Source organism: Corapipo altera, unplaced genomic scaffold (assembly GCF_003945725.1).
Source record: "Corapipo altera isolate COAL_440 unplaced genomic scaffold, ASM394572v1 122, whole genome shotgun sequence".
Classification (NCBI taxonomy): domain Eukaryota; kingdom Metazoa; phylum Chordata; class Aves; order Passeriformes; family Pipridae; genus Corapipo; species Corapipo altera.
This window is the reverse complement of record NW_020884961.1, coordinates 1,187,898-1,331,191: the sequence shown is the minus strand read 5'-3', so window position 1 is coordinate 1,331,191 and position 143,294 is coordinate 1,187,898. Positions and strand designations below refer to the sequence as shown.

The following is a 143,294-nucleotide window of genomic DNA, read 5'->3' as shown; positions in this document are numbered from 1 at the left end:
TGCCTTCCCTAGAGCTTGGTCCTGGGTCAAAGCAGATTCAGACCCTGCTCAGCACAGGGTAGCCAGAGAGGTTGAGATGATCAGGGACAGCACCAGGGAATGGCTGGAGCTGGGTCAGGGCAGGCTCAGGTTGGATCTCAGCCAAAGGTTCTTCCCCCAGAGGCTGGTTGGGCACTGCCCAGGCTCCCCAGGGCAGTGGGCACAGCCCCAAGGCTGCCAGAGCTCCAGGAGGGTTTGGCTGATCCTCTGGGGCACAGGGGGTGACTCTTGGGGATGGGCCTGTGCAGGGCCAGGAGTTGGACTGATGATCCTTGTGGGTCCCTTCCAACTGGGCATATTCTGGGAAGGCAGGGGCTCGGCCTGGTCCCCATCCCAGCACACACAGGTTTGTCTCAGTGCCCCAGATCTCAACCTCCCTGTGAACACCAGCACTTTATTCCTAAACACCTGGGGACAGATGCTCATCTCCCATGGTGTGATGGGTCCTGTCTCCAGCAGAACCAGAGGATTCCCACCACAGCCAGAAATCCTTCCACTGGATAACTGAGAGCGAGGGAGGAGGGAAGGGCAAACTTACCCAGCAGCCTAAGAAAGCCTCCACTTGTACATTCAGCCCCAGCCAAGCTGCCTTTGGGGGCACAGGCACAGAGACACAGTCGCACAGGGCTGGAGCAGCTTTGCAGTTGTCTGGGGTGAGTGTTTGCTTCCCGGGCTGCACAATTGCTGTTACTGATATCATTACCCTGCTCCACTTGGCACATCCGTTCCCTTGGCAGCTCTGGGCTTTCCAGCCTTTAGAAAAGCTTTGCAGCACTTCTCCTCGAGCACACGCTCTGCAGCTAAACGAGTAATTATCTGGGAGCTCTAATCACCCGTCATTCCAGCTGAATTTGCCACTAAATTTGTGGCAAACGCTGGAGCCCCCCCTGAAGCGCTGAATGCAGGCTGGCATTTCGTGCGGGGAAAGCCTTCAATCGCCTCCTCGGTCCGAACAGAAACTTTCTGTCTCCTACAGCTGCTCTGCCTTGAAGGGTTTAAATGAATGGGTGCTTGGGAACAGAGCAGGAGCCACAGCGGAGCTGTGTCAGGAAACGGCTCAACATCTGCCCTGGTGTGGGACGTGTTATTTAAGTTCCCCTTGGCAAAAAAAGAAAAAAAAAAAGGAATCTGCAATCAGGAGGTGGTAAAAAAAGGAGTTTCCTAAGAAAAACAGCCACAGAGTTTGACTCCTATATGGAAGGAAAGTAAAAAACGCAGAGCTGCAGAAGATCTTTGAGCTGTGCCAGGGTTTGGCAAGGCTGCCCATGCTCCTCACAGGCGACTTCCATTTTCTGCTTCCATCATCCTGCTGCTCAGGGTGGATCCCTTGGCTGCTCTCAGGGAGTGCTGGAGGGCAGGGTGTTCCCTGCAGACAGGCAGCTTTGCCACGAGGATCCTGGTGGATCCATGGGGAGGGCAGAGAGAGCTCAGCCCCTGCAGCTGGCGTGGTCAAACCTCAGGCAGCTGCTGCTCCAGGAGGAGGAGGTGGGCTGAGGACAGGTTTGGTGGTCTCAGAAACCCCTATCAGCCATCTAAACATCACAATTCCAAAATAGAAGTTGCAGAACTAAACGTTTCTACTGTCTCACCAAGCACGTAGAGACGTTTTCTGATGCAACTTCAGGAACAGTCATTTTGTTCCCATAGAATCAGAGTAATTTAGGTTGGAAAAGCCCTCCAGGATAATCAAATCCTACAGCACTAGCAGGTTCATCACTAACCCATGTCCCCAAGTGTAACATCATGGCATTAGAACACCCTGGGCAGCCTGTGCCAATGCTCAGCAACCCTTTCCATGAAGACATTTTCCTGCATATCCATTCTAAACCTCCCCTGACACAACCTGAGGCTGTTCCCTCTAATTCTGTCACTTGGGAGAAGAGACTGACCCCCACCTGGGTACAGCCTCCGGGGAGTTGTAGAGAGCAAGAAGGTCTCCATGAGTAGTTCCCCCTGAAAATGCCCTTCATTAAGTCCTAATTTCATTTTCCTCTCTCTCATCAGCATGAATTCATTTCCCAGCTGGAGCAACACGCATTGCTGAGCACCTCTTATCCCTGTGTTTCCCCCTCCACGCCCCTCAGTTCCAGAGAGAAAGGGGGGACCAGCACAAACTGGGTTCACTTTGTCCAGCCCCAAGTCCAAACTGTGCATTTCCAAACCAGAGTCTTTCCCACACAGCTGCATAATTTCCAAGACGTGCCCGGGGCTGATGCTCTTTGGATAGAAGGATAGAAGGACAGTGTTCAGCTGACTGCAGAGCTCACATCCAGAAAGTTTTATCAGCTGGTAAGACTCTGGTAGAACAAGGGTCATAAAATATCAGCTACTTCAACTTTTAACCTAATAATAATATGGAGCTGATTGTAATTTCGCTTCTAGAATTATGAAGATTTTGTCTGCAAGCAGCAGAATCCAACAGTTCACTCGATTACTTGTTCCAATGGTTAATTTCCCCCAGCCTTAAAAATGTATGCCTTATTTCTCTTTTGAATGGCTCTGATTTTAATTAGAAGGCACTTGGTCTTGTTACTAAATTGAACAGTGCTCCTGTCTTTGATCTGGTACATATTGCACTGCCCTTCCTTTGCTGAACTCAACATAAAGGTTTTCAGATCTCTCACAGTAAAGTATCTGAGGTATTCAATGATTTCTGTATTAAATGTCAGTCCACCAATAGAAGGAGCAGCACATGGAGTCCCAGCTGGATCAGTAAATGGAGAAAGAAGGATCCAAAAGCAGAAAGACAAACACAGGAAGCAATAGATAATTGACAGATCGACAGAGTCCCCCTCTGCAGGTTACAATGAGTTTTTCATGTCAGTGAATGGTTTCTCTTACCTGAGAACAGTGAGCCAGTTCCCAATCCATCACTGCGTTGAGGAAGCCATTTGCCTCTTTAATTTCCCCTGGAAATCACCTCCTCTCAGGGATCACATGGGAAGCATCCTCCCTTTTCACTCCTCAGATCCCTGGCACTGTTATTCCTATATTTAGCAGTCACTTCTCCCCACCAAAAGCACTCCACATCCAACACATCCAACTTCACATCTCCAGCTTGCCAACTGGCAGGAGAAAAAGCAACTTTTCTTTTGATCCTTAGTCATTCCTGGCCTCTGACCAGTTGGTGTCTTCATTTATTGTAATGAATTTGTGTCATTAATGTGTTGGATATGCCCAGCAATCGCAAAGTAGTACATTAGTACAAAAGCTATTGCTCTGGATGCCGGGGTTTTATTGCCACGGCTGATTTACAGGCTGATAAGCAACTTTGCAGCCGTCCTTGAGGCCGGGGAAGGACAGGTAGTGTGGCACTGTGGCAGAGCAGGGGAAGTGTGAGCTTTCCCAGGCCTCTCACAGCTGGGGGTGGGCTTGACGAGCTCATCTTTTCTCTTTTAAAAAAGTGTGAGCGCTCAGCGATCCCGGAGAAACGCTGGGGACAAAGCCCGTGTGCAAATCTCCAGCACTTGGAAAAGGAGATTAAATGCCATCCCAGTCCTGGAGGTTTGGGAGCTTCTGTGTGACTCGTTCATAATAGAGCCGTGTCATCACTTTACGGCAAAGATACCATAAAGACAGGCATTATGTGGTGTTAACATTTAACAGCCATAACTTCACTTTCAAAAGACTTTGCGGGCCAAGTCACAGCGAATTGTTTCTTTCTGTGCATTTAATCCTTGGCTCACATGCCTCAGAGCAAGGGTGTTTGCAGAAAAGATAGAGTGCTAAGCAGGCAGACTGACAGACCTGTCTGTCTGTCAGCTCCAGAGGGTAATCCCTTCAGATGGAACCTTAAAAAAGGTGTTCAAAGGGAAGCATGAAACAGGACCAGCACAGACAACATATCTGACTGTAAAAAATAAACAGCAAGAATCCCCCTCCTGGGACTGATCCTGTGCCCAAAGGACCCTGTTCTGAGCCCCTGGATGTGATACTTTGGGCAGTTTTGGTGGGGCAGGGGCAGGGTCAGGCATGAGGGTGAGAGACACCAGAGACTTGGGCAAAATCAGAGCATCTGTTCAGATCCACCCTGGGCACAGGTGGGCCGAGATGTTCCATATCCTGGTGTAACACTCTGCTTGAGCTCCTGAGCTCATCCCAGCACAGACACCCAGATGAAGAGTGAATTTGAAGAGTGAACTGTTGGTCAGATGCTTGCCCAGGAAATATTTTCCCTGTGGTTCTCACAGCTACGAGGTATGACCAGCACCACTGTGAGACAAAATCAGATGGTCCTTTACAGGGGTAACTTGAGCAGGCAGTGTTATAAAAGAGGGATGATTTAGCACACGACCTTTTTGGTGCTGGGTCCTCTTGCTTTGGGCTGTGCATCAAAGTTTCATTCCTAGGGAGGAAGGAGGAAAATTCGCTGTGGCTGGAGCAGGGAAAGGAGGATGTTATTGCTGTAACCACCCAACCCTGGCTCTTCTTCCTTGGGAGCAGCTGCTGGGATGAGCTATTGATCCAGGGGAGCCCTGTCCTCTCCCATCTGGCCACCTGGAAAGCAGGAGGGGTGATCCCCCCCCCCCCGTATTTCACAAGCCCTGAGAAAATGGAGTGGGTAGTCCAGGGACTGTCACTCCCCATCTTAATTAGGACTGTCAGCTTGCCTTGCATTTTAGGTGATTAATTCTGCTGCTGCACAGCTGCATTTCTGGGTGACCCCAGTTCCTGCTGATGGGATGGGGTATTGGTTTCTCCAGCTCCTGCCACCTCTCTGTTTGTTTGTGCCTGTGGTCAAGACTCACACAACGGGAAGCCTTCGATGAGTGCTCAGGGAAATAGTCAACAACATTATCTCAGCACCATATCAAATAGATTTGGGCCAGAAATGGACTCAGCTGCTGAAAACCTATTAGCAGCAGCTCAGATTTCCTGTGTAGCAGCAAGTTAGGGGGCAAGCACTTCACCACTGCCCCCAGCTCGTGGTTAATTACTGTTTGTGGAGATGCTGTCTGCAGTTCTGCTTGACAAAATACTCATAAAGACAAAAATGAAGTGCTTGCAGGTTTGGGATGGATGACACCTGGTGCCCCTGCCCTCTCTCCCCCACTGGGTGCCAAAAAACCTGCCAAGTGCCCTGGAACAGCCGTGCTAAGGGGGTCTGCAATCCCACAGGGATCCGCAGGAGCCATCCCGAGCTGTGACCCCATAACTCCACTGGCACTGCACGTGTCCCTGCCTGCACTCCAGGACAGCTGCCAGTGACACAAAACTCCTGGATCTACCTGCTGGAAGAAATTCAGAGCTCGTGTGGCAGGAAAGAGGTCTTTTCTAGCCCTGAATATTTTCCCCTCTTAAGGGTTGTGGTGCAACACCTTCCTTGGATTGGTCCAGACTGGTGGAAAGATCACACCAATGTAGGGAATGAGCAGAGCCTGAGCTAGTGGGGACTGGAGGTGTGAGATGGGCTGTGCTGGGAGCCCAGGGGGACACAGCTGGAGAGGGAATATGAGCAGTGCTTGAAGTTCAATAGCTGTTTGCTGCCTGCTCTGATGATAAAATCTCTGGGGAACATCAAATAAATTGATCCAGTACTGGGTTCAGAGTGAATGAAGGGGAAAAGTAGGAAAAGCAAGAGGAAAAAAGAGGTTGGTGGCAGGTCTCTGTGTACTTATGAATTCCCATTTCTTCTGGGACACTGCAGGGTGTTTTCCTGAGGGTGGGAGGCATGATTTTGTGCAGACTAATCTCTGGGTATCCATCCCTGAGATCCTGCAATGTCAGGACCCCAGGATCCAACTCATGACTGGGGAAGTCTAAAAAGCTCCAGTAGAGCAGTGGGCAAAGAAAAGCTGGGAATGGGTATAAAGGGGGTGGCCAGCCCCGGGATTTGGCTCCCAGCCCATCTCTGCAGCCTCAGCTAATGGGTTGAGGGCCATGACCCGGGCTGGGGATCCACTGCTGACCCCTCCCAGGGGTTGTGACCTGAAGGCTGAGAGCAACTAATGCACAGATTGATGTCTTGTTAATCACAGAACGGAGCAATCAGGGGAATGAAGCCCAAGCTCTGCATTCACCACTGGCTGAGGCAGCAGGAGCCAAGCCTTGGCTTCTCCCATGGTGGGCAAAAGGGGTGATGTGTGATGGATTCAGTGACTCCCTCCAGAATTCTGGAAGGAATTTTGATGCTGGCTGAATTCAGTCACTCCCTCCAAAAAAGGAGGCCAGGTAGGACCCAGTGCCCACCTGAGTTTTGGGCTTACCACTGGCCCAGGCCCAGCTTTGTGGCTGTGAAGGAACCCACAGCAGTACAGGAATGACAAGGAATTTGTTCTCCAACAGATTTGTATCCCTCAGACAGTGAGTGTTACCTCATGGCATGAAGAATCCCGATAGTTTCCTCTCTTGAGTACAAATTTCAGGTTTAAATCATTGCTAGATTGAGCCGGGATATTTTGGATTATTTCTCCACCATAAATTCCTGTCTTCTTTTTATCAAAGATCAGGAATAAGAAGGCAGGAAGAACAAGGAGATACATCTACACCTTCCCTGGTCTTCTGAGCTCTTATTTCCATGGATATTGGTTGCATGGAGACCTCACAGCACCTTCCAGGATCTGTAGGGGCCTACAAGGAAGACAAAGAGGGACTTTTCATCAGGAACTGTAGTGACAGGACAAGGAGTAACGGGTTCAATCTCAAAAAGGGGAAATTTAAGTCGGATATTGGGAAGAAATTCTTCCCTGTGAGGGTGGGGAGGCCCTGGCACAGGTTGCCCACAGAAGCTGTGGCTGCCCCTGGATCCCTGGAAGTGTCCCAGGCCAGGTTGGACGGGGCTTGGAGCAACCTGGGCTAGTGGAAGGTGTCCCTGCCCATGGCAGGGGATGGGACTGGATGATCTTTAAGGTCCCTTCCAACCCAAACCATTCCATGATTCCACATTTCTATAACACTGAGAAAGGTTTTTGCATGAAAAAACCTGCAGGAGAAAGACACTCAAGTGACTCAAATGTTTCTGAGTCACTGTCACGTGCAACACATTTTAAAGTCTGACTTTGTGATTCATTCCCAGCTAAAATTAGACCCTGGCTCTTGATTTTTGTTTCAGGAGGATGGAACGACTTAGGCAAAGATCTTGTGCTACATCACAAAGATGCAGCTCCAAGAGCTCTCCAATACCAGCTTTGCAGCTCAAGGTTTTACTGGAATATGGCCTTACTGTAATAATATCCCCTTACTAAAAATGGCAGCTCCATTCCTTGTTGTCCAGCAGGACCTTGGGCTTGAAGAGTGGCATTTAAAATGTGAGAACAAGTGCAAATGTTGGGAAAAAATCAAATTTAAAAATTATTTATGTGTTTAAAAACCCAAAACTTGAGGGTTTTTTAAATCTAAATATCTATTTAAAAAATAGGTATTTATCTATTTAAAAAATAGATTTGAAAAATTTAATTCAAACAAAATACATTTAAACTAACTAAATAAATTTAAATAAAAATTAATAGATTTAAAATTATTTTAAAAATCTTTTTAAAAATAGATATTTATCTGGTTTAAATTGTGAAGGAAGCTACAAACAGAATCAGTTAAACTACTAAGCACTGCTAAGATTCTGTCTTCAATTATTGAAAAGTATGTTCCAGAACAAAGATGGCTTTAACTTTTGTGGGAAAAGTAATTTTGAGAAAGCAGCTGAGCTGTTCTCAGGAGCCTCATTGGCATCTGTCCCATCCTCTGGGTTCAGTGCCCACCTGCACAGGGCACACTTTGTCACATCACCCCCACCCAGTCACCTGCCACAGGGGAAACTGGAGTTAAAACAGGTGTGAGATTTGTATCCAAAGCTCTGTAATGGAGTGACAGGGAAGGGAATCCCAGAATCCCAGGATATGCTGAGTTGGAAGGGACCCACAAGGATCATCCAGTCCAACCCTCAGCCCTGCACAGGCCCATCCCCAAGAGTCACCCCCTGTGCCCCAGAGGATCAGTCAAACCCTCCTGGAGCTCTGGCAGCCTTGGGGCTGTGCCCACTGCCCTGGGGAGCCTGGGCAGTGCCCAACCAGCCTCTGGGGGAAGAACCTTTGGCTGAGATCCAACCTGAGCCTGCCCTGACACAGCTCCAGCCATTCCCTGGCTGCTGTTCCTGGGCCCCCCAGAGCAGAGCTCAGTCCCTGCCCCTCCTCTCTGTTTCACCCCCCTGGGTGTGAATTTGTTTGCTGCAGGGTTTTCCCCAACAGCAAGAGGAGGAGGAGGAGGAGCATCCACAGGGTGACAGGAGGCTGCTAACCTGTGTGTCACAGGGAATGAACAGCTCCAACAGGCTGCAGAAACCTCCCAGTGCCACATCCTTGGGGAACTCGTGCCAGGGGACCTGGCTGAGGTTCATCTGTTCCATTACAGGCGAAGAACCTGGAGCCCAGTGTGCCTGGGGGATGTGCCTGGGAAGGGGAGTGTGCTCCAAAACCTTCACACACCAGTTCTTGGTGAAACAGGAAACATCCCATCAGCATTTCAGTCTTTATTTCTGTTTAACCTCCCAGCTCTGTGCTGGAGGGGCAATTAAGCCCTGTTCCCATGGGAGCAGGGGGAGAGGGGAAGGAGAGGGGCACTGGAAGCAGAAAAGCTTCTCCCTCCCCGTGTCATTAGTATAAATTGTGTTTGTGCAAGTTCTATTTTACGGCAGGCGTGTCAATTAGTGTGTGAAATTTAATAACCCAATCGAGCTTCCCTCGCTCAGAGCTAAATTGAAATCTGTTGCCTGTTTGGGAGAGAGAAGGGGCTGTCATGGGTGGGAGGCTGAGCTGGGGGGTCAGGTCAGGGTGTTTTTCCTGTCTGTCAAAACAAAGGGAGTGGTTTTGTCATCCTTGGCCAGGAGATAAACACCAGCTTTGCTTAGACAGGGCAGTCGAGCTGATTTTTTAAATCTATTTTTATTTTTTTTAAGTAGTGACTTTTTCATGAGAGAAATCTTGAGAGGGAGAAAGGGAATATTATTTATTTGATTATACGTGGTTATGCTTCTAATGGGGGGTAGATTTCACCATTGATGAGAGGAGGTGCTGAGCAATCCCAGCTCCCAACACCTGGAGCCTTGTCACAAGGAGGAGAAGGAGGAAAAGAAGGAGGAAGAGAAGGAGGAGGCAGCACACCTCACCAGCACTCTGTGCCATGGCAAGGGAAGGGGTGTGATGGGTGTCTGCCCAAATGCCCCCAGGGCACAGGCACCAAAGCTGAAACTCAGGGAGTTTAGAACAGCAGGACCAATGCTGAGAGCACAAAGTGATCAGACTCTGCCTGAGGAGCTATAAAAAGAGGAGCTATAAAAACTCCTAAACAGGGAGCTCAAAGTATGTGTGTTACTGGGTCATTTAACTTGCTTCAGGGTTTAGGATGGTTGGTGGTATTTATTTGCTGGTCCTACCCTGCCTGTGCTGGTTGTCTCCACCACTGAGATATAAATATATTCAACAAGTCCATGAAAATCAGTGTTTTCACCTAAATGCAAAGCTCCAGGAGTTGAGGACTGGAAGCAAACAGCAAAATGTTGGGACTTCTGAAAGCTCATCTCAGACTTCTATCCTCAGTCCCATAGTAATATTTTTGTGGGTTTTTTTGAAAAATGCCCTGTCCCAGAAGTACAGCATTGATCCCCTCTCACTGTCAAGGGATTCCCCAAGAATCACAGCTTCATTTTATGCAGCTCACTGCTCTCCCCTCTTCCCACACCTCCACATTACTCCTGCCCAACATGTGGATGGATGCACTTCTCCTCTCCATATCCCAGGGAACAACACCTGGCTGTGAAATGGTCCCTCTCCAATCCCACACCTGTTTTTCCAAGGTCTCTTCCCCCGTCCCTCACTGGCAGATACTCTTCAACCAGGCTCTGCTTCCCGCTTCTCCAGGCTGCTGGTCTCAAAGCTCTCCAAAGAGCCCCATTATCCAGGAGAGAGATTCCAGGGCTAGAATTTCGGGGCTTTCCCGGAGGAAGGCAACACAGAAGATCATTCTGTGGTAGCATCTTCTCACCAAGCCCTGCTGCAAATAAGCAGCAAGCTGGAAGCAGCAGAAGAGTGTTTGTAAAGTTGCTTTCAGGGACACTGCACTGGTGGTGAAATGTTTGGGAATCAGGTCATGCCACTCCCTGAAATACATGGGCAACATGCTGGATGTTTAATGAAATAAAGATGTAATTAGCTTCAGCTTTTTAATGCTTTGGGAAACAGCATCACCCTGGTTTGAAGGGAATTCTTAAATAAGATTGAGTTACCATACTGAGCAATCCACTGCAGAGATACAATCTGAGGAGGGAACCTGACCCTGCCAGGATTTCCTCTGTAGTGTGTTTGCATTGGATCAGCATCTAATCTGGAGCACACATCTACATTGCCCTGTGTCCCAGACCCCAAAAAAAGCAAGCTGAGTAGCTTCACTGAATGCTAAAAGAGAAGAAATTTGCTCCAGGAAGGAAATTTTAAGGTTATAATCTGCAGGGTCCAGAGTGTGTTTTTAGAAATGTTAAGAGGTCTCTCAAGTCTTCCAGAAACCTTAAGAAGAAAGATAAAACGCTGCATTGCAAGGACCCTTTACAAAGGGAAAAGAGATTAAACACAAGATTTGGGCTGTCAGTGACCCCACACATTTTTTAGTGAGCAGCAAAACACCATGAAGGAATTCAGTCTCAGCCACCAGCACTGCCCAAGGTGTCCCGGGACACCAAATCCACTCGGGATCTTTGAGCTACACAACTACTTACCCCAGTTCCTTATCTTCTCACCACTGAGGCTCAATTTCCAGAGGAAGGGGATTAAATATTCTAACAGGATACTTTGGAGCCTGGTGAGAATTTAGTGGGAGATGCAGCTGAGATGCCCACAGCCCGAGGTCATGTCCCCGGCTGGGAGCTGAAGGCACGGCTATAAACTACAAAAATGTGCTTTAAGACACCCAAAATCAGCAAAAATTTTATGCAGCACAGCTATTAGAGTCAATAACTCATTGCATTGTCCATTTCCCAAACCTTCTACCCTTCCAGAAAATAAAGCATGTAATTAAACAGTTGAAAAAGATGAATTTGAAACATAAAGAAAGGCAATTTGTGTTTTGTAGGCACGAGGAGGGAAGATCTTTAAGCCCTTCCCTGGACAACCGTAGATTTAACCCAACTCCAAGATATTCCAAGGTAGATTCTGTTACCTGGTCATCCAAGGAGGACCTGGAGGGTTTACAGCCCTGCCAGCTGGAGGGGACTCATCTCTATTTAGGAGTCACAATTTGCCTCTCCAAAAGCCTTCAAGCTCCTGATTGCAGAAACACAAGCCAGTACTGTGGCAACAGGGCAGTCTACTGTGAAGAGAAATACGTTGGCAAAAAAATAGTGCTTTCAAAACAGATGTTTGGTTCTTTTTCAAGAGAGAAGGTAATAGGAAAAATTTTCAGGGACAAAAAAAAAAAAAGGAAAAAAAGATCTTCAGTTTGTAATATTTGAAAATAATTCCCAGGAGTCAAGGGAAATGACAGTAAAAATGAGAAATGTGGAAAATGGAGAGAAGTGGGGAGGGCAGCATGAGACTCTGAGGGAGTGCAAGGAAGGGAGAGATCAGTGAGAGGCTGCAATTACCTGTTGGAAAACGAGGAATTTTTAGGGTGTTTCATTGAGAGTTCCCCAGTTTGGGGAAGCACTGAACTCCCCCCAACCCTCACCCCAAGGTGAAACTGTTTCTCTCACACCAGCAAAGCACAGATTCCCCAGAACCACCACCTCCTTCCCTTCCCCTCTCCATCCCACTTAATATCCCTGTTCCCAGGTTGCCTGATGTGCCGTTTATGACAGGAATAACCTGCCTTGGCACTGACACTTGGATTTCACTTAAGGTTCATGGTGTTATTAATGATGGGATCAATAGAGCTGAAGCCGCAATAAGAGCTCTCCCCATCCATCCCCCTCCCACCCCTCCCTTCCCCAGCCACGCTTTTAATACTCCATCTCTCCTCAAGGGTATTTACTCAGCCCTGGAAAGAGACTCTCCCACTGCCAGGGATGGTTCATTCCAACCCTGACAGCCCCTGACAGATTTGTCCCAAGCCTTGAAACCGGAGTGATGAGGCTCAGGAGTGGGATAACCCACGGATTCCGTGCCCTTGCTGAACTCCCCCACTGCACTGAGGGGCTCAGGCTGGCAGCCAAGGCTGATTCACACCAGTAAAGTGACATCTAACACCCCTCCAACAGACCTGTTATTGCCTCAAACCACTCCAACCTGCCCAGTTAAAAACTTTGTAAAAGCAAAAAAAAGGGACTTGGACGCATTTTATGGCAAATGAACTTTTAACGTGCTGTCTCCCTCCTTGTATTAAGATCACACTCGCAGCTGACACTTCCAATAATGTCTGTGCTCCTCACCAGCTCCCCCTCAGTGCTGGAAGGGATTCACCTCTGGAGAGGTGAATTGTCCTCTCCTTTTGCTCATCTGCCTTGGTTGACTCTGGAGGAAGCCCACGCAAGGTGAGATTAGTTCATGGGATGAATCCTACCCCAAGGACAAGTTTCTTCCCCAAAGAAGGCAAAGGTGCCCAAACTCAAACTGAATTTCTCTTGTCTGGTGATCACAGAATCACAGAATGGTTTGGGTTGGGAGGGACCTTAAACCAACCTCATTCCACCTCCGGCCATGGGCAGGGAACCTTCCACCAACCCAGGTTGCTCCAAGCCCCGTCCAACCTGGCCTTGGACACTTCCAGGGATGGGGCAGCCACAGCTTCTCTGGGCAACCTGTGCCAGGGCCTCCCAACCCTCACAGTGGGTTGATACTGAAATCCTTTGGCTTTGCTCCTACTGGATCCCCAGTGCAAGTCAATGAAGGGAAAAATGAAACCTTAATGATTCAGTGAACTTCAAATCAGGCCTATGGAGCACCCTGGGAATAAACCCAGCCCTACCTGGTGCAGCTGCCCAGTGAGAGGTGAGGGACTCCCTGCAGCAAGGTCTCATTTGCTGCCCATCCAAGGGGTCCTAAAGTCCCATCCTCTAACCTTGGTTTGATTTCTATCCTGGCAATGTGGTCTGGTCCTGCAGAGGTTTGGTCGCTGCTGGGTTGAAAGGACACAGAGTGTTTGTGCTTAAAGCACATGGAGGGTTTCAGTGACTCACAGACCTCAGCACTGAGCCTCGACCAGGACTCCCATGAAGGCAGACAAGGCTCCACTTCGGGACTACTTTTCAGTTATTTTTCCCTGAAGGAAACACCTCACAAATGCAGGACAACAGGAAACTGAATCTTTATCATCCAGGGCCATGCATATTTTTATGAATTTTTTTCAGTCCTAATCTTTTCTATTTATTAATTTCTTCTAGACCTGTACCTTAACAAAGCCAAAACCTGTGGTATTAAAGTGCAGCCAAGCCATTCCAGAAAAATACCTTTACTACAGAACACAAACCTCCCATTATAGAGTCTGCATGTGTGCACTGATTGATCCCCAAACTGGCATTTCAATTTATTTCCCACTGGAGGACTCATTCATTATGGAGAAATAAGACCATTAAATGCATGATAAAGCACATGCATCAATAGATGAGGCTGGTGGTTACTTTACTGTACCTACCTAAACAAATAGCTGCTAAATAAATCTATTTGTGATCACACAGGACCTTTTAAGATGAATAAAGAAGGAGCAATTATTAAACAGAGATAAGGGGAAAAAAAAGGATTGCTTGCCAGCCCTGTGCACACACACATTTTGCTGTGCAGCTGGGACTGCAGGGCTGGGTCAGATGCTCAGATTGTGAACAAACTGCCCCCAGAGCTGCTCAGAGCCCCCAGGGCCTCTCCCAGGTGCAGGTATGTGTGTGCTGGTGTGTTCACATGGGAACAAAGGCTTATTTCCAGCACCAGAGGAGACCAGGCAAGGTGTTTTTATCAAGAAAAGGAGTCTCCACACTCTCTTTTCCTTTTAACTAATTTTCCAGCCAGCCACCCTCCAGGGAGAAGCAGGATGATCATGCTCTCTAATAATGCACCTTCCTTAAACACACATATTTATAATTTTTCCCCATCTGCAATGGATGAAGAAAGAGCAACAAAACTCCTGAGCATGTTCCTGGTAGAAGAGGGGTTCCTAAATCATGGTTTGTTCAATTGGTCAGTGATGGTCTGGCCTCTCCTCACCTTCTGCAGCCACTTTCCCTTCACTGAGATGTCTTGCAGGATCTCCCTCCCAGCCTTTGACCCCCCAGTCCTGCTGCTCCCTGGTGTTATCACTTCACCTTCTCACTTTGGGAAGGTGCTGGAGGCCACTTTCACTGGCCTTGACTCCCCACCATGTCTCCATCTTGTACCTTGGTGCACAATCCTCTGCCTTGCCAGGTTTTACCCTTCAGCCACACTCACCCAAAGACACAACAACTGCAATAAAAGCAGGAGCTGTGGTTGTGGTTGGCACTGGGGAGAAGGGATGAGGGTGGAGCAGCTGGATGGGAGCACAAACAGTGCCCTCAGTCCCTGTTGTTATTCCCTACTTTCCCATCAGTTTTGGGGAGCTAAGGTTTGGCACCAAAGAAAATTATCCTACAGGTGATATAAAGTTTTTACTTCCATTCATTCTTGTGATTGTTCTTCAAAAGCTTGAGGAAATTAAACAAAAGCCTAAACACAACCCCAAATTCTGGAGATGAAAGGTTTCCTGAGATCTTCCTGAAAGCCACAGAGACTTCAGACAAAACCTCTACCACTGCAAAAGCTCAAAATTTATTTTCCACATTTGATCACACTTCCTTTTATTGATCAGATCTAATTTTTACCTTGCTGGACAGTCCTGTTGTTAGTGCTCATCACTGGGTGACACTGGAGAACTTGGGAAAACCCATCATCCCTGAGGTGCTCAGCACTGCAGTGTCTGCTCCAGCAGGGACACAGGGCAGGCAGCAATGGCAGAGACAGGCAAGGCAATGAGGAAGGAGGAGGAAGAAATGAACAGTTCCAAAATCGAGAGCTACAAGTTCGTACAGACTCTGAAATGGAACATCAGAAACACCAGTGGCCAAAGTTGGTTTTCTTTGAACAAATCAAACAAGTCTGGTCCTTTCCATGCCCGATTCTGAGGACATTGGACAGTCTCACAACTACTGGAATAATCCCGTAAAAAAAGTATGGTCAGAACTTAATTTTTTTTTTCTTTTAAATAAAAAGGGGTGTTAAAAAAACCCAAAAACCCAACCAACAAACATGCAAACAAAACAAGCAGCTCAATCTCCCTTTGGCCACGTTCTTAGACCTCCAAGAAACCAGTGTCAAGCTAAATAGATGAGACATAACTCAGCAGGTTGTCCTGAGCTCTAATTGAATTACAAGCCATGACTTTACAGCTGCACGTTCCAAATCCCACATATTCCCTCCCTGGCAGACAGTGATTTAGGGGTGCAGTGAGCTCATGGTTGGTGGGCAGGGTGGGCTGTGGACCTTCCAGGGGCTGCTCCAGGCTGTGGTGCTCCAAGAGCATCTCAGTCCTGCAGGTTGGTGCTGCCGGTGCCCGAGGACAAAGTGCAGAGCCACCCCCGAGTGCTGATTTAAGGGAAGCAGAGGAGGGAACCTGTGACACGAGTGGCCACTCGGGGTCCCCATCCTGAGATAAATCAGTTATCTGCTTTTTCTCACTGTGCAGGCAGAGGCAGCTCACGGAGCAGCTGCCTGCAGGGAAATTTACTGGACAATTAAAAGTGCTGACTTTCAAGCAGTGATCTCGAGGTGGAGTCGAAAATTATTGGGTGTGAAATGCAAATAGATTTAACAGTTTTACTGCTCTTTATGTGACGTTCACCCATTCCCATATTTGCCTCCTTTTTTTTTTTTTTTTTTCTGCTCTGATTTTAAACTTTCTCAGGTTTTAACAGTCTCAGACACAGGCAGTAAAAACTGAAGCTTGTTCCAGGGCTGAACAGACCCAGATCAGTGGTGTGTGCTCTGAGGGAGGGTGGGGGAGAGGAAATTCTCTCCCAACCCCCTAACAAAATATTAATTTAGAATTAAGCTGGTAATTACCTTGAGCTTTGGGTCTGCCCCACAGTCCTCTGAGGCAGATCTTACTCAATAAGCTTTTGGCCAGAACCCAGCGAACCTCCTACTTCAATAATCACAAATTGACCAAACTAGTTGCTCTCCAGCTCTAAGAAAACCTTCCCCGAGGAGGGATGTGGGGAACCCACAGCATGGCAGTGGCTCAGCCTCCAGAGAAATCTTGCTCCCATGGGCGTTTCCACGGAGAACCCATTTTCCCTGCTGCTCCCCTGGGGTTCAGTGTGATCCATCAGAGCGAGGATGGAGTTTTTATGAGGTTTAATTCCCTGCTGCTACATTGCATTAATGACCAAAACAGTCCATGGCTTAATTAAAGATTAACTGTTAAGATCAGTAAAGCAAGATAGTCTCAGGTTGGCCAGGCAGGGCCCTGGAGGAAACTATAGGGATGAAAAACAGTGGGAGAAGCAAAGTGAAGCAACCCCTCCAGAGCCTCCAGCACTGAGAATGAGGAGTTTCATGACTTTTGGCTCATATGACTTCTTAATCAAGGGCAAGTATCTGTTATTCTTGTCTAACTCCTCCTGGATCTCACTTCAAAAAAGGTGCCACTGAAATGATTGTTACAGAGAGGGATTTTTGTGCTACTTGTAATGGGCCTCTTGTACCCTCAGTATCTGGTGCTGCAAGATTTACCACTGCTGGGGTGAGATATTTGCTCCTCAGACATTTTAGGCTGTTGTGTGAAATCCATTGTATCAAAACAACTCTATCTCAACCTCATTTGAAGCCAAACCTACACAAATGTTGTTTATTTTACTATTTCTGTGCTTGTGACCTTCACTCTCTTTTGTGAAGGGGAGCAGCAACCTCCCTTACCAGACCCCTCCATCCCAAGGTTGTCTGTGAAATAATGTTTGCTACTGCTAAAAATCCCCACAGTGGAATTCCCATATCAGGTTTGTGGTGCAGTAGCTGTTGTTATCATGTCCAGTGGGCATGTCCATCCCTCCATCCACTTATCCATCTGTCCACTGAGACCTTGGTTCTGCACAGTGAGCTCTGATAAACGGATTCACCTGCATCAGAGTCTGTACAAATCTCAGCCCTTTGCTTCCCTCTCCGTGGAGAACTGTGCTCATTTTGCTGGATTTGTTTCCCATCTCTCTTTGAACGCAGCTGTGGTGAGAGAGGTTTGGCAAAAAAGTGTTGAATTAAAACCATAACGTTGGTTTATCTTGATTTAGTGTCACCACCATCCCTCTGCTGCCCTAGATGTCCCTCAGCCATGGTGAGAACATAAAATACTTTTAAAGGTATCTTAATACACTTGAACCAAAAGAAAGGTGCAAGAAACACACTGTCTCTGTCTCTCTTCATAGTTGTGTTGAGGTGCCTGTGATTCCATGTGGTCCCACACATTGCTGGGGATCAACACCATGGACTGGGATGGGGGTTGAGCAGAGAACTGGGGGACTGGCACGACCCTCAGTAGGTCTCTCTCCTCCTCTTCCAGCTTCCTCCTGAGTGATCTGAACCACAACTCTCTGTTTGCAGCTCCCATTGTAGAATCTATTCAGATTTTCCTCCATTTCTCCCACAGAAATTAAAATCTGATGTGGAGAAGGCAGAGCAGTGCCTTGAATGTGAATGGCTTTCCCTCCACCCTCCCATTACAGAGCTCATGCTCCTGTAACTCACCCATCAAGAACCCCCTCCCAAAAATCCTTCCCTGCAATCCAATAAATAATAATAATAACCATCCTACCAACTCATATTTCTGCAAGCTGGCACTGATTTATTCTTTTGGCTCCTGCATCTGAACTAACTGAAAATATTCAATGGGGTAATGAAAAAATCTCACTCTTAATTCTGAACTGAAGTTTGCCAACCTGGAAGATCTTTAATAATGATTTTCTGTTGAACATACACTTGCTGGGTCTCCACTTGGCAGCTACATTTTGATTAAATCTCTCTCTATCTGTATATCTCATATGCAAATGTAATTATAATGACTTGTGGGGGTGAACAGTACAAATTTGGGGACTCGCTAAATAGCTTTGACTTGGAAGAAATTGTGCTCCTGATAAAATCACACAGGACACTTCAGTGAAAACTGTGCCCGTGCCAAGGGGGTTTTGCTCCTGGTGCAGGGCAGAGTAGGGGTGCTCACAAGCACTTTTATCATCATTTTATCTGGGATTTCCCAGCTGGAAATGTCTGTGCTTGCCCCGTGCAGCTTCCAGGCAATGAGTCTGAGTCCTCCAAGCAGCAACACAACCACAGCTCCACCTCTGTAGGGATGGGGGTGCACCCAGGGCTGGGGAACAGCACAGGAGGGACACAGAGCTGCTGGAGAGAGTCCAGAGGGGGAACCAAGAGGATCAGAGGGATGGAGCAGCTCTGCTGGGAGGAAAGGGGAGAGAATTGAGATTGTTCAGCCTGGAGAAGGCTCTGAGGTGACCTTATTGTGGCCTTCCAGGATGTGAAGGAGTGACAGAAAAGATGGAGAGAGACTGTTTACAAGGGCCTGGAGTGACAGGACAAGGGGGAATGGTTTCAAGCTGACAGAAAGTTTAGATTGGATATTGGGAAAAAATCTTTCTCTGTGAGGGTGGTGAGGCCCTGGCACAGGTTGCCCAGAGAAGCTGTGGCTACCCCTGGATCCCTGGAAGTGTCCAAGGCCAGGTTGGACGGGGCTTGGAGTAATCTGGGCTGGTGGAAGGTGTCCCTGCCCATGGCAGGGGGTGGAATGAGGTGAACTTTTAAGGTCCCTTCCAGCCCAATCCATTCTGGGATTCTGTGGTTCCATGTGTGGTAATTCTGTGTGGCTGTTCTGCTCAGGAGCTGTTGACTCAAAGCTGATGCTCTGAAGGTCTGATGTTCCCAGACAGAGAGGAGATGTCCAAGAACACCCAGCTGGAGGCAGTGACCTCTCCAGCAAGAAATAAGGATTAAATCATTTGTTTCCTGCATACACTGGAATACCTGGACATGCTGGTATCTCCTCCCACGTGTCAGCAGCTGTTGGGTGCAGTTCCCAGAACTCAGGGATCCCTCAGGCTGGTGCCAGAGCTCCCAGGGCAGGGGTGGCCACAGCTCTGTGCAGCCCCACAGCCAAGTGCCTTCACCTCATGCTCCATAGGTGAGACCCTGGGCATCTGTCATCAGGTGCTGCCCAGGACACAGTGGACACTTCAAGGGTGGGTCCAGCTGAGCTGGGATTTGGTGAAAATTGTGTCAACAGGGACTAATGGAGCAGGCAGGGTTAAGAGTAATGCTCTTGTTTTCAAGTGCCCTCTCAGCTGCTGCTTGTGGAGGGACAAGGGGGCTGTTTGTTGTAATGTGATAACCCCAAATCTGTTGTGGGACATCCCAAACTGCAGTTCCCAAAGTCCTCAATAAATGGGGGGTGGGGGGAACTGAAAGAATGGTGGAAATTACAGGATGGTCAATATACATAAATGCCAAGTCTGGAGCTCCTCTACCTTTCTTCCATGGGCTCTTGTGGTGGAACAAAGCCAGTGCAAATGGGAAGAGAGCAGGGCTCCTCATAAATGAGAAGATAGCTGGGGTCCACCTATACACAAGCATATGTATATAAATATATCTATATGTATATAAATATATCTATATATGTATACAAATATATCTATATCTGTATGTTATTATTTTGCTGTGAAACAGTGGTCTTTAATTCCTTTCCCGTGTTCCTGAGCTTCCCATTTCAGCAAGTCTAGATTGTAACATATCCCATGTTGGCTTCTTGGGGGAAAGAAAATAAAGGACTTTATCCTTTCCTGTTTTGCTTTTCCCAGGAAGAACCATTTGGAAATATAAAATCATGTTTGGATTGCATGAGATTTTCTATTACCCAGAACGAATTAATACAAACTTCAGGTCATGGTCCAAATAGGGTAGAAAGTAAAAGAAAGGAAATCCAGAGCAGAGCTAAAGTGTTGCCTGGGGCATGGGATTTTATAGCTGCTGAAATGTCCAAAGTCTGAGTCTGGACTATGGGATGGGGACAGATACAATTCACAGTGGGCTTGTGGACTCAGAGGGGATTTCTAGATGGGATTTCATGGTGAATGGGACATTTGACTGGACCAACAGACAGGAAGTGTCTTAACTAAGAAAATACAAATAGAGCTTTGGGGAAGAAATTAAGGGAGAGGAAAGCAAGGAAATCACACATAAAGTTGTGTTTGATTTTCCTGGATCAGCAGAGGAAGAAGTTCAGGGGCCACCTGCTCTCCCACCTGAGGTATGAGCTGTGCTTCAGCAGGGAAAACCCACAGAAAACCAGATACCTCTGACCTGTTTGTTTAGTAAGTGTAGATCATAAAATATGGGTTGGAAGGGACTTTAAAAATTACCCAGTTCCACCTCCAGGTTGCTCCAAGTCCCGTCCAACCTGGCCTTGGACACTTCCAGGGATCCAGGGGCAGCCACAGCTTCTCTGGGCAACCTGTCCCAGGGCCTCCCCACCCTCACAGGGAAATCAAGATCAAGCTCAAGCAAGAGCTACACATGGTTCTCTAAAGAAAAGGACTCAGATATAGTCAGCAGTGAGTGAACTTTCTTATCAAATGGGGCCACTGGACCAAACAAAGTCTGGCCACCACATCTGGACTGGAACAGCTGGCACCCAGCTGGAGTGGGAGGGGCAGCAGGAGGGGCAAAACCTCTTCCAAGAGGTCATTTCATTTCAACAGATTTCATTTGCAAAGATTTTGTTTCAAATGTCACGTTGATTCATTTCATTTTGACTTTTATATTAAAGCACTAATTGTATTATATATAAATGTTGACATTCTATTAATATATTAATGCATTAATATTGTGGGATAATGTAGCAGTCAATGCAAAATGAATGGGAATGGCAGTGCAGATGTGTGAGCCCTGTTGAAACTACAACTTCTCATGGCCCCAGACATTTTCAGAACTTCTTTCCTCCTCCTATTTCCTCTGTTCATCCCATATTGGATCAGCCCAAACTGTCTCAGGGAGAGCTGCAAGGAATAAAATGCTTACAGGTGGTACAGGTTCTCACATGTCCTCCCATATCATGGTTTGTGACAGAACTTTGCTGCAGCAAAGTACCCACTAACACTCATCCTTTATGATCATCCAGAGCTGGTTTGAAAGAGGGTCCCTTTCATCACATGGAAAACATGGTCACATTTTTCCTAAATTTTTAAACAGAACTAGAAAGAAAAAAAAATCTTTGGTCTTCTTCGTTTTTCAAAAACAAAAACTTTTTTTTTCAGTTGAATCCTTAAAATCTGTTGCCAAAACCCCAAAACTTTTGCATATTTTGTAAAAAAAAAATCAAACACACAAAACCCAACAAAAACCAAAACCCAACCATTGGGGTTTTGTGTTACTCTTTTGGCAAGAAAACAACATTTTGAGACGAGCAGATGCTTTCTGTTGGAAAATGTCATCTTGTCAAAAGCACAATCTTCGTTTTTAAAGGACGTTCATGCCAGAAAATATTCCATCAGCTCTGTGAGCATCCCTTATCATCTTCCAGGGAGAGGGACACAGTGACTGTTTTAAACAAGATGAACTTTCCAAGAATAGTTACTGAGGAATCAGGAATTTCTGATCATATCAGGGCTTGGTCCACGGGATTATGAAAGGAGCCAGTCTTATATTCCAAAGCCAGGATCCACCTCTAGCATGGCATGCTGTTAATAAAGTGACTCCACACTCGAATGCAATTCCTCTGTTGTATAAATATATATTTCCTCGGCGGGACATTGTGGTTACTTTGAGGAGCTGGAAGACATCAGAGCATCACGTTCCAAGCTTGGCATTGAGCAAGAAGCCACCAGAATTAAATCAAAGTGCTTCTTTCTGGCAGGCAGAGCAAGTGTAATGAAAATTCCAGCCTTGATCCTCTGCCAGGGGTAGGCAGCAAATTGAGTGCATGCCTACCACTCCCAAAGCCAGTCCCTCAGCCTTGCCCGGGATGCCAGCGAGCAGAAGTACAAAAGATGAAAACAGGCTGCCAGACACAGCAAACCAAAGTACTCCCTTCATTAAGAGGAGCTTATTACTCTCTTCCAGCTCCACCCATGAGCAAATCCATCCTGCTCCATCGTGTTGGGACTAATGAAGGGAGGCTGTGGTGCCTTCTTCGATTTTAGGCAACAGTTGGAGGTGCCTCCTCCAGCCACCAGGACCTGCCCTGACCACCCCCACCAAAATATGCACATTCTTTCCTCCTGCAAGGTACCAGATCTCCACCATTTAAAGGCGAAATCCAGTGGGGCTGGATGGAGAACCGAGGAGAAACATCACTGGAAGGAGAGGTGGCAGGTTCACAAAGCTGCCTTGCTTTCTCTCAGTCACAAAGATCTGAGTAATATCAATTATTAAGATGAGGGAAGCTGCCTTTCCTCCAAGAAAAGCTGCTTTGGTGGTGGTGTGTGAACATACACCCCAGGTGGAGCTGTGGGCTGGGTGTGCCCCCCTGGACAGCTCCCACTCCACCAGGGACAGAGGCAGCCATGGCCCAGCTCCTGGGACAAAAAGGAGCCCCAAATGGGCACCAACCCCCCCAGGACAGAGACATCAACAAACATGAAGTGGGGAATTGGTGTTTGAGAGCAATATCCAGATCACCTGCCTTTTAATGCTGAGGTTTCCCATCCCTCTGATGAATCCCCTCCATCCCAGGCCTCCTGTTATCCTCTGTCTACAGGGAAAACAGATCCACACCCCCCAACATAACAAGGCTTGTCCCACCACCCTCTCCTTCCCTGGTCACCTGAGCCTGGCCCGAGCCAGCTGATGGGACAGGGGCAAAGATGAAACCCTTAGTTAGCTGGAAAAATCCTACTTTGCCCTCATACTCCTTGTGCCTCCAGACCAGCTCCTCTGAGACTGCAGAGCTGCTCCAAATGAAGAGAAATGAGGCTAAAAAGCAAGCTTTTCCTGATGCAGCTGCACTTAAAAGCTTGGGAATGTTGCTACAGTACTGGATTCCGGGGGGGTCAAGGAGAGGGTTTTGAAAAGCCTCAGCCCTATTTTCTCAGGGACCGTGGTGAGAACAAGGTTAGATCAACACTGAGTGCTTTTGAAGGTGCCATCCAGCCCTGAACAAGAAAGTGAGGCTTTGAAAACGCTGCACACAAAAAAAAGAGGGGCCTTTGAGATTTTTATTTGAAAGTTGGGAGAGCAGCACATCCCGATTAGTGAACACCCCCTTTGGAAAACACCAGCAGCTGTCTTGATCTATACATTTATTACAAGAAATGTGACCATTTAATAATTAATGCCTATAAGTGCCTAGCTATGAAAATGCAAAATGAAATATTAAATAGAGTCGGTAGCAAATGGAAGGACTTCCGAAAGGGAACGAACGAGAGCCGTGTCGTTCACTATTCCCAGGGAACAGCCCCAAGGATCTGGAGCAGAACGAATCCAGGTGGATGAGTGTGAAGTGCCTGGGAGCAGAAGAGAAGGTGGGTCACTGATATCATTGTCACCAGCCCTGACCTCTCCCAAAGTGGGACACACTGGAGACAAATCCCTCCCGGCAGCCACTGCCTTGCTCCCTGTGCCAGAGTCATCCCAAATTTCAATGAGGCACACACAGGGCACCTTCTGGGCCACCAATTGGTGAGGTCTGTGCCTGAATGTGGATAGTGAAGAGTGCAGCTCGTGGAGATAACAGCACAGGCTGAGATGTGTGTTCAACCTCCCTCCCATCCCTTTGGAAGCTCCTGATCCAATTCTGATGGAGAGGATGCTTTGGAGTGACCTGAGGGTAATCAGCCTTAGGTCAGAGCAAGCCTTTTCTGTTATCAGTGCTGGCAAGAGCCAGAGTTATTAATTGTGTCAAGACTAAGAAAATCTGGGTAGGATGTTGATATGGATATCAGGAGTGTTTAGTGTAATAAACAGTTTGGAAGCAAAGTTAAACCTCACACACCAGAGCTCAAATTAATGGCTATTAGAAACCAAGCTGAAATTACTGTGGGTTACAGATAACCACCTTTCTGCTTTCTCTAGGAATTTTACATCCTTGTCTGGCAGAAGCAGCAGTTTTGGGAGGACTAATTTTTTCAAGTTTTCCTGGACATTCCTCCTTGGGATTTTTTTTTGGGGAGATTTACCTATGTTTCTGGTTTTGACTGGAGCAGATGTGTAGGGCTTCCAGCCAGGCTGGTGACTGGCAAGGCATGTGCAAACCCAACAAATACCGTGTTTGTGGTAGAGCCAACACTTCTGGTAAGTGCTGACCTCACCACAAGTGCACATCAGCCTCCAGAAAGGCTGGACACGAGCCCCAGAGCTCACATCCATCTGGGAAACCCTCAACAAATGAGCAGCAGTGCTGGGGACTGGCAGTCAGATGTAAAACACTGGGTTTGACAGCTCTGTTCCCATGCCTAAACTCCTCCCTGTGCTCTCACAAAGTGCTGCTTCGTGGTGGAGAAGTTCAACAGTTGACCTGTCCCATCATGTGGACTTTGGTTTCCACCTGTACGTAGGGAGACTCCATGGGGGGACTGTCCTGCTGTTCTCTGCCCCAGGAACTGGCCCCATCAGCAAATAACCCCAGCAAAAAGGTGCTGTGTGTGGAGGGAGAGGAGCAAACAACAGGGAAACAGAGCAGGAGGAGAAGCTTGAGAAACAGAAAGATTTGGCTCTTATATGGGACACACTGCAGCTGTTCCCAGGCAGCAGGAGCTGATCAAAACATGGGATTTTCAGGGAAAAGCAAAGGCCCCTTCTGCATGAGCCATGAGCAGAAAGAATCAGCTCTGGGTCCGGGGTAGATCTCCCTCGCTTGGATTTTATAATCCTGTTCCACACATCAAAAAGTGTTTGTTTGAAAGTAAGGAGAGACTCTGGAATCCCATTTCATTCCATGGGACCACATTTTCATCTGGCTGAAGTCTCCATAAATCCAACCCAGCAAACTCACAACCAGCTCAGATACATCCTGTTCCAAAAATGAGAGAACCCCAGAAAACCTCCTTCATGTGTTGCCCTCCAGCTCCTCACAAGGAGGAAAGCAGGAATGCTCTAAGTCATCCATCCCCAGCCAACTGTATATTTGTTATTTTCCATATTTCCAGCTCCAGGATTAAGCAAATGACTCCAGTACTGCGACATCCACACAATTAAATGTATCATTTTCCCATCAGCCTGGATCCTGCTGCCATATGGAATGGATCTCTGCCTGCATGAGGCTCAACGTGACAATTAGAAATGGGGTGGATTTCCCTCCTGCCCCCATAAGCAGCAGAGCCCTCTGGAAGCATTTAGTGGGGCTGAGAGGACCTCACTGTGTTAGCAGAGCTCGAGGTGTTTGTCAGCCCTTCCAACTGGGGCTGAACCAGGAGCTTTAACTGATTCCCCTCATGGGAGGTGGTCTGAGGGACCCGTGTGGAGGCTCTTGCCCAAGTCTTCCTGTCCTAAACAGTACCAATGGCCCAGAGTAGCTCCTAGGACTCTGCTTGGGGATCTCCCTCCAGCCACATCCAGGCAGAAAATGTTATACAGAAAGATTCAAAAACTGAGAAATTATGGCCATTTGGCTGGGGTTTTCCCAGGCACCTCTCAGGGAGGAGGTGAATCCTGATCCCTTTAAAGCCAGTGGGAGGTGCCAGCCTTTGCTCACTGTCCCTTTTGCTAAAACAGGAGATGTTCTCCAACCAGCACCATGAAGGTTTAGCTGCAAGGAGCACAAAGAGACTTTCCCTAGAGTTACTGCAGACCCTGTTTGCTTCAGGCCCATCTTCCAGTAGATGATCCCTGAAAAAAGGGGAGGCTGCTCCTCAGGACAGGCTGTGCCACCAAGGCTGAGCTTGGCAGCTGCTTTCCCAGCCATGGACAGCACAGAGGAATTAACCTGATCCCCTCTGCTCTTGCTGAACCACAGCTGACCTTCTCTTTTGCAACCTCCTGAGATGACCTTGATCTTCTCCATATTCCCACTGCTCCCAAGGTTGGGTTACACCCCCGGTTCTGGACTGTGTTTTAAGTCTCCCATGAATAACAGTGTCAGGTCTCCACACAGCTATCTCAGGAATGTGGCCAGGCTGATCTCCCTGCTTACTCAAGGTGACATTGATTCATTCTCCCTCTCACTGCCCAGATTACACGTTGAGAATGTGCTTCAAACATCCCTGTTCACCCAGCACCACCCAGCTCCCATCCCCAACCTCCACCTTTGTCAGCCCCCTGCTTGGTTTTTAGGGCTTTCTCATCAACAGAACGTGCAGCCAGAGGCACTTAGGGTTTGGGAAGAGGCTGAGAATTAGGGACACATCCAAAGTCAGGTTTTGAACTGAGGACCTCTCTCTACACTCCATTTTACTCTCACACACCAATGCAGAAACCAGGCACAGCTCCAGGGAAGGAAAAAGAGCTGGGGATGAGAGGACCATCCCCAGATTCAGAGCCCAGGAACCATCCAAAGGGGAATATTTGCATCTTAAGTGATTTGCAAGGAATTGCTTTCATGTCCAGCCTCCTTAGGTGGGATTTTAGGCTGCTCATGGCTTGGACCCACAGCACCTGGTGAGTGTCTGTGCTCAAGGCAATGCTGAAAAGAGACATCTCTGCTTAACCACCGAGGTGATCTATTTGTATTATGTGGCTGAAAGGGGTTTAGGCAAAGGGTTAAGGTTTGTGAAACACTTCCAGGTCTTTGTTTTTGCCAGGCTTCTGGGGAGAGCTTAAATAAAGGATCCTACTTTGAAAAAAACTAAAAACAGCAGGGGAAAAAAAAAATAGACAGATAGACATCTGGAGTGCTGAACAAGGCCCTCTCCTCAGGCTGACCTAGTTACAGTGTTTGGGGAGAGCTTTGCAATCCTGTTCAACAGGAGGAACGAGCAGCCGAGGGCTGAATTCAGCCTTGGAGTAAATAAACAGCTCTCATCGTGCCAGCCCTGCACTTCTTCACCAAGTCTCCATCTGCTCATGGCCACCAAGAGCTGCAAACCTCCCATCCAGCATGCGAATGGCAGCTTGGAGCAAGTGCTCTTGCCCTTGGTGCCAGGAGACCCCAGACACAGCATCCCCAGGGCTGAGGGCTGTGCCCATGGCTCAGGGAGGGCAGCTCCCCCCAGCCTGGCCCTGTGGCTCCTTCTGAGGTTCCTGTGCACCAACAGCAGTGAGGACAAACACAGGCACTGCCTCTCCCAAGGAACAACCTGCAGCTCTCCCTCCTCCTGCTCCACGTGTGGCCCCAGAGACACGAGTCCTGTGCCAGTGACAGGTCACCCCACAGCTGTGTTCAAGTGACAGAAGTGACTTTTTGCATGGACAGACAGTGATGGACAAGGGGGGATGGTTTTAAACTAAAAGAGAAGAGATTTGGGTTGGATGTTAGGGAGAAATTGTTCCCTGTGAGGGTGGGGAGGCCCTGGCACAGGTTGCCCAGGGAAGCTGTGGCTGCCCCAACCCTGGAAGTGTCCAAGGCCAGGTTGGACAGGGCTTGGAGCAACCTGGGCTGGTGGAAAGTGTTCCTGCCCATGGCAGAGGGTCGAACAAGATGTTGTTTAAGGTCCCTTCCAACCCAAACCATTCCATGATTCTATGACATTAACTCTACTTCACTACCTGTGTTCTCCCAAAGACTGACAAAGGCAGCACCTTTCACACCTTCAAGTAACTGCTGGCATGTCAACAGATTTCCTGCAAATCAAACCTGTTTTTTGAGTTTAAAAAATAAGAACTAAAAGTGAGGCTCACAGGATTTTCTTTGCAGGTTGAAGTCCATCCACAGCTGCCCTGGATGGGCTGGGACAAAGTGCAGGTTTGATTAAACATTGCCAAACAGAACTGCTGGGATTTTTTTATACTCAGCTTTATCTCCTTCAACCTGCTGCCAACAACCTCTTACCAAAACTGACTGCAATTTAAAATCATGGTACTTACAGTAAAAGATGTTATTTATTAATAATTATTATTAAAAGATGCTATTGATGTTGTTTACAGTAAAAGCCTGAATGTTTCCCGAGATCTGCCCTTTGTTCACTTAAGAAAGGCTTCTGAGAGGCCACATCTTGTAAAGCAAGTTGCTTGAGGTATTTTGGCACAGCTGTGAACAGGAGGGCAACACAGAAGCAAGATAAACAAAAGTGATGTTTTGGAAACATGTGGGTTTAAGTCGGTGTTTTGGCTGTTGTGCCGGTTCACAGATGAGCTGTGCAGTTCTTGCCCAACCCAGAACAATTATCTCTGATAAAACAGGGTCAGAGGGATGAAGTTCTGAACTGAAAAAAAATGAAGTCGAAGAGAAGAATTCAGGGTGACTCTACTGGAACCCACAGGAAGGGGTCAAAGAGGAGAAAGCCAAAACAAACCCCAACATCCCTAATCAGTGAGGCCCTGGAGAGATGCCTTGGACTGTGAATGTCACCTCCCAGGTCAGTGTCCTTCAATTCATGACCAGGACAATTTGTAATGTTAATTTTGCTGCAAGGGATGTGCACTCTGGACTGAGGAGAAACCTGGTGTTTGCTGCAGCAGCCTCCCCTCCCAGATAAGAGCTGCCCTTGGGACAGTCCCACAAACAACCAGAACTCCTGGTAATCCTCAGCAGCCCCCCAAAAAGCAATTTATTTCCTATTAGGTCTTCAGACAGCTCACAATATGCCAGCAGTCTCCAGCACACTGTGCCAAACCCTCATTTCTATTAATATCTTCACCCTCTCCTTCCCCCCAAAACCTGCTCAGTTTTACTTCATTATAAGCACAGAAGAGCCTGACCTAATAAAAGTAAAGGCTGAGGAGGGAAGGCAGGAATTCTCTTCAGATCTGAACACTGTAACATCTCATGCTCCTTCAGGGATCTTGGAGCTCTCCAAGCCTTGTCAAGATCTGGTGCTTTTTGAGCCTTGCTCTGCAGCAGGCCCCCAGAATATTTCAATTTTCAGCAAAGAAAGAAAGAAAATCCCCAAAAGCCCAATTCCTCATTGCCCCAAACCAAAAATGGATTCTTTCTCTTTTAACAAAACCTCATCACTGTAGATGAAAAATGCAAGTTTGGGAGGAAAATGTGCGTCCTGCTGATAAGAAGATTTGTTTGTTTTTTTCTGTATTAAAACAAACCAACAAGGCAGGATTGAAACTTTCCAGCCTTCTCTGCATTTTCCTTTGCTGCTCAACTTCAGATTTCAGTTTGGACCCCTCAGTTTGAAAAGACTGTTTGCTGAAGGTGGCCAAAGATTGTGACCAAGCTCCTCTCCAACATTATCCCTGTTGCATGTACCCTGTGGACCTTAAATTATCTATTTAGAGTCTATGTCTGAATATGTAAGTTTATTTTAAAAAATCAATAGAAGTTGGTGTCTAACTAGACCACAGAGCTGCTACTAGGCTTGACTTTGGTCTGCACTCCTGGGGTTTGAGGAATGGGTGCTCTCATCCAGCACAAGCCCAGGAACATGGAGACAGGAACTAGACAGAGGAGTGGCAGACGCCAAACACCCCAAGACTTTCTGTTGATGTCCAACTCCTTTCTTCTGCTGCCTCTGAGCGTGGTGTCCACCATCCAAACACCCCTGGAGACATCAAAGCAGCCTTCCAGTGCCTGAAGGGACCTACAAAGAAGATGGAGAAGGACTCTTCATCAGGAACTGGAGTGACAGGACAAGGGGAATGGCTTCAAACTGACAGAGAGCAGGGTTAGATTGGATATTGGGAAGAAATCCTTCCCTCTGAGGGTGGGGAGGCCCTGGCACAGGTTGCCCAGAGAAGCTGTGGCTGCCCCATCCCTGGAAGTGTCCAAGGCCAGGTTGGATGGGTCTTGGAGCAACCTGGGCTAGTGGAAGGTGCCCCTGCCCATGGCAGGGGGTGGAACTGGATGGTCTTTAAGGTCCCTTCCAACCCAAACCATTCTGGGATTCTCTGATTCCCTGAACCCAGGAGCTGAGAGCAAACACCACCCCCGAGGCAGCTGTGCCAGGGGTGCAGCCAGGCTTTGCTCTGAGGTCACTGAGGAAGGAGGGTCCTTTTTGTGCTGGGGATGAACAGGCAGCTTGTCCTTGCTCAGCACAGGCTGAGCCCCGTGTCACATGTGCCAGCAGAGGTGGCACAATGTGCCCTGAGCCCGAGGAACACACACTGAGCATCCAAACAAAGGTATCTCAGGGGGCATCAGGTCACAAAAAGCTGTTTTTCCTTAGGGTGAGCCTGTAAAAGAAGAGCCAGGCTCATTTCAGGCCAAGAAGGAACTTTAGTATAAAGATCCTTTCTCCATGCCCACTGGGATGCTGAAAGCTTAGAGCAACCCTCCCAAAACAAAGGGCAGCACTGAGAATGGAGTGTTCCGGGTGGCAGAGCACCCACTGGTAGGAAGTGAATCAGCACTGATCAAAGGGAAGGGGTAAGCCTTGAAGGATGCAAAAGCCAGCCCTTCTCTTCCTCCCCAGCAGCCAGAGCAGGTTGTGTCAGGAGTCAGCAGGGAACTTCCTACTGGAATTGATTTTTTTCCAATAGAAAATAACATTTTTACAGAGCAAAACTACGTCATGAGAAACACTCTTTTTTTGTTTCCTAGACAAACTGAATTTTTCATTCAAAATGAAACTTTTTCTTTTAGACGAGTTTAAGCCAAAAGGAATATTTCATTTTTTGGAGTTACCTGAAATATTCTATTTTTAAAATGGGGCTCTAAAAATATCTCCAGCTCTGTTTCCCTCTTACTTAATAGAAAGTTCCTATGCTCCTATTTTCAACCTTGGACTGACCCTTTGGCCAGTACTTCTCCCATTGAATCCCATTCCCACCAGCACCAATCCCATGGACTTGGGGAGTCATTTCACCCCACCAGACCCCCAGCACAGCAGATTTTTGAACAAACATCTCCAAAACTCAACTCAACAAAGCAGAAAATACAACCCACACTTGCAGTATCTCCCACCCCCAGAAGCAATAATTCCAGCTCTATCTAACATTGCTTTTGGCCCCATTAATAATCCAAACAGATACTGGGAGCCTAATTAGCAGGCTAATTGGAGAGCACGGTTAGGCATGTGCTCAGGCAGGACTGTTTTGTCAGTGGAATGAGCAAAGAAGAAATGTTTGCAGCAAAGGCCTTGTTTTATCTCTGATTTATAGGCAAGGTCTCAGCCTCACTTACAGAGCTTGGCCCAAAGCAGTGTTTGACCACCACGAGAAGCAGCCAGGCTGAGGAACATCAAACCCCTTGCCTTCACCAACCAGCATTTTTCTACATGGATACATTAATTTCACATCCCACACTCCATTTAAACCGACTTTCCAAACAGTTTCCAGTTTGTCTGACATCAGGAGGGGGGGGGTAATTTTCTAAGAGTTTCCAGAAGTCTTAGTTATGTCATGGATGTGTCACACAAATGTATAGAGCAGGAAATAGTTGGATTTCAGCACCTAAAATTAAAAATTTTCCAGGGTAGCATTCCCCTCAGCAGCCTGAAGGAAAACATCCTCTCGTTTCACTCCTGGAGGTTGGCATTAGGTGAAAAATCCTGCTGGAGACATGAGGTCCTCACAGTGTGGATCTCCTGCAGGGCTCTCTTTTCTACTATAAACTCATGCCCACACAGCCCATAATAGTAAATAATACTGATAATTGTTACTATAATCTTTATTATTATATATATACACACACCCCATAACAGCAAATAATAATAGCAAGTAAATAATCCCAATTAAACACCAGTTTCTTTGCCTGGGAGCTTGAAATTATGACTATTCTATAAATGCATTTGTGGCTTTGCCAAAGCCCAGGTCCACTCAAAAATAAGAATTTCTGTTTCACTGCTTGTTTTTAGGTCAGTTCAGCCCCAAATTGCACCCACTCAGGTAACCTGGACAGGAGTCCTGCCCAGCTGCTCTCAGAGCAGCCACCCTCAGGCACATCCTCGGGGACATATCTCAGGTCAGGGGGTGGCTCACGGGCAGCAAACATGAATTACTCTCGATCTGAAATTTTTCCATTCCATTTGAGAAATGAAACGTTTCACTAAACCCCCAGCAAAAGACTCTGGTCTGCTTTTCCTGGTGGGAGTTTGCTTTTTAATCAAAGTTCTGATTTTGTGGGAAGCACAGTTTTGGTTTGGTTTTTTTTTTCCCCACTGAAAGCCCTTCAGCAGTAAATCCCTGGCAAGATTTGCTGCTGTTACATCAAGGCCACATTTGACTGGTTTTAAAAGATGCCACAGCCTTGGGAACAGCACATGGCATTCACAGCCCCACGTGTGCTCCAGCACTGTGCAAAGGCTGACAAGAGCCTGGGAGCCTGGTGTGAAAACCCATGGCTTTATTAAATTTAAGTGCCTGCCAGACCATGTTCTCTCCTGCTCAGGGATGGGTCTGACTGCCCGTGGACACACTCAGGGCTTAAAGGATCTGAGACATAAGTGCCACAACACATCTTCATTGCTCAGTGGAGCATATGCCAGAAAATATATATGTTTTACAAGAAAGCCATGTTTCCTGCACAAAAAGAGTCTCTGTGTCGCAGGCAGTCGAGGTGGTTGAAGGTTCACAGCTGCCCTGGGTGGGTTTGGCTTTGGGGCTGGGCACTGTCAGTCCTCACTGAGGTGCAGAATCCCCTCTGTGTTCTGACAGCCCCTTCCTCTGCTCCTCTGAATTCCATGTTGTGGACTCCAGGCTGTGTCAGTGCTCGGCTCCAGGTAAGATTCCTGCTGGCTCCTCTCATTTGCAAGCACAGCAAAGGTGGCCATGCACAGGGCAAAGGAACTGCTCTGTTCTGCCCCCCTGCTCTGTTATGTGTGGGACATTCTCCAGCCTTTTCTAAATAAGTCCCCCCCCCCTTTTTTTCTTTCCCAGAAGTCATTCCACACTGCCTTAGGAGACATTTCCCTCTCCCACATTAGGACATGGGGTAAGTTTTCTTTTGTCAAGCAGGAGCCCTCTCCAGCACATCCCAGCTTTGCAGGAAAGCCCTGCTTTGGCCAAGCTCTGGGGGGTGACATTCCTTTGGTGAGCTCTGTCCCTCCTCTCACAAAACCTGTTGGTTCCTCAGTGCCTGGTGGTGCTGCAGATCCTGTGTCTGCTCCTCCTGGTATGAACTGGGCAGGAAACCAGGAAAAGAGACAGATGCTTTGGTTTAAAAGAGAAACAAAAAGCAAAGCTAGTGCCTAAACAAGGGATTTGGCCTTGCCCTGTAGCATTCCCACTCCATGTGGGGAGGACCACCCTGGGCTTCTGGGCCAAAGGATCAAAACAGATCATCTCCCATGAAGACAGGCTGGGAGAGCTGGGGGTGTTCAGCCTGAAAAAGAAAAGGCTCCAGGGAGACCTTAGAGCCACTTCCAGTGCCTAAATGGGGCTCCAAGAGAGCTGGAGAGGGACTTTGGATCAGGGATGGAGGGACAGGACAAGAAGGAATGGTTTTAAGCTGAAGAAGAGTAGATTTAGATTATATTAGGAAGAAATTCTTTGCTGTGAGGGTGGGGAGGCCCTGGCACAGGTTGCCCAGAGAAGCTGTGGCTGCCCCTGGATCCCTGGAAGTGTCCAAGGCCAGGTTGGACAGGGCTTGGAGCAACCTGGGCTAGTGGAAGGTGTCCCTGCCCATGGCAGGGGGTGGAACTGGATGAGCTTTGAGGTCCCTTCCAACCCAAACCATTCTATCATTCTATAATGATAGAACCTTCTCCCTGCTCAGTTCTCCAGAAGGGCCCAAGTTCTCTATATGGCCCAGGAAGGAGAGCTGTGCCATGGCACAGACACATTTCTCATCCACCTCTCAGCTGCTCAATGGCCTTTTGAACCAATTAACCACCACATAGCCCTTCATTTCTCCCCAAGATGTTCATCATTTGGAGCTGGGGGAGATGAGATGAACAGGGTGCAATAATTCTGCACCAGCTGGAGGTTCCTGGAGCTGCCAGAGGAGGCTCAAACAGCCTGGGTAGCAAAACCCCACAGGAGCAAGTCCTTCAAAGGGCTCAGACTAATGGCCTTGAGCTCAAGTGTGATTTCTGTCATGGTTTTACACCAGCTCTAATTTACTCTGAGCTGGGGGTGGCATTTGGCCACCAAGCTGCCACCAGGTGGGGGTTGCCAGTCCCCTGGCAGAGAACAGGGATTTGGAGAGGCAAAGAGCTTTTTGAAAATGCTGAAGCTGTTGGGGTCTCAGCTGTTTTCCTCGTGCAGGCACTTCTGGAGATCCCCCTTAATGTTTAATTAGTGTGTGAGCTACATGCCAGTGCTCAGTAAGCAGGAAACCTTCCTCTGGTGTCTCCTGGGATCCCCAGGTAAAACCTCAGCCAGCACAAAGTCACTGGGAAATATTTATCATTCTAGTTTCAGATTTCCAGTTGCCACTTAGCCACTGGCAGCACAGACCAGCCTTTACCTGAAAGATAAACCCTGAAATCCGTCTTAAATCAAGGATGGGGAAATGTAGGCACCCATGTGCCTTGCCTGTGGTTACAAATGCCCCCCAAAATGTTTTTATCCCAGGTGGAAAAGCTGAAGAACAGCAAATCAACACAATTACATGGTGTTTATAATTAGGGTTGTAATATTCAAGGTGTCAGCTCCAACCATGTAAAGAGAAAGGAAACCTGGAGCATCAGGACAGAGTGTGGTGCCTCTGGGCTCTGCACACCTCCAGCATCACAGCTCCAGGATGGATTCACAAAACAGGCACCACTTTGGGTCAGTTCTGCCCCCCAAACTGTTTTAATCCCAGGTAGAAAAGCTGAAGAACAGCAAATCAACACAATTGCATGTTGTCTGTATTTAGGGTTGTGATGCTCAAGGTTTCACTCCAACCACTTAAAGAGACAGGAAACCAGGAGCTTCAGGGCAGAGTGTGGTGCCTTTGGGCTCTGCACACTTCCAACACCACACCTCCAGAACGGACACACAAAATAGGCACTACTTTGGGTTAGTTCTGCCCCAAATCTCGGCAGTTTAACAGCTCCAGTGTCCAGCAGGACTCTTGGTGCCCCAACCGGACCGTGACGAGCCCTGAGGGCACAGACATCAGACACCATCACATCAGACCCGCTCCCAGCGCTCGGGCTGCGTTTGCAAGCAGCTGATTTGCGATGGAAAAGGGAGAAACGAAGCCACCAAAACTGCTGCCTCCTCTCCCAGCAGCAAATCCCGTGGCTGGTAGGGTGCAGCCCTGCCCTCCCTGGCGGAGTCCGGGGCGATCCCGCAGCGAGGGGGGAAAACACACGCACTGTTATTCCCGGTAATAAGATGCCTGTCAACATATAAACCAATTAGGAGCAGCTTTTGTGTTCGTAATAAGGCCGGGCAAAATCCTTTCTATGACCAAGTGCTTTCAAGTGAAAAATAGCTTCTGAAAGAATCTGACAGTTTGCACATGAGGTTTCAGTTTGCTCAGGGTTTGGTGTTGTGTTTTTTTTTTTTTTTTCAAATGCAAGTAATGAAAATTCTCGCATTGTTTCAAACCAAGAAACTGTCTCAGTTTTCAACAATCCTTCTCTCTCACACACTCCACTGCTTTTAGCTTTTTTCCTCTTTCTGTTTCTCTCTCTCTTTTTTTTTTAATCACAACAGAAAAATGGAAAAAAAGGAAGAAAGGAAAATCTGTGTTTGAAAGGAACACATTGGAAACAATAATTTTCTTCATTTTAGTCATATGAACTTCTTTCAAACCAGCATTTTTACATGGATCTTCATGGATTACCAAGCAAGATCCATATTTTGGGATTGGAAGTATTTATCATTCCAGTTTCAGCTTTCAAATTGCCAGTTGACCATTGGCAACACAGACCAGCACAGACCTAAAAGACAAACCCTGAATTCTGGCTTAAATCAGGGATGGGGAAATGTAGTTACCCTTGAACTCTGGCTGTGGCTACAGATACCCCAAACCTCCTTTTATCCCAGGTAAAAAAGCTGAAGAACAGCCAATCATCACAATTACATATGCAATGTATCTAGATTAGTCCCATATATCATATAATTTCTTAGAGGACTGGAATAACTCCTATTTAATCTGCATGGAAGCCTCACTCGAGGCTTGTTTCTGGAGTTCAAACACGGAGTGAGGCTGTGTGATTTGTATTAATAAAAAGCCAAAGATGCTCCCCAAAATAAGGACTCATCTCTCCTCTCCAGGTATGGAAGGTCTTGAAGAACGACCCGAGCCTCGTTCCAGCCGTGCAGCTGCAAAGGTTAATTGTTATTTGTTACTGAAAACACGAGAATTACAGCTATGGAGCCATTCCCATCTCCCTCTAGTGGTTCCCAGCTGCCCGGAGCATCCGTGGGATCCGTGCCACAATCAGCCCTCGGTGCTTGCGGAGCAGGACCGCGATGGGAAGCGGGAGCCGCGGGGGAAGCGGAGTTTGCACCAAGCTTCGTGTCCAGAGCCCTGTTTGCAGGGCTCGGAGATGAAATCCAGCATCTCAGTTCGGCTGGCGAAGCAGCGAGAGGCTCCTCCTCCCCGGGATGCTGCAGGTGGCCCTAAACCATCAGGCAGCATCTCGGAATAACTCCGGAGCGTAAATCACCGGGAACATCTGAGCCATCTGTGCTGCTGCAGACGAGTCAGCAGCATTGCTGGGCTTGTAACCACAGCAGCAGCACTACCCTGGGCTTTTCCAGGCTGCCTGGATACCCATTTGTGTGATTGCAGGAGTAGCAGGAAAAGGAGACGGGGATGGGGTGGAAAATCAACTCGTGCTTTTTACACAAGGAGCAGGGGAGAGCAATTCTGTCACCAAGGCACAGTCACACCCCTGGCACCTGCAAGCCACTCTCAGTAGAGTCACAGGTTGCAGGGATACATTTCCTACGGAAATCTGTTTTGTTTTAGAGATGGATCAGCTTAAGGAGGGCACTGGTGGGAATGCCTTGCACCAGGATCCAGCCTCACGTGTTCCCTGCAGAGCGATTCCAGCACCCGGCGGGCTCTGTGTGTTCACTCCCAGCCCACCTGTCACAGCTGAAGGGGTTTTGTTCCACCTTCCAGAATGAAAAGCTGGGGTGGGGTGGGGGGGGGATGGAGGGAGATATGAAACCTGCCCAAATGTTTAAAGGAAAGGAAAACCCTCCCGTCACAAGAAATAGCAAAGCTCCCCACATGTGCAAAAGCCATTTCCAGAAACAAGTGGAATCCAGTTCCCTTTCTATAAAAGAACACTGAGGAAGGAGATGCAGCAGCAACAGCACAGGAAAGCAAGAGGAAGCAGAACACTTGAGGTTTGGCTTGGTGTTTGGAGCCAGAAATGTCCTCAGGTGGAAAGTACTCACAGCCCTACAGCTTGTAGGACTATGAGTAATTCTGCAAAGCAACCCAGTACCTGCAGCCTTTGCCTCCTGGGGCAGGAGGAGCCTCACAAGCATCACTCAGGCTGCAAATTCAGAGTATCCCTCTATGCAGGACCAGAAAAGCACAACCAGACACAGCAATTCTTCCTCAGATTCCTCACAAATTATTTCTATTTTATGTGAAGGAAGAGCAGGTGGAGGACAGAGGCCGAGGGGCTGAGAGCAATATGTACCTATGCTTGTGAACTAATAGAATCCAATTAAAATAATCAGTAAAGGTCTGTACAGCCTGAATGACCCGGGGAATTCCCGAGGGCTGCTTTGAAATCCCAAGTGTTGTATTTTGAAATGGACACAGACCTTGGTGGGAAGGGGGGAGCAGACAGTAATGGTTTAATAGACTGTGGAATGGCTATAAAAAAAAAAAGGGGGGGGGGGAAGAAAAAGCAGATGGCAGCCCCTTCTCAGGAGCCATAAAATTTCATGGTGTATTTTCTATCCATGGCTTCACTGTAATTCAAGCCTTGGGGGCCAACTTTCTCTGGCAGTGGTTACTGAGGGGCCTTGGAGGGCAGAAGTAACAAAGGGTGGACACTGCTTGGGCCTGCTGACCAAATGCTCCCTCTTGGGCTGGAACAGGAAATAAAATGCAAATAATTGCAGAGAAACACCTGGGAGGTTTCCCAAATGCAGCCTCCAAGTGCCAGGTCAGAGGCCCAGAAATGAAAATCCAGGAAACAGAAATGGAAAAGGGGATCTTTGCATCTGCAGACAGAAAACAAAGCTCAGAGGAGATCTGCTGTCCCTCCACACAGCCCTCATCTTGCATGAAAGAACATTTTCATTTCCACAGCTGTGTCCTGCCTGGGCCACTGGGCTCTTGGGAAGGGCCCAGGGTCAGACCAGGACTGTGTCTGTCTTACAGGCAAATCTCTTACCCCCCCACCTTTCACTGGCAACCCCATTTAAACACTACTCTGCCTCAGAATGGTTTGGATTGGAAGGGATCTTGAAGATTATCTGGTTCCAACGCCCTGCCATGGGCAGGGACACCTTCCACTAGACCAGGCTGGTCAGCCAGATACCCATCTCTAAATTTGGTCTAAATAAAGCCCAAGTGAAGACCACATCTAGATTTGACTTCGGCTTATTTGCCATGGAAGATTTCAACAAAGCTCCTGGATAGGAATGAAAATAAAAGAGGCTAAAAAGGTGAACACATACATTTTTGGTTCCATCTCTCAGTACAAGACAGTTCCCTGCTCAGGTGAGACCCCCCCCTGCAGAGCTACCTCCAGGTCTGGGGAGGCACAGGAAGGACATGGAGCTGTTGGAGAGAGTCCAGAGGAGGCATCAAGATGATCAGAGGGATGGAGCAGCTCTGCTGGGAGGAAAGGCTGGGAGAGTTGGGATTGTTCAGCCTGGAGAAGAGAAGCTTTGGGGTGACCTAATTGTGGCCTCCCAGGACCTGAAGGGAGATGACAAGAAAGATGGAGAGAGACTATTTACAAGGACCTGGAGTGACAGGACGAGGGGGCAATGGCTTCAAACCGATAAAGGTCAGGTTGACATCAGATATTAGGAAGAGATCCTTCCCTGGGAGGGTGGGGAGGCCCTGGCACAGGTTGCCCAGAGAAACTGTGGCTGCCCCATCCCTGGAAGTGTCCAAGGCCAGGTTGGACAGGGCTTGGAGCAACTTGGGGTAGTGGAAGGTGTCCCTGCCATGGCAAGGGGGTGGGAATAAGATGATCTTTAAGGTCCCTTCCAACCCAAACTGTTCTGGGATTCTCTGCCCTCACAGTCACCCTGGCCCTGTGTCACTCAGTTGCCATCACTTGCAGGTACAGGAGAATGTCACCAACCCCAGAACTGCAAAGCACCTGCTGCTGTTCCATCCCCTCCTTCTACCCAGTACACGGTCATCTGGGACAGGAACACAACAAAAGTGATTAAATGTTAATCTGTCCACGATATATAAATAAAACAGAGCAATTACCATGCTGGAAGAAAAAAAGGGGAGGAATTATTTTAATTTGATGTATCTTGCAAATATGTTTTGACATCACAGTTCAAAGATTAAGCATTCCACACCCATTAGAGATAAAAAGCAATAATTAGAAACGAATGCAATGAAAACTCAATTTTCCTTCCACCTGTTTCCCACTGGAACAATTGCTGTGTGGAACATAAGTAGAGATGGGAAGGGAAAAGAAATCAGCCTTGAGAAACCGTGTGTTTCAGTTCCATTGATTCTAATTATTCCAAGATCTATCTGTAACACTTTTGCAAAACTATTTGTTTCCAAATGATAACAAAACAGCTTGGAAGATGGGAAATATTTTCTCAAGCATTAATGATTTATTTTTTTAAAAAAAAACAAACTTCATTTTAAAACCCACTATGAGCAGTTCTCTGTCAAAAGCATTTCAGGATGTTCACACACATGTTTGGACTCTGTGGTGAAATGGGTATATGTGAGGTTTAATTCTTTTCTTTTTGGGTAAATAATGCAAAGTTTATAGTTTATCAGGACCTGCAAGTGGCCAGTGTTACACAAACCTGGGGTGACACTGAGGAGTTCAGATCTTGGAGCAGGAGATGTGCCACATCCTCATCACACACACAGAAACCTGCAGAATCCAAGGAAAATCAAACCAGACCTACAAGCCCGTCTGCCCCAGGGATTGTGCAGGGGGATGATGACTTTTGCTACTGCTCTTTATGCCTTTTGTTGGGGTTGGAGTAAAAACAATGGAAACTTGGTGATTTTGGGATAGCACAGCCAAGAGAAGGAAGAGAGAGAGAGAGAGAGAGAGTCCTCTCCCTGCATGAGGAATTAGAGCAGCTGGAGATGCAGGGAGAAAAGGAAACTTGTGCTCTCCGTTAGGAGTCCAACAGTTCAAAGCACTCAAAGGCTAAAATTAGGCAGAAGGAAAAAGAATCAAAGCTTTTCTTATCATTCTGCTTTTGGCACAGGACAAAACGACCCATTTTCTCACTGAGGTGCAAAGGAGAAGGAATGGGGAGAAGCAAAAGGATTTTCCCCCTCCCTGTGCATCACTGAGATCCCTTTATGGCCAAAGAATTGAACCCCAGAGATGCCATCACTCTGCAAACTCCTGATTTCAGCTGTTTCTTTACAAAGATCTTGCAGGTGCACATCATTGGCAGGGCACCAAAGGTCTATTTTTGCCATTTCTAAGTTATCAGGATCCATAAGAATGAAACAAGTGGAATTCCCACTGCTGGGAGCTGGCACCATCCCTCCCGACCATGGGTTTGGAGAAGGCTCTGCCCGAGTGTACAAGCCAGCAGCAACATTTCCCACTAATGAGCAATTCCTCAGGAAGGTTAAAGAAAAGTCAAGGTCTTCATTAAGGGCTCTGACCATTTAATTGGTGTGTTCTGAGAAGTGCCATAATATTTGTGGGAAGGCTGGGAAGATAAAGGGAAAAGTAAACAAGGTCAGGAGCATCCACATCCGTGTGAAATGAACCCATGGACATGTGGGTGGAAAAACACTCCTGCTGTTGCCAGGAAGGGGATGTTCACCTCTTCCCACTTGCTGTAGTTTGCACTTGAGGGTAAGTCACTGCTCCTGTTATTCAGGAACTTTCCTTAGGGATGAGCAAACTCGTGTGGAATTAGTGCCAGATCTCCAGAAACAGCCTGGACAGGCACTGCTTGACCACACACCACAGATGGTGCCCCAGAGGTCCTTGACAGGTCCTTGGGTAGGAGTGCAATTGAGTAGAAATGAGCTAAAAGAATGTTTTTGCTCTAAACTTGGATTTTATAAAATAAAATGACCACAGAATTATAGAATCCCAGGATGGTTTGGGTTGGAAGGGATCTTAAAGCTCATCTTATTCCACCCCTCTGCCCTTGGCAGGGACACCTTCCACTAGACCAGGCTGCTCCAAGCCCTGTCCCTGGCCTTGGACACTCCCAGGGATGGTGCATCCTGATAAAAAGCATTGAAAGTATGTCCAATAAAAAAGAGAAAGCAAAGCCCACAAATTTAATTTTTCTACAGTTTTGTGCCCTCCTGCCTCGTTTAATTTCTTACTTCAGAAAGAAGAAGAAGGGTAATTTTCCACCAAAAGATATCAAAATCTGTGGCTATTATTAGATACTTCCCATAATGACAAGGAAATACAAAATCTGGCACCAGACCAGACGGCATCATCTTGTCTCCACCTTCAGTGACCTTTGCCCTGGTGTCACCAGCATTTTAGGTCTCTCTCAGCTCTTGCCAGGAGGCCCCTCCATGGCAACACCCCAAAAAAGAGCCCTGCAGCCCCCAGGCCCCTGCTCTGACACGGGGCACCCGGGAAGATGAAAGGTGAAATGTTCCAAAGAGACCAAAGGAAGCATTTCTAATGTGAGTAATTATCCTGTGGCGCTTCCTGCCATGCGATACAAGAGAAGCAAATAATGCAGAATAATTCCTCAAAGCCTCGGTTACTGAGTTGAATAACAGCATCAGCTGCAGTTTCCCTGCCTAGGTCTGGTATTATGAAGGCTCCTGGTCCCTGTGCTTCCAACTAATCCCCTGCTGGGATTAGAAAAGCAAACAATATCTCTCAGTATCAGTGACAGTCACAACTTCAGGTAATAAGGAGGGCTCAGGCTTTGGCTGGGGAAGGAGACAAAGCATTAGTTTCACACTCAGTTCTCCAGTGGATGGCTTTAGTTTTCCCATTCTGTTTTCCTGGGGAGTGGAGGAAGCCTGTCTCTAACAGGGATGCCTCTCCTTTGCTTAAAGCCAACTGCTCAAAGATCTAAAGCACCTCAGAAGTGTAAGAAACTTGCACTTTTCTAAGCAAGCCACCACCTCTGGCTGCAGGGAGAGTCCAGTTCCCACCTGGCAGCTCCCGGGTGAGTTCAGGTGGCTTCCCATTGTGGCTTTTTGGAGCTCTTCTGAGCTCCTCTGTCCCATCCCGTGCACAGAGCACGTTTTTGAGGGCCAGCCACCCCCATCCATGAGGACCACGGGCGGTTGTGCCCTGCCCTGAGCTCGGAGGAGCCGCCACTGCCACGCTCAGGTGAGCAGGTCACCCCTCCTCAGAGCAGGTGCCGAGGCCACTGCTCTGCAGTGTCATTAAGAAGCAGCAATTTCGTGTCCTTACAGAGTAACCTCCGTGCTGCTACACCAGTAAACGCTGCAGTTACACATTAGGTCGTAACATTTCAGGAGCCATTAGGAACAAAAGTACCTTTGTGAGCACGAGGGTTACTGAGTAACCTCCTCCAGCCCCATAAAAAGCAGAGAGTGGAATTGAGTTTTTTCCTTCTTTTTTAAAAAAAAAATAAAAAAAAAATCTGGTTTATATGCCAGTCAGGATCTTCAGGCTCATTTTTGTGTCCCCCCAGCTCTCTTGCCTTGCTCTCAGCCCATCAACCATCTTCACACCAGGGTTTCAGTAGGATTGAGACCTATTTGGTTTCATGACAAAGAGGTCTGAGATTTTGCTGTGTAGGGTAGCAGCAATAATGGCCCTGAAACACCCAAGCCCACCCATCTTTGGTGCATTACACCTGCTCTGTTCTGCCCTGGGGGCAAATGGGAAAACAAGTCAGGGTTGTTGTTTTTTTTTTTTTTTTCCAAAAAAACCCAGAACCACCAGCAGAGAGGGAGGAAGAAAACACAACCCATGTGTACATGTAGCTCATCTGCTGGCACGAGACATCCTAGTTAACAACCCTGAGGTCAAAACCTGACCTTCTTGCAGTGCAGGGTGGTTGGCAGGCTTCAGTCACACAGGGGAGATTGGGGCACCACCAGTGCTGGGTGTACATAACCCCTCAGCCCCTTCCTGCCCTTGGAGCCCACCACTGCTCAGGGACCTGATGTGACTCTTTATCACAGGAACATTTCTCAATCACCTGCAAACCCACTGGAGAGGAGCCAAAGCTGCTGGAAGTCCCAGGCTCTGCCCCTGCCCAGTAGCCTTTCTCCGAGCACATCTGAGCACTCCAAGGCTGCTCCTTCTCCTGCTGCTTTCCCATCTGCCCCATCTCCTACTCAGTTTTGTCCCTCTCTGCAATACCCATATTTTTAATGGATTTTTTCATAGATTAGCTGTAACAGAGACATTGGTGTGCAGCAAGTGCTGGTGCCCTTCACCCCATTTTTGACTGCTGCCCATTTTCTGCAGCACTTTCCCACATAGACCCAGACTGTGCCTTAAAACCGAGTGTGATGTGGAGTCCTGGGACTGGCAGGAGCAACCTGAGCTGGAATTCTGTCTCCCTGAAAGAGCTGGTCAGGAGACTGGAATGACACAGCTCTTGTGCTGAACTAAATTTTTATCAGGTTCTAGCAACCTGATTCACACAGAGCCAGCTGGGTCCTCTCTCCCTTCTGCTGAGCTTTCCTCCTGGAAACCTCTCTGCACAGAGCCCTGGGAACTCAAAAGCAACAGCTCTGTGCTTTTTGACCCTCGTTTCCTCCTCTGAGCCGAGGAGAGCAATTCTCTCACAACCAGACTTCCCAGACCTTGCACTTGAAGGAACATTAACGTTGCTGTAACTCCAATTATGTCACTGACATTTCCCACCGTCTGCACCGGGGACTGTGAGACCCAGGCAAGACCCAGAGGCACTCCTGTCATCAAAGACTCACCCAAAATCACAGCAGAGGCAGGAGCAAAGTCAGCCCAAGAGCTCACATCCCACAGTTCCCAAATAGCACCCTCACCGCTGGGTAATGCACTTGAAAGCACATCTATAAATAAACTTGGGCCTTATATAAACCCAATTAGAATACACTGGGAAATTATTCAAGGAGGCTGGCAGACACATTCTTTACCTCAGGTGTCAGCCACAGGAGAGTGTTGTGGGGTTTGCATTACAGGGAATGCTTTGTGACTTTGAGTTATATTGCACTTAGCCTGTAAGTGAAACAATAACAGCTTGGTCTATGGAGATAACACCCCAGATCAGCTCCCTCCAATAAATTAGTGAAACATTCCACTCCCCAGCCCTGCAGTCTCACACCTCTAAATATCAACACAAACTCCAAGGGTTTGATGGAAAAAATGGTGTTAAGTCTCATGGTGTTTGAGGAATTTCCCAATATGCACTAAATTAACTTTCTGGCTGCACTAAACAGAGTGGTTGAAACCAGCCCCATCTGAGACAGATGCAGGGCGAGAGATCCAAGCAGCTGTTTTGCACATGAAATCAGATTGAGATTAACACTTACCCTTGGAGTTCTCACTCTGAGGGTAAAACATAATTTCGGGGACCATTCTGTTTAAGAATACCTCAGGTTTCTTCAGTGGACTAGGATGAATTGGGAATTGGAAATCTCCAGGCCATGAAAAGTCGAAGAATAAAAATTTCCCTCCAAAAGCAAAACCATTGACCTACATTCATCCCCTTTGTTTTCTCTAAATTGGCATTTCAAGGATTTGACCCAGATTATGAAAGTCTAATTCATCAGATTCTGCTGGAAGAAACCACTCACTGCTGCAAGAGGACCAGGGCAGCACAAAACATGACAGAAAAATAAGGATAAAACAAGGACAAAAGTCAAGTTTTGTACAAATGGTGTCTCAGTGGGGAAAAATGGTGGAAGAAAAGGAAGGTTTTCATGGATACAACCTAGGGAAGACTTTTGGGTACTCTTCCCTTTAATATTTAGGAAACTGTGATTTGGAAGTTCCTCAATGACTGTTCAAAGGCACAAAAGGTACAGTTGAACAAACAATTATGTTTGATTGCCAGTTGAAATTTTGGCTCCTTAATTCTCACCTTTCCCTTTCTTTTTTCTTTCTTATTCTTTCTTCCCCATTAGAAAAAATGCAACTGTGTGAACACTGCTTGGTTAGAAACCCTTCCATGAGCAAAGCCCTGAAGTGGACTGTGTGGTCCTGAAAGATCAACCATGTTTTTCCCCCTATTTATTTACATAAATTCAAAATCATGGAGGAGAGAAAGAGCAGCTCAGGTGCTGATCTGGATAAAATGGATCTGGATTCCCTGGATACTGGCCTGTTTTCCCCCTTCCCTGGTTAAAGGCGAGCCTGAGCACTCCAGTAACCAGCCTGTGCATCCCCTGAGGTGTGAGCTCTTCCCAAAGGATTCAGCTCATTTAAACCACTCGGCAGAGACACGAGTTTGTTTTGGGAAAGGCAAAGCAATCTGTCCATAAGGATTTCTCACGCTTCACATGCCAAGGCCCCGGCCAGGGAAATACAACATTAACTACATCAAAAGAAATTGTTGAATGAATAAATTATAAAAGCATTCAGGGTACCTATCTGGGGTATTATTTTCCACGCTGGTGCCGGGTAGGTTAAAGGAGCATGTTCTGCTGTTATCGCATTGCCGGCGCCGTTCGCGGGGACTCGGCACCGCCGGGAAAGTGAGACTATGGACACGAGAGCTGCCTGCCAGCACAGCAGGGCCAGGCACGGGATCTGCTCGTGTCACCTCTCCTCCGGGCTCTGCCCTTCAGAGGAAGGCAGCACACGCTGATCCCGGGCAGAACAAGGGGAAGAAGAGCCCTCCAGACAAAGCCAAAGGCGAGTCCTTTGACACGAGTCCTCACGTTGCGGTTTCGCAGCCGGGGAAGCTCCGTCCTCCTCCTCCTCCTCCTCCTCCTCCTTCTCCTCCTCCTTGCTTCAGTCACACAGCTCAGCATGAGCATCTTGCACAGCCAACATCCAGCACCTAGACACTATGAGCTCTGCACACAGGCACTTATGAACCAACCCATAGATGAAGATCTCAAAAAGCTTTGCAAACATCAGACAATTAAACCTCCCGACCCTTGTGTGCGTGGGCTGAGCATTACCCATCAGCCATGGAGAGAGAGGGAGAGAGTCATTAAGTACTTTATCTAATATCACATAGAAATCCTACAGGAGAATTAGGGTTGTCACCCAGATCTCTGGATTACCAGCCTTTTTATATGCAATTTATTCCTGATCAAAACCACACAGTCCAGTTCAGGGCTTTGCTCACGGGAGGGTTTCTAACCAAACAGTGTTCCCACAGCTGCATTTTTTCCAGTGGGGAAGAAAGAAAAAGCAAGAAAGAAAAAAAAAGAGAAAGGAAAGAATTAAGGAGCCAAAGTTTCAACTGGCAATCAAACATGAATTTTGTGCCTTTGTGCTAAGAACAGTCGTTGAGGAACTTCCAGTTCAAAGTTTCCTAAATATTAAAGGGAGGAGTACCCAAAAGCCTCGTTGTTAATCCCAGAATTACCTCCTTTGCAGACATCCAAGCTCCATTCATGGAGCAGTAGGGCAAAAGCCTGACTCCATAAAAGTTACAGGATCCCTGCCATTCCCATCAGTGGGGCCAGGGTCTCAATGGAAGTGCTTAGTGGGTGAAAGCTGTTGCCTTTGGCATGATAGACCTCTCTGGGTCACTGTAAATTATTATAAACTGATATTAATTTTGGCCTTTTACCCAAAGAAATAAAAACCTTCTTGGGACCAAAGCCTACCCTCGTGTAACAGGCTACAAGCTTCAACCAGGGGGGAAAAAGGCAGCTTGGAGCCAGAGGCAAAAATGGGGATGTGCTGCTGCCTCCCAGCAAATTCAGAGTCCTCACCACAAAAGAGTTTAATTTGGGCCATGCTGTACAGGGACAGGCCCTGCCAGGCCCATCTCCCCAGGCAAGGTAGTAAATCACGTGTCCCTGCATCTGCCCCCTCTGGTGCCCTGCCCATATGTCACCTCAGGGCTTGGGCAACCCCAGGCCTGAATGTCCCCCCCAGCTCCCCCAGTTAGCTCAGGGGGGGATTTCAAGGTATATCATCCCAGCTACATCCCAGAGGTGTTATTTGCCATCTGGAGCTGGGCAAGCATTTCCAGTGAGTGTATTATCCATCAAAAAAGCACAATTTTTTGTCAACTCAAATTGTTCAAATTTGAAGTATATCTTGCTTGGAAAAAAAAACCAAACAAACACCGGTCATACAATAAAATTATTGGTGTTTGCAAAGCAAAATACTTCAGTTTTCTTTTGAAACACTGCCCTTATTTTTGAAGTGAGAACAATCTTCATTTATAGAAAGAATTCAAAAGAATTATAAACTTAAACCCGACAGAATATTTTCTGACTGACTCAGGACCAGATGGTCAAAAGGAAAAACAAAAACCCCAAATCAAATCCATTGCAATCATTTCCCTCTTTCCATGCCCGAAAAAGTTCAGATCAGTCCAATCCAGCTTCAGCAAGTCCCACTAAAACCAAAACCCAGTGAGATCAGGGGGCACAGACAGTGGTGCAATAGGAGAGACACAGTTGTTCCCATTCCCTTCTCCTTGGATCTATGTGGTCCAAAACACATTTAAGGCCAAGTTTTTGGGAACCCAAGGTTTCATTCTGAGCTAATTTACACAAATGCTGCACAAGGGGGTGATATTTATTGTACAATACTTCCTGGTCCATTAGCACTGATGTTGACCCCTCTCCCTGATTTTTTACTCCCAAACTTGGGAGTAAAATTTGGTTTTACTCCCAGACCGAGCTTTGTCAGGACCTGCAGATGTGCCAACAGCTGGGCTCCTCTGAAAGCCACCATGGGTCCTGCCAAAGCCCAGCCTGATGAACCAGCACCCTGGGCCAACCTTCCCCCGTGCTCAGGGATCCCTGAAGAGAAGGTGCCCGAGGACAGGGAGTGTAAATATATCTCAAACACAGTCTGAGGGTTTTTTTCCTTCTTTAAATGAAATCATTTTGACTCCAGGCTGTTTACAGCTTTCACATCTGAAACGGATTTTGCCACTTCGGTGTCAGAAGGCTGGGGCTGCAAAAAAGAGACATAACATGGAAATCCCTCATGATAAAGAGCCAAATCGTTTGCAAATTGAGCCACGGTGTCTTTGGTGGTGTGACATTAATTTAATTCTCTCACTGCCTCACTCAGGCAAAAACACTCCCTACCTAGCCAGTGATCACAGGAAAAAAGGGAATAAGCACTTAACAAAGATCCCCAGAAATAAACAACGCTGGGCTTTTGAAGGGACTGTGTTTTGGAGTATTTACATTTCAATGGGATGGAAAGCATAGTTTCTCAAGTAGGCCTTGCCAAACTCTCTGAAACACCCTTTTCTTTCTGTTTGATTAATCATTTCGTGCTTAGAGTCTCTTAAAATGCTGCTGCTTCTCGAGAGCAGATGAATGCACATCCCCTCAGATAAATGACAAACCTTAAGGCTCTGCTCTGCTTTGCTCTTTTCCTCCTCTAGCTACTGCAGCTCCTAAGTCAGCAAATACACAGCACAGCTTTTCTGCCTGTGCAAGAAGAGCTGGTGGATTTGAAAGGCTAAAGCACTGCTGCAGGTTCCCCTGACTCAAGTAAGGCTGAGAAATTACAAAAGCCAATCTAATAAAAAGGTGATTTTTTTCCAAGTGTTCGGCGTGATTAAAAATCAGCCAATTAAAGTTCTGATTCCATATAAAACCTGAATGTTTCCAAATGTATAAAACACTTGACACCAGCTTGACATCTGCCCTTTCCCTGCAGCTTTCCATATGGAAAAGAGATCTACCTGCCATCTCTGGGCTGCTCTGCAGTGACAGGGTTTGGATTGAGCTCAACAGGATTTGCCAGTAAAAGCTTTGCCCTTAGCACAGGGCCTAAATGCAAACCTGTTTTGCTCTTGCACAACTCCTAAAGCTGCTTTAGAACACATAAAAATGGCTCAAAGGATCATCTGTCTGACAGTGGCAGCAGGAGATGCTGTTTGGAGAGAGCCCCCGAGCCTGAGCACTTCTGCAGCTCCCTCCCTTTGTACCCTCAAGCATCCACAGCTGCTGAAGGTGCATTCTGGACTCACATCCCTGCCTGTTTATTTTAGTGTCCATTTATGAAGCTGCTGTGCACGACTTCTAAACATTCCCCTTTGAATCTGCTGATTTGCCTCCTTCATCATTTTGCAAACCCCTCCCACGTGGCTTCTCAGAATTCCTCTCCCTGAACTGAAGAGTCAGGGCTGCAGGAAGCAGTTTTTCTTCCCCAGTTTTAGTGCAAGACCTTCTCCAGCTACACCATGGCCTTCACAGGATTAATTTTACTTCATTACAGGACTAGCTTGAATAGATGAGATTGGTCAAAGTGCACCTTGGCCGTGTCTGCTGCCGAGGGGACCGAGCCCACTGTGCTGGTCCATCCTCAGTCTGAGAGTGAGGAGCTCAAAGAGACCAGCTCAGGTCAGAAACGCTGTAAAAATTCCTTATCCCAGTGTTACTCTTTTCTGAGTCCCTTTCCTCAGCTCCATGAGGTCCTCCAAACACAGGGTGATCCTCATGTTACCATTTTCTTTTCAATCCCAGAGACTTTAGTCCTGTTCATCCATCCCAGCTCCACGCTGGGCTGCACAAGGTGCCCACCATAAATTCTGGAGCATCCAGCTCTTTTCCCCTCAAAGAGAGGGAAAGGTGCTGTGTCCCAAACAACTGACAGCTTTAAAGCTGACTGATATGTTTTTGAACCTCAAGGGAAGTTGAAGTTTGGTTCAAATTTCATTTTAAGTGATCACTCCTCATTCCTAGGGCTCACATACATCAATGTCATAGGCAGCAACAATATATTATAACTGTATTCAGTGACTACACACTCAAGGAGTGTGAAATACTTTTCCTGTTTCACTTACATATCTACAAAACTAATAATCAGCAAAAGGAGAGGTTTCACATGAAAGCTTTATTAATTGTCAAGAGCAGAAGTGAAAAAAAAAAAAAAGAAAAAAAAAAGAAAAAGAAAACATCAGCTTAAACATAAGTTTAAAAGGAGAAAGTGAATAAGTACACCAAGCTACAAACAAAAAATAATATTTTGGCCTGGGAGAGAGGGTGGGACCCAGGCTGCATTTCTGGAGAGCTGAACCCTTCATTCCTGGTAGATGCTGTTTCTCCACACTTCGTGGAAAAGGTTCTCCTCCCCCTGCTGTTACCCAGAGCAGCTCATGACTCTGCACAAATATTCACTTGCAAAGCCCCACAGGAACTGCTGATGTTTCTCAGGAATCCCTCAGGGATTTCCAGCTCCCAGCAGTGTGGACAGCAGCATGTGAGCAGTGCAAGTTACCCGGGAGCTGTGAAGAGGAAAAATTTCCGTGGGAAGGAGAGTCCTTTTAACAGGAACACCATGAAGAAAACTGCTGTTCCCTCCCATTTCCTCCTCCAGCAGCAGGTCTGCACCGTGCTGGGTAGGTGAGACAAGAGCAGCACATGCATCATTTTCATTGTCCAGCATCCTCTTATCCTATTATTGAGGGATTCTGGGTCTATCCTGGCTGAGCAGAATTCCTGGAGCCCTTGTGGCTCCAAGCAAAGGTGCATTCCTTTGACTTTCCTTAGTACAATTGAAGATAAAAATTGCTTCAAAGTCTCAAAGCCTCCCACTCAGAGGTAAATGAGAGAACACAAGTGGCAGGTGTTCCTGTTCCAGCCTAAATCCTGCCCAGGAGCTGCTCAGACAAAGGTATAATTTGGCTCTGAGAACTTCCCCTGAATGGGACCTGCTGCCTGAAGGATGAGGAGAAAGAGACAGGAACATATTCCTCCACTCCAGTCCTCTCCTGCATCTCATCCCATGGGAACACACTTATCTCTGCCCTCCTTGGAGAAGGGAACAGGAGAAACAGGTCCAGCCTGACGTGTTTTTGTCTTGGACATCCAAGGAGTTGATGCACCAAAGGCAGCACGAGTCTCCTTTGTTTTTAGTGAGACCTTTGACTCAGCTTTTAAAAGATAGGTGAGAATTTTGCTTTATTTAAGAGAGCACAGCTCAAGCCAGAGCCATTTCTCCCCCCGCTTTTGCTGCTTTGATCTTGGCTGAAAATTATTACGAGAATAGCACGTGATGGCAACATAAAAGCCCAACCCAAAGGGAAGCAGTTGGGCTTTCCAAAGGAGCACTGACTATCCTGTTTCAAAAGCATCCAATTCCCTGTGGGATGGGGGCTGGATCAATCCTCACTGGCTCCCACCAGCTCCCAGGGAGGGAGAGAACTGGAGCTGAAGTTCTGAATACGCAGAACAGACAAGACTTTTATTGCTAAAGAACTCCTGTAATAAGTTGTAATCACAACCTGGTATTATTTTTATAATAAGCCTGTTTTATCGGGTTTTTTTCATCCAGGTAAGCTCTGAAGGACTATTTTTCCCAGAGTAGCTTTATCCCACTCTCAGGGAAAGCTCCTCTGTTTAACATCCACACTGCAGGTTAATAAATGCCACAGTGTCATTTCCTGCACTTGCTGGTTTTAGCAAATGTCAAAGGGCAGCAACGTAGAGCAGAAAGCAAGTGTTGAAAAGGGAACCAGCAGGGACCAATAATCTCAGAAAGGTTTTACATCCCTCACCCAAACTCTTCTAGGTTTGCTTCATATTCCTGGCTATTTTGAAGAAACGTTCTGATATATTATCACTGCCCAATCCCAGGATTTTCTGAATACCAGCAAATTGCTGGTGCAAACACCCACATCTAGATTTTAAAAAAAAAAAATCTACACTTTTGAAACCTCAGACAGCCTCCCCCCTTTTCTAGAGTTATACAAAAATGGAGCAGAGAAGTGGATTTGATTCAAAATTTATCAGAGAGATTCACAGGTCCATCTGGCATTTGTTTTCAAAAAGTAAATCAAACAAAAACCCCTGACTAACAACAACAATCCCCCCTTAAACTGCTACTTCAGTGGTAATAATAAAAGACAGGCTGAAACTCTTTGTTAATCATAATTCTCAGGTTGCCATAAGATTTATGTCAGGAACACTTGAACAATCCTTCCTCCTCTGACCTGCACTTCAGTCAAAATAGTCTTCTTGTTAGTAGTAGTAATCATAAATGATACATAACAGGCTTCAATGAGCCATTGTGTCCAAGTAATTCCCTGTGTTTACCAGGAATATTAATTGCACCAAACCAGTGTGCAGGGTGATCAGTTTTTGGCACTGAAAAGGTGAATGGGTAGAGATGCCACCAAAATTGTACTTTTCCCTGGTGTATTTTAGGATTGATGCCTTTAAATGACAAATCACTGCCCAAAGCCAGGCCAGTCCTCACTGCAGGGGTGGGCACAGCACCAGCCCCCACCTCCCACCTCAGCTGACCCCACACAGCCCCCTGCCCACCACAAAGGCCTCCATCCTTCTGTAGGAGGATTCTGCATTTGTACCGGAGTTTTTACACAAGAAAGGCTCTTTTACTCACAATTTAGAAGCAAAAATCTAAACAGGCAGGTCAAACCCCTCGGCTGCACTCCCCACTCCCACTCCCAGCCCCATTCCAGAGCCTCCCCTGCTGAGGACCAAAACCCACCAGCATAAGCTGAAAGCTTTTAAAAGAGGATTTCAGCAGGAGATGAGTGGGGGTTGAATGGCAGCTGATTAGTCAGCAGAGAAGAGAAAGAGATGAGGCTTCCCAGTGACCAACTGGCCCTGAAGCAGGAGGAATCACAGAATCATGGAATGGTTTGGGTTGGAAGGGACCTTCAAGCCCATCCTGTGCCACCCCCTGCCATGGGCAGGGACACCTTCCACTAGCCCAGGCTGCTCCAAGCCCCGTCCAACCTGGCCTTGGACACTTCCAGGGATCCAGGAGCAGCCACAGCTTCTCTGGGCAACCTGTGCCAGGGCCTCCCCACCCTCACAGGGAAGAGTCTTTTTTCCAATATCCCACCTCAATCCGCTCTCTGTCAGTGGGAATCCATTCCCCCTTGTCCTGGGGCTACACATCCTTGTAAAAGCCAGGACATCCCATGAAATTGGTCCACCCCAGCTATGGGAAAGCAGAGATAAATGGCTGCAACGTGATGTTCCCCAGGGAACAGTTTTCCAGTAGTTTTCCCCCCTGTATCCGCTGTCCTGGCCACGGATGTGCTGCCCTGGGGAGCAGAGCCCGGTGATGGATGCTGCCCTGACCTAGCAGGAGCCAGACCTCCAGGCCTTGACCCATGCAGCTTCCAATTAGCCCAAATTAGTCAGCTGTGGCCAGGGTTTGTCTCCCTTTCCACACCTGACTGTGTGAAAGCAGCAGCCCCTTCCTCCACGTTGCCCACTCATCCCTTTGTTGGCCTTACCCCTTCCCCAGGGAGCCTCCTCCGGTTTTGTTTCTCCCTTCGCGAGCCGTGCCAATCATTAGAGACTCTGAGTAGCCCCATTATCATCCTGGGCAATTCTTAACTCATTAGGCTTTAAAGTTGTTGGACTGCAGAATAAAAAAAAAACCTCCAAACCAAGCAAATGCTTAAACACGATAAAAGGGCGTTAATGTTTTACCCCACCGACAATGCCTGAGTCTGTAGGACAATTATTACGGATATTTCCATGGGTTTACTGTTACTTGTTCCTGACGTGAGGTCCTTGGCGTGGCATCTAATTAAAAATAGAGGAGTTTAATCTGCAGCCAGCCTCGGAGGGTGATTTGAGTTCTCCCACTGTGAACTTTCAAACATGGAAACACGGCTGTTTGCACCGATGGGATCCAATATCCTGCCTTTGCAGAGGACTTTTTACATTTTGGCAGCCTGCACGCCCAGGATTGTGCCAGACTGCAGCATTAATAATTCACTACCTGATCTGATCTTTCAGCAGGAAACACAAGTAAAGACGACATTAAGTGCTGCTTGGCTTCCCCTCCTCTGCCGTTCTCCTGTTGTGTCTTCAGATTGTGCTTAATCTAATGGGAATTTAGTATTAAATTAGCACAAAAAGTCACGTTTTAGGAGGTCAAAACCACATCCACTGCTGAAGAGAAAAAGCTGGATTTCCCGCTCGGTTTATCTTTAAAACCAACATTTTAATTGTTGTTTGGATCTCTGTATGAGAAAGAGATGAAATGTGTTTAAATTAGGATGCAGGAGGGGACAGCAGAAATTTTAGACTTCTAATGAACAGCCTATTATCACTTCTCCCCTGGTTATGTGGAAAGACAGGTTACCTGTGGAGATGAGAGGACATTTCCCTTCTCGAGGGGAAGAACTCCATTTTCTAGCAAGATTTGAAAGTTTTTCCTCTGCATTGCAACAGAGAGAAAACATCCTTTTAAGTGAGAAAACTGCACCAAAACATTTTTACCTGGTGGAAAATGTTCTGAGCCACTTCAGCAGTGCCAAGGAGCAGCCAGTCCCACATTCAGCTGCTCAGGTGAACCGGGGGGCTGTGGACCAGGCAATCCCAAAAGCTTTCTGCTGTGGCAAAGCTGCTGCCACCTGAGTCCCCAATACCTAAAGTGACCTAAAACTTTTAGCAAGCTACAAGTCTTCCCTTCTCAGGGCCTGGAGTTTATTTTAAGTAAAAAATAATAATAAAAAAAACCCCCAAACAACAAAAAAACACCCCAAACCCCCCCCAAACCTGGAAAATTCATAACCACAAAAGATAACCTCAATTTTGACAAAACACTTTCATTCAGAGTGTTATTAGAACGTGCTGTTTTTCACGTAGCCCTGTGTGCTTTCTATCTGATGCCTTAATTATTGCATCCCAAAAGCTATTAGAAGGAAAGGAAAATACTTTGCTTTCTGTTCCAAAATAGACTGTGCTGCTATTTTGCACTGCTCTGGTACCGTTATCACATTAACACTTAGAGATCCTAAGCAAGGTCAATGCCTTTGTCTATCAGCCTTTGTACAGTCAAGAGACAGTCCTTGCCCCAAAGACCTTAAAATATAAATAGATAAGACAGACAAAGGGAGAAAGAAAGGGAACATTTCTACGGTCGTCAGAGATAGGAAACGGGGAGATAAAATGATTTGCTGGAGGTCAGTGACACAGAGCTGGGGAAAGAACACTCTCAAGTCTCTCTCAAGTGTCTCTAACCACGAAGCTGGCCCCAAAAAAAGGCCTGCATTTCCTCCAGGGTTTCATTCAGGCCCCTGCAGAGAAGCCCAGGAAAGGGGTCTATAAGGAATCAGTGCAGACTTTCAGAGAGGTTTAGTTTCCAAGAGGAACTTCCAAAAGGAACATGGCAGAAACAGGGGAAGTTTCACCACAGCTGAATCCGAAAAGCAGAGACCAAAAATCCAATGCCTGGGCTGCACTGCTAAGAACACACGGGTTGAGGAAAGCAGGCAGGGCTTGCTCCTCAGTGTCCATGGCAGCAGACAAAAATGGGATGTTGTGGTCAAAAATCCACTCTTCAAGAAATAAGGGCAAGAAAAAGCAAGGAGCAGTTGGAGGCAGGAGGGAAGGATGCAAGAGCCTACATTGATCTGTATTTGTTGTGTCCATGACAGCACAAGGACACAAAAGAGATGCCTGGTTTAGTCCCATATGCCCCAGAAAGACTGATACATTAAAAAGATAGTGGGATTTGTTTGGGGCAGAATCAAAAGGACTGAAGTTCATGTGGTTAGCTTTTTCAGTGTTATAGAAAGTCAGGGGAGAAAAACCAAAGGCCAACCTTACAGCATAAGCCATTCAGCAGAAGAATTTGCACTTCAGCCCCATTTAGTGGCTGAAGTCATCTGAGATTTCCCATCCTTTATTCATTTTTCTCCTTGTGTCATGCAGGATGTCAGAGAAAGAGCTCTCCCTTTCTCCCTGACAAGCTTTATGTCCCAGCACATCTGGGGGCAGCTGGCTCTGTGATTAGCTGTGCATGGTGTGGTGGCTCTTATCCCTGCCTGTGACATGCCAGGCAGGTAATGTTAGAAGTCTTATGTTGAAACAGAGTTTAAGAGTCTGTTTAGTTAACCTAGGTTAAGTTCTGCAGTTTCTCTCTGCTTTCTCTGCCTCTCCCCAAGCATAACTGGTCACAGGAATTTGCATTTTTGGAGGTTTTTTTGAAGCCTTTGTCTTCCCAGAGTTGCTTGTGTTAGACCACAGCAGGGACATCTGTAGTGACACATAAACTAAACAGCAGTGCAGAAAAAACAAGCTGCATCTGCATCACTAACAGCTTTCAATGAGGGGTTTGTGCTCAGGCTTGTGGCAAAACTCTGCTCTGACACAGGTAAAGGGGACTAATTTGGGGTCAGAGCACAAGAGAACATCCTGATCCACACAGTCACAAGCTCAGCTCTGGGTTGATCCCTGGCCCACAAGTGGAGCTGGGATTTGTCACAGGCTGGATGAGTGACAGAGCAAAGCCATGTCTGCATCAAACTGTGCCTGGTAGACCACAGTGCCCAGCTGAGGACAGAGCAGGGCTTTTGCAACATCAGCCTGGGGCAGGACTAATCCCCAGCTGTCCCAGCTCCTTCATAACCCAGAGGGAGGAATAAAATCAGCTCTGCCCACCCTGTAAAGAAGGAATAAGGTCATCAGCAGAGAACAATTCTCAGCTGCAATGTGGGGGACAGGCACTGGCACAGCACAGTGACACCTCGACCTAAAAAGGGGTCTTCAATTGCCACTGTACCGCAGGAAATCAGAAGAGCCTGTATTTCACCCCAAACACTGTCCCTTTAGGGTCCCATAACCAGTGGCCCACCTTGGGTTTGCCATATAATTTTCCCCTTGGGAAACCAACACCTTTATCCTGCTGTTTCCAGGAGCACAGACCTGTGAAGAACAGGTTCAAACTGTTGCTGTAGCTGCTGTGGCCACCCAGACTCTTCACCAATGTTTGAAGAAATTCTCAGTTACTGATGGATGGGAGGCTCTGGCTCACAGTTGTCTTGGTTGCTCCATGGCTGTAACTCTGTTTATGCAGCCCTGGTGGGTTTGTGCTCAGCTCTTCCAGGGATCCTCTGCTTTCCAGAGGGAAGGATCCTTCCCAACATACACAAGACAGGACACAACAAGAGAAATAAGAGTTTAGAGCAACCAGCCCACAGCCAGGATCAGAAACAACACTTGCCCCACCAGGAGGGATGATACATTGCACACCATCAGTTTGTCCATCCTTAACCCAACTCTTGGAATATTTTGTCTTTCTTTCCCCTTCCTCACATCTATTACTCTCCCCTCCACACTTCCCATGAACAGTAATGTCTCTCAATCCCCTCCTCCCATTTTTCTCCCCAAAGACACACACAGCCTGCAGAGGCCCCTCCTAATTGGGGTGGTCATGGGGATAGTTCGTCTCACAAGAGCAATGCCCGTGGGGCAGAGGGGATGCTCCGGTGCCCCATCCTGCCTGCAGACCCACACCTGTCCCTTGTCACAACTGGGCTGCCTAGACCTGGAATCTAATCCCAGGAGGGCTGGGGAGGGAGGTTATTTTATCTTCAGAGAAAGGCAAACAGGATGGGCACTCATCGATCTTGAGAAAGAAACATTAGCCAAGCCAAACACACAGCGGGGTCTGAAGCAACAGGATGTCCATGATGTAATGCCTGGATTCACCTTGGCATCTCCTTTTACAGTAAGGACAGACTTGGAGAGGAAATGAAGAGATGTGAGAACAGGACAAAGAATATTTTCCAGAAGCATTGAACAAAACTGCTCTAATTCAGTGCTGGCAGAAAGGGAGGTCAGAGTTACTGCTGGAAACCATCAGACCCATGGACTTACCACCACCTGCCCAGATGTCCACCCACTGTCACAAACAGTGCTTTGAGCAATTCACCCACCCAAACACCTTTGCAGGGCCCAAAAAGGTTTTCTTCTTACTTACTGCAAAAAGGTTTTCCTCTTCCTTGCTCTGTGGCAGTGCCCTGCTGAGGTGCAGAGTGACTGGGGCAAGAGCTCTTGCATCTCCAGCTGGAGCCAGTCATGACTCAGCAGGAGCCCAAAAGCACCTTGGCAGGAGGTAGAACTGTGGGACACCAACTTGTGCCCACATCTGACATGATTTTGGGCTAGAAGAGATGTGAGGAGTCCTACAGAGATGCTCCTGCTGGCGCAAACTCACCTTTATCCAAGCATATGAGACCATATTTTTGGTTACTGGCTCAGACCCTTTCATCTGTGGCCAAAGAGGAGGCAAACACCCTCATGTTGTCCCTTTCTGAGAGTCACCCCAGGTCACCAGGTTCAGTCAGAGCAGCAGTAGGATGACATTGAGACAGTGACAAACAGCTTCAGGCTCAGCCAAAGGGCCATTTGTCAGGTGCTAAGGAGTTACTTTGCCCTTAAAAATATTCTTTAGACATGTAGAGCTCAAAATAACCTTCCAGCTCTGGCCTTGGCCACCAGAACTCACATCTCACAACACATGGTGGCCAACACACTTGAGCCAAGGAAACTGCAGTGACTGCAAGGACTGGCACACAGAGCTCTACTCCCCAGCTCAGGAAGGACATGGAGCTGCTGAACAAGTCCAGAGGAGGCACCAAGGTGACCAGAGGGATGGAGCAGCTCTGCTGGGAGGAAAGGCTGGGAGAATTGGGATTGCTCAGCCTGGAGAAGAGAAGCTTTGGGGTGACCTCACTGTGGCCTTCCAGGACCTGAAGGGAGATGACAAGAAAGGTGGAGAGAGACTGGAGTGACAGGACAAAGGGGCAATGGCTTCAAACTGACAAAGGGCAGGTTGAGATGAGATATTAGGAAGAAATTGTTCCCTGTGAGGGTGGGGAGGCCCTGGCACAGGTTGCCCAGAGAAGCTGTGGCTGCTCCTGGATCCCTGGAAGTGTCCAAGGCCAGGTTGTACGGGGCTTGGAGCAACCTGGGCTGGTGGAAGGTGTCCCTGATCATGGTAGGGGGTGGGAACAAGGTGGTCTTTAAGGTCCCTTCCAACCCAGACCTTTCTATGACTGCACAAAACCTGGCTGCCACAGGGCTCTGAGGAGCACAGTCAGAATCAAGGCTCTGAACTCAAGGTCACGACAACCCTCTGACAGAAGCTCCAGCACACTGAAGTCTCCGGTGCTTCCCAGCTCTTCCTGGCACAGATGGCACCAGGAGGAGCCATGGTCCTTCCCCTGCAGCCACAGGGAGCTTTGAAGAACAGAAACATAATTAAAAACCATTGGGAAGAACTTCATGGAAATGGGTGGTGGTTCTGTTTGAGCTGAAAGTCAGTCGTGTTTGATCTCCTCCTTTACCAGAGGTAGTTCAGGGAGTTAACTACTGGCATGGACCTCAAAAGTTTATTTCCTTGCCAGTGTTCCGAGGCTTGTGTTACCTCCTGTAACAATAACACTGTAAAATTAGCCCTGCGTTGGTGCTGAATTGCACAGCATTTCTCAAAAGAGGGCCAACAGAGCTATTCGGACCATCCAGGCACTTCTTAAAACCAACCCCCCTGAGAACAGGGTAATAAAGATTCGACACTTGCAGTGCTTGCCGTGAGAGCCCCGTCTTTGTGTAAGGATTTGCCTCATTAAGCCCAGCACTGGGGACCTGCCACCCCCGGGCAGAGCCTTCCTGACACTCCAAACAGTCACAAGTGGGAGGCAACACATCCCATGGAGGTTCCCCTTGATCCCATCTGCCTCCTGTTTCTGGTTAAAAACTTTTAGCAATTGTTTTTAGTGCCAAAACACAAGTTTTTTTCCAGCTGATAGGAGATCTCTGTGTTTCCAGTGGGAAAAGAGAATTTGCTGTAGAGGATTTTGCTGGAAGAACCCATTCAGTAACTGGGGGGGTCTTCCCATTTCCACCTCTTCCTGAAGAAGCAGTTCATATTTCCTTTGGAAGTTTTCATTCTTCCAGTAAAATGTAGCTTGTTTTTAAGCTGGAAGCTTTAGTTGTTCTGGCTGAAGTGGCACATTGTTACCTCTGGGGCTTTAACAGTTTAATTTTACTCTTTTGAAAAAACATTAGAGAGAAACTTCCCTAAATGGGAGCCTTTATCATAAAATGCCATTAAAAGTTTTGGACAAACTTTTGCCTAAATAAAAATTGCTCTTAAATAACACTGCAGCCCTGCTCAGATTTAACTTCTCCCTGTTTATTTTATTTAGTTTCTGCTTCATGGTCCCTGGCAGGAAATTGGAGTCAATCCCAACCTCAGATATATTAACAGCCCTTTTTTGAGCATGCTACCAGAGACTGGTGATTGTCAGCTTTGACTTAGCAAACATTTGAATGACAAACCTTTTAAATGGAAGAGTTTCAAAAGCCTCTGTCCGGGATCACCTCCTTGTAAATTTGCCTGTCTCAACTGATTCTGTTTGTACTGTTCAAGTTCGTTCATTTTCAAGTTTGTGCTGCAAATGGAAGCTGTATCTAAGCAGTTATTGGGAAATATTATTTAAAAAGAGAGGTAAAAAAAAAAGTAAAAACAGGTTGGTGGGAGAATTTCTGAATTTTTTATTTAAATAAGGTAAACCCAGCTTGGAGATTTACAGAAGATAAACCGATTGCACAAAAGGTTCTCATCACAGATCACCTCAGAGTGATTTTCCATTTCTGACCAGCTCTGCAGAGGGAGGCAGTGGGGCCAAGGGTCCTGGGAGAGCAGAGGGACACGGGAGCCATGGATGGGACTCCGAGCTCCAGGTCAGAGCAGCGGGATGGGGCCAGCTGGGGAACTGTATCCCTGTTATCCGTGACAGAGCTGAGGGAACGAGTCTCCACGTGGCATTTCTTTCTCTCCACTGAACGTTTTTCATCTGAGCTTCTTTTTTGATGTAGGACATCTCACTGCCACAAGAAAACGTCTCTTCTTTCTCCCTGAAAAGGGGCCTTGAAAACCCTGAAAACTGCCACTTTCTTGTGCTTTGGTTTTGTCCCCTTTCTTTTCCCGCTGGCCCTCTGTCCTGCCCTGCAGAAGAGTGATCTGTTCTCACCCTCTACTTTCCCTATTTCCCCCTGAGAAAGGGAGGTGGGAAGAATAAGGTAAAAACCAAGAATTATTAAAATCCAGCTTGAGGAAAAATTTGGACCAGTTTCCTTTTCTCAGTGTTATTCTTGCTGAAAACATTCAAAGCTTGTTTTTACATTATTTTTTTCTTTTTCACAACTTAATTTTCCGCCAGCTCTACTTAAGCTTGTCATAGATGTAAGGAGGGAACTGAAGCCAGAGTTGGTCAAAAAAACCAAAAACTTTTTTAAAAATTTTTTTAAACTCCACTGAATATTCATTTTCAAAACCAATCATCCCCCTCCTCCCAAACGAGGAGTACTTTGCAATCTTTCCCCTCTGCTACATTTCTCTGATGTTTTTATTAATTGCATTTATTTTTCTGTTTGTCTGTGTCAGGATTCTCTTCATTTGGGCTGTGGCAGGGGCAGAGTTCATCTCACACACACAAAGCCCAGCCCACAGCCATCCTGCTCACCCACAGCCATCCTGCTGACCACAACTGGGATCATATGGGTAAGGAGAAACCTGGTCTTCAGGAGAGATGCAAACTCTTCCCAGAGCAGATCAACTCACCAGCTCCAGGAGGAAAAATGTTGGATTTATCCTGTTTTACCCTTACCCTGGCTAGAAGAAATCCTGCAAGAGGTGGGGCAGGATGCAGGGGTGGGTGTTTCCATCCAGCCCAGGATGCCAGGGAAGAGGCTGGAGAGCTCCTGGGCTGCCCAGAGCTGCCCTGGAGTGCTGCTGGTGCTCTAATCCAGAGCGCTGGGGTATTTGAAATTTCAATTATTTATGTGTTCATGCTGTGGGTTAATGCTGACTGACACTAAAACACTGCCTAGATTTAGCTTCATAAAATTTTTATCCCCTCTATGAACTGCAAGTCTTTCTCCAATTTCATTTAAAGGAAACAGAGTATTGAAAAGCCTACTGAGGAATTCATGAGCAACTTAGCTACAACCTCACTTTTCCTCCTAGCCAAATCCTGGGACTTCATTACCATGGCAACATATCATAATTTTAATTCCCTCCCTGATTGCTGCTGCACAGAGACCAATACATCTGCTTACTTTCCTCGGAGCCTGCCATGCACTTTGGGGTGGGTGTAAGGGGCATGGTATCTGCTTCCTGGGCCTCCTGATCCAGGAAAGGATGCTGTGCCCTCTTTTTTTTGGGTGAAACACTCAGAAAAGGTCAATAAAATTCAGCAAACCTGACTCAGGCAGCGTTTGTGGTGCTCTGAGCTTCGGGTACCTCAAATGTGCAGGCACAGCCCAGGGCGGTGGGAAGCCCTGGAAGGAAAAAGTCATATTCTTTGTGGGATTTTAGGTATTATAAGAAGGAAAAGCAGCTTCCATCACTGTGAGAACTGAAAGGGATGAGAGATGTTTATGAGGACACAGGTTCTCCAGCCATCACAAGTCCCTGCTTTGAAGTTTCTCCTATTTTAGGAATTATCACACTCAGAAGCACTTACAGGATCATAATCTATGTTCTGGAGCCTGAAACGGGACCCAAAATGCCACCAGACTGATGATTATCTTAATTATTTATCTAGTTCACATAAAACCACTTGTTCAAGGCTGAAAAGCCTTGTTCAGGCTCAGAGCCCACCGGGGAGCCCCGGGGGGGTCACAGATCTTTGGTGCTGCTTTGGACAGCAGACACTGGTCAGTGAGAGCAGCAGGAGACTCAGACAAGCTGAGCAGGGATGGAGACAGTCACTCCACCCCTTGAGCACGAGCCATTAATGAGTCATTAATGAGCCATTAACCATCAGAGGTGATTTGCTGCAGCATCCCAGCATCCCATGCCCTTCTCCTGGGCTGAGCTCCACAGCATCCCCCTCACAGTGCACCCCAGTGATGACGAGGAGAATGGGTGTCCCTGCAGTCAGTGTTCCTGTGGGAATTAGACTTCCCATGGGCAGAAAATTCTGGGGTTTATTCCCCTCAAACCCCCCAAAAAACCCAACAAAGTCTCCTGGAAGTTCCCTGTAGCACCAGCAACTCACCCCTGACAGACAGTGGTACAGACACCCCATGGGTGAGCTTTTGGCTCATCACTCTGGAGGAAGGTAGAAAGGACCTTCTGGAGTTTGGACCTGCCCTCTAAACTCACTTGGACTTCATTATACATGTGTATTTCTCATGTGTGTGCATGTATATAATATTTATTATATATATGTATTTATAATGCCTGATTTTGTTGCAGACATCTGGAGAGTCACAACCCATTTAAGGATAGAAAAGGCATGGGAGATTCACCTTTCTTTAAGGGCAGGAATGAAGGCTCCACTGAAAAAAGTAGATTGAAATCTGAGTGGAATATTGCTACAAGCCAGTCTTTTTTCTCCTCCTCTAAAAATCCAGCCCTTCCTCTTGCTGAAGGGTTAAAAATTCTGAACAGAAACCACAGTGTTTTCCTTCTCTTTTTCTGAGCTTTTTTATTTAGTTACTCTTTCATTATTGTTTTCATTCATCTAAAAAGTAATCTAAGTAATTATAATCATAAAATGGATGTGAGCAGAATGGGTACTGCGGGGTTTATAAAACACAAATTTCCCTTTTCTGGGAAATATGGTCTCGCCTGCACTTAAACCTTTCAAGCTCTGCCCAGACTCCTAAGGTGGCACGAACCCCACAAGGCTTGTAAGGCCCTGAAGAGGAAATCACTTCAATATCCAGCTCTCCTCAGCAGATGCAGGGCTGCCAATGGAGCACTTCAGCCCTGCCTTGCCCCAGGATCCATCCTCACCGGAGCAGGAAAGGATCCTCGTGGAGCCTCAATGAATAAATGTCTGAGAAATGGGTTTGGTAACCCTGGACATGCACAGGAACATCTTTACTAGAGGTGGATCCCACAGCTGAGCTGAATTTGCTCCAACCTCCCTGGTTGCCACCAGGCTGAGGATCCAAGCTGCATGAGGAAACCCACACCCAGCAGGAATCACCCTCCCAGCCAGCAAATGACCCCATTTGGTTCAGTTTTTTTTTTTTTCTTTTTTAACTGTTTTCTGAAAACAACCCAAGAAAAACCTTCCTTGATGTTCCACGAAGCCCTTATTGGCAAAATATCACTGATGTGAAAACAAGGAACCTTTGTTACAGGTTGAATGTGTCCAAACTGCTCCAGCCTCTTCTTTTTTTTTGCAACTCTTTTGTTTATTTTTAAACTGGTAACTACACTCTGCATTTTAATTTATGCAGAAAGGGGGAATTCCACTCTGAGTTAGGAATGGAAAACACCAGCCCTTAGCCTGGGAGATCACGTAACCTACCTTAGAAACTAACTTTTATTCCCAAATTACTAGAAAATCCTGGGGGAAGGGGAGGTCTGAGTGCTGTGTCCCCTGTGCAGTGGCAGGTAAGAAGCTCAAGCCTGGCTTTATGCTGAAAAATGACATTTCTTCTTCCAAAGGTGGGGCCTTTGCCACCTCAGCACTGTGGTACAAATTGCATGGGAGATGACAAGTATCCCAGATCCCCTACAGTGTCTGAAATGGACTGCAGTGCATCCCAAATAATTCACTTAGTGGTTATTCAGGTGTAGTGACCAAAACATTCTCTACAGATCCTTCCAGAGCTGTTATTTTGCCCAGAAAAATCAAGATTTTTTTTTTTTTTTTTTGAGAAGACATTGCTTCACAGCTGCTTCCTGTACACCAGTGGCAGGGGATAAATTCTCATTATTTTAGATAAAATCAGCTCATTTCAAAAAGTCCCACAGCTTTTGAACTGAAGGACTTCTAAACATGAAAATCTACTTCTCTGCTCCCTCACCCCCCATGCAAGCAGCTGGCAGTCAGGAAAGGGTGGCCCTCAGCCCAGTGGGGATGGAGATGCTGTGTCTTCATAGCCTGGCTCTGGGATTTGGGCACATTGCTGGGGATTGGGATCTTCCTGAGCATCCTTAAATGGACCTGAGGGTGCAGGTGAGTGACAGGCTGGACATGCCCTGACCATGTGCTCTGGGACTCAAAACCCCCCTGTGCCCTGGGCTGATCCCACAGCATGGGCGGAGGGGAGGGGGGATTCTGCCCCTCTGCCCCCTCAGGTGAGACCCCCCTGCAGAGCTGCTCCAGTCCTGGTGAACAGCACAGGGAGAACATGGAGCTGCTGGAGAGAGCCCAGAGGAGGCACCAAGAGGATCAGAGGGATGGAGCAGCTCTGCTGGGAGGAAAGGCTGGAGAATTGGGATTGTCCAGCCTGGCAAAGAGAAGCTTTGGGGTGACCTAACTGAGGCCTTTCAGTGCCTGAAGGAGTGACAGGAAAAATGGAGAGAGACTCTTTCTACTGGCCTGGAGTGACAGGACAAGGAGGAATGGATTCACACTGACAAAGGGCAGGTCGAGATTAGATATTAGGAAGAAATTGTTCCCTGTGAGGGTGGGGAGGCCCTGGCACAGGTTGCCCAGAGAAGCTGTGGCTGCCCCTGGATCCCTGGAAGTGTCCAAGGCCAGGCTGGACAGGGCTTGGAGCAACCTGGGCTAGTGGAAGGTGCCCCTGCCCATGGCAGGGGGTGGGAACGAGATGATCTTTAAGGTCTCTTCCAAATCAAACCTTACTATTATTCTGTGAATTTATGATCCTCACTGATGCTCAGGAGATGAAGACACAAATCCAAGCTGTCCCACAGTCTCCCTGCAGTGTGAGCAGAGTAAGAACCAGTGCCAGGAGATGGTACAGTCCACACTAAAGTAGGTACCCAAGGTGGAAACATTTTCCTCCTCATTATGAACAGAAATCTGTGATTTAGAATCAACATCTACACAAGACTTTCACCTGCAGCAGCAGGTGAGACAAGTCCCACCTTCACCTCACTGTCCCTGAGCTCATCTGCTGGGAAAATCCTTCTAGTTCTCCACCATGGGTGACATCCTGGTTCTCTGGGTGAGGATCAGTGTAGTTGGATTTAGGACAAACAACCTCCTCACAGGTGACAGTAAGACCCTCTCATGAAAGTCCAGACCTCTGGAGCAGTGCTAGGAAGAAGGTAAGACTCAGAGAAGAATTTTGAGCTGACCACAGCAAGCCTGACCTCCACAGAAGGTTGATTGATCTTTGTTAAAAGGCATCAGTGATCTGATTTTCTCCTCAGGATTTTTTCCCCAATCTTTAGCCAAGTGAAGGACATATAGTTGTTCAGACCTTGGTGAAACTGTGGGAAGGCAGATGTACCCCCAGCAGCCCTGTGCAACAACGTGCATTTCTACATCAATCCATTTTTTTTTTTGATGTGCTGATTTTTTGACAATATGTTAAACAGCAAAGTTAATCAGACCTTTTCGTTTCCCTAACCAGCTTTAAGGGATTTGTAATATTATACTCAGTTACTGGAGAGCACAAGGAAATTGTTTGTCTGATTATGAATCTGTTATTTATTGTGTATTAAGAGCAAAATCACCTAATGCAGGATATTTTCTCCCAGTTTTAGGGAGGTGGGAGGGGAAATCCACAGTCCCATCCCACCAAATGACATAAACCCTCTCTGATCTCACAAGTCACCTCCCGAATACTAAAGAGCTGGGACATAAAAGCTTTTAAAGAATATAGTTTCCAATTAGGTCATTGGTTTCAAACACAGGGTATGCTAAATTAGTAACATTTGGTGGTAAATTTCTTTGAAGTTCTCATTAATCTTGGTCTTGGATTTGAACTGTTCTTGGCCATGTTCCTCATAGAATTTGGATCCCAGTTATGTCAAAACAACTGATTAGCCCCCACAGTTTGAAGGCAGGGGGGATTAGGTAGGGCTGGGTGTTGGATTTCATGAAAGGCCTATTTACCTCGGCGTCGAGCATGACCAAACGGGAGGGCAGCCAGCAGGGGCGACGTGCTGGAAGGATTCCAGCCCTCCTGTCTCATTAGAGATCCCCAAATGGGAGAGATGGATTTGTGAGAGCAGCCACTGTTCAGAGGCAGCTGCCCACAGGGCCCAGGCGAGGGCTGAGGGCTTCCCTTGACCTGTGGTGGCTCTTCTGCATAAAAAGGCTGCCCATCTCTTCAGCTCCTGGGAAGTCAGTGGAAAGGAAGGAATGCTCTCAAGGAATGTCTTCAGGTGGTGTCCTTTCTTCTCCATGAATGGCCTAAAGCAAACTTCCGCCCAAAATCAATTGAACTCTTTCCATCTGTTCCAGCACATTCAAAACCAGGCTCCTGAACAGCTCAGAACCACCAAAAAGCAAGAACTGTTAAGCAACTCAATGGGATGCTCTCATGTAGCCTCTATCTAAGGAGCAATAAGTTTAATTTGTGACCTAATGAACCATAACCCAGAGGAGAAAATGCACAGTGAGCCGTGGTAGTGGTGAAGCTTGGGAAGTTCTCCATGGGATGTGCTGCAGAGAATCAAACCCGGGGCACACTCACGCCCACGGAGCACATCTCCTTCCTAAGGCTCCAATTAGTCACAGAATGAAGGCCCTGGGAGGCCTTTCCTGGAGATCACAGCCCAGCAGCAGAGACCTGACGAGCAGAAGGCTCAGAAGCTGCATGAAGAAAGGTGCTGTGTCTCACTGGAGCACGAAGGGACTGAGAGACAGGCTCCTGTCAATGCCCAGGGGACACCTGATCCCCAGCCAGGACAGAGTGCCAGCTCTGCAGGGTGCAAGGCCAGCCTTATTTACAGGTCAGGCGGATTCAGGCAGGCTTGGCACAGCTTCAAGCCTCTTGTCATCTCTTGCACTTAACTTCTGTGGCACCAGGACGGGCAGCAACAGCATTTCTGGGTGGTGGAGCTGTGTGAGACAGGAACCAGCCTTCCCAGGGCTCTCTGCGGGCAGTGCTGCTCCTGCCTGTGCTGGGAAACTGCCCTGGGGGGGAACAGCTCATGAGGAAACTGCAACTGGTGCAGCAGCAGCAGGGCCTGAGGACACCAGTACAGTGCTCAGTCACAACAACATGGTATAAAAGTGTTAAACCCATCTGTTCCTTGACAGGAAAAACAATCCTCGTGCTTTAATTTGAGAAAATTATTGGTCCAGGGCTTATTTTATATAAAAATCTTGCTTCTATCTCTAGACAACCTGTTTTGAACACATCACTGATCACAAAGTCTTCTCTTACACCAAAATGCAGTGAAAGTCTTGTTCCCACCAGCCCTGATAAACACATCCAGCTTTCAGCCTTAATCCAACCTCACTGGTTTTAGCAGGAGCTCTTCCCATCAATAATCTGTACATATGTAGAGGTGTTTGCAGGATCGTGGCCACGCAATTAATAAAGAACTGACTTTAATAAGCCTAATTAGGGTCATTCCCCAGTAGTGTGAAAATAGCACTGATTGGCTGGGGAGGGAGAAATCACAAGTACTTTACCACAAGTTGGTGACCTCAGGGTAGGACTTCAGAAGTCTCTCCCATAAAACTGGAAAACCCAGTTGGCTGCATTTTGATGAAGCCATTGGAAAACTCTTTCTTTCTTTCTTTTTCTTTCTTTCTTTCTTTCTTTCTTTCTTTCTTTCTTTCTTTCTTTCTTTCTTTCTTTCTTTCTTTCTTTCTTTTCTTTCTTTTCTTTCTTTCTTTCTTTCTTTTTCAGTAGAACATTTTGGCTCAGAACCATTTCTTCCACAGTTTGGAGCTCAGTAATGTCCCTCACATAATGATGTCAAAGCATGGAAAAAAAAATAGCCGAGAGGAGGAGAAAGAGTGTGCAAGAGCCCTTTTGGAAGGATTCTATTCTGAAGACAGGGAGCTTTTTAGGGTATTTAATAAAAGTTACACAGGCAAAAAGAGAAGTGTGTTGTGGTGCTCGTTGTCTTGTTTTTTTGGGAATACAAGCTGCAGCTGGAGGGCAGGTGGCACAAACCCAGTTCATTTATCTGCTGGCTTTGGGGCCTTGTTTTGACACCATTAATGAAGTTCTTCTCAGCAGAGCAGAGCCGTTTCCTCCACTTGTCCTCATCTCTCCAGCTCACAGGACCTGCTGCAGAATCCCAGAATGGCTTTAGTTGGAGGGGACCTTAAAGACCATTGTGTTCCAACTCCCCTGCCACGGGCAGGGACACCTTCCACCAAAGCAGGTTGCTCCAAGCCCTTCCCGACCTGTCCCCAGAACAAACCAACCCACCCAAACCCACGAGGTGCTGTGGCCTCTCCAGCACTGCCCACCTTGCCCCCAGCACATGGACAAATCTTCAGCGAGTCCAAAGCCCTTGAGCTGTCCCTGGGCATTCCAACAGTGATCTGGAAGCTGGGTGGTGTCTCTGTGTCCTTTCCTGAGGTGGAAACCCCCTCCTTGACCCACAGATGCTGCAGCGCTTCCATCTCAGAACAGAGTGGGCGGCACACGCTCCAGCTCCACAGGAGAGGGAAGGTGGGAGTTTTCCAGGGTAAAGCATTTCCTCTGGTTCCCATCCAATTAAAAACCATTCAGTGGCCGACAACAGCTTCTCATCTGGCCTGTTGTGAAACCACTATTTCAGCACAATTTACAGCCTTTTGGGGAAGGGAGAACTCGGTTATTTAGTAACTTCCCCGCACGCCCTCAGGAAGGTCAGATCCTTCTGTTCCCTGCCAGAACAGTGAAAGCTGTAAACTCGCAGGAGATGGGACGTGTTGGGAGCTTGTACTTCCAGTGCAGTGCACCTGGATAACCCTGCAAACAGCCCTACAGTGCAGGGAGGTCAGGCATGGAGGGGTGGGATGTTATGGGACTGGGGCATCAGAGCATGTCCAGCGGTGCTGGGGCAGCTCAGGAGCTCAGTGCTGCAACACAAAGGACAGGGTTGATGCACCTTACCAAGGTTTGAGTAAAATCTGCTGCTTAAAACCAAGCACCAGGAGGGGCTGATCCCCATTAATTTCCCCTTAGTAGCCTTTTTCCTGCTAGGAGATGGAAAATAGGTGCAGGTTTTCTTCCCCACAGCTGCTGGCACCTCTGGAGCACTGTGTGGGACTCAGCTTTGCTCCCAGGCTCTTGTCAGCAGCTGCCTCAGCTTGCAGGGCACTGCAAAGCTTGTATGGGCTCAGAGCAGGGCAGGAAAACCCAGGGCTAAGGCAGGAATGAGACTAATTTGCCAAGGAGCTTCCCCACCCTGACAACATTTATTATTTTTTAAAATTATAACAGGGGAAAAAAAAGTTAGTGACATTATTCCTATACTGCCTTGTGTCCAAAGTTTTGTGGAGATTTAATTGTTGTTATTTTCCACACCTCAGGCAGGTTCACACGACACAGACCCAACGGGGAGGGAGAAGCCAGTTGAACACACCACTAATTGTTGCACTGAGTTTTCCCATGAACTTCACTCCCAACCAGGGGTTTGGGGAACAAAGGTTTAAAAATCCTTCAGGCTCAAAAAATTCCCAAGGAAGAGAAGGAAACATCTTCCATTGTTGCTACACATTTGTTAACATTTCATTTCACCAGAAATCAATACAGCCCAAACATTTCTGCCAAAAGCACAGAGGAACAATGGTTCAAGGGCTGCAGAACACGGGGATTTTTTTTTTATCACCTCACCAAGGTATAAAACAAACACTTTCCCTCTGCCTCCCTGTTTATTCTCAACAATATTTGTCCAAGAAGAGCTGAAACTTATCTCCAGGAAGTTTGCAGAGGAAAGATAGTGGGTGAACAGAGAATCAAGATCAGCATTTTGAACAGCCCAGGCGGGGATGGCAAAGCAGCAGTTCCCAACATCATCTTCACCTCATCTTGCTTGTTCAGCCTGACAATCAACATCTTATTATGCAGCCCCAGTGTTCCTCTGCAATTTAAACAAGGTGTGGGTGATGGTGTGTGATCTCCAAGGTCGTTTGCTGCAGAGCTCTCTTTAGCCCGGTGGTCTCCAGCTATTGAGGAATAAAAATGACAATTTCACCAAAGCAAATTACGTCCTGGAAGTGCACCACACTGCAGCAAGTGCACTGGGAATTATCAGATGGGAGATATTGGAGATCCAGCTTGGAATACCTTAACTTTTCTGTCTATAAAGGAGGTTTCTGAGATCCAGAAACATTCCAGTGGAGACCTCAAAGAAAGAGTTTTCCCCCTTCATTTGTCTTCAGGTACATGGATTCATAATTATAGCAATCTCTTCCCATTATACCTGGATACATCAGCCTATTTGGAGTGTATTTCCTTGGATGTTCTTTACCTTGAAAGAATTCCTGTCTGCCCGACAGGGAAATATTACATTCTGCACATTAAAAGCTCCTTTAACCTATCATGAAATTTCCATTCTTTCTTTTCCCATGCTCTTATCTGAAGAGAATCTTTTTCTTCCTCCATTCAGCTACTGGCTCCTGTCTGCTTTAGCCAGTAGTTGCCTGGGGCATCCCAGTAATTCCTGTGATGATTAACCCCTGTCACCAAGGCCGGGCTTCGACATCACAGAATCACAGAACGAGCAGGTTCCTTTTGGGAACAGATGGATTTATATGTTAAGATTTAACCAAGGTTGGCAAATGCCACGTGGTGTGTATTTGCCAAGCCCTCAGGAAGGATTTTCTCACCTCACAGTAAGACAAACCAAAGTTTGGGAAAAGTGAGAACATTTGGCAGTGCGTATTCGAGTCAACTGGAAGTGATTGCTTGGAGGGATTGGTGGTCACACAGATGGTGAGATGATGATGTAGGCCCATGGGTTCACTGGAATATCAAGGTGGTGAAAAGACTGGGGCTGGAGGAGGAACACATTTAAATTTACCTGCCAGTAACTCCCAGTGGGCAACTTTTGATGCCTTTCTCCATTTCATAACGACTCCATACAGAACGACTTGCAAATTTATCATATTCTTAATTCCTATCAAAGTCCCTATCCTACCAGCTCTGCTTTGCACATAAATCTAACACATCACAAGCCAGGACTGTGTCACTGACTCGACTGGAGGTGGCAGAACCAGCCCCAGAGCAGGGTGTGCTCCTGGGCTGGGTGAGCAGCATCCCAGGCAGCCTCACACAGAGAAATGTTCACAGTGTCTGGGCAGCATTCAGATTCACAGGGTTTGCATTCATTAACATGCCAATTTCTTGTTTAAGATGAAAAGGGGAGGAAACCTTTCAAATAAGCTTGTAAATAAGATGTTTTTCCCCCCTAGCAGAATGACAGCTTTTTGTATGTTAAGTGTATTCCCTCTGGGTACAGTGTACACGCAAAGAATTTTTGAGCAGCGTAATGCCACGTGTGCAGGTTGCTAATCTGGGAAAGAAACCCCCCAGAACAAAGGCTAACATCGAGGACAGACCCCAAAAACTGAACTAGCTGTGGTCAGCAGACTCCTCAGTCTTGCAAAGCCTTGCACTTCAGTCAGCTCTTCTTAGAATCCGAGGGAGTGGAACCACTTGTCTTTTCGGTGTTCACCACGGACACATGGGCTAAATTTAAAGAGACAAAAGGATTTTAGTTGTTCTTTTTTGGAGGCATGGTCAGGACCACAATATCTACTGAACTGGACTGGCCTTCAGGTGTTTTTTCCCAAAGGATATAACCCTACCAAAAGACCTCCTTAACTTCCAGCAGCAGGAAAGCTCTGAGGTTTCCCAATCATTTCCATGAAAACTATGTGTCAGTTTTACAAAAGAGATGTCATCACAGCTGGAAACATCACAGCTGGAAAACCACAGCTACTCCCTCCAAAAACCTGCGTTGGAACCTAAACCAGCCTCACCAGAACTTTACCAGTTACACCTAAAACAACCTCAGGGATGGAAAAAGTGTTATGGAGGGAACCAGCTGAGCCTGAAGGATGGCTGTGACTGGGATAAGGTGGACCAGGACATCATCCCAGCCTGGCTGCTGGCACAGCTGTGTCACTGAGGACTCCAGGAGTAGCTGCCCTCCCCCCACAGGATACCCTGGAGCTATTCTGGGGCTGAGCAATCCCATTGCTGGGGTACATCACATGCTGTGGTGCCTCCCCTGGAGAAACCTTGACACTTTCACGGAACTCCAAGCACTGACGAACAGTTGTGTGATATCCCTGCAGTGCTTCCCAGGGCGGCTACAAAATTCCAATGGGGCAGTCTTCAAGTCTGCCAACATTTTTTGGTCAGAGGCACTGCCTCAGAGCATCCACCTTTGGTAGGAAAAGCCAGAACAATGGCTTTATATTAATTTTGAGATTAAGTTGTTTTGTTTATCACAGTCTCCCCGAGATGACACCCGTAGGATGTGCTGTGGTGACCACAGACCTCTGGCCACTCTCCACCAGGATAAAAGCCACTGGGATCTAATGTCCCTCTTGACTGACCTTAAACCTCGAGAGGCAGCTGACCAGCAGGAAACACTTGGTTCAGGCATGTCACAGTGATTTAGATTATCCTAAAAAGACCCTAAATCTTCATGTATTGCCCAATTTTATGGTGTCAACTGTCCCAGAAAGATTCAAACACCCCAAGGCTGGGAACGGGACCAATTTACCCAGAGCTCACAGACACGAGATTAAAACCTAAAACATTAAGAGCCTTCTGGGGTTTGGGTTTCCCCCCCACTTCCTCTCTTGCTGGAATCAGGAAGTGCAAAGAAGCAACTGTGAAAATAAAACTCAGTTTCTTTTCAGAAAGTTACTTGAACTTTCTGAACCTTGTGTTCATTCCCATTAAGGGCAAAGATCCAAGATAGTTATTCCTGTACTTAAACCAGGTTCAGTCATCCTTAGTAATTAAGGGTACTAGATCAAAAATTAATTTTATTGTACCAGTAACACAACCACAATGGATCTTCATAAAATTTAACCACACGGAGAAGTGGGTTGCCTGAGATCTGCCATTCAAGCAGGTTTTATTGCATTTAAATATAGAATCATGAAAAATAAATTAAGAATGGGGATGACCCTTTGTCTACCTAGAGGCCCAGGAAAGATGTTTGCCTCTGATACAGTCTGAAAATTAGCATTTTGTAGGGTCTGGGATGCTGCCTGACACACAAAATACTTTAAAATTCTGTAAATAATGTAAGTAAATTAACAAGAGATAGTGACTGCAATGAATAAAACATAAGTTAAGTACCTTTCCCTTTCCTCTGAAGCCTAGTGAAAAAAGTGACTAGATTCAGCTCTTTGGGGGAAAAAAATTGCAAGTACTTGTAGTGTTTGGTCAGAGAACACACAGATAATTCAGAGAAACACTCAAAAGTCAGGCTGAAGCATCTTCTATTTAACTATGGAAAAGCCAGGCTTTTGTGGCAAAGACAAGTCCCTTGGGTTGAGTTTTAGCCTTGTCAGGGACAGTCCAACACCCATCAAGTGCTTGGGAAGATCATCAGGGATGAGCCTTCCCCTTCCTCACTCCCCCTGCCCCCCCTCACACCCAGCAGGCTCCTCAGAGGAGGCTGCTCCTGGGGAGGGTCAGCACAGCTCAGGGGGGACTTTTTCCTTCCAGGAAGGACTGATGAGCCCTGCCCCAAACTCTTCTGCCCTCTCCAAAGCTCAGAGAGCCCAGGAAGAACAGGGAAGCCCAAGTTCACTGCTGTGAGTTGTGAATGTAGCAAATGCATGAAAAACACGACCCTCACCAGCCCCAAACCACTTCCCACACTGGCACAGGGCTCTCCCTGCTTCCTTAAGCCCAACTGAAAGCCTGGGCACACCTGAGCAGCCCTAGAATGTCTCTGTCAGCAAGGCAGCATGTGGCTGTCATGTGGATTTATCTGGGGACAGAAATGAGCTTGGACCTCCTCCTTTAACATCAGTGTTTCAACAGGGTTGTCCCGTTCTTTGCACACCCTTTAAATCAGAGAAAAGTACCAAAAGGATTTGATACGACCCTGGACAAGAAAATCAGTCACCCACGTGTGAAAAAACCCACATGTCCCAAAGGGGAGCACTGAGGTCAAAGGCACTACAGCTGGTGAGGGCACCTGCTTGGCACAGCATCTACTTTTACATTTACAGTTTGGACTTGAAGCCCTAAAATGACAGCCCTGGTTAGGGCAGAGCAGGGATCCTGCAGCAGCATGCAGGCTCAGAGGCACGAGCCTTATCAGATGGGCTGGAAATACGACAGCAAGAGCCTCTCCCCGGATGTTTGGGCTTGTGATCCGGGATGAACACCTGGAAGCCAAGAGGAGCCTGGAACAGATTAAGGGAATTGGCCAGACTTTCTCATCCTGTTAACATGCTGCAGGCTTCCTTTGTGCTTTGGGCAGGGATTCAGAGTGGTTCTTTATTTGATTCAAACCAGATAGACCATCACAAATCCAAGAGTCCTGTTCATATCAGCGTCACCCAGACGCTGTCCCTACAGAAAAGGGCCTTTGTGACAAGAGCATCTCTGACAAAGTCAAACAGCACACACAGACCAGGGTTTGGCTGCAGGCAAGACCTAGCAGAATATTCCACTTTACCTCCTTTTTTCCACCTTTCATCCTCTTTGCTCACTCCTCCACGTTAAGATTCACTGCCCCAAATCACAGGAAGATTCAAACCATGGCAGCTTCCAAACCTTGCAGCAGGAAGCTCAGCTGTAACCTCCCCAAGGACAAACACTGAGATCATCTCCTTGAAGAACCTGAACCACAGTCATGACGTGCCATGGCTGGGATGTGGCTGGGGCACAGTGTCCCACCACCCCAGACAACAGCTCCTGTTCATTTTCCTCCTGGACAGCAACACTCTTATCTCAGATTCATGAGGGTGACTCAGAGGCCCCAGAGAGGTCTCATTTCTGTAGCCATCTCATGCCTTCAGGAGACGTGAAGCCAGGACAAGAACACACAGATGACACCAGTGGGGACACACACACACACACACACACACACACACACACAGAGTCCTCTGACCCACATCCCTCTTTCACCCAGCACTCACAAAAACTTTCTCTCAGGGATCACAGTGTCTTATAAGATATAAGGAAGGACATGGAGGGGCTGGAGCAGGTCCAGAGAAGGGCAACGAGGCTGGGGAAGGGTCTGGAGCACAAGTGCTGTGAGGAGCAGCTGAGGGAGCTGGGGGGGCTCAGCCTGGAGAGGAGGAGGCTCAGGGGAGACCTTCTCACTCTCTGCAACTCCCTGACAGGAGGGGGGAGCCGGGGGGGGTCGGGCTCTGCTCCCAGGAACCAGCAGTAGGACAAGAGGGCACAGCCTTGAGCTGCACTAAAGGAGGTTTAGGTTGGACACTGAGAAGTTCTTCCCAGAGAGAGGGATCAGCCCTTGGAATGGGCTGCCCAGGGAGGGGGTGCAGTCACCATCCCTGGAGGTGTTTGAGGACAGACTGGATGTGGCATCAGTGCCATGGGCTGGGAACCACGGCAGGGTTGGATCAAGGGTTGGACTTGATGATCTCAGAGGTCTTTTCCAACTCAGTTGATTCTGTGATTCTGTGATAATTTAATTTAAATTTAGTTGAGTGGCAATGTCCAACCAAGAAAGGTATAACATGGTGAGGACCCAAGACAGCAACACCACAGGCATGAAACAAGTTCTCTGTCTTTGCTGCTCCTGGACCAAGTGGTTTCATGGCCAGGGAAGTCCCAGCATGACTGTTTGCATTTGCAGGTAGCAAATAAAAGCCAAATGCTCCAAGAGAAAGGCAGCTTCTTCTCCTGCCCCTTCTCTTGCCAAGGGCCCAACATCTCATCGATCATTTCCACATGGTCCGTGCTGACAACATAAAACATGTTCTGTGCAGGAAGGAAACTGCTGACACCAATTACCAAACCAAGAAAAGGGAAGGATTTTATCAAGTGCCGTTGTTGGCAGATCTGCCTGTGTGTAAGGCCTTCCAGTGAAGATATAAATCATTAGATAAATGGTTTGGAGTGAGGCATATGGTCATACTGCTAGAAGAGAGTTTGGCTCCCAGGTGAGGGAAACAGTCCTGACCTGCTTCCAGGAAAGTCCAGTTAGTACCCTCTTGAGTCTCTGCACAGCCAGCCTGAAGCAGGAAAAAATTGTCATTTATTCATTTTATGATTTTGGGCAAGGTACAGCCCCATTTTTGCCTCAGTTTCTCTAATTCAAAGTGGAAGTGAACCCAACCAACTTCTGAGAACTGCTTTAATACTCATGGGAAAATAAAAAAAAAACCCAAAACATAAAAAAACCCCCACAACTAACCAACCAAACAAAACCAAAAACCCCCAAACACTAGAAGACAAAAACTCAAACAAAACAAAATAAACAAACAAAAAACAAAACAAAAAACCCAACCAACCAACCAAACAAAAAAAATCCCAAGGAATGGTCTTACAGACTCATCAGGATGAGGAAGCATCAACTATTTCTTTCCTTTGCAACAGCAGAAATTTCCAGTAAAGACACTCTGTGGGTTCAGGCTCTTGCAGCTGCTGATGGGAACACACAAGAAGTGTGGATTTCTCTGTTCGATGATTTTGGTCAAAGTTGTCCCTGCCTGGGGGCTTTTCACTCAGAGGACACCAGGATTTAAAGTTCATTGTTTTACAAGCAGACAGAATGGGTTTGTTGCTGTTAAAACCATTTTCCACTGAGAACTGCCCAAATAATTTCCCTTCTCTACCCCCCTTCCTATTCCCTGGCCCTTGTACACCAACGCTGTCAATTTAGACCTAGATTTGTTTAAATGCTACTGAAAGCCAGCAAGAAAAATCTATCTGTCAGCATTCTGTCTGTCTATCAGCTTTTTTTGGAAAGAAAAGTCCAGTTTTCTTTCAGCCAGCCCACAGCTCCCTCACTGGGCCAGGAGATCTGGGGCTGCTCCTGGTTTTCAGCTTCACTTCAACATCTCAGTCTTTGGGATAGGATTTGTAGCCAGAACAGCCCCTACCATGCTCATGGTGCTCTTCTGGAAGAGAGAGGGTCCCAGTGAACTTTAGACATAGAATCCCAGAGTGGGTTTGGGTTAGGAAGGACCTTAAAGACCATCTCACTCCATGGGCAGGGACATCTTCCACTAGACCAGGTCACTCAAATGTACATGTGGGTTGTTGGGCCAGTGCTTTGGGGGAAATTTCCATTAAATCCAAACCAAATTTGACTGTCCCAGGTTCAGGACCAGCCTGGACGCTGGCTGGGCAGCCCAGGGTTATCTGCTGGCACACACATTGCTGCTCCAAGGCAGGCAGAGCTGAAGGGGCTGCTCAGCGTTCCATGATTTGCTATTCCTGCGGCACAATTTACACCCAGAGCTGCTCCTGGAGGACACCTCAACTTCAGGCACACATGAGGAGCACCTGATGCTGCCAAAGGGACAGCAGGAGCTGTGCTGTGAGACATGAGGTACAGGATGGTGCATAGGATAGAATTAAGCAGTTTGCTCTGACAAAGAAATTCTCCTTGCTGGGAAGGAAACAGCTCTGCCTGTGTGATGAAAAATTAAAGAACCCCCAGCCTGGTGCTTTCCTCCTGAGGGGACTTCAAGCAGCAGACTGGAGAGAGAGACAGAGTTTTCCCTTTACATATCAATGCAGATACTCTGCCCATCTCAGTGACTTCCCTAAACACATTGCTCTCCTTGTTCCCCTAAAATCCAGGGGGATGTTCATTCCTTCCCCTCTCCAGAAGAGAATCAACTAAAAGAGGAAGAAATCTTGCTTTTCAGTTAATATTTTGCTGAGGTTGAACTCTTGGAGCTGCACCACCCCAGACTGAGCCAACCCAGCATCTCCCTCATGCAACATGAGCATTTGCTACTCAGATTTTGGAGGCAAGAGGCTGAATTTGGGCATTTACTGCCCTGTAAACCAGCAGACTCCCTGACCAAGGAGACTGTGTGGCTACCAAAAAGAGAAACAACAGCTTTTCTTTGGAATTTCACCCCTTTTCTTGGGGATTTTGCCCGTTTTATTTGGGATTTCACCCCTTTCCTCTGGGATTTCACCCCTTTCCCAAGCTCAAGGGACAGGAGCATCACCCTCCTCACAACTCAGGGATAAAACAGGGTTGATGGAGAGGTTACCCAGGGTGGGCACTCATGGTGGCACCACATGGGCAGTGCAGTGGCTGTGCCCTCCTGTCCCATCTGTCCCTTTCCACAGTGGGAGGCCTGGCTGTTCTCCCTGCAATCCTGGAACACAGAGAAACCAGGGAGGGAATTTGGGATGAGGGTCCCACTGTCCCTGCTCCATTAACCACCCCTAAACCCCTGAGTAAACCCAGGGGCTCCAGCAGAGAGAGGTGGGGCAGCAGTAGCACCCACAGAACAAGGGGGGCTTTATCCAAACATCTGCACCTCTGCTCCCAAACACAAACAAAGGCACAAGCTTTCCATTTTCTTCTTTTATTACCCACCTTAAAAAAAAAAACAAAAAAAACAACCCTAAAACAAAACACTGGTCAGCCACAGGATTCCTGATTTATGGAGCCCATCCTGCCATGCTATTGCTCCACAAGGACATTATTAATGCCATTTACAGCTCAGCTAATAACCCAGCCCCGGCCCCTCTGTGTGGAGGAGCCATTCCAAAGGTGATCCCAGCAAAACCTCCTTCTGCCTGGCTGCAGCACTCCCTCTGCATCCTGGCTGTAAAATCAAATTAAATAAAAGATCCCATTTCACCAAGGGCCTAATAGTAATTTGTGTAACATTTCCATTATACAGTGCTGCCTACAGAAAACATGCACTGGAGCACTTTGACGATTTAACAGGGAACATTCCAATAGGAAACATTATTAGATTTTCCTATTAAGCTGCTCAGGGCACACGCTCACTTAATAGACGTTAATTACATTAGCAAGGCTGCAAATTCAGTCCTGGTGGAATCCAAGAGACTTTCGCAAAATTGACTCAGTCCTGGAATTTCTGCAGGGACAAAAGGTAAGAAAAAAAAAACCACCAACCCCAACACGCAGATAGAAAATTGGAACAAAGCCACCATGTCACCACTTCCTCAGTAGTGGCTCTAAAACACTTTAATGTGCTGGTGTGTTTTGCTTTCACATTTCCAGAGTGGAATTTTCACAAATTTCCCAGCTTGGCAAAATAATGGGAGACAGCTCATAATATTTGAATAATGGAATTTTTCAATATTTTTTTTTTTTGCCTGCGGAAAGAATGGTTGAAACAGTAAAAAGGCTGAATATTTGAGTTCAGCCTCTTTGTGAAACCACTAAAAGTGTTTCAGATTTCCTCAGCATGTGCTTCTGTCCTATTACAGTCAATGGGGGTTTAAATACACATTTTGAGTTAACAAGGCATATCATGATTAGCCTAAATCAAGAACTAATTACAGAAGATTGTTGACAAATTATTTCAGACAACATGTAAATGCAAGCCAAACACTATTTCTCTTGCACCCAACAGAATTACTCTTTTTGAGACAATTAGCTTTGGCCTGGATGTGTCATACCCAACCTTTGGGGCTCTGCTTCCACAGACAGCTCACCTCAGCCACAGTTTGGAAGCATCCTCAGTTTTCCACTGACTGCCAAGGGAGCCTAAGCATGGATTTGGGACTCCACAGGTATATAAAATTGCTTCTGGCTCGAGTAGTGACATTTTGGAGGTACAACTCCTCTTCAGCTGTGCTGTCCACCCTGACACTCGGGACACGGAGCCTAGAAAATGATCCCCACTTGCAGGGCAGGGAATGGGGAGAGATTTTCCAGGGGCAGGGGCAAAATTGGGGCTGAAATGTGCCCCCAGGGCCCCCAGCCCTGCTGCAGGGTGGGGACATGGGCATGACACCCCTCGGGGTTCTCTCCTGACCCTGGAGCAGGGGGTGGCACAGACCCCAAGGCACAGGGGCTGGGCAGGTGAGGCCCACAGGGGGTCTCTGATGTTGGGTCTCTTCCCAACAGCAAGCACAGGAAGAGCACTTCTATAATGAAATTATATAATACATGTAATTACATAATGAAATCTCCTAAATCTTAATTAGTCACACTTTACCTTAAATTCAGTAATGAGCTGATGACTCAGGGCCCTGGACAGACTTTTCTGTTCATTTTAACACGCCAGTGTTAGAAATACTAAGTACAGCAGACACTCCCAAACCTTATCCTAATCCCTTCCCTCGCTCTGAGCTTACATGACTTCTGACAGATGTGTTGCATTAATAATTAAGATAAATCTAAAGGCAGATTAGGCCTGAGTGCAAGTTTCTGGAGAAGAGGGAGGTGATGGAGTTCGACACAGTGGCACAGGAAGGTTGGACTCGGTGATCTTGGTGTTCTCCAAACTTAGGGATTCTATGATTCCAAAGAAAAGGACCCACCTGAGCCCATGTGTTACTGCCAGGCTGGAGGAACACCAGCCCTGTCCCCTCCAGCCTTCAGTGCTGCCACTCCTGGCTGCTGGGTTATAACCTCGGGGCAGCTTTATCAGCCTCAGGAGGGGGAAATCAACCCTGAGGTTCCTCTTCATTCCCACTTCTGCAGTGCTGGGGAGCTGAAACACAGCTCTTGGGGAGGACTGTCTGGTGCTGGGCCCTGCTGTGTTACTGATTCCCATCAAGGTGACACAGCGTGGGACATCTGTCCTCCAAAAGCAGTGACCACGCTGGGGGTGACCACCACATTCCCTCACGGACTGGTGAACCACCCCAGCTCATTACTTTGAATTAAATCCCACATGAATACACCTCTTGGCCTGACTCACCTCCACCCAGTGTAGATGGAGCACCTGGAGCTGCCCTGTTCCAAACCAAGACCTGTGTTTTCCCCATATTTCCATCTCTAAGACTCAACTTCCAGAGTTGCCCATCTCAGCAGCCAGGAGAGACCACTTCTCCCAGGAGACCCCCAGTCCTGCTGCATTCATGGGCTCTAACTCAGGGATTCCCAGTTGTCTCACTTTGACCTCTTCCAGTGAGAAACCAGCAGGGCAGAACACTGGAGGAGGAATTTGATGCCCAGCACTGCTCCCTTCAACACTTTGCAGCAGGATGTCCCCATACCTGGCAAGAAGGGGTCTCCTGGTGCCAACCACCACCAGGGCTGTGGATTGGGGACCATCTGGGCTGTGGGGAGTTGGGTGAAGGTGGGAAACCACAGAGGAGAAGGGCAAATATTTCATCCTGACGGTACTGGGCAGACCCTGAGTTTGAGGGAGCTTTGGGTAACTCTGCTCAGCCCCTTGGAGCTTGTCCTGACCCTTCCCCAGCTGCAGCCAAAGGGCTCCAGCTCCATTTCCACCCCCTGGGGCAGGGCTGTGCCACACCAGGCAGGAACAGCCATTTCCCAACATCACACTGAGAAGGCAGAAATAAGAAAGTGCTTGTCTCAACATAAGATTTCTGACAGCTTTTAAGCAGGCAGGCTGGAACTGAAAGCCACCATTAGCAACCCGTCCCCCAGGCAATCCCTCACGTTCTGTCATTTGGGTTGAAGTGACTAATTGGCCTTTTCCAGAGGCCAAATATTACTTATGAACCCTCCCTTTAAACTACATGCAGGCAGTGACATCCCCAGAGTGAAGTTTTTCGGGCTCAAAACATCTCATTAAGTACATGATAACATCAACCCAACTTCTGCTCCACTGCAGGAGCTGTCGTCACACACAACCACTGTTTTCTGCAGTTTTTATCATGAAATCCATTATATTTGGCATTTCTCTGCAGTCCCCAGCACAAGGACATACTCTGTTATACATGAAACTCTCAGCTTTCTAATGTAACTCCATTTCTACCATTAATACTTGGAAGAAAGAAAAAAAAAAAAAGGCTCCAGAAATCATGACCTGAGCGTAATTGAGGCCTCAGAAGTAGAAGCTAATTCAAAGGAAAACAGACCACCCCCCTCCCTGCCATCATGCCCTCATTTCCAACAGCAAAGCAAGACTCAGAAGCACTTAAGATATTACTCAGCTCAAGTGAAGTGTCAGGAAAGCAGCTCTGGCTGCAGATAATCCACTGAAATCAGCACTAAACCCTTAAAAGCACGGATGGACCTCGTAGCATCTCCCACATCTCACTGTGTGCCAGGACAGCTCAAGGGACTGGGCTTGGCTGGACAAGACAAACTTGTTTCTTCACAACACTGAAGTGTTCCACCAGAGAGGCTGAATGAGTGTAACTATGCCAGGTGTTTCATCCAAAAATAAGAATTGTGCAGGAAACACAGCCTGGGGTGAGACGTGGTGCCAACAAGTCAAAGGGCTGGAAAGGAGAGATAACCAGATAGGAGAGCAGGGCTGAGCCCAGTGAATACTGCCTTTTTGGCAAGTTTTCCCAAGCACCCTTCTGAGATGGGAAAAAAACCTCTTGGTGTTGAGGAGCTGATGGCAGAAAGGAAAAGCTCTTTGGATTGCAGCTCAGCAGCAAAGGGCTCTGCCCAGCCCAGGGCAGCCAAGGCAGAGCTGTCAGTGGGCACCACGGGGGACAGGGAAGGGACATTCCAGCCTGAAGGGCATATTTTGCCTGGAACAGCAGATTGGTTTCCTCCCCCAGCTGCAACCCAGATGCTGTTTTTCACATGGCAAGATGTGTTGAGCTCTGCTCACAGCATGCACAGCACCAGGACGTTGGGCTGGCAGCTGTGGGCCTCCTTCATGGGCAATTCCACAGTTTTAATGGCTCTGGAGGCACAGCTGAGCCTGCTTTTAGGAACAAGGGGGTGAAACTGAAAAAAAGCTGATTTTTCACCTCAAGAAATGCCTTTGCATCTATTCATACCTGTGCTTGAGGTAGGAGAATCTAATTGTTGGAACAAAAAACTCTCCTCCTACAGAGATTAGGTGGTTTCAGAACCCACATCTGGTCATCTCAGGGACTCCTCTCCTCTTCCTCTGCCAAAGCCCCATTGACCATCTGAAACTGCTTTACCACTGGGAAAACATGGCTCTGCTTTTCTTTTTATTAAAAATCTTCTGAAATCTGCTCCATCTCTGCCTCCTTCCTGCAAATGGCACCGACCATTTGGGTGTTTACACTGCTCACTTGCCAAGAAGCAACTCTGTCACCTTCCTGACACTCAGCATCCCATAAAAACCCTGGAGTACATCACAATATGCAGGGACAATCTCTAGGCAGCAGCTGTTGCTAATCCCCAGGCAGTACACGCCGACCCACTGATTTTTGTCTAGGACTTCAAGATGATCATCCTCGGGAGGTTGATGACCTGCCTGACACTCCAGCTGCTCTGAGGCAGGGCAGGAACAAGTGGCCAAGCCCACAGGTACCAGCACAGAGCTCCCACAGCGCTGCATCCACGTGCTGATCCTCACCCAGGAGCTGGCCTCGTCTGACCCTGCTTGGCTGGTGAGATCAGAGCCCAGAGAGGTGTGGCTGCAGGCCAGGGATAAAACAGATGTCTGCCATAGACACCACTCATTGATACTTTCTTCGCATTTATTATTTATTTCATGCACACTGTGGGTCAGTTAGGGCTCTGTTATTGTGAACTCTGCACTAACATTTTTATAAGCAAGATCTAAGAATAACTGAAGGGACCTCCCTGCCAGAGCACATGAAAGCTCCATGCAGTTTGTTGCAACAGGAAAACTCTGAGTGATGCTTTTTTTTCCCCCTCTCCTGTTTTGTGCTGTCCTTGTTCAACCTGGAGGAGACTGAGGGGAGACCTCACTGCAGTTCCACCTTCCTGGGCAGGGGCAGAGGAGGGGCAGGGACTGAGCTCTGCTCTGGGGGGACCAGGGACAGCAGCCAGGGAATGGCTGGAGCTGTGTCAGGGCAGGCTCAGGTTGGATCTCAGCCAAAGGTTCTTCCCCCAGAGGCTGTTTGGGCACTGCCCAGGCTCCCCAGGGCAGTGGGCACAGCCCCAAGGCTGCCAGAGCTCCAGGAGGGTTTGGCTGATCCTCTGGGGCACAGGGGGTGACTCTTGGGGATGGGCCTGTGCAGGGCTGAGGGTTGGACTCGATGATCCTTGTGGGTCCCTTCCAACTCAGCACAGTCTGTGATTCTGTGATACAGTTTCTTGTCCTCTGGTGGGTAACACTTCAAAAGTTTTTTGGACCAACAGCTCAGGGTCTTCTCCAGCCCAATGACACTTTCTCCAAGGCAGAGTTCAGTGTGAATCCAGTCTTCAGGATCAAGGGAAGTTGACAAAGAGATGAAGTGCCTGACTACCAGCTTTCCTGGCACAGCACATGGCTACTCCAGAGAGAGACAGGACACTTTGGGTGTTTTGGAGTAGAAACCTTCTGTTTCTAATCCAGCCTTGCCACCTTTATGCTGAAGATTCTACAAACAATATTTCTTCAATTACAATTGAGGGAGATGGGAGGAAAAAGAAACTGTATGATAAAAAAATCACTGTGCCCTTTAACATCATAAAACCAGCTCAGTGGTGGTAAGTGCAGAGATTGACCTGTGAATATCAACATCATTGGGGGCAGAAAGGGAAGGAAAAAAAACCCTCAATCCATGGGGCAGGAAAAATTTCTACCAGTGTTGGGAGCAGCCCCATGGGGAAAAGAAGGTTGGAAACTGAATTCTGCAGAGAGAGAGAGATATATGTTGCATTGCTTGTGGTCTTCTGATGAAGAGAGAAATGTGAGTGCAAACAGAGCAGCTCTCACGTTACTGCTGCTTTGCTGGAGGGAAAACATCCCCTGTCCCCTCTATCAGATCTGCCCCAGGACTGGAGATCAGAGATCAGCCATGGGGTTATTTTGGTCCAGACTCACCTCACTCCCATGAGGTTCCTTCAGGATATAACTGACCTGGAGCCCCCCCATCCTCACCAGCCAGGACAAGGCACCTGGACCCATCTACACCAATCCCATGTGTTGGGGAGGTCGAGGCTGGGGGTTGTGATGGGCGTTTTATTCTCCCTGTGCTCCAGGGTACTGCAGCAACATTTCCAACCCCAACAGAATCTGTAGCAGTTTCCCAGCAATCCCCAGTGGAAACCCAAACTCGGTACAGGTGTGTCCCAGATCCCTTCCCAGCTCTGCATTCCAGGGGTGAGGGAGCAGCCTGTGCAAACACAGCCAGGGAGGCATTATCAAATGACATTTTCCTTTATCCAGTGATAATTGATGATCAGGCCATTAGAACAGAAATTAATGTTGTGGGGTCACAGAAGATAGTCTAGAAGGGACCTCGAGGTCACCTAAATCCATCCAAGTGCCCCACAAAAGGCTCATTTCTGACAGATATTTGACCTCTGTGGAATGAGAAGGAAGTTTCTGACATAGATAATATTTTAAACAAATATTTTCTTTGGCTGACTACAAAATACTTCGTTCATTTCTCCTGTGTCTAAAAACTCCCTAAAGGCACTTTTCTTCAGGTAATTTGGACATGGGATCAAACTCTCTATCAGAAGAAGTGCTTCTGAACTTCTATGTTGTTTCTAGGAAAATAATTCATCTTGCGGCAACAAAAACTCCAGGAGGTTATTTTTCTCTTGCTTTTCTTTTTGTTCGTGGTTGGCCAAAATAATGTTGTTTTAATTTAAAAAATATTTAGGATTTCCAGCAAAAAAAAAATAATTCCTATCTGCACAGATGTGAGGATCTGGTCTCTAGGACCAGGGATGTGTTGGGTGGGGATGGACTGTGACACCAGTGAAGCAGAAAGGACACGAGGGATTTGCTCCAAAGAATTTTGGTGCAATAAGCTCTGGTTTGCACCCTTTTCCCTCATCTTGTTTCCTCCTCAGTTCCTACCTGTGCCAAACCAGGGTATGGGGGCTGGCAGGGAGGGAAGAGCAGGAGGAGGGAGCTTCATTAGGTACCTCAGTGAACGTGCCTGGGAGGTGCCATCCAAAGGTGCAGCTCTGGGATGAGGGATGTGAAAGTGTAACACCGTGTTTCCCTCCCATAATTACAATTAAATCATGCAATAATAACGGGTTGTGATTGATTGTGGCCCTTCACCACTGCAGGATGTTGGTCATTAGGAAGAACTGATTGATCACTTGGCCATGCAGAGTCCTTCCACTGCCTTTTAGGTGGGAAAAGAAAGTATCTTTAGATAAATAAGACTTGAAAAAACCCCAGGTCACTCTCAGCCCCTTCCCACCCTCATTATGTCCCTCAGCAGAGCAGGAGGTTGACAGAGAGCTGCCTCCAAAGGCATCACTTGGGTGCTGTAAGCCTACAGAGATCCTTCCTCACCACAGTCACCCTCCAGGTGGGGAGACACTGAGGTGAAGGACAGCAGGGACCGTCCCCTCCAGCCCCACAGGGACTGTTTGTGTTGGTGGCTCTGGCACAGGGACAGTTTCTGCTCTCTAATCCCTCTGGAGAGCAGAGGTCCAATCCTCAGATGGGATTTGTATCTGCTTAAATGCTTTAAAGAACTGTGGGCTGAGAGCCAGGAATCCACCTTTGATTGCAAGCCCTTCCACAGGCTTCCTGCATGTCCTTGGGCAGATCCCTTTGTGGATGCACTTGTGGTGCAGGGAGGAAACTTCTCGTGCCTGAATGACACTGATTTTGGAGACAAGGACTGACCATGCCAAGGGATACTGCCCTTCCATCCCCATGGGGATCAGTGAGACCAAAAGACCTGTTGGGACCTCCTGTAAGAGCCACAAAGAGCTCACACTCCAGGCTGCACCTCTTTCCATCCCTGTGACAATCCCAGCAGCTCCCCAGGTGACTTTAGGCACCACTTGACGTCGGTACATTAATAAACAGAGAGATCTGCTGTCTGACAGGGACACAGCCCTGCACTCTACCAGCATCTGCCAGGAGTGTTGTCAAGCAGCTAACTGCCTGTAATTGAGCTCTCAGAAGTGTCTGCCCCGAGGTGAGCCACGGAGAAATTTTACAAATGAAGATAATAGATGTTTATGTCACCCACACACAGCGAGAGGCAGCGAGCTACGATCACTCACTTGATAAATCCACCTCCAGAAGCTGCAGCTTTGTCCTCCACAGCTGAATTAGGGCCTCTCTGGCAGCATGTGATGCCTCAGAAAGCAGAGTGGGGCTGCTTATTGCCCTGCATTGAGCCATGCCTGGAGCAGGTCAGAGTAATCCATGTAACACCATCCTTATCCCACAAATATTCATAAATATCTGCAGATTTCCAGACAGGACTCATTATCTGCAGGCATTCACCAGAACATCTGGAGAAACAGGGCCAGCCACATTGCAAACATCAATCAATTCCTCTCCCTTGAAGGCAACACTGCTATGCCAACGTGCCCTTGCCAAGAATTAGTCAATCTTCTCTAAACTATAAGCTCTTCCTGAATTTACTGTTTATTCCCAGGACACATCATTATTTATACTTTAAAATAGGAGAATGAAGGCAGTGAACAGCAAAAAAAGATACACATGGGCCCAGCTGGAGTATCCAAGTGCTGCTCCAGAATTATCAAAGCTGTCAGGGTAAGGTAAAGCAGAACTGGGAGCTCAGGATGGAAACAACACAGAGATGTGCGGGCAGGGGGAGCTGCTTGCCAAAAACACCCCATCTGAGCAATCAGGGAGCATAAACCAAGCTTCCCAAAGTACAGGACTTTGCTTTAGCTCTTTAGATAACCTCCTAAAAGGGTTGTGAACTTGTGAAGAACCAGTGAAACTGCCCAAGCACCTGGGGCTGAAGTGTTTGAGGTAACATTTTCAGAAGTGATTGGTTCTGAGGCCCAGATCCCAATTAGGCTTCTAACTGCCAGTATAAGCAAATTGCTTCTCTATTTTGAAGCTAGAGGCCATAGAAACCTAGTCCTCATCAGGATTCCATAGGAAAATGAGTGCCAAGAGCCCAAGTTGCTGTTGAAAATGGGATTGTACGGAATTAGAAAAGCACCTCATTATAAACCTTCTGGAGTGCCTGTGAACTGCCAAGAAACACCCAGAAGATCAAAGTCTCCCCACTATCCTTCCTTGAGGAGGGCAGAAAGTGGAGTCCCTGAGACAGTCAGGACTTCTGGAGGTGACCTTCTGCAATGACCTCATGGTTTGGTCTGTGCAGACCCAAATGCAGACCCAAATTCAGACCCTTGGCTTCATCTTTAAAAGGTTACACATGAGCAAAGGGTTAATCCCTCGCACTGGTGAGGTGGGCTCTGCCACAAATGGCAACACAGACACTAAACAAAAGTTTCACAGACTCCCCTTCCACAGGTAATCCAGTCCTTGTGCCCCAGATCCCATCATATCGACCTCCTTACTCTGAGAGACCCCTCACAAGACCCCTCAGCCCACATCCCCCACCCCCTGTACCGCTGGAACCACAGCCCTGACTGTCTGCAGACTGTTATTCCCTGTTGGTACATAAACACTGGGTGTTTCCCAGCACAATACTCGAACAACAGAGTTGCCAAACACGCTCTCAAACAAAGCAGTATAAAGCAAATATACACAGAGGGAGCATAACGAGATCCCAGCACTGTTCCCCCTCCAGGGATGGGTGATGCCAACCCAACACATGGCATATGAATTTCCCCAGGACTGAGGGCCAACTGGATTTCTGGTACAACTGTATCACTTCATGCATCTGTGGCCCTGTCGAGGTAGATGGACTAAAAGTCAATCCCATCAGCACCACAAGGCTACTCAGGATGAGTCCCAGGCTGCCCAGGTGTTTGCTGCTGTGTTTGGAGCTCTGTACAAGCAGATCCCACCAGATGCCATAAGCCCTGAGGGCCCACTGAAGTTACCTGGAAAAAAAAAATAGAGAGGCTGATTCATACCAAGTTGAGGATTTGGCCCTCCACACTGGAATTTGTTGCAAACACTTGAAAAAAAATGAATACAGTATTATTCTATGTCCATGTCTCAGAATCACCTGAGCAGCCCATGCTGCAGGTGGAGATGCAACACCCCTACAGCTGCACACAGAGCCATGGAATGGTTTGGGTGGGGAGGGACCTTAAGGATCATCTTGTTCCAACCTCCTTCCATGGGCAGGGACACCTTCCACTAGCCCAGGTTGCTCCAAGCCCCGTCCAATCTGGCCTTGGACACTTCCAGGGATGGGGCAGCCACAGTTTCTCTGGGCAACCTGTGCCAGGGCCTCCCCACCCTCACAGGGAAGGATTTTTTTCCTCATATCTAATCCAAACACGCCCTCTGTAAGTCTGCAGCCATCAGCCCTTGCCCACATGACTGTGACCCCGGGTTTTGGGTTAGTATCTGCTAAATTCCACCCTGCACATCAGCAGGGCTGCCCTCCCCAGGCTGAATTGGTGCTGCTGGTCCCCAGGAGATCTGTACCTTGGAGCTTCCCATGGCGGAGCTGTGTTAATACTTGGCCTGAAGTTTACTTTTTCCATCATTCTCATGATCAAAGAAAGCCAAGTGCTGTCTGACACTTCTGCAGTCGACCCTGCTTTAGTCCAGCACTGAACAGCAGTTAGGATGGATTTAATATCAGCACAGCCCAGTGGCTCCAGCACATCTCCGTATCTGCCTGATAGACCTTCACCTGCAGAGCTGCTGAGATATAAATTGAGACATGGGGCTTTCACATCCCTCCTGCTGCAGAGACACATCCAGCTCTGGAGGTCCCTGCTCCCGTCCCCCCTGCCCCATCTGGCTGCCTTATGCTGGGCCAGAATTAGCAGAAGTGTCAGTGCCACTCCGTTCTCCAAAAAAGTTGTTTTCTTACTTTTTAACTGCATGGAAGTTTCTGCACGGCAGGTTTCCATGGGTGAAGTGGATTTTTCCATAGGAAATAATGAAAATCTGGGGAGGAGAAGTGAGTCAAAAACTCCTTTGGGTTTTAGGGGAGTTTTCCTCGTTCGGCTTTTTGATTTTCAAGTTTTGCTTTGGTTTAGGAGAAAGGGAGAGTGGGACAGAGAGTAGAGCAGCTCTGCATCTCCTACAGCAGGTTGTAAACAACAGGATCTTTCCTGTGCCTGCTGGGATGTGGGGCCATGGATTGAGACCAGGTTGGCCAGAGCCTCTCCCAGTTCTCAGCACTGACAGGTCATGGACTGACCAGAGTCCTCCAGTTTTTAGGCTGCAACCATGGGAATGTGATTTACCTGCTCACTTTCCCTTGCTCCTTCCCAAGCTCAGCTTTGGGAATTCAGTACTGGAGGCTGGTTGGTCATCCAAGATGACACAGGTGAGAGACTGTGCTGGTTTGGGCTGGGATAGAGTTAATTTTCTTTATAGCAGCTGATACAGGGCTGGGATTTGGGTTTGTGCTGGGAACAGCACTGATAACCCAGGCATGTTTCCCTTACTGCTGAGGAGGGTTTCCCCGGAGCCAGGGCCTTTCCTGCTCCCCACATCATCCCACCAGTGAGGGGGCTGGGGGGCACAGGGAGTTGGGAAGGGACACAGTAGATAACACAGATAACTGTCTTTATCTCAATCCACAGGTTCTCAGATTTACTCTTCCAATCCTGTCCTCCATCAGACAAGGGGATAGTGAACAAGTGGGGCTGAGCTGCCAGCTGGGGTTAAACTATGACAGAGAGGAAGACCATGGTAAATCCAACCTGCCACCATATTTATAAGCTGTTGGTGAAGCACTAGAGAAACACTGAGCTGTAGGTGATCTCTTAACCCAACCTAACAGCAGTGCAACTTCACTGAGACCAGTCACATCCAACTTAAATTGTACCTTTATTGGCAGGGTGGGCATGGGACCTCTAAGCATCCCCAGCCCATGCAAAGGGCACAGAAAGGGAATATTTGAGGTGCCCCTGCACAGTGCTCCCTTTCCCACCCTCCACACCATCCTCCAGCCTTCTGTTTACTGCCTGCAGCTTCCTCCCAGCTCAGCCTTTGAAGGTAGTGGATCTCTGCCAGCTGAGGCTCTGCCTGCCTGGCATTCCTGGCAGTGAGCTCACTCCTGCATTCCCCAGGGAGGTGCTGGAGCAGCTCTTGCTCTCTGCCCGGGTCACCTGCCAGCCAGGTTACCTCGCAGCACCCCGGGCTGGCTGGAAGTGGCAGCTCCTCCCACGGGAGATGCAGCAGGAGAGCTCTCAGTGACTGTGGGTAGCAGGAACTGCTTCTGCAGTGGCTGGAAACAAAGGAACTTTTTGGAGGTCTGGCCAATCTGTGTAAAGTCCCCAACTTTGTCTGCCTTTCTAAATAACCTGAGTTTGCTCTGCAGCTGGGACTGGCAGTACAAGGGGGATTTGCTGATCTCTTCAGGCTGTGCTTGAGGTCCTCACTGCCAGAGAAATCCAGGCAGAGCACAGACCTCCAAACTACAGATCCACCCCTGTTCATCCATGGGCAGCAGCAAAAAAAGGTTCATCTCCAGTTCCTTGCTCTTGGAGTCGGAGGTGGGATTTGGATGCAAACAACACATCCAAATCCAGCCCTGTTTGGGAGCATCCTCAGGGCTTGCTCCAGGGACTTGGAAACAAGCTGAGCTTCAGATAACAAACCACTAGAAAAAAAACCAAGACATGAATCAGAGCAGTGAAGCAGAAATAAGGACATTTCCAATAGCCAGGACATGCATGCCTGGGACAGAATCCTGGATGATCAGTGGAGGAATCAAATTTTAAGCCTCAGCAACAACCTGTGTCTACAAGAAAAACCAGGGATCCTGTGAGAAACAGAAAAGGCAGCAATACTGGGTAAAAAAACCACAGAGAACTCCAGGGAAAGGCCTCTTTTTTGTTGTTGTTGTCAGAATAAAAGCCCAAACCAGAACCTGTTTACAGACCTTGGTACTAGAAGAGAAGCCTCAGGGAATCAAGGACAAGCTGAGATCCTGGGGAAGACCTGGGGTAAAGCCTACCAGGGTTCCTGGAAAGGGAGGCTGGAGTTGTACCATGAAGCCCCAGCTAAACTCCTTGCCCCCTTTCAAGGGTGATGTAGAATTATCCAGGGATGCTGCTTTTATTAAAAAGAAAAAAATTTCTTTGCTTCAATGCCAAAAAGTTACATAAAAATAATTCATGGCCAGATTAATGAGAGAGAGAGAAAGTCATTAGAAATCAAAAATGAGATAATTCTGCTGTAGACATGACTGATGGTGAGAAATAAATTATATTTGGCTGACATTACTTAATTAGTTGGAAACATGGTGCTTTCTTAAATTTTCTTTGGTGAAGCTTTTAAGCTTTTGACACATAAATTCCCAGCTAAATAACCTCAATGTCAAAGCAGTTGCATCTTCTCTGCCAAGCCATTTTTTTGAGCACATCATTTTAAAGCTTCATTCCTTTGTTCAGGATTTTGGTTGCTACCAGGGCATGGCATGTAATCTCTGGCAAGGAATAGCCAGATTGTTCCAGAGGGCAGCTGGTGCCGATGTTCTCCCTTCCAGCTCCTGGTGGGATGGGGAAAAAGATCAAGGCAAGACAAATGGTGATGCTTTCAGTGCTGTGAGCAGCTTAAATAACCAGTAGTGCTTAGCACTGCTCATCAAGCATCTCAGAGGACTTAATGAGCATGAATTAAGCCTCACAATTATAGCTGACTGTATAAATAGTTGCAAATAATATTCCTGGAGGAGGATGCTCTTCGGTTCTTCAGCGAATTGTTCTGATGAGAGCGGCTGATTCCTGCAATCCTGTTTGTAAGCCCTTTCTCAGAGGGAGGAGGAAAATGGAGAGGCAGAAGTCGAGATCTAAAAGTCCTGCAGGACTGAATCATGTTCTGCTGGAAAATGAGGGAAAGCAACAGGAGGAAAAACAGAGCAAACAGCTTAGTGAGAAGGGTTTAGAGGCAGCGAGACCAGCAAACCTCCCGTGGTTGGTACCGGTTGCTCTCCCTGTGAATTAGGATGTAGGACTCTGAAATTATCTGGAATAGGTGTTGTAATTAAACTAATTTTAATCTGCAAAAGGGAAAATCCCAATCAGTAGAAAGATTTGAAGACTCACAGTGATCATGAGGTTTTATCCCAGCTGAAGGTACCAAGGCTAACATTTGACACAGGAATTCCTCCCTCTAATAAAGAAACCATTAAACAACGTGCTGAACAATTGCCTTGCATAGAAATGTTTGAATGATTTATAACTGATTAGTCACTGTTATTACTTTTTTTAAATATATGCATTAGGAAAAGAGTTAACACCGTGGTTCTTAACCACAGAGAGAAATTGGAGGATAATAAAGTTTAGCTTTAAATAAAGTGATTAACGGACAGATCTGGTGGTTCAGTAACATTTTTGAAGGGGAGAAAAAAAATAACAAAAAGCCAGAAAGAGAAGCAAAGCACTTCCTACTGCAATGCCCTGGTGGTTTGGGAACTGGGGCTGCCAGCAGCACAACCTCCCAGCCATCTGTACACCAGGCCCAAGGAAAAATACATACATATAATAATGACGTGTTCCCAAAACCAGGCCCCAGTAAAAACTTTCTCAAGCTTCAGGGTTGTTTTAAATGCATCATTTTGGCCTGAAGCCAAATTAACATGGTGCTACCTATAAAATCCACCAGCTTTTTCAATGGCTTTGTTAGCATGGACTCAACTCCAAGCGTTACCAGCACTTTCTTGCCTTTGCAGGTCCTGCCCAGACCTTTCCCTGGTGCTTAAAGGCTCTCCAGCTCTGTCCTCCTTCATTTCAACATTCCCTCACTCCCCTCAGAGAGGTCTCCACAGCCCCCAGGTGCCACACAGAGATGCCCATGGCAGCAGCCTGTTTCCTTTCAGGTGAATTCCTCCCTGCTCTGTGTATTCTCATCCCTGGTATCTGTATCTTCACAAGGTGACACCTGTCTGGGACATTATCTCAGCACCAGAGCCCAGGCACCTTCCTTAGAAATGCCACAGTGACTTGCACAACCTGGAGACATGAGTGACTTCCAGGTGAAAGGAATACCTGGAGAAAAATTAAATCCACCTTGGTTAACACCATATTTAGCAGCAACTTTTCCGCAGCTTCATCTGCCTCTTTACCAGTCGGTTCTCCTCTTTCAGGAGCTTCCTCCTTCTCAGGGGTCCCCAGGGCTATGAGAAGACCCCTCAGCCCATCTTCTCTGTATTCAGGACCCCACAAACCACACAGACCCCCTTAACCTTATCTTCTAGTTGCTCTTGCCAAAACAGCACCTGAGAATGGGACCCAGCCCAAACTGGGGACTGAATCCCCGCTATCCACAAGCTGGGGTACAACTGGGAATAGCCCTCAGGGAGATGCAGAGGGCAGGGCAGGTGCTGAATCCCATAAGGACTTGAGGACTAACCTTCCCTTTCCTCAGCAGCACGATGGAAAAGCCCCTGTGATGGAAAAGCCCCCACACTCTCCATCCCAGCACTGAGCAACTCTTATAAAACACAGGAATGAGGGATAGGATTCCATGAGCTGCTGGGAAATCAGGTTGAGCTCAGATCCAGGCTGCCTACAGGACTGACATCTGCTGGGGCATTCACACCTGGTTTGGAACTAAATCAAGGTGAGGTGAGAATGAGGTAAGGAGCAGCTCAACTCCATCAGGCTGAGGTCAGCTCCCAGCACATCCAGCTGTGCTGCTTCAGAGGTTCATGGGAATGGTAAAGTAAAATCTACATATTTTAAAAATGAGACACCTATAGAGTTTAAACACTACCAGAGTTTGGGAGCAGCTAATTACAATCCTGACCAGCTGGAGCTTTCCAGGCTGAACTCTTCCTAAATCGCTAAATTAAATCTTGTGCTCCCTTTTGACTCCTTTTCTACAAGGTCTCTGAAAAATGGACAACCTAAAAGACTCCCATCGATTACTCTGCACTGGATGTAAGGCTTGTGGAAAAAAATGAAATTATTTTAATGTAATTATTTTAATTTTGAGTGGCAGTTACATAAATCTGTGATGCTGTTTAGGTGCTGCTTTGTACAGCACTGACCTGGGACTCTTCTGAATTTAATGATAATGAAGTTTTATATCAGAAAGTGCTGAGTGTGTAGGGAGTGGCAACCAGTGACCCCAGAGTCTGGACCACAGAATCCCAGAATATGCTGAGTTAGAAGAGTCATCAGGATCATCCAGTCCAGCTCCTGGCCCTGCACAGGCCCATCCCCAAGAGTCACCCCCTGTGCCCCAGAGGATCAGCCAAACCCTCCTGGAGCTCTGGCAGCCTTGGGGCTGTGCCCACTGCCCTGGGGAGCCTGGGCAGTGCCCAACCAGCCACTGGGGGAAGAACCTTTGGCTGAGATCCAACCTGAGCCTGCCCTGACACAGCTCCAGCCATTCCCTGGCTGCTGTCCCTGGTCCCCCCAGAGCAGAGCTCAGTCCCTGCCCCTCCTCTGCCCCTCCTGAGGGAGTTGTAGCTGCAATGAGGTCTCCTCTCAGTCTCCTCCAGGCTGAAGTGCAAACCTTTTGGAAAAGAACTTGGCACTGGAGAGGTTCCCCCCCATCAGCTGTAAAGGGCTGAGTTTGTCCTGCAGCCCCCTTGACACAGGAGGGGGGTTCCACCACCCACCAAGCCCATCCAGTTTTTGCACAGGGCTGAGGGCAATCCCTCAGGTCTCCTTCCCTCAAACAGTGTTGGGTGAAGGTGTTTGCAACAGGACAGATCAGCCCCCACAAAACCTGACTGAGAAAACATGGACATGTTGACCCCCCAGGGAAGCCTCTGGCTCCTGATCAGCCCTGTGCTGGATGGAGATCATGTTGGGAATCACATCCTGCTGGACTCAGCACAGGCTTCTGGGCAGCTGCAGGGACAGTGCTGGGATGGACATGCAAGTCCAGCACTTCCAAACCCCCATGGGGAGGCCCCTGTGAATGAACACAGCCATGCCCATGGCTTCATAAAATAGAGCTTTTATTTGTTCATACAAATAGTATGAATTATCAGAGTTTCATTTTCCTAGAAACATCTTTCTCTGTGTAAAATTAATTTGTGTTGTACATACCACAAAATACTCCATTTACATATTTTTTTCAGCTTTTCTTTTTTGTGGTTTTTTTTTTGCTTGTTTGTTTTTCTTTCCATTCTGTTCTTTTTCTTACAAATTGGTTACTACTCTATAGAACCATGTTACAGACAACACATCACTACTACCTGTACTGCACTTCTGAACACAGGACTGAATGAAACTCAGCCATAAATTAATGTTACAATGTGGAAAAAAAAAAAAAAAAAAGAAAAACAACCAAACTTTTAATCACACCTCCAAGCTTAAATTAAAATAAAAAAGGTATTTTTTTAAAAAATGATGACAATAGCACTGATTCCAGTATTAGCAACCAGTTGAACACCACGGGGAATTCACCTTCAGTGTCGTATTTGTTAGGTAAGGCTTTTTCACATTAAAAGTCCAGTGCAGACTTCATTATGAAGGATATTGAGTCAGGGCTAACAATTTTTTTAAGGTTAGAAGAGTTATTACTCATTCTCTGTATTTCCACTCTCCAGCAGGATTGTTTCATGAGAGCCTTTTGCAGCAGGGCTCGGTTTTACAAACCAAGCCTGTGCTCTGCTGTGTAGCTGAGGAAGGCAGTGGGGTATTAAAAACCTGTTTCCAAGCAAGAAGGAAGACACAGGGGATGCAAAACCCTTCTGGCATTGAGGAGCAGGCACATGCTCCAGAGGGAAGCACATGGGAAGGAAACCACGGCAGGTCCTGGAGTGAAACCGCTCGGGGAAGCGGCACAGCCGCGGCTGGGAGCTCACCCAAAGGCCAGGTGGGGAGGTCCAACTTCTTTCCACGCATTGCATAAGCTGCTAGTAGGAAGACTGAGGTTTGGAGAACCAAAAATCATTCTTTTTTTCCACCAGGAAGTGTTTTCTTCTCGCTGCCTGCAGCCCCTTCCCCTCAGGTTTGGGATAAAGCAGACATGCTGGTGCATCCATCACCTGTCCTGGCAGCAGGGAACAGGGCTGGGGACACGGCTGGAGCTGAAGCCAAAGCCCCTGAATGTGCATAGATCCACCCACCACCTGCACTGTGCAGGATGGGGAGCATGTGGGGGCTGCACAGCCCAGCAGGTCCCACATCCCCCCTGTGCCCCCTGAAGTGGGACTGTGTCAGCCCAAAGCGCTGCTTCCTCACTAGAAACGGCTCAGGGCAAAGAGGAGAACTTTTCCTGTTTGTGGGAAGATGTGCTTGGAGGCAAACCCCAAGGAGGGATTTGCATCTGCTCACAGCAGCTTTGCAGGCAGCTCAGACCTGATGTTATGCTCAACATCTCTCTTTCCTTGAGGTCACCCCAGTGCACTGACCCCATGTGTGAACCCACATGTGTCCCTGGCTGGTGGACTCACATGCACCCCATGGCAGGGGGCTGGAATGGGATGGTCTTGAAGGTCCCTTCCAACCCAAATCATTCTGCGATTCTTTGACATTCCTTTGGAGATGTGACACTGCTGAGCCAAGTCCAGAGCCCTTTGGTTTAAACAAAGCACTGAAGTGCAGATCCCTGCAGCAGACCCGGAGCTGAGTCTGCTCTTTGCTCCATCTGCCTGAGCAGGACCAGATCAAGACCCAGAGAGAGCAGCCCAGGCTCTGAGGGAGGTTTTCATCACCCAACAGCCACGGCAGAGAGCTGTAAGGGACAGGCAAGAGCGAGGAGGCTGCAAAAGTAAAAGAAACATCTGGGAAATGCCATTGAATGCATCCCACCACAGCTGGGCACAGCTCAGAAATGAGATGCTTCAAGAGGGAACTGTGGGTGACTGGGGAGAGGTGCAGGGCTCACTTTTATATAGGAAACATGTATAAAATCAGATATTGTACCGATTGCTGCTGTTGCTGTTTCCAGTTTCACTCACACTGCTTTATGAAGTGCTATAGTTACATCAGCAGACACTCAGTGAAGTGCATCATCTCAGTCCTGCAGGTGAGGTGCGCAGGGTTTTGCTGCCCAAAGCCTTCATAGCCCTCCTTCTGTTAAAAATGCAAGGAGTAAACCACTTCAGCTGCCACCTTGCTCCAGCTTGAAAATGCTCCAGCTGAGCTTGAAGAGCCTCTGACAGCAGTGCTAAGGCATCAGACACACATGGTGCTTATCGAGACCTCCTGAGCTCATAAACCATGGGCCAGAGCTCTCAGGACAGCCCAGCTGACTGTCCTGAGTCCCACAGCATCTATTTCCACCCGAGGGGAAGGATTTCCAGGTGCTCAGAGCCTCCTATCCTGCCTGGCTGCCACCCTTGTGCTCAGCCAGGGCACCCCTGGGCTGCTGCAGTGCCCCAACCCACCCCATTCTCCCCCCTGCTTTCCTACAGAGTCACCCTCCTTGCCAAAGCAGCACTTCCTCCTGGCTCTAGGCAAACCCTGCTCCTCTGGAGAGACATGGATTGGGCATTGGACCAAAAAGTGACGGGAATCAAACTGCTTGATGTTCCCCAGGTTGATGTACTGGCAGTTGCTGTGGTGGCTGTGGGACTGGAGGCAGCTCTGCCTGTGCCGTGTCCTGGGATGTGTTCCGTGCTGGGCATGGTGCCATGCAGAGACCTGGGTTTTTTCCATGGCTCTGCCAGCTTCTCTGGTGGGTGGAGGCTGCTCCATGTGCTGCAGGTGCAGCCGTGTCCCAGCAGTGCCCGGAGCACGTGGGCATCCCCGGAGCGACGCTTCCCGCACGTCACTGCGACCAGCACCGTGTGTGACACACACAGACACAGGTACTTTGCATTTGTCCTGCAGTGAAGATTATAAATGCATAGAGGGATCGTGGGAAACAGCCTCCTGGACAAAAGGCAAGAGGGAAAAGTGTACCGAGGAGAGAGCTCTGCCCATGCAACAGGCTCTGCGGCTTCTCCACTGGGAAAAGAGCCCTGGGTGTGAGCAGGAGCTCCATGGCTTGGGATTCCCCAGGCTTGCAGCCACTGGGAGCACATGCTGCTGCTCAGCAGAGCTATGTGGGGTGAAAGAATTCCCAGCCTCCCTCCCACCCACCCCGGTGAAACCCCCCTGGGGCCGTGGGACTACCTGGAAAACTGTGGGACGAGGGAGCACAACATCGGAGCAGAGACTGGGACACCGGAGTAGGGAAAGCAAGTGTTTTATAAAGGCCAGATACCCGTAACAAAAATAAACCTGTGCTTTCCCTCCCTCCCCTCCCCTTTTTTTTGATTTTTTTTTTTTAAATACAAATTTTGTTTAGGAAAAGTGGAAGCACTGTCTGTTACAAACCAAACCAAAAAGAGGAGGAAACAGAAGAGGAAAGAAAAAAAAAAAACAAACCAAAAAAAAAAAAAAGGAAAAGAGAGACATATTAGAATTAAACACCGTGGAATGTTAAACAGGTTACGGGCTACCGTTCTAGCCAGTGCGGTTAGGCAGCTTAGTGAATTAATTGCTTAGGAATTAAAAATAAATTATTATAAAATAGATTTCTGTACATTTTACATACATATATATCTCTTTATATAAGCAAACCGTGCTGGGCAAGGAATTACAAGGGGGTCTTTCCCACGCCAGGCTCAGTCCCAGCCAAAGTCCTGCCCCGTCATCTGGTAGAACTTCATGTTGAAGGGCCGGTAGAAGTCCCGCAGCCTCTGCACCACCTCCTGGTCGATGTCGGGGTGGGTCCTGCCTTTGGTCTTCCCCAGGCAGTGGGGTTTGCTGCTGCCTTCCGCCTTCTTCAGGCACGGGAACCCCTTGGTTTTGTTGAAGTAGAAGTGTTTGTCGGTGATGATCCTCTTGAGGCCCAGAAAGTCCTGGACCCTGCCCAGCTCCCCCGCGGGGTCGCTGATCAGCCTCTCCCCGCTGACGAAGAGGATCTGCCCGATGGGGAAGTAGAGGAGCCAGTTCTCCAGGTGCTTGGCGTAGATGCCAATCTGGATGGCGCTCCACGAGGTGTCGATCAGGCCCGTAGTCCTGTTTTTGAAGGTCAGGCTCTCAAAGGTGGGGATGTCGGGCTTCTTGGAGAGCGTCTGGGTGTAGTCCGAGATGGCTCTGGTCACGGGGTCCCGCACCACCACGATGAGCTTCGTGCCCTTGGACATGGAGGAGATGCGGGCTGGGGCCTCCTTGGTGACGAAGTAGCTGGGGGTCTTCTCCATGGTGATCTGCCCCTCCAGTGTCCTGGGCATCAGGTCCCTGCCAGCAAAACACGAGGATGTGGGTCAGAAGGGCAGGGAACAGGGAAAAAACATCCATAGCCATTTCTAGGTATGTTCACACATAGGTACACACAAGAATGCTTCTGCATAACATACCTTCACAGACCATTTGGTTTGTACAGACAAATCCATTTTCCATTGATTTAGGGATTAGGGGGGGATTATTATTAAAGGCCACTGTATTAGAAATCCAGCTGAGTAATCTCCCAGTTATCCATGAGTGGATTAGCTGGGCTACACTGCACCTGGAGTGTGGCTACACGTACCACACCAGCTCCAGAGTGGTCAGGATGAGTCCTGAGCTGCACCAGGTGGCTTTTCTGGCTCATGGCAGAACCACAGAGCCCTCAAGCCCCAACCCAGAGCTCATTTCCCCATAGGAACGAGAGGATGGTTTAGCAGAAAAGCAGAAGCTCATCGGAGATCATCCACCTCACTTTCCCTTAGCATCCCAAATGCAAAACTTTTCCAAATTCAGGCAAGAGGGAGCAATTTGTCCCAGGCTTATCAACAGCAGGACCTCACCAGCCACAGGGGTCCTCTTACACCCAGCTTTACCCACTGCTTTGCTATTCCCTGTTGATGCACAGACTTGTTCCCTCACATGAAGTAAAAGGAAAATCAGGAGCTGCTGGTGGTGGCATCTTCAGCACATCCCAGTCAAGCACCCAACAAGGACAACCCCTCCCCAGCACTGCCCCACAGGCTACAGCAGGTCAGGATACAGGATGCAACCATGGAGAACACAACCTCAGCTCATGGGCAGGACGTACCCTCACAAAGTACCTGTCATACCTGAAGTTTCCAGCAATTCCACCTTCCTCCCTGGTTATTTCTAATTAACCATGTGGGGAAGCACTGGAGAGCTTGCAGAATTGATGGAAGTGGCACAAAGCAGGGAGAGTCATTTTTTCCTATCCTTCACTAGGCAAGCTGAAATATTTCACACCATTTGCCAATTCATTCCTTTTATAATCCAACGGGACTCATTTGCTCTGGGTTGCAAGACAGTCGAAAAGAAAAGGCAAGAGGGGAGTCAGGCACAAAATTAAAGCTATAAAACTTGATTAAGTTTTCAAAGCATCCACCCAGCACAGAGAAATAACCAACCAGTGTGTGATCTGCAAGCCCCAAGCTGAGCTTCCCTCAGCTTTACAACACCTTACAGAGGCTGTTCCCCCACAGCCACCTCCTCCCTCACTGCTTTTATGCTTCCACAGCAAAGATCACCAGGGTTCCTGCAATTAAAAAAACCACTGATAATTTGTGCTAAAGCCAATGGTTGCCCTGATTAAGAGCTCAAGGGAAAAAAGCCTGACCAATCTGTTCTGAGGCCAAAACACAGGGAAACCAGGAATGAGAGGTCTGATTGCATCAAAAATCATCCCATGCCTACGAAAGCTGGTCAGTAGCTGTTTATGCAACTCCTGGTGAGCTCACAACTGTACCTGGTGTTTTGCCTCATCAGCTTCTGGCATTACCTTTGTGCAATGTGTTTACTGGCAAGGGGCACCCACTGGCTGCACCCCCACCCCGCAGGTGAGCTGTGCCTGGGGATGCCCAGAAAGCTCCTTCTTCACGTGGTGGGAGATGGTCCCTGTGCCAGGTCTGCACAGGACTTTGGGAGGAGCGGTGATGGACAAGCTGGACTGTGGAGGAAGAGGATGCCAGCTTGTGCAAACCTCCAGCCATGCCCAGGGGTTGTGGCAACCCCGAGGGCCGGGATTTCAAGTCGACACAAGCGGAGTTTCACATGCAGATAAAAATCACGCTGGTCTACCAGACACCTGGGACGTGAGAGCTTCTGGAAGTCAGGAGCCAGCATGTGCCAAAAAAACAGTAACCAAAATAAAACTCTGACTAATCCTTTGCCTTTCTGGCCAACTCTGCAACCCCGCGATGCCGTCACAGAGCTGGGCCAGTCAATAACGCTCAGAGCAACTCCTAAAGCTGTCGTGGGTTGATGTGGATTTCAACATTTGCTCATTAAGTGGTGTCTCCTTTTATGGCCACATTAAACACGAGTTCTACATCCTGCACTGGCCACCAACTGCTTTCCAGCTTGATTTAAGAGGTTGGTTTCAACCCATGAAGTCCTTAATGGTCTGGGACCTGCCTAGAGCGGGGAACGGTTCCCCAGACATCCTCAGGATGGCTGTGTTGCACTGGAGCCCTTTGGCTTCAGGTCAGGTCCATCAGATTGCTGGTTGTATGGGGCCCTGCACCTTGGCACTGACTTCTCCTCCAGGGTTACTACAGTCAGTACATATCCACGTACTGGGAATGATGCAAGGCTTATTTTCCCTTCCTTGCACAAGAAAGGCATGGGGTAGGGTTGGGCCGTGAAACGGGAGGAAATTGTTGGGAATGCAGTGCCAAGTCAGTTGATCCAGTTGGGAAACACAGGTTCCTAATTAGCATTTCAACAAACACAGAGGAGAGCACTGTGTAAGCGGAAAAAAGCATGGAGAAACTCTTTACTTAACAGGCATCCACTGGCCTGGTGTCAGTCCCTTTGCAGAGCTGTCATCTCCTGAACCCACACCTCAACTGTGATTGAAAGCACTCAGCTCTGTGCAGGTCTAGACCCACCAGATTGTTATCTTTGGAGAGGATCTGAATCCTTGGTGTTTGCAGAACATCTTGCTGGTGACCCATCGCAGCAGGAGAAGCAGGACAAAGCACATTGGTGCTGCTGCTGCCCTCAGGTTGGCCAATACAGGCTGAGATGAGCAGAGGTAGGAATGGAGCTTTCAACTCAAGAAGGAGACCTGGAACCACCAAACCCAGCCCTCAGGCCCTTGTTCCTGCACTCCCTTCATTGTACCCACACAGGTGCCAGGCATAGCCCAAAACTAAGATCCTCAAAGTTGTCTCAGACGCTGCCTTATTTGAAAAGCGGCTCCCTGGAAGCAAGACAGCTGCAAGTGAAGCCAAAAATTGTGGCCCACGGATGTGGTTTGAACCTCTGACAGCATCACATCCAGGAAAGCAAAGTTTTATTGCATGGGTATGTCAGCTGTGAGGAGCTTTCCCATGGTTTCCATAAGCTCCCGCAGAGGCTCCATCCGTCACGCTGGCAGCCAGAGACAACAGAGCCTCGGGGACAGGAGGAACTGGTACTTTGGCTGCTCTGAACTCACAGCAGTGGAAAAGTCACCAAGAAGTGCTTGTTCCCATTCAAACCACAACTGGAGAACAGCAGCTTGGCCCAGTGCAGCTCCAACATGCTGGACATACGTGTTGGTGGAAGGAGGATGAGCTCCCTGCTCCTGGGGCTCCACGGCAACAAGGGCCACACTAAACCACAGCTGCTGCAAAGGGAGGGGAAAGAGGAGCTGTAATGGTCAGAAGCCACAATGCCCTGGCAGGATGCAGCTCCTTGGGCAAAAGGAGTGGGGTTCAGCACAAACCCACGTTCAGCTCAGCGGTGTGTGCACAGCTCAGCCCCGGGGCAGCTCGTGACAGATGGGGAGCCTTTCATTCCTATGGAGGCTTCCATTCCCATGGAACCTTCCACTCCCATGGAGGCTTCACAGGCACGGTGGAGACCTGGGCAGCTCCTGCCAGCACTCTTTGGTGCGAGGAAAGAATGGCAGAGTGCAGCCAACACTGCTGTCCTTATGGGAGAGCAAAGGGAGAGGATAAAGGGAATCAGGCTGTGGGAAACAGGGAGCTCAGCTGAGCCCCAGTCGGGACAGGGCTGGATGAAGACACTGTAGAGGAAACTCGTAGTGGAAAATAAAGATGGCATGAAAAGCTTGGCAAGCAATCCCTCCTGCCTTGTTATCCTCCTGCCTTCTGGCAACCTGTAGTTCAAAGACCTCTGGAGCCAGCATCTGCATCCAAATCATCTCATTTCATAGTGACTATGAACTGTCTAATCCTTTCAAACCCATGAATACTCCTGGCCTTGAGAACATCCCACAGCAGAGAGTCCCAGCACTGAAGCATTGCCTCTACCCATCCTCTGAACCCTCTCCCTCCTTCCCTTCCTGGGAAGGGGTGAGGTATCTGCTGCTGAGCATGGAAGAGGGAGGTGAGGATGAGGAACAGGCTTCCAGCATCTTTTATTCCCCACCCAGCCCAGCCAGCAAAGCACTGGTGGGGCTCAGCGCTGCTGACTCGGGCAGAGCTGCCCGGGGTCCCAGCGAGGGGAGGGAGTTGCTGTGTGAGCACAGCCAGGAATTTTGCACAGCTATGAATTCTGCACAGGCAGAGAGCAGAGCCCCTAACCCTGAGCTATTAACATGTCAAGAGGGACAGAGGAAAAGCTTTTCCTTTAATGAATATCTCCTCGGTGGAGCCTGCACCCTCCGTAGGCGAAGTGATAGGCTTAGTCTAAAGATGGATTGGCCTACTTTACCTATTAACCACTTAGACTAATGTAATAAAGGCTCTCTTCATTCAAACAGCCCTAATCCCCAGCCCCACACAGCTCTGAAGCCTGGAAGAAGAAGGGATGCTCAGACAAACACAGCCAGGCTGCTGCTTGGACAGGCACTGGGCGGGGGATTTTATGGGACAGGTTTTTTAAAGTGCAAACTTCTCCAGTGTGAAAACCGGGCATGGAGCGAGATAAATTTACAAAGTGGGGATGACAGGTGGCCCCACAGTAATCCAATCCTGAAGCCTAATGCCCTTTGTGGCAGCTTTTGTCTGTGCAGAGGGGCTCGGGGCTAATCTGCTGCCACGTCTCAGGAAGGGACGGGGGGGCTGGGGGACCCCCACAACCTGTTGCTGGTTATTTGCCACAGGTAGGACAGACCAGAGCACAGGGCAGGGCACAGCAGTGGTGGATTTATCCCCGGGGATGTCTGTTGGTCCCCCCACGCACCTCCTGCCACGGCAAACACCTGCTGGGATAAACCCCTCCGGGGTCTGCTGGAGCCCTGGGGGGCTGCAGAGACTCCCACCCCCGGCCGTCTGCCCACACAGGGGTCAGCGTCAGGCTGCCCGGCCCAGACACAGCTCACTCAGATGAGCTGGCCTTCCTGGGGAGGGCTTCATGCTGGATATAATCCTACCCAGCACCTGGAGCCACCCAGCATCACTTTTGGGGCTGTTCCTCAGGCTCCAGCACGTTCAAGAGTTGAGTCCCACAGTGCTAAAATCAGGGTGCCCTCTGCTGCAGCAGTGGTACCCTCCAGCCTCAAACCCCTCCACCCCACGTGCTCAATCCCTCAGTTTCCCTCTGCAAGGGTGACAAAACCCTCCTGGAGGAGTGTACAGGGTGTTGTAAAAGCAAGGGAAGGGTAAAATGCCACAGCACCTGGAGGCAGCTACAGGATGCAGACCGGGGAGTGCTCACAGCAGTCCCTGCAGCAGCTCTGCCACCAGATATAGCAAGCCTGGTGCAGAATATATATATACCTGCCTTTGGTGCAGAATTCCTAGACTTTCCCCCCACAGCTGCTCCCTAGAAGCAATAAAAATAGGAGAAATGGGAGAAATATGAAATCAAACTATTTTGGACATCAATCAAGTTCAGGCCTGCAATCCAGAACCATTTGCTTTGCAGCCCAGCACTGCACACACAGAGCACCCAACCCAATTCTGACCAGTGTCTGCCCAAATTCCTGACTGGTGTTCCAAAAAGTGATTCCTTCCCAGAAAACTAAATTTTGGCAACCTGACTGTTTCTCACCCCAAATCCTCCCAAAGGGCTGTCCTAGAAACCACATAAATTAGGTTGAAAGGTTGTGGTGAGAAGGTGAATAGAAATACAAAAGATAAATATAAAAGTTCTTCTTTCCTGGAGGGAAACAGATTTTTAGCCTCCAGAATCCTGTCAGAGGGTTTGAAAACCCAAGGTGACATCAAGCTGAGGTAGAGCCAGAACCAGAACAATCCCAAAAGTGGTACAATTTGGTGCATGTGATAAATTTAAGATTTTTGCTGCATTTTTAATTTGCAGTCTAGAAAGCAAACAAGCCCACGGATACCAACTTGGAACAGCTCTAGAGGGACTAACTGCAGAAGATGAGGCAGGTTAAAGCTTCATCCCCTCCCACATTACTGCCCTGTTCCTGGGGACAGTTTGGTCCCCTGCTCCATCCCAGTATGGTCCTGCTCAGATTTGCTCCACTCAGGATCCCACCAAAGCCGAAGGGCTCATTTCAAACCACAGTCCACCTGCTGCCTTAAGTCAAACACACTTCTGAGGAGGGTTTGACTCCCACTCCCACCCTGCACAGCCAATTCTCACTCTAATAATTCCTGCTGCTTCTCTGCCTCTTCCTCTCCTCCCCCATCCCAATAAATAAATTTAGGTCAAGTGAGCTGACTCCAGCATCTTGAAAAAGAGCTGTAGACACCCAGGGGTGTCTACATGGGAGTGGCACCTCCACTGCTGGCAGCTTTGCCTCCCAACCCACCCACTCTGCCCAGGTAATACCCAGGTCCCAGATTCCAAGGCAGAGTTTTGCTGTCAGAAAGCAGGAAAAACGGACAGTGGTGATAAGAGCAACCAAGGGCTGGATTAAAACCACGCACTTGTAGCCCTGTAGGGGCACCTGGTAGTGAGCAAGAGCTCTGCAATGTTCTGGGAAGTAAAAACTCAGAGCATCACCAGCTCAACCCTGAGGCCACCACATTAGTTCCATCCCAACCCCTCATCACGGCAAGGCTGATCACAAAATCATCAAATCCCAGCAATATTCCTTAAAAGCAAGCATCTGACAAGCCGGGGAAAGACTGTTAAAGTAATAAAGCATTTTAATTGCATCACAGAACCTGCCACCTGCATCAAGGTCAACTGGCTTCAAAATTACCCTCTTGGCTTTGATTCCGCTTTGTCATGGCAGAAAGAGGATGGGGGAATGAGGGAGGTGGAGGAAGAGGAAGAAACAGAGAGAAGAGGCAACAGCAAATTCCTCTTTGGGGGTAGGAGTGCTTGCTGGTTTGTTATTTGCTACATCACATTTTTCTTACCAAAATCCTCCCTGGCTTGGGCTGTTGTTGCACCGCAGACCTGTACAGTAGCAGGCAGCCTCTCCTCTTTTTTATGGCCAGTGGTAAGAGCAACATGTGTGCCTTTGTCTCGAGCAGGAGCCTGTTGTTTGGGTTGGCAAATTATACAACAATAAAAGGGAACGGCTGGGAACCGGGCTCGGCCTTTTTGAAATGGGTGTAACCCAATCCAGCCCCGTGGAACCCTCGCCACGACGCTTACACAAACCAGATGATGGGAATTAATGAACTTCGGGGGTGAGGAAGGGGTAGGTGAAGGAGGAGGGAAAGGAGAAAAAAAAATATGTGGGCCTGAAATGAATGTTCTTCTCCCTCTCCTTGCCCCCTGCCCCCAGAGCTGCCAGGTGCCCTTCACCTGTTCGGGGGATTAAAGGAGGGAGAGGAGGGTGATGGTGTGTGAAGGCACCAAAGAGCTGGTGGCCACGGGTGGCATCACCACACAGGCCACAGGAACAGGCTCTGGCCGGGCTGTGGAGGCTGATCCGAGTTCCTTTGATGCGGATAAAAAGCCCCATCAAAGGCAGGGGGAGCAGGGAGAGGCAGGACACCGGCAGATGGCCCTTTGGCCCCACCCCGGCGGCAGAGCCGGCACCAAACAGCCCCAGCAAATCAAAGCCGGCAGAGCCTCGAGGAGGGGGCAACACACTGCTGCAATCACCAGGGGGCGGGGGCTTTTTTGGGTTTATTTTTTTTTAATAAAAGGATTTCTCCAGCTCCCCAAAAGTCTCTGCATTAAAATCAGACCTCGGAGCCACCACAGAGGTTTGACCCTCTCCACGCTGCAGCAGAGCTGGCCCAGCAAGAGCTGAGCAGAGGGTTTGCAGCAGCATCTGAGCACCCACCTGGACAAAGCCTGATCCATACACAAAACCTGGAGGGTTTGTGCCTCTGGGAACAGCAGTGGGTGTGATGAGCTGAACCAGCCTCTGCTGCCAAGGCTGCCTCCCACCCTGTGCCAGCCCAAACCCATCTTTCACCCAAATGCCTCCCCCAGCTGATGGGACTAAGTGGGTTAATTAGAAGCACAGACTCATAACCAAGATAATGACATGTTATCCCTTGCAGGGCTGCTGCCTTCTGTATCCAAATGCCATATATGGTGCACCATATAGTGCAGCCTATAGGGCAGGAACAACTTAGATCAGCAGAAATAGCTGATGGGAGTCTTGTCTGCACGGGACAGGGCTTGTGCATTCAGCAACGAGGAAAATAAAGAGGCCCAAGAGGCACAAAGACTCCATGGAGGCTGATGGTGGTGTGGCCATCATTCCTGGGGCATGCCTGGCCCTTGGCAAAGGATACAAAGGCATGAAGGTGGCCTTGGAGGTGACTGACTGGAGCAACCCCCTTTCCCACCCCAGAGCTGATGCTCCATGTGGGGCAGCCTCTGGGAGGAAAGGCTCAAGGGGCTGGGACCAACCTGAAACCCTGGGAGGGTACAGAACTCTGCTCCAGTGACCTGGGGGCCTCCAACCCTGGCCATAGGAGGTCAAGGGCAGAGCAAGAACAAGGAAAGACACACCCCATCCCCTAGTGTTCTCTCAGCCTCCATCCAAAATCAGCTCAGGGGCTTTCCTGTGCCTGATGCACTTTGCCCACCCAATAATCTTCAGTCAGTCACTCTTCCAACCTCTTGTCCAGGTGGATGTGCTATGTCTGGACAAGGCCAGGTTGGATAAGGCCCTGAGCAACCTGATCTAGTGGGTGGCATCCCTGCCCATGGCAGGAGGTTGGAACTGGATGATCTTTGATGTCCCTTCCAACCCAAACCATCCTGTGACTCTCCCTGACCCCACACAGACCCTCCACGTGCACAGCCCATCCCAGCCCCTGCCCTTAAACCATGTAAAGGTTCTGCACCATCACACCAGTCCACCTCCACCCTCATCTCCAGCCTAGCTCTGAGTCTGTAGAGTATCACATCTTCACCCTGGACTTCTCTTTGCCAGGCTGAGGAGTCCCAGGCTACCTGGTCATTCCTCAAATAGGAATTCCTCCAGCCCTAAAGAACAAACCCAAAATGCTGCCACTGTCACCTGGTGGACTCGTGCACCAACTGAGCATGGACTGCAGAGATGTGGGGCTTCCTATGGGCTAGGATGGGCCATATTTCCAATTACTTTGTCCCCTCTTCCCCCAACATCAGCCCAAGATGTTACAAGAGCTAAGCAAGAACTTTCCCTCCTCCTTTGCAGGAGCCAGGCACGATATTCATCAACTTCAGCAGTTCATTACACAGGCCCTCCTCTTCTCTTTATGTAAACACCGAAGCCTCTTTCTGCTCCTCATCGTACTTAAAAGCTCTGAACTTCCACTAAATAATTATCTTCACTGGGGGAGAGAGGGGCAGCACTTTACATATCAAAGGGCTGCTTTGGAGGGATTTACAATAATTTAAGATGAAGTGGTAAATATTCTATTCACTCCAGTTCATCTCCAGTAATAATTATAATCCTATTAGCAAGGTCCCGAGAAAGTGATTGCATTATCATCTAGCGAGCATCTATGTGGATTTCTTGGAGGGGTGGGATGGGGGAGGCCGTAGGCAAGGAGAGAAGGAAAAGCAACAAAAGATGCAATTGCCAGCACCTCCCTTCCCCCAGCAGGATTTGGGCTCCATTGTCCCGACGCTTCAATAGTGCTTTGCTCTGAAAATAAGAGCTTTTGAGCGCAGTAAGGGGGTGGGGCTGAAATGAGCATCTTATTCCTGCCGGTCACCCCCAGTCCCCTTTCATGGCCGTGGGTCCCCCCCGGTGCTGCTCCGGCCCACAAAGAGCGGCCGGTGCTGCTCCCGCGGGCGCGGGGCCGGCAGCCGAGCCGCAATTAAAAGCTAATTGCCGTTTCTGGGTGAGTTCTTTAGAATATCGCCCAGCGGCACCGGGCTGCGCTGCCCATCGCTCCAGTCATGTGAGATTACTCTAATCTGTCTCCATTTCCCCCCAAAAAGGAACAAAAAGACTGGTTTTGTTTAAAAGCAGAACAGGGAGGGGGACAGTTCTGTGAAACTCATGATTTAAGCGGAGGGGGAGAACCCCTAAACTCAGCAGGAAACATGACTGAGCTAACTGGTAAACTGGGACTAAAGACCCTTTCTCAGCAGATCGCAGCGCCAGCTGTCTGCGCCAAGCTGTGTGCTTGATTCCTGTTCCATGTCACCTCTCCCTGCACCCCGCTGGAGTGTTTAACTGGAATTTATCCCTGCAGGAGAGCCCCAGTTGCACCAGTGTAATCCTCTTCCCTCTCTTCTGGCACCTGGAGGCCACCAGTGTGAGTCCCCAACACCTCCAGCAGGAGCAGGAGCTTGGCTCTGCTTGCCCTGGTAGCTCAGCAGCCACTCCAGAGTCGTGCCCATGCAGGACTGGAAGAAGCCAGGATTACTGTCACGGTGTCCAAGAGCTTATTGCAAAGCAGTAGAAACATTTTTCCTAATAAATTAAACAGACAACAGCCTGAAAGGGAGGAAAGAGGAAGAATTTTAGGCATCTGCAGAGATTTCAGTGCTCACAACTCACTCCTGGGGAAAAAATAAATTCTCTGGACTGCCTCTGCCTCTTACTCTATCAGGACCAGAAAGACCAGCAACTTCTCCTCCCTCCAAAATTTATAGCCTACAGTTAAAATTACATGTAGTACACTCCTACCTACAGTTAAAATTACATGTACTAAACTCCTGCTACACAAAGGTTTGATAGATCCACTTATGGATTCATTGCAAGACAAAGCTCTGCTCTCAAAGCCTCTTGGACAGCACCGGTTTAACACATCCTTGCACCAGAAGTGTGAATTCCTGAACTCAGCTTTACTTGGATAGCACCAGCCCTGCCCACCTGGGAAGCTGGAACAAGTATCTGCTGAGCTTGGACTGGCTTAGCAGGCACAGAATGTCCCTGCCCAGAAAAAAAACCAGCAAAGCAAAGAGAGTTGAGGTCTGGAATTATTGGCTTAACTGTGGAAATAAATAAAAAGGCAAACCCCAAAATGCAGCCATTGCAAGGCTTTTGCTATCTCAGAGTAGGCCTGAGCCTTGGCCTGGCTTGGAAGAGGCTTAAAAGCAGATAAAGAAACCATAGCTGGTGGGACACCCAAAACACATCCAATGCTACCCAGGTGAACGGACTGTGGAATGTGGGACTAATACCACTGATCTCAGGGGTTTGGCTTCAACTCCATCAGGAGAACAACTGGGATCTTCCCACAGCTCTTCACCAAAGCCCAGCACTCACTGTCAGCTCTCTTGCCACACAGTAACTGCTCAACCATGTCCAAATGGCACCAGTGCCCACTGCAGCCTCTTCCCTCTGGGCCCTTTCCTGCCACCAAGGCTCAGGCACAACCATCTGGCAGCAGCAGCAGCACCAGCCAGTGCTGGCAGCATGTTCAGCCATCCCAGCACAGAGTCTGTAGCCCCAAACGTCTCCCACACCCACCAATTTGCTCTCTTAATTGCAGCAAGGGCACTAATCCTCTCAAAGATGTTAAGCCCCCCAGGCACTGCTCCTCTCTGGTCTTTAAGACACCTCTCTTGCGCGTAGGTCTTGGGGAAATGTTTCCTTGTAGCAAAGGGAGCCATCTCTGTCAGGTCAAACCCCAGGGATGTGGGGATCTGGGATCTGGGCAGGCAGAAGCTGGGGTGCACAGAGCTGGCACTGCAGCCAGGGTACAGCCTGTTGGCTTCCTGCTCTTGTCCCAGAAACACTGGGTGTTTCAAGAATTAGATGCCCAAACCAAGAGCCAAAGAGCCAAATCACCCATCCTGGCTGGGTGCAAAGCACCCTCCTGGCTCATGGCCTGTCACACTGGGGCTCCCAGGGCTCCTGCCCCTGGCTGGGACACCAGGAGGTGTTCCTGACCCGGGTGGCCCATGGGATGCTATCCCACCTGCCTCATCCCTGCAGTACCTGCTCTTCAAGGCCCTTCTCCAGCAACCCCTTGTGCCTGTGCTGGTGCTGGGGAGCCCAGTGAGCAGAGTACACCTCAGTTTGGACCCAAAGGGCACATCTGGTGTAACCAGGAGATGGGAGATGGTCCCTTCATGCACCCCAAGTTGTCTGCAAGGCAGCTGTGCACCCTCCCAGTGTTTCTGTAGCCATAAGGAAGCTGCAATAAGGAAGCTTCCCAGTTTCAACTGGGATTTTAACAGAGGTCAACCTCTAGTTGGAGCCATCCTGGGGTGGGGGGTCCATATATGCATAGAGATTTTTATGGCATATACTTAAAAATTAACTTGCTGGTGAGGTTTCATGCAGTGACCATGGCAGCAGCCTCTCTCCAGCCACCAAGAGCAGCTGGATGTGGGAGGCCAACCCTGGTCCACCACGGCTGAACACTCAGGATCTCGTAACAAATTTCCACCCAGGACAACACTACAAGGAGATGAACTTCAGTGTCCCTTCCCAGGCTCTCCCTCTTCCCTGGGGCACTGCCAAGCCTGCTCCAATTCTGCTGGAAGGTGGGGGGAAAATAAAACCCAACCCAACCCAGAAAGCAAAGAGCCAACCCCCCAGAAATGCTGCACAAGTCAACAGGCACCAAACAAAACCGACCCAGCAAGACACGGGCAGGCCCATGTTCCCCTAATGCCACATCCATAAATCACAGCCCTGCTGAGAGGTCTTTTGTGTTTTTCCCACACCAAACAAATGCCCTAATCCTGTGCCTGCACGGGCAGGTAACGAGTCATGCTGATAATGCCTCCCTTTGTTAAACACCCCCACGAGTGGCCCAGCCTTTGCACAGGGAGGACTTTGTTTGCCACCTTGACACACATTTCTGCTAATCAAGCCCAGCCTTCCTGCTCTGCAAAAGCCTCCTGATAAGCCCCAGAGCCCCTTTCTGCTCTGAGTGACACCCCAGCTTGCACCCCTCGGATCATAATCAATGCAGGGGGAGCATTCCCAGTGATTCACCTGCCCTTGGGGTAAGACATGACAGAGGAGGGCTTAAACTGCTGTCTAGACCCCCAAAAGGGACTGGTGACAGCTGTGCTTCTGCTCCTCTTCCTCATCATGGGCATAACAATGCAGGGAGGGGAGTAGGGACTTTATTGACCCAGCAGCACTTTCCTCTGAGCACTGAGGACCCCTTGAACATCTTCCATGTGAAGTCTGAACCAGAGCCCACCAGCTCCTCCACAGCATATGGAAAGGCAGCTCACAGGGTGGCAGGGCCAGGGCAGGCTTGACACAAACCTTGAGATATATTTACATCTACAGGTCCTCAAGAAAAGCTGTGTAGGATCTCCAGTAATCCACCTTCTACACCTAAAGAGATCCTCTGGGCATCCAGCACCGCCTGAACAGCAGAGACCTTTGAGACATCAGCTCAGAAAGTCTCCAGCTTTCCATTTGCACCATGGAAAAAGAAAGTTATAATTTTTTCTGCCCTTTCTGGTCATGAATCCCTGTTCCTAAGACAGGCCAAGCGCTGCCAAACCTCAGCTGCACGACTCCACCTGCCTCTTCAGCAACACCCGAACCAGCCACGAGACCACGCAGCACTGAGGCTCCTCCTCAGCTGCTCTAAAGGGAAGGGGATGCCCTCTCTCACTGTCAGAGGATGGGTCACCTTCCCAGTGGCCAGTGAAGAACAAACCCAGGACCGGCTGCATGGGATGGTGCCCAAGGAACCAAGCATGTCCTGTACTCACCAGCTGCTCATTACCCCCAGCATCCCATCAAGTGGGTCAAGACTTTAAAATTGGTTTAGGATTTTATTCCCAGCTGAGCCACCCAGTTAACTCCTTAAAATCTCCCACTTCCTTCCCAGAAGGGAGGGGTGGCACCAACCCCATCCCCAACCATCAGTAGTCTGGACACTGTCCCGGTCAGTGTGACCCCCCCTTGGGATGAGCTATATTTGCCACCCCCTGGAACAAAAGGCCTGGTAAATTAATACACCGGTGATCCTCTCAGTGCTGATCCCTAAATGCATTTGAACATAAATGGGATTGTCACCTCAACTCATTTGTTAATGGATTTGTGATTTGCACTCATGAAGGAGTGGCACTGGAAATTAAGATCTCTCCATGGTAAACAGAGCAGTAACATATTTGTCCAGGATAGGATTTTTAACTCAACATCTCCAGTCAGGCCAGGATGAACATCCTGATCCTCTCCTCTCCTTTTTACACTCCACACTGAACATCAAAGACACAAAATTAAGTTTCAGGATTAAAAAAACATCGTGCCCATTGAGACAATCAAGCTGCAGGTTTGTGGTGCCACCACACCTCAAGATGGGTCCCCAGTGACGCTGCAGGACTCAGGGTAGAGCAGAAGGAACCCAACCAGGCTTGGGAAGGAGAGAAATTCCCAGCAAGGGAGGGAGACAGGCACCAATTAGGGAAACAAGAAGGAGCAGGTCTGTCTGCAGACTCCCTTCCTGCCCCAGTCATTACGTGGGATCATGACGTGGTCACAAACAGTCCACGAAACACAGTCAGGAGCTCTTTAAAGAGCAGGCTCAGCTGGTGGAGATGCTCTGCTGCAAGTACAACAGATGCAAAGCACTGCTGCTCATTAAAAAGGTATTCACATAATTAGAGACTTCACTTGGCCATACCAATGATTTGATCTAGTCCAGAGCACTCAGCCAGTATCTGACAGCTCTCCATGCTTGCTTCCCACTCCTGACTGCTTGGCTTGTCTCTGTGTGTAACCCTGCCCACCTCCTCACACCCCACACACTGCAGGTCCACTGGTGACAACCAGGAAGCACCTTATGGAGCAAAGCTACACGTGTCAAAACCCATCACCAACCTTCAGCATCCCACCCTGCTTCCACCAAGAGCTGATTTCCTTCCAGAGCCTGCGATGGGGCTGAATTATCCCCAAGTCCTTCAAGCCTTTCTACATAAAGAGCACAGTGGGCCGGGCTGCCAAGGCCTTGGAGCACAACCCGAGTGAAATGACTTTTCCCTGAACACTGAGGACTCTGAATGACAGCTATTGTTATTCAGATGAAACCAAGTGTCAGATTAACAAATCAATGGGCATAAGAGATATAAAATGGGTGACCATTGAAGCCTTTCAAATACCCAAACATATGGATGAACCAAACGTGGATTGTAATTGACTCACCCCCACCTTTGATCTCTGCACCCTTGGGTTCCCAAAGAGACAGCCCAGCCCCCTCCGACCCGGGCTGAACCCACTGGGGACCCCACTGTGAGCCCTCACAAAGTCTTTTCTCTCTGCCTCCATCCCCTGGACGTAGATCCAGCCTGAGGTTTGGAGAGTGAGACCAGCCAGCTCTGCCTGGGAGAGCCAGGGACGATGGAAATGGACAACCTGCATTACCTCCCCCGGAGCCTGTCACCCTGGGCACCCCCTCCACCAGTCCCCATCCCTAGTGGTGGCCCTCAGTCAACTGGATGTGCATGAGGAGAAGGTCTGGGAAGCAGCAGGAGCGGCCCCAGAGCAAGTGTGGGCAGTGCTGATGCTCACTCCCCCACAGCTCCCAGAGACGCATGTGGGATCTGCTCTGTTTTCCAAGGATTTTCCCTGTGCAAAGCCAAGGATCAGACTTTGCTGATGGGTTCATGGCATGCATGTGCCCCTACTACAAAACTTGGGCCGATCTGGACGTGCTGGAAGCTGCTCTGCTCTTCTCCAACGGCCTCAACAGCACATTATCACCTATGCTTGATTAAGAAATGTGATTTTTAACTTTCCCCGAGCTGTTTCTCCAGCTACATTGAAATTAACCCAGTTTTTAAATAAATATTATGCCTAAATGTTTACTTATGGGGTTTGGAGTGAGTTTTGACCAGTTTCAGACGGATGCAAGAGACAATTATAAAAAAAAAAAAGGTATCATTTCTGATCCTGTACACATCTCAACTCCCCAGGAGTTGCAAGGGAAGCGATGGTTTGGGTTTAGTTTCAAGCCACATTACAAACTTTAAATTGCTGTAGCTCTTCCAGGAAACCCAGCCCAGCTTATTCTTCCACCTCCATGCTGCAAACCCCCCACAAATGTGCTTTTGGGGAGGTTCTGAACCCCTCACTGAAGTTTCCCCATCACCGTGGTGGGGAACAAACCGGGCAGCTCAGCTCTTGCTGTACCGAGTCTGAAAGCAACAGGAGCTTTGGAACGCCTGCTGCTGAAGGCAAATCCCAGCAGCTATTCCCAGCGTTGGATTATTCCCAGCGTTGGATTATTCCCAGCATTGGATTATTCCCAGCATCAGGCACCACGGCAGAAAGAAATGACGGAGCGATCTGGGCTGGGAGGGCAGAGGCTTCGCACGTGTCCTGCCCTCCCCCACCAGCGAGAGGAGTGGGTTTGATGGGAGAACCGGGCGAGGGGAATCCATCGAGCAGCCACTGCTCTGCCCCCATCATTTCTGGGCTCAGCCCCGGCTGCGCAGCTGCTTAACCCAACTGGTGAGCCCTGCTGGGACAGCCAAGCCCGCGACAACTGCGGGGCTCCCCCGCGGAGGAGCCCGGCGAGAGGAAGACTCGCGGGGAGGAAGGCGCAGAAGAGGAAACTCCGGCGCTCCTAATCTGCTTTTAGGACCACGTGAGCGTTGTGTTTATATATAGCTTAATTAATTATTACACTGCATTTAGCAGGGCGACCTTGGGAGCATCTCTGGGGGCGCAGCGGTGGCGGTGCCGGCGGGGCAGGCGGCCAAGGCGCCGGTGTTGTGCCCAGACACCCGCGGCTCCTCCCGCTCGTCCGGCTGTCCGGGCAGCGCCAGCCTGTAATTACCAGCCCTCGGAGCAGACAGCAGCTCCCGGCCCCTCTCGGCTTGCAGCAAACCCACGTTGAAACCCTAACCGGCTATTCCACTTCTGCTCTGGCAAGGCTGATATCTCCCTTCCCTGCACAACATCCCCCCTATTAGTTATTCCCCTCTGCTTTCTTGCAAATGCCATGCAGACAGCCCAAGGCTCATCAGCTACCAGAGCAGCTCAAGAGGGAAATGAAAAAGAAAAAGAAAAAGAAAAAGAAAAAGAAAAAGAAAAAGAAAAAGAAAAAGAAAAAGAAAAAGAAAAAGAAAAAGAAAAAAAAAAGAAAAAGAAAAAGAAAAAGAAAGAAGTTCCGAGCTTTGTGTTAAGTTGCAGCAAGTTCAGTGCAGTGCGCTGGGGAAAAGGAAGGGGATGGGCTTTGCTGAGCGTGTCCTGGAGAAGGGCTCGGGCTGCCCTTTGCTGCTCCCTTGGGTCGGTCCAGCCATGGGGAAGCCGGGGCAGGTGCCCGGGGGTGATCACAGACACCCACCACTGCCGCGCTGGTCCCAGGTGAGACCTCGGTGAGCTTCCCCCGTCCCAAGGCTCTTGCAGAAGCCCCGGCACTGGGGGACCAGCTCTGAGCCGGCACAATTCACTGACTGTGGCACCAGAGGTGCGCGCAGGGGGTCAGAGCAGAGGCTCAGCACCTCTGTGAGAGGCATCACGTTCTCTCCAACATGCGGAGACACGGGGCAGAGCAGAGTCACGGGGGCCCGCTGCAATTCAGGTTCAGTAACAGCATTCCCAGCCCCACGTCCAACCCGTGCGCAGCCACTCCGGGACCGAGGGCTGGGACACACCTCCTGTTTACTCCAACACCTCCTGCCTTCCCTCCAAGCCTAATGCACCTTTAGAAAAACAAACCGAAGGCATGCCAAAGCTGCAGGCCTTGCCAGTTTTTAAACAAATATTTAATAGCTCAGTGAAGCAGCAAAACGCTCTGTGAGTAAAACGCCGGGGTTTCGTCCTCCCCCTAGTGACGGGAGGATCTCCGAGCCCCACCGAGCCCAGCCAGCGCTGCAGCCCCCGGACCCTGCTCCGAATCAAAAATATAAACGCAATTTAACCCCAGAGCAAAGCTTTTCTCACGTTTAATTTTTCTTTTACCGGATCAACAAATTTCTAAAGATTTCCTTCGCTCGCCTGCACTTCACAGACTTTCACATTTTAAGTTTGTGTTCCATGCTCAGAGAGGCCATGAGCTCAAGACTTTAATACAGAGCTTGTCAAGCTGCTTTATTGAAGTTAATAATTGTAATGGATTTTGGCTTGTGTGGGGACACTTTCTGCGCTCACAGTCACATGGATACACACCGAGGGCCTGATCCTGAAGCCTTTCCCCTGGCAGAGTTTTGAACTGCATTAAACACGGCTACTTTTGGGGACCTGGTTCCCTCTCTGCACTGCACACTGCTGAGGACTCATCTTTTCATCATAGAAAAGTTTCTGTGTGAAAAGTGTGTCTTTTAAAGGGAGTTGGTGTTTTTACTGCAGCCATATTCAGTACTCTCAGATCATGCTTGTGGCAGTGCAGGATTTGGCCTTGAGTTCACCTTCAGGAAGGATCTATAAAATACATACATCCACCTATAATGTTATACATCAGCATATAAAATGAAAGCCCTTGCACAATTCCCACTCTGTTCTGGAAGAGCTGCCTGCTGCGCTGCCAGGAACACACACCGGAGGGGAAAGGCTGTGCCAGCTCCAGGGAGAGGTTACAACTGCTCACTTTTATTACAAACCAGCCACTTTGGTGGATTCACAGAAATCCCCAGCAGCACCAGCAGAGAGGACTGGTCAGACAACAGCTCTGGCTTAAGGAATTTTAGCAGCACAAGGCTCACAAGAAGGTCAGGATGAGGGAGGACCACCCTTCTGCCCCCAGCATGGTTTAGCAAAGCCAGGCTCTGTGGGTGACTCTGTACAAGCCACATTGAGGGCAGGATGAGCCACACGTGACCCTACACCCCAGACTGGCTGCAAATTAAATTCTGGGTCAGACCTGCTGCCAAATCGAGCCACGAGTCCCTTGATGCCAGTGCTAAGTCACAGCATCCCTCTGTAGAGATGTCCTTCCTCCCTCCCTTTTCTGTAGGGAGTGGAGAAAACTGCAGTGCTGTTGAAGCAGGGTAGTTCCAGGGCGTTCCCGAGGAGGTTAACACAGATGTAAAGCATTTAGCAGAACCTGGCATTATTTTTCTTTAAATAAAGTTCTCCCAGCCACCACGTGGCAGGGCACTGCCATGCTCACATATTTTGACAGAAAAAAAAAAATTAAAAAATGGAATTATTCATTTACTGGAAATCAGTGTGAGTCTTCTGCCAGCAGCACTTGTACACCTATTTTCCTCTAACATTCTCACCAACATCATCACCAAAAGCCCCAAACTCCCAAGTTTCCAGTCCTCTCTGAGTGACTCCTGTGGCCACAGAGCCAGGAGGAAAGGTTGGGCAGCCAAGCAAGGCGGGTCACAGCTCCTACAAGCCCCTCCTCACCTCCCAGTATGAGAGCTCCACATGTTAAATCACCATCACCGAGTCCATTTTCCTCCTCAGTCTTCAAAGTGTGGCACCAGGGGGAGGTGTCTCCTTCCTACCACTTTTATGAATGAACTAAGGTCCACTGCACATCACAGCTGAGGAGCATTCACCATCCCTAGGTGGAGAGATGCTCAAGACAGAGAGACTTCCACTTCTGCCTCTTGTCTGACCCCCAACATGATGTGATGCCCTTCCTGACTTGTCTCTGGGCACCTTGCAGCCACCTCCAGACTGGGAGCAACTTCCTGATGGCAAAGTTATATCACCCTGTCCCAAATTACCCACCCCCTTCCCTCTGAGCCTGCTGACAATCAATGTGTTTCGTCACAGGACTCCTTGTTTCCATTAAGAAACCCGGGATAAGGTCCATTTACTCTCTTGCCCTCTGGCTGCCGCTGGGCCGAGCGCCTTTAAAAAGCACACGGTGCTTCTCTGAGCTAATTAAACACACAGGGAGCTGCTGAAAGCCCTGGAATTGCCATGGCGTGGGCAAGCCCCAGTACAGTCATCAGCAGCAAGTCAGGACCCAGCACAGCTCTTAGTCATCTCACACAAACCAAGGGAGAAGCCTCTGCTCCAGCCCCTCCTCACGCACCGCATGGTGACAACAGGTAGCAGCCGATAGCCCCTGACCCCCTAATTACAGCACTGAAACAATGTGCCCTGCTATTTGTTGTTCTTTGAGCCCATATGTTACCCATCCCACACAGCCCTGGCCCATTCATTATCCCCTGAACCCACTGATCACCCATGGTCACACCACCAGGAGACACGAATCTCACGCTGAACGATCACTAGATTAGACTTCTTCCTACTTAGGATGGATTAATAGCCCCAAAACCAGGCTCAAGTGAACAGAGCAGCTCAGCGAGAGAGGCCTGAAGGTAGGACAATCCCATCATCAGGCAGCTTGGAAATACAGCTCCAAAGAATGGTGCTTTGGGTAGGGTTTTTATAGCCACCGCACCCGGGGCTTGCTGGATGCTTTTGAAAACAAAGCCTTGACTAGAAGTGCCTTGAGATATCCATAGCTTGGTGTGTGTTACAGACATCTGCCATGGCCCACTTGAAAAGAAAAAAAAAAAAGAAATCATAAATCCCAAACCCAGAGCTGAGCCCGTGGGTTTTCATTCCCATGGTTTTCATGCCAAGGAGCACAGCGCTCCCCGGCAGGGCCGGGCTAACACGATTAGCCAGGCAGATCCACCACCCGCATCCGTCACCCCCAACGCTTGGGCAACTTTGAAAAGTTCAGCAGCTCGACAGGTGAGGCCATGAAACCCGAGCAGGGCAGACAATGTCGTCCCCCCCCCCCAGCGTCGTGCTGGGAAGAACTTGTCACGTGCGTCATATCGGGCAACATGCTTGAAACAGAGCAGTGCACTGAAACCCCAGCAACACGAATAATCTTTGCCATCTGTTTGAACAACTCAACCCTCCTCAGATCTGAAGGAATGATCCCATGCAAACACAAGGGCCTTGCTGACTGATTTTAGCAGCCCAGCCCTTCTTTTTTGGGGCCGTTTTCTTCCCAATGTCGCCCAGCGGTTGAGACACATCGTGGGGAGCGCCTGCAATGGCCAAGGGGGCACTGAGTCCTGTGTAGGTTTGGAGGGGACCACTAAAAGTCCCCACTCACTTAAGCACAGTACAGTGCAAGGCCAATAGTTGATTTTTAATTTTTTTTTTTTTTTTACATCAAGAAAACAAAAATCTCAGAGGCAAAGTTGTTTGGCAAAACCATCCCAGAGAACGCAACTGTCCCTTAGGACACGCTCGTTCCAGCCTAGCGCAGCTCACAGGAAGGCACTGGAGGAACTGGTCTTTGCTCAGATGCTGTCCTTTGCACCCAAAGTCCAGTTGGGAGAAAGAAGGCTGTTCCCAAACTTCCTGGGGCCAACTAAGCTTGTGACACTCAGCGGAAACCAACACGTTGAGTTTTGCAAGCAGCCGGCTGTGCTCGTGCTCCGGGTCCGTGTCCCGCAGGGAAGCGAAGTGGCAGTGGCAATTAAAGAGCAGGGATTAAACCCTCCCCAAAATTGAGATTATAGAGAATGACCAAACACAAGGGCCAAACCCTGCTTTGCTCAAGATTTAGCACAGCAAGGCTTTCACCCTCAACTTTAACCATCATTTCCTGACTCTTCCCTTGCTCATAGCCTGGCCCGTTGCGAGCAGGAGCTCGCACCCCTACACTGTCCTTGGGGAAAAAAGGGAGGCTCCCAGGGAAAAATAAAAAATAAAAAAATGAGGAAGTTTCTGCTGATTCAGGAGATGCTGTGAAGCAGGTCTTTGCACATTAAGGTCCCAAGTGTCATTTAGGTGATTTGGAAGTGTGAGAAAGGCACGTTTGAAGCAGTTTATTGCACACCACCAGACCTTGGGGCCTGATCCTGCTGACCCAAACCACTCAGTCTCACTAAGGAAAATGGACTAAGGCAACTTAGCAAGAGCAAGAAGACAAAGCACCAGCACTTTAAGAATTTTCCATGGGAAAAAAAAAAAAGAAGGAAAAAGGAAAAGAAGTCTCCTTGCTGCACTGCTAGGGACAGAGGAGCTCGGTCTACCCGTGGTGTCGTGGTTACAGCCAGCACAGCCACGGCACAGGGGTTCCAGCAGAGAGCTACAGACTTGAAATATAAATCAGTGATGGTGAGTAGGGCTGGGAACACCCAGCTCAAGGCAGGAGAGACTGGGTATTACAGCCCACTGGGCTGAAAATAATAATAAAAAAAGGAAAAACCCCAAACGTGTAACACTAGTGACACGACCTCTTTTTCTTATGTCAGTTACAGGACAACAGGCTTTCAAGTCCCAAGGACGTTTCAAAATGCATCACTGTTGAATCAATTAAAGAAAATAATAAAAGAAATTCAACAATTGATTTTCTAGGCTTGCAAGAAGTACTTTTTCTCCCCCACCAAGCCCTACGGTAAACCCAAAAGAGAACAACGACATCCCCGCGGGCTGCTCGGCCGGGCAGTCAGACACACAGCTCAGAATTCCTTACTGCTCCAGAGAGGGAACTTCTCTGCTATACAAAAATTCCAGGCGCTGGTTAAAATTTATTTGCAATAGTAGCTGGATCCCGTTTCTCCTCTGTCATGGTACATATTTTCACTTGAGGCAGTTAAAACATTACTGGGTGCAAACCCCGCAACGTGCGGACAGAAGTTATTTTCACTAAATTTTAGTTGTTTCAGTATTGAAAAAAACAATGTAATTTTTCCCCTCTTTTCCCTCTGCTTTTCAGGAATGGTGGTCAGCACCACTTGATGCTGTTTTGCCTTCCACACAAAGGAAACAAACCAACAGATTTCATTTCACTTGACAGAAAATGGAGCAAGGCAAAACTTTGCGTTCCAGCCTTCAAAGTTATTTTCTATAGATGAAAACTTGAGACAGAGATCAGTGGTTAACACAAACATGATTAATTGCAAATATTCCCAAAAATAAGCTAAACAAGCAAATTTGTGATGCCTTATGCATCTTGGGAATCTGAAAAAGCAGATTTTGGATGGCAGGAACAACTTAAATAAACAAACAAAATCTCCTAATGGATATGATCAAATTTAGCCAGTTGACTAAAATACACTTTTAATGAGATAGGGGTCACAAATTGGTCAAAAATCTTTATAATTTCAAAGGCAGGCAATTGGATTTACACTGAACACACAGGGTGCTGAGGACACAGTAACTCCCCCAGTTCCAAAGTTCAGTTGATTTGTGCAGAAGTATCTGAAAAACAGAGGCGAGGCTTGCCCAGCTCACTGTGTGACACTGGCACCACTGAACTTCTATGGCACCTTTAATATGATTTTATTGGGCCATCAACAAGAAAATACAAACACATCTCCTTATTGACATTAAGATAATAAATAAAAGCCTCGTTAGGGCTTGGAGAAATAAGTGTGTTCTTGAGGAGGGCTGAGAAGCCAAGATTCGCTGAAGTCAGTGGGAGTTTGGAGTTACTACTAGAGAGGAATGGATTTTTAAATGCCAAAATTGATAGGAACAAACTTCTGCATCTAATTCTAATTGAGTTAGAAATAATGCAGAATATGCAACAACTTGTCTGTTGTTTTCATCCTCCTCCATGTATTTTGCATTGTTCAGTCCCCCCTAATCGACCCTGGTCCCTGTCCCACAGACAGCCAGACACGCTCCCATCCTCGGGGTGAATCACACTCCAGTGATTTCAAGACTTTCAGCATCACTTGCACTGGCTGCTTGGGAATGTCATCATTTAGATCCCAAGATTTGCTGTATTTCAGCTAAAACAGCAAAAATACTATCGAGAAACCACAATGTGTTTGCAGGGATAGGGCCCACTCTGCTTAAAATTCAGCAGCTGAGAAGAGGAAACTTTAAGAAGTTAAACACAACTTTGATACCTGTTGTCCAAATTTAAAAATAATGTGTATCCTTCAAATATTGACTTTCGCCCACTGCCTCTGGGATAACAGATGAACGTGTTCATAAGCATTATTCTCTCCTTCTCCCCTTCCACCTCTTACTTGTAAAAGATTAATCAACCATTTTATGGTCTAATTTAGGTGCCTAATTAAAAACAGAGTTCAACACGTACAACACCATTTTGCTAATAAATCCTGACAGGTCTTCTGGTCTGTTATATGCAAGTTCTCCTTCAAAACGCGAGATTATTACTTTTTTAAACCCAACTGGATTTATAAAGGTTTCATCTGGGTCGCTGTGGGACGACACGCTGCATCCTCCACCAAACTGACAGAATTTCCTAAAACGAAAACAGCTTTCAAAAATGACTTCCTCCTCGCCAGATCTTATCCCGCGCTCATTTCACTAACTGCTGAGGGATGGCAACATTGAAAAAAGAGACATAAAGCTAATCGGACTTGCCGGGTGGGAGTTTCAAGACTACAAAGAGGTTACAATTCGCAACTTCACAGCTCCCATCTGGCTTCAAAGTTTCCATCTCTGCTCCTTTAGCATTCCTGTAAACACTCAGTAGAAAGACATATTCAAAATATTCCTGATAAAGGAACTTCAATCGGAAAGGGGATGAAAGGACACCGAAACGCGGCTCGCCCCGCGCTCGGTGTCCGACAGCGCTTCTGCTCCGCACCCACCGCCTCCCGCTCCGCCGAGCCCACCGGCACACGGACACCCCGCACGGGGCTGCTCCTCGCGAAACCGCTCGGAATGGCATCCATCCTTGCAGGATGAGAGCCAGGAATTTATAATTTTCTCCCAGTCCAAAGGGTTCAGCCCGTCCCCGACGCGCCCGTTCCTCCCCGTACCCGCAGCCCCCCGCGCCGGGCGGGCGATCGCGACCCCGGGGGATCGATCCAGAGAATGATTGCGGGGTAGGAGAAAGTTAACGGGGATGGAGAGCGGGGAGGGAGCGAGGAAGTTTTATCTGGAACGCGGAGCTGCCGCCTGCCAGTCGCGGCTGCGGCTGCGCTCCCGGGAAGGGTCAAAAACCCTCCAAATGCCTTAAAAAATCCCCAAGTGTGTCAATGCCCGCCAAACTGGTAAAAAAAACAAACAAACAAACAAACAACAAAACAATCGAAACAACAAAAACAAAAAAAACCCCAAATAGGTCAACCTCCACCCCAACGGGTAAAAAAAACCCCAAACGGGTCAACCCCCCCCCCAAATCTGCGGTCGCCCTCCGGCCCGTGCCGGCGCGGGGGACACACCACTCATCCCTCAGCAACACCCCGAGCTGGAGGAAGAAGAACCGCTCCAGCAAAAGCCCTGGAAGCACGGCGGAATAAGAGCGTTTAAGAATATTAAATTGATATTTAACCTTCATATAAGAATCAAACACGGTTTGGCTCGCTTCAAGCCCGCCGCCGCCTGGGCTAACGGGGAGCGCAAGCTGCGCGCTGGGTTGATGATATTTTTGAGGGGTTGTTATTTTCGGGGGGGTGGGCATTGAGAGGACTCGGCCCCGGGCGCTCCCCGAGCTGCTCCGGAGCCCGCAGTCCCGCACCGGGGCGGCCGGGGGGGGACAGGGGGACCCCCCGCACCCCCGTCCCGTACCTGTACCAGGCGAGTCCCCGCTCGTAGTTGCGGTCGAAGAAGTGGGGCTCTGCGCCCACGGCGCGCACGTCGGGGTGCACCCGCAGGAACTCCAGCAGCGCCCGCGTCCCCCCTTTCTTGACGCCGATGATGATGGCCTGCGGCAGCCGCTTGGTGCCGGAGCCGTTGAAGAAGCTGGAGATGGGGCTGGCGGCGTCGGGCGCTGCCCGCTGCTCCTCCAGGCTGCTCTCCTCGCCCGGCTCCCCCGGCGGGGCGGCGCGGGGCGGCGCGGGAGAGCCGCGGGCAACCAGCCCGGCGCAGGAGCCGGCGCACGAGTAGAACATGTAGAGCCAGAGGAAGAGCATGATGAAGAGCAGCAGCAGCCTCCGCCTCAGCGGCGGCAGCGCGACGGGGACATCGAGGCAGCGGTTCAGGCGCTGCCCCATGTGCCCGCGGGCGCGCCGGGATGCATGGCTGGAGCCCGGCCGGCTCGGCTCGGCTCTGCCCGGCGCCTCATGGGCACCCGCGGGGGCTCAGCACGGCCCCATCGGTCCCTCGCCGTGTGCCCGGCGCTGCCGCCCGCCCAGCGCCGCTCCCGCCGCCGGCAGCGCAGCAAAGGCAGCGGCGGGGAGGGACACGGCAGCGGGGACGGGCGGAGCCCGCAGCCTATCACAGACACACGCCGGTGCATAATGAGACGGGGAGGGGAGAAGCAGGAGGAGGGATGAACTCATTGGCTGGTGGCGCGGGGAGGGATCGCACCGTCGGGGCGGTTCGGTCGCTCCGTCCCGGAGCTGCCGCCGGGTCCGCGCGGGGTGAATCCCGCCGAGGGCTGTGCGCTGTACATTTACATTCCCCGCTCTCTGTCCCCCCAGGGCTGCAGGGAATCGCCAGCTGGGGCGTCACGGTGTTGGCGGCGACTCAGTCACTTTTTCCTCCTCCTTATTCCCAATATACTTGGATAATAAGGTCGCCGGGGAGACCCCGTTGCCGTCTTTCAGCACCTAAAAGGGGGTTATAAGGCAGGTGGGGGAAAACTTCTTGGCAGAGACAAGGGATAACATTTTTAAACTGATAGAGGGCAGAACAGGTATCAGGAAGAAATTTTTACAATGAGGTGCTCGAACATTGCCCAGAGAAGCTGTGGATGTTTTCAGAGCCAGGCTGGAAAGGGCACGGGGTAACCTGGTTTAGTTGAAGGTGTCCCTGCCCACGGCAAGGGATTGCCATTGATGGCATTTGAGGTCCCTCCCAACCCAAACCATTCTGTGATTCAGTGTTTTGCCCACTCTTTTGATGAGTTGCTTTTTCAAGGAGGGGAAATAAAGATTGAGGGGAAATAAAGGGAAATAAGGTAAATAAGACCCTGAGAAGTGTATGACTTCTCTAAAAGCTGCTCAGTGGGTTAACACAGAGCTTGGGCCATCAGCTCTGGTGTCGCTGTCCCCCATCCTTCCCAGGACCAGATATTTGCAAAGCAGATTTTTGGGATGACGCAAGGAGAACTTTCGTACTTCAGCTGCAGAGTCAACAGCAAACGATTCCAAAGAATCTCTCTGCTGTGAGAGAAAATAGACAGCACTGCTGGGCTCTCTGTGGTGTGAAGGGTGATCCCAACCAAGCAGAGCCGAAGTGCAGTGGCAGGAGGAATTGCTTCCCAGTTTCCCTGTGTGTGCTGGCAGAGCTGTGCCAGCTGGCCCAGACGGGTAATTGTGAAGGGAATTAAAGAGGACAGTTCCAGGCAGTGCATGAATCACAGCTGTGGGCAGCAACCCTTCCACGGGTGACACAGGCTGCCTCTCCTGCCCCCAGGTTTCCTCACCTCTGCACTCGGTGTTTTGTGCAATTCCAAACACAAGACCTGAGGCTTCCACGCACAGGTTGCTCCACTGCACATTCCTACGCCCATGAGCAAAGAGGGAAACCCTTCAGATGGAATAATTCTCCTTGTTCCTTACATCCACCAGCACCAGCCAGGGTAACATCAACAAAATGTCACGGAAAGTTTGGTTTAAGCCTTTAATATATGTCAGCTGTAGCTTGTAAAAGTTGGATTGGCTTTTTAAGAAAAATAGCCCCAAGATAGGTTTTACTGTAATTGTATCTTCAACAGTTGGACGTCAGGAGTTTTTTCCCCAGGAAAGGCAAGTCAGTGATCAGAAACAGCATCCAAGGAAAGGTAGATCAGGAGGAGGGCTGAGCTCAGCCTGGAGCAGGGGGTGTGGGTGAGGGAGGTTTTGACAAGCAGGTTGGGAACCAGTTGTGGTTCCATCCTCCAGACTGACCTGCTGCCTCCAGCTGTGGGTGAGTGACCCACAGGCTGCTGGGTAGGACACAGGTCTCCTCTGTACCTGCTGCCACACTGAGAGCAGGGTTCCAGCCAGCCTCAGCACACATTCTTGGCTCCTGAAATTCATTTAACATCCCACATCAGCAGTTGTGGCAGGAGAACATGTGCATAAACCTCCTGAAGAAACAGGGGTAGAAGGGAAGGGGAACAGAAATGCACAGCTGGGTTTGCTCTGTGCCCTGCAATCACAAGAGTGACTGTCCTGCTGGCTGGCTGGTTAATCAATAACTAATTGAGCTGCATCGGTACAGTCTCCAGATCCTATTTCTTGATGACTGATTGACTGATTGATTACACAGGTAGCACTGGGAAAGTGCAGCTCCTGACAAAGGGTCATGGTGGCACTTAGTGGAGTACTGCTGAGATGGGCCTGGAGGGTGCCCAGCTCTGCAAAACACACTTGTTCAATCAGGGCAGAAAGCAGAGAACCCAGAACACCTTCAGTCAGAGATGATGGTTGCCAGAGAAGCTGTGGCTGCCCCATCCCTGCAAGTGTCCAAGGCTGGGTTGGATGAGACTTGCAGCAACCTGGGACAGTGGAAGGTGTCCCTGCCCATGGCAGGGGTTGGGATGAGATGAGCTTTGAGGTCCCTTCCAACCCAAACCATTCAGTGATTCTGTGATCAAATCCCCAGCGAGACAGAGGAAGGGTCAGCTCTGTGGGCTCACCTCACCAACCCCCACCCTTGCAGCCATGTGCTTTCCAGTATTTTTTGGAGTTGGACACGAGGCAGCAGCTCCCAGTGCTGATTCTGTCCTGCTGGCCTGATGCTGAGTTCTGCCTTGCTGTTTTTTCTCTTCCCAGCTATAAAATCCATATGTTTGAAGGACAAAGATTTCACACACAGCTCTTCAAAGATCTGCAGGAACCTGTCCTGCTGGGGCGACAAATAGGAGCAGGTATCCAAAAATCAAGCCAGGGTGCTGTTGGTCCCAATCCAGACAGGATGCAGTTTTCTTACCATGATCATAGCTGTGTTTGAAGAAAAGTAATTTCCCATTTCATGGTGTTAATCAAGTGCTTGATCATGGGAAAAGGAGGCAATCTGGAGTGTGTAACCCTGCAGTGACCTGGCCAGAGAGGAGGTGACCAGCCAACACCACCCCCTTTTGGGGAACATACAGCACCCAGCACACTGAGATGTAGGGCTTTGGTGTGGGGCTTCTGGATGTTTTCACGTGTCCTCTTCCATCCACATGTATCTATAATGGGGTTTTGTCCTTATTGCAGCACCCTGAGATGAGTCCCAGCACCCTGAGTCCATGTCCCAGCCCTTGCCCCCTTGCAGGGTCCCATGGAGAGAGGTCCTGCACTTCTTTATTCCACTTCTTCTCCCCTAAGAAGTCCTTGGTGCTGTCCCCTCCCCTCCCCTCTGCCATGAATGCCCTTTACAGTGCACCCCGTGCTACTCCAGAGTAGAGGGGAGCTGAGGATTGTTGATGGATAAATCTGGTGTGTCTGTCAGCAGCCTCCTCTCCATCCCTGCCCACATCTGCTGGACTCATATTGATGCCACGACAGTGAGGTGAGAGCTGAGGGGGAAAGAGCCCAGGGTATTTGGGATTTTGTCCTGAAGAACACATGTATGTTAGCCCACGGAGGCACAGCTTGCAGGGAGTGTTCTGTGGGTCAGGACTGCTGGACCAGCAGCCAGTGATCATCCCAAATAGTGGGGCTGGGCCACCCCGGGGGTGACAGGCCCTGGACTCCAAACAACCCAGCCACAGGCAAGACAAGTGCCCAGGGTTTTATGCAACCCCTTTGCACCCAAGCCCAAGTGCCACATACTGCCCTAGAGCCCTCAAGAGGCTCTGTAACCCCACCAGCACCCAGGGACACCCCAGGGTCACCCCAGGCACATCATTGCCTCCTGCAGTGTCCTGGTGCTGCGTCCCAGGCGTGCTCCCTCCGGGGCCCTGGGCAGCACCACTGTACAGATGTAAGAGGAGATCTTGTTTCTCTCAACCTGAAACCATTTCCTTTCCCCCACTGCCCTCCCTCCCCTCGCTCCCTAATTCGTCCCTGGGGTTTTAATATCTATTTCTCCAAGTGCCACGGGCCAAATTTACTGCTCACATAACTGCCCCGACTTCAATGGAGAAGAGCGTTTAGGGTGCTCCGAGGAGGCGTAAGTAGGAGTGATGTGATGGAATTGAGTAAAGGAAAATATAGTCTGACTGTCAAGAAGAGTTTCCTACCAGTGAAATCTATAGACTGTGGAAGTTTCCCATGGGAACAAGCAGAAACCAAGTTGCTGAAGTCATTTTAAACCAGCACAAGAGAATAGGAAATCAGGCCAGTGACTGGCCAGAAGGAAAGGAGAGATGACATAATGCTACTTCTCCTTCTCTAATTTCTGTGGCTGCATTGCTTTGTCCGTGGAATTATTTTAACGCAACTGGATTTCTCCTTGTGTTCTGGGTGATGTGAAGGCTCTTGCTGCTTCTGGAGAGGTTTCAATTCCTCTGCTAAATTCTGTCCTGGATTAAAGCAATGCCCACTGCAGCCCCTGTTGGCTCTGCTTTTATTCCTGCTGCTTGCAAACCTCTTCTGGGATCTTGTCAGGTTTCTTCCCTGACTTACCTGAGCCTCTGGATCCAGTTCTCTGTTTATTGGGTTGTGCAGAATGGATCAACCCCTGGGAATAGTGTCAGGGCTCCCCAGGCCAACAATGCCATGTGGGGCTGTGGAAGGTACCAGACATAGAGCTGTAACCCATTAGAGAGCCCAAGGATGGAAATCTCCTTGCTTTCAGGGATCCTTCAGCTAGATTCCTGCTAAATCATCTGCTGGAAAATCACAAAGGAATGATTTTCATCATTATATACATTTCCATCATTATATATTTCCATCATAAAGGAATTATTTTCATCAAGGCCCACAGGGAAACGTTGCTTTCCCTGGTGACTCCTGGCTCTGGTGACTCCTGCCTGCCCTATCTGGGCTCTGTGGATGACACCAGGGCTGCAGATGCAGTGGCTGTGCCCTGCTACCACCCAGTGGCTTTGGCAACCTCTTGCCCATGGAACTTCCTAATGTACTTTCGAATGACTTAACATTCGCTCACCGTCTCAGCATTAGCAACTTACAGCTCGCTGGGAGCAACCTCCTACCTCGCACAGTTCCCAGATAATTACAGATTAGAACCGGCTAATTTTTATTTTTGTAAAGCTGTCAGAGATCTATGTTTGTTATTATTGTCTCCTAGGTTGCCAGTTGCATAAATACATATGTAAAACCCCCTTTGATCTCTAAGTATAATGACACAGATTTATCAAATGTTTGCCTTTTTCTGTCTCTTTGAAAAGGCTGATTTATGGAGTGCAGTCCCTACCTCCCTTCCTCTCTTGAAATATGAAGTGTTTGTGAGCAGCCAAGGTAATATTTAATATCCTGCCAAGAATCCTTTGCACTTCCTAACAAATGAACTACAACCTAACCAAATGGTTCACATCTGTTTAGCCTCTTCTCCTTTTTAACTAAACAAATTAGCATTAGAATACCTGGGAGGCACACAAAGTCCCTTTCTAGATGACAGAACACAGACAATTATTAGCAAGGGGAGTAACTGTACTGAAAGGAGCAGGCCTGGACCCAGCAGATGTTTTCACATCTCCTGTAGTGTCCATGAATGACCCGCAGCGCAGCGGACACGCTGCCACGGCCTTTTGAAGTGGGTGAGGAGTCCATTCACAGTCCCCTTCTGAATGAAATTAAAGGCAGTGGCCCCAGTGAGTTAAGTGTTCCATTTAAACCTCTTCCAGCAAAGATACGTTTTGTTGTGGGGGAGTTCCCCCCCCCCCCCCCCCCCCCAAATGGCTAAAACAAAAAGCATCGCCCCACTCCTCCCCACCCACGGGCTCAGGATGCTCAGGAGGCAACAACCTTGGGTTTATTTCTGTTTTCACCAGTGGTTTCTCACCCCAAGAGCATCAACCCATCCATCCTCATCGCCCTCCCTCTCTGGGAAAGAAGGTGTGAGGGGTTATTTGGGTTTTAGGAGAATCACGAGGCGCGAACAAACATCTGCAAAGCACGGTTTGGATTATTGCAGGCTCCCCCAGTCTGCACATGGGCAATTACAAACTCACACCCCTCCGACCACGAGGGGCCTTTCAAGCACCCCTGTTCCCGCTGGGGTCCCAAACACCTTTAAATCAGAGGTTCAGGAGGGGCTCTGGGGCGGGACGGGACGGGACGGGGCGAGACGGGCTCTGCTCCGAGTGCTCGGTTAATTGGATTCATCGCTGGAGGAGGGAGCCAAAGGAAACACGTGTTTTATTAGGGCTAACACTTAGCTTTTATTGTAAATGTTTTGAAAAAGAAAACACTCTAAAGCTTCACAGAGATACTGCTATTAATACATCATCCGAATAACAAGTGATTAAAACCAACAACAGCTACTATGAAAATGTGGCTTTGTAGCCCCGGACCGCATGGGACGCAGCCGGGAAAATCATTATGAACACACCAGCGGGGTGCAATTATAAATAAAAACAGCTCTGTAAAGGCTACAAAAGCAGCAATAATCAGTCCGGTCTGTGGTTTAGTGAGGGCTACAGACATTACGGAAGGTGCTATTTATTACCAGAGCCAGGGACACCGCTGGCTGAAGGGGTGCAACTTCAGGAGGAGTCAACAGAGGGAGTTCCCGGCCACCGCGGCCAAGCGAGGCACAGCCCGCACATCCCACCAGCCGCCCGGAGCGCTCCGTGTCCCTCTGTCCGTCCGTCCAGCACGCCCTTCCCGCAGTCCCCATCACAAACAAGGATGGAAAGGGCTGGCGGCGCTGGACGGGCTCGACGGCTCCGAGTTGCGGGGTCAGACGGTGTCTCTGGCACGGGCACGGCTCCAGCAAGGCTGAGCCCCGCAGGTACCTCGTACAGCTGCGCTTCTTCCAGCGGGGTGGCTCCTCATCGCACCCACGGGCACCTCACGAACACCCTCACGGAGCGATCCCTGCGGGAAACCCAGCGCTGCTGCTCCTGTGGGAGTGTGGGATGCAGATGCTGGGTGACTCCTGTGGATCACACCCCCTGGGCATCAGTGACAGCACAGAGGACAGACCCCAAACCAGAAGTGTTTGTCATCTCTTGGCAGCCCTGGATGCACTGCTGGGGACAGAGCTGCGGGGGAGGAGCACAGGACAGGGACACCACGGGAACATCTGTCTGCAGATGCTTCCTCTGCACTCTTCCCACGGCTCATTTTGGAGGTGAGAAGGGTTAATCAGCCTCACTCCCAGTGTATTCCCAGCTCCTGCCAGTCCTTGCTCCCCGTGAAAGCCAATGCAATGTGTGTAAGGAGCAGGTCAGGAGCATCAGAGTGGGGAGAAGACATCTAAGCAATATTCCTCTCTCTGCTGCTGACTCTGGTGATTACGTGGCCCTGGGCATCCCGTTTGCCCCCGGCATCCCTCGGTGTCCCTGCGGTGTTGCTGGGAGTGATTCAGTGCGGGGATGGTCAAGAGCGTCGCTCACCCAGCCCCTGGCGGCTCCGCACTGCGAGTGTCCCTGCGAACCTCCGAGCTCAGCTGATAAACTCGGGCTGTTCCCTTCCCCGCTCTGGATGCCGTCCAGCAGTTCCCCTGGAAGCACGGCGGAAACACCTTAATCACCTCGTTTGCATCTTCGTTTCAAGTTTAATCTGATACAGTGCCTCCTCTCCCCGGAAAAAAAAAAAAAAAAGTAATAAAAAAATCCCAAACATCTCCCAGACGCACAAATCTTGATTTTCCCCCTTGCTCAGAAAACAAAAGGCAGGTCCCTGTGCCAGACACTTCCTTGCAAATGAGCTTTGAGTGCCGTGTGTGTCTGCATCCTGCACCTTGAGAAGGGTCAGTGGTGGAGCCCATCCTGCCTGGCTGGGAGCTCTGTGCTCCCCTGGCACCAGTCTGGTCTCTCCCCACCCCACCTGCAGGGATGCCTCCTCCCTTCTTCCCTCTTCTTGCTTTTTGGATGAGCAAGATGGGCAAGATGTGCCCAGGGGTCCCAGTTAGGGACAGGTTGGTCAGTGTGGGAGATCAGATCCCTGCTGTTCCCAATCAGCCAGGGAAATTCCCCACAGTTAGTGTTTCTCTTGAAGAACAGACAGTCCAGTTACAGCTGCAGTTCCAAGGGGCACAGGCAATGCATGTTATAGCACATATTCCATGAAAAAATGTATCGAAGGGAGGCTGTATTAAAATAGAAAGTGTTAGAAAGGGGAGCAGGGGGCAGAGAGGACCTTGGGATGTGCCTGGGACAGTGAAACCAGGGGAAAAGCCATAACCACTGAACTGGTCCCAGTCCCTGGGGCACTTTGGAGACACAGAAACCTTGGGGTACCACACTCTGCCTCACTCGATGGGCAGGACTGAAGAAAGGCTCCTGGAAAAATGGGAAAACAGGTATGGATGTAGGGTAATGGTTCCAGCACTAGTGATGAGGGCCAGGCACCCTCCTTTCTAGCACCTCTTTTCAGTCCTTGTGCTCCCCCCAAGCACAGGAACTGTGACAGCAGCTCCTCACCAGCTCCTTGGGATGGTCCAGGACCACCACACTCAGGGCATCTCTTTGGAGGTGTCAGCAATTTGGGAGCTGTGACCTTTCAGGGACTGGGGTAACACCCAGTACCTTCCCAGAACGGATGAATGCACCAACCTGAGCCCTCTGCCAAACCCTCAGTTCTCGCTCCAAGGCCTGGGGGTGCCAGAACTGGCTGGGAGCAGGAGGAAAAACATCTCCACATTGTGGGAAAACAGCTCGTTCTGCCAACCCTGCTCTGTGAAACAGTTGAACTGTGCCTTTTTGAAACACTGGAAACTAAATCCCAGCCTGAGGCACCGACCCAGGCTGGAAAATCTTCAGTGCAAACAGTTAAAGTCTGGAAGCAGAAAAGCAGAGGTGACAGGCAGTGTGTGAGGTGGAGCTGATGAGAGGTGCTCCTGCCAGGTCTTTGAAACACAGGTTACTCTGCCAGTGCTTTAAATGGCTTTGGGACACCCTGCACATGCCCTGCTCAACAGGACTCCTTTCCTTTGAGTCAGGGAGAACGTGACCAGTGGAAGCCACAAAGATGATTAAGGGACTGCAGCATCTCTCTGATGAGGAGAGACTGCAGGAGCTGAGCCTGGTTAGTCTGGAGAAGACTGAGAGGGGATCTCATCAATCCACACAAACATCTCCAAGGTGGGTGTCAGGGGATGGTGCCAGACTCTTGTCAGTGGTGCCCAGTGACAGGACAAGGAGCAATGGTCATAAACTAAGACACAGAAAGCTTCACCTCAATGTGAGGAAGAACTTCTTCCCACAGATGGTGGCAGAGCACTGGAGCAGCTTCCAAGAAAGGGCCTGGAGTCTCCCTCTCTGGAGACATTCCAACCCCACCTGGACATGTTCCTGTGTCACCTGCTCCAGATGACCCTGCCTGGGCAGGGGGTTGGACTGGGTGATCCCCAGAGATCCCTTCCAACCCTGACTATTCTGTGCTTCTGTGAACAGAAGGGTCTGGAAAGGCTTGCTAGACCTCATGTCAAAGCCCTAGAAACCTGTAGCACATTTATTTCAGAGGGGACTAAAACACATAGAGGGAACCACCCAGCAAGGCCCAGTCTGAGGGATCTCACAGAGGAGTGTCCTCACCAGTGACACTTCTGACCTCACCACTCAGTTGTTACCTCTGACTCCAAACACCACGCTGTTAGGGAGATGATGAACATTAGAACCAGAGTCTGACTTGTCTTGGGCAGGGCCAAGTGCTGGACATGCACCCACAGGGGCCAAGCCCGGCCCTGCAGCACTGACCTTGCCAGGACTGCAAGAAGAAATAGCAGCTCCAAGAGGCAAAACAACCAACTCAAGGTCCCACGGGCAGCACAAGCGGCATCCTGCCTCCCATGAGCCCTTGACTGGGCTGGCTTTTTGCCTGGTTAAGAAATTCCATGACTAGAAGTGCCACTGGGGACAGCCTGTCTAGTATTACCACCTCCAGCAGAGCTGCTCGGGAGGAAAACAGTGCTGATATCTCTGTTTTAATAGCCAAGGGTCCTGTAGACAGCCTGCATTTCCAAGGAAGAGGGAATATCTAATCAGCTCTGGAGAGCAACCAGGACAACACGCTTTCTATCTGTAATGATAATGATTTCTAATAGTATCACTCCTGTTTCCATTCCTACTCTCCTGGGATAGTTCGGAACTGAAAAGGACGTGTGTGTTTTGTGTAAGCCTTGAAGTGCTGTGGCCTGGCTGAGTGGGAAACGCTGCTGGAGCCAGGAGAGTGTGAATGTGTGACTCTGCTGGGGCAGATTATATCGGAGACTGATACAGGAAGCGAGAAAAAAAAACCCTCAGTGGGGGAAACAAGAGGGAAAGTGCTGTGAGCGCTGGGATTGGGTTTCCTCATTCATGCTGGAACAAAGAGCAGAGCCACACCAACTGCTGCTGTGCTGGGATGCCAGCAGTCAGGGGCACTGGGATGCCAGCACTGTCAGGGTACTGTGTGAGGGACCTGGGGGCTCCCTGCAAACCCGAGAGCTCGGGACAACTCCCGGCTGTGTCACTCGGCTCCTCACCGCGGGGTCAGTGCTGTGCTCAGAGATCTGCTGAAGGTCAGGGGAAAGCAGGGATGTGGGGAAACCCAGTGCCAGCTCTCTGCAGTGCTCCTCAAAGCCAGACCCAGTGCTCACCCTGCACTGATGGAGAGAATAACAGGCCAGGGCTGACAAAGACATGAGCTGTTCCCTCCTCCAGCAAGGTGAAGCACCTCCATCCCTGTTTCACAGCTGGAGTGCATTTCTTCTGCAGAGGTCTGGAAAGAATGAAGATCCCCTGAGCCCTAGGGCTACTGTTTTATCCACAAAACCACACAAAAGGTTTAAAGTCCAAACAGACTAAAACCAGCTTCATCCTCTTGAGTCTCTGGCTCAGATTCCTACGTGAGCTCTACTCCAGCTCCTGGTGGTGCAGAGCTGCCTGTTGTGACAGCAGCACCGAGATGGGACCCCTCAGTAGACCCAGGGTTAGGAGGGACAGGGTACATCACTGCTGGTTTTTTCACTGCCACATAAAGATCAGGTATTTCACAGCAGGGAGTTGGAACGAGATGGTCTTTAAGGTCCCTTCCAACCCAAACCACTCAGTGATTCTGCAGGACCAATTCAGGGGGAGATCCTGAGTAACCAGGATAAGGAGATGACAACCAACCCATATTCAAGTTCTCCAAATGGGACAAGGAAAAGAAAACATTGCAATTCTAAGCAGGAACTGCTGTTTCAGGTTAAAGGAGCCATGCAAAGCCTGATGCTTGCAGGGCCCAGCAGAGAGATGCAGGAAGCCCAACTTTATCTCCTCTGCAAAGCCATCATGGAAAGGCATCTCATGCACCTCACCTGCCTCTTTCCTGCAGGATTTGGGCAGCAATATCAGCAGTGCTGGAGGGGGGAAGGCTGCCATTAATCCTCACAGGGACCACAAACACCCCTGGATGAGGGCAGACAGCTCAGGATTTTTAATTTCCACAGTGGCAACAGCAATATTGAAAAGGAGACCTGAGAGCACCTGCTGCACTATCCATTTGCAAAAAAGGCTTCAGTTTGGCCAAGTGTTTATTTTCAAAGCACATGTAACAGCAACACTCCCAAAAGGCAGTAAAATGGTAGTAGATGGCTTCACCTGTTTATGGCCAGCTTGTAGCAGAGGTCCTAGGAAAAAAAAGCTTATTTTATTAAGTATTTCTTACCTTTAAACCCCAGATCCACTGATTCTAAAGCCATGCTTTTTCTCCAGGCCAGACTCACTGGGTGTGGAGATGTTGGTGCAACTCAGTGACCTGCATTCTGCAGACACTCAGTGATGATTACAAAGCTCCTGTCTAGCCCTAAACCCCGTGAATGTTACACATTTTGGCCCTAGAAATGAAGATGACTGTTCTTACAAGCTCAACCACAGGCATGTCCTTGGGACCTTTAATCAGAATGGAATTCCTCAGGACAGCACCCGGGATTCACAGGCCATCTGAAGCCTGGCTCTGGAATGACTTAGGAGAAAACCACAACCTTCCTGCTTCAGCACCACTTTCTGCCTCTGGGAGCAAAATCCGTGAATTTTCTTGTAGGCCATTTGCTCTTTTCAGGTTCCTCTGTCAGCTTAAGGTTGACCAAAATCCTTGGTTTCGCACAAACCCTTTCCACTCACATGCAACTTAGTTTCAGTCGCTGCTTGCACAATAAATCAGTATTTCACAAGCTCTTGCAGCGATCAAGAACATGCTGCTGTGAGAAGTGCCACAGAACCACCAAATACCTTTGCAATTAACTGAACTGGACCAGAGTTCCAATCATAAGTGAATACTATAGAACAGCTTTGGAGTGTTCATCTCTTTTTGTACAGTCTGTACTTTATTGCAGAGAAGACTGGATGCATTTTTAAAACAAATTCAGGAGTTGCACAGTTTCCAGACAGTTCCACGAAGTGCTGCCCACAGTAACCTGAGCACAACAGAGCCTGTCAGACAGTGAGAGGGGACTCCAGCCTGTCATCTGCAATCGCTCCAGAGCCACCAAACCCCGCAGCCAATTATTTAAGAGCCACATAAAACAGGTGGCCCTGCTCCTGAGAGCACCTCTACCAGCACAGCAGGGGCTAAACCGTGTCACTCCTGATTTACACCAGCATAACCCAGACCAGGAGTCAGGCTTGGATCCCGAGAGCAGCCAGGGAAGGTTTTGTGTCAGTGTGATCTGCCTGTGGTGGCAGATTTGTGATGTTTCCTCAAGGATTTTACTCAGGATCAGGTTCGAGACAGTGTCTCCCATTTCAGGTGTTGCTGTATCTTTGGATTGATGTTCAACCTGCTGCCCAGCCCCTTTCCACATGGGAAAGAAATCTTGGCATGGGAACACATCAAGTCGTAACAGGCACTGACTACCACAATAAACTATCCCTGTCTCTGTCTGCCCTGGCTGCTGCTGTGTCTGGGAGCATCCCAGCAGGTCACAGCCAGCCCCAGGCAGGCTGAGGGTGAGCCACAGCCCTGCAGCAGGATCACAAGCACTGTGGCCAGAAATGTTCTTCAGTGTATCAGATATCAGAGATAATGCACTTTCCTTGGGAGACCATCTCCAATAATTGCTTTGGAGGGACACAGGCTGCAGCAGCAAGTGAACATTACAGTATTAGGCTAAATCCGCAACCTTTTTTCTGTAAATGTGTTTCCTTACCTATTAATTACCCTCAAAGTGAAGCCTTTCTCTGAGCCACCACAGTGTGACATTAAACAGAGCTCAAACTCTTGATGCCAGTCCAGGGCTCATGAGAGGACGCCGAGACCGAATGCACTGGCACAAGACACATGAGCATGGAAAATCCTTACAACCACCCGACTCTGGGATCTGCTTCCCACCTCCTCCACTTTTCACAACCTCACTGCCATAAACAGTAATGGTGACTTTTACCAGCTGAAGATCTGATACCCAGGGCTCAAACTCTGAAGATGTAAAACCACATGAGATCCAGAAGTCCCCTGTGATGGAAGTACAGCAGAATGGCTCATTGTGTCCAAGGGATGTGCTACAGGAGAACTTTCACCTGGAGGGTGTTTAAATGCTGGTGTGTGGTGTGCTGAAAGGCAGTTTTCCTCACTCCTTTAGCACTGTGCCAGTTGTATGCAAGCCAAAAATCTACTGGGGTGAAGGGGAACCTCGGGAAAAGCAACTGACTGAAAAAAGCCCCCAAAAGTGAGGGGTTTGGTGTGACACCAGTGCAGGGATGGTAGGGATTGAGACAAAAACCCAACCCACCGTGTGCCTCAAAGCTTGAATTAAAGGAAAGGGTGCCTGGGGAGCAGGGTGAGAAATCATTCCTGGGTCGCTCCCTGATGGCTTCGCCAAGGCTGCCAGTGCTGGGGGAACGTGTGCGCATGTGACTTGTTAACTAACCCCACCACCCATGAGGACAGAGACCACGGCTCACAGGGACTTCAGAAGGCCACCCCAAAGCAAAATCCTAGTCCGGGATGAGTGAAGGGACCTGAGGCCCCCGAGTGCTTTGAGCTCTCCTGGTTACTCCCTCGCAAAAGAAAATAGAAAATCATCGCATGAAGTGGTCGCTAGGCACGAACGATTCTTCCTCAAACAGATTCCCACAGGATTCCCCGCTGTGATTACTAAAATAAACTACCTGATGTGCCACGAGGACAACATACAATCGACATTTAAGGCAATCTAATTTCCATAGCCCTCCCATGACTTTCCCCCTTTCCCAGCAGGTCGCCTTTGTCGTCCTTCTCCAGGGCCGATTTCTTGCAGGTGAACATGACCAGCAGCAGCATGGGCAGGTGCCACAGGCTGCAGAAGAAGAGCTTCCTGGAGCTGCTGCGATCTGCATCCCTGTAGAACCGAAAGCCGAGGTAGGAGATGTAGAGGTTGATGGGGAGTGAAATGATGGGGAAAGTCCATGTGGTGATGTCGAGGACAGGAGCCACCGCCGACAGTCCGATTAAGGCCAAGCAGTGTCGCAGAGCCACCCTCCTGCACAGCCCCGGGTGGGTGACAGACATCATACAGTATCCTCCTCTGGAGTAATCCTCCCGCAGGCCCCAGCTCAGGGCGTTGAAGTGAGGGAACTGCCAGGAGTAAAGGATCCCTCCTAACAGCAAAGCACCTGTGATGGGGCAGAGAGAAGGACATAAGAGTTAGAAGGTCCCTGCGAGAAGTGCCACACACAGAACTCGGTTGCCATGGGCTGTCTGCTGCCAGCACTGCACACACGTGGCACCCGTGGCAGCTGTGACACTGCTCAGGGCAGCTCCATGAGATAAGGAACCTCTGGTTTTAATGGTATCCACATAGGGTTGTGCACGGTGGATTGTCTGGGTTTGGAGTACTTAATTTGCAAAGCATTTCAGCAAGTCACTTCCTCCTAATGAACCACCTCTAATTTGTTTCTGCAACTCAGTCTCTACCTGAGGGAATTGGTGGGAATGAAGCAAAGTTGGGCAAGAGGCTGTTTTCTTGGAAGCCTCTTGATTCTACTCCTGGGTTCCAGAGTTTGTGCATCCAGAGAAAAAAAGAGCCAGTGGGTAGAGCAGTGTCACCTCGAACAGACACAGGGAGCCCCGCTCAGTGACACCACAAGAGGAGGATAAGCTGCTCCTCCTGAGACCTGGGCACACACCAGCACCCTGGGAGCCTGGAGCACGGCTAAGCTCTCTGCCTGCCCACTGTGGGAGGGAGGGAACTGCTCCTGGCATGGGAGAAACTCCATCATGGACCTGGGCGGGCAGCAGAACTGGCAGAAGCTGCTAATGAGGTGGCAGGAGACGGAGAACTTCTTACTCCTTCAAACCAACTGCAGAAACTTTTAAGCAGTTTGATCAAGTAACTCTGTTCACACCAATTAACTACTCTTCCAATTAAAAAGGAGTTGTGGAAGCACCACATTCCCACAGCTCTCCCTGGGACACAGCACAGGGCTTACTGAGGCAGGAGCAGCTTATGTGCTGATTTCAGAGCTTCCAGGAGGCCCTCAGACTAAACTCCCTTCACTAATTTTGTCTGAAGACACAAAAAATCCCCCAAGGCTGTTGCACATTATGAGCATTCCTGGATTTTCCTTTTGTTTCCCTAGCTCCCAAACCCTCTGCTCCGGCATTAACACTTTCTTTGCATCTCCCTGCCTCCATGAGTTCTTTCTCTATGGAAACTACTTCTCAACTGGAGCCACGAGTGCAGCATTTTCTTAGTGATTTGAGAGAAACAGAAACAGCAACACTTCTCTGCACACAGGTTAATATATTTCAATTCTTCCCCAGACACTCATTTCTTCTCCAGTGGCTGCTTGGGCTCCAACAAAGAACAAGTCACTGTGTCCTCTGAACAGCTTCATGGTTCACATCTCCTCTCCATCTGCTCCTTGGGGCTGTGCATGCCTAGCTCTTGTCTCAAACAGCCCAACTTACACTGGTGCTGCCTTGCAAATATTAATAATCTCAGTTTGCAAAAAAGCCTTTTTTCCCCCCTCTATCTTATCACCAGTGAGGGAATGCTCCATTAGATTTCATGCAAGTTTCCAATGGCTTATAAATCCAGTAGTGGTATAAAAGATCCATCTCACTGCTTTTTAAAATGAGTTACAAATACTCCTTGAGGTGAGTCTGTGCCTCTGGAAGTTGATTATATGAAGCACAGAGACGGACACACATACCTTGGGGGTGCTGCTTTCAGAACATTGTCTGCCATGAATTACAGGGGATTTCACAGAATCCCAGAATGGTTTGGGTTGGAAGACCCAAAGATCATCTCCTTCCCACCTCCTGCCATGGGCAGGGACACCTTCCACTAGCCCAGGTTGCTCCAAGCCCCATCCAAGCTGACCTTGGACACTTCCAGGGATCCAGGGGCAGCCACAGCTTCTCTGGGCAACCTGTGCCAGGGCCTCACCACCCTCACAGGGAAGGATTTCTTCTTAATATCCCATCCAACCCTGCCATCTGGCAGTTTGAAGCCATTCCTCCCTTTCCTGTCACTCTAGGCTTTTGTAAATAGTCATTCTCCATATTTTTTTAGGCCCCCTTAGGTACTGGAAGGTGGTTATTAGGTCACTTCATTTCCTGGACTATGGCCCAAAAGGCTGCAAATCCAGCTATTCAATCCTACTAAAGTCAACTTTCCAGGTGTGCATGTTTAGCACCTTCTATAAATTGGAACTCACCAATTGTTAGGACAGTTGAAAATGGTGCACCCCAAAATTACCAATCATTTCAGAAAGTCGTGGCAGGCAAAGTAATTTTGGCCCTGACAAAATAGGATTTGATTCAGTTCTGATGAAATGGAAGGGAGAAGCTCTACTGAAACAAACCAAAATAAAACTTACTGAAGGAGCAGCTCTCCCTACACCAGGAAGAACAACAGGGAAAATGTTCCTGTCATAAGTCATTCTTTAGCTCTTTCCTACCTCTTGTAAAACACGTTACCGGAGGCGAGATCCTGAACGTGATAAACCTACGAGGGGAATATTTTTCAAGTTCCACATCTGAGGCGCTCCAGAGACATTGTTCAGAACTTAGGGAGAGGTGAGCTGCAATTATCCATCAGCTGAGGACGCTTAAGCAGATGGAGCCAGGCCCAGGACTTGGAGCTGAGGCTGTCCCTGCTTCCCACGGCTCTGGACCAGCCGGCTTTTCATCCGGCATGTGCCGCGTCCCTGAGTTTGGGCTCTAACACAGGCTT

General features: G+C 48.7%; 2 protein-coding genes and 1 long non-coding RNA gene across 3 annotated transcripts in view; all 3 read right to left on the bottom strand.

Moving 5' to 3' along the window:
- Nucleotides 1-68,542: 68,542 nt before the first annotated feature.
- LOC113957011 lies at nucleotides 68,543-71,140 on the bottom strand. The gene is made up of 3 exons (XR_003531048.1): nucleotides 70,952-71,140; nucleotides 68,961-69,251; nucleotides 68,543-68,775 (listed from the first exon to the last, which is right to left on the bottom strand). It is a non-coding gene; the product is annotated as an uncharacterized LOC113957011 (long non-coding RNA).
- Nucleotides 71,141-99,400: 28,260 nt separating this feature from the next.
- LOC113957007 (heparan sulfate glucosamine 3-O-sulfotransferase 3B1-like) lies at nucleotides 99,401-126,284 on the bottom strand. Its single transcript, XM_027664116.1, has 2 exons — nucleotides 125,760-126,284; nucleotides 99,401-100,456 (listed from the first exon to the last, which is right to left on the bottom strand). The coding sequence occupies exons 1-2, from the start codon at nucleotides 126,182-126,184 to the stop codon at nucleotides 99,838-99,840; spliced, it is 1,044 nt and encodes a 347-aa protein (XP_027519917.1). The 5' UTR covers nucleotides 126,185-126,284; the 3' UTR covers nucleotides 99,401-99,837.
- A 12,144-nt stretch (nucleotides 126,285-138,428) lies between these two features.
- The window catches only part of LOC113957006 (protoheme IX farnesyltransferase, mitochondrial), a 103,898-nt gene continuing 99,032 nt past the window's right edge, over nucleotides 138,429-143,294 (bottom strand). Inside the window, exon 7 of the mRNA XM_027664115.1 lies at nucleotides 138,429-140,727. Within this exon, the coding sequence (XP_027519916.1) occupies nucleotides 140,279-140,727 (449 nt within the window). The 3' untranslated portion in view covers nucleotides 138,429-140,278. The remainder of the gene's footprint in view (nucleotides 140,728-143,294) is intronic.

Excerpts from the sequence above, each read along its gene's own strand:
- LOC113957007 (XM_027664116.1), bottom strand. The coding sequence starts at position 126,184 with ATGGGGCAGCGCCTGAACCGCTGCCTCGATGTCCCCGTCGCGCTGCCG. Across the intron at positions 100,457-125,759 it reads CGGGGACTCGCCTGGTACAG|GGACCTGATGCCCAGGACAC; the intron begins GTACGGGACGGG and ends TTTTGCTGGCAG.